Below are 144,179 nucleotides of genomic sequence, written 5' to 3'. Positions count from 1 at the left end.
CTATGATCAGTCTCATTTTATGAAGAGGAAAAGAAAGAAAGAAGTGACTTTTTTGCTCATTAAGTTTAATCCCAGGTTTCTTGTCTTCCATTATCTTCTTTATAAAGTAAACTTTTGCCCAAACCTGTTCCCATCCTTTGCACTGACCACCTGATGAATATTGTCACTTCCCCCAGGTCAGGGGAGACTTTGGAGCCATTCTCAATCCTCCATCTTTTCTCCACTCTCCTCCTCCTCCTTTCTGAACCACACTACAGATCACCAGGTATCTTATTCTTCAACAATCCTCTCTCCCCAAGTGCCACAACCAAAAAGCAGCAGCTCGGGCCCTTTTATGGATGGGTGTGACTGAAGTTAGGACCAATTCGCAGTGAGTTCATTTCCTCTAAGATGTCTACCCTGAAGAACACCACTTAAGACTCAGCTGGATGCGTATGGTCAGAACTGTATAAACAGGCATTCTGGGTGTGCGCACAAAACACCACAGAACTTATCACGAGGATAAAGCACCTTATAAAATGTAGGACTTAAGACGGTGTCTGGGAAAGGAGAAGCAAATATAGACCATAACAATTTGACATTTAAAATGAGTATTAGAGTGTGCAGAGTTTTTCAAATGAGTTGGTGAAAAATAATTGTTAATCTATGAAATGTTTGCAGGCATTTTATAATTAAAAATCATGTTTATATTTTCTAGCCATATAATGATTTAAAAATAGAGGAGATCAACACCTACCCGGATTGTTTAAACAAGCATTTCATTTGCTTCAGTGACTGGCTTAGCTAGACGATCTTGGAGTTCCTTCTGTGATTTTGTCAGTGATATTGAACAGGCTCTAATGCGAGAAAAGAAGGGAAACTGTATAAAGTAAATAAACTCAACAAAGCAGAAGATACATGTACCCAGAGAGTTCAACAATTTAGAATATTTGTCTGATTTTCTTTAAGTTCAAAAGTAATCTGTATCAATTATAGCAGGAAGCCAGTCTTCCTAGTTAGAGTATGTACATGTGTGTGGTCAAAACTCTCTTTAAAAAACTGCATTGAAAAATGTAAAAGGTCCTATGAGGAAATCACAACCTCCTATATTGTCTGTTTTCATTAAGTCTCCAGAAATATGTTAGTCAATCCACACATGTAAATGCAGAGTCCTTAAAAAAAAAAAAAAGAGGGTGTGTGTAAAATATACACTAAGAACTATAAAATTATTTTGTACATAGCAAAATGGTACACATGATTGCCATTGATGAAACATGCTAACACTTTTGTTAATTGTTAGTTTATTAACAATTATAATTTATTATATTTTCATTGATGAAGATAACATAAGTTAGTGATCAGTTCTTCATTTGCCCAAAGGGTCCAAGGAAACACCTTGTTCTGTTTCCTAAATGCTAACAAAGTCACCGAGTTAAAAGACCTCAATATGATGACAACCCCGTCATCCTTCAGGCCCACATTTCAGTGATGCCAAGTGTGCCGTGACAGCCTGCAGAAGGCACAAAAACAACCTATGTTATCATGGAATCTCACATCCTATACCCATAATCATAATTTTTCACGAAATGTAGCAAACCAAATATTTTCTGCCTGGGGGCTGGGTGGGAACGGGAGTGATATTAAAGGAGAGAAAAGGGAGGAAGAAGAATGCAAACTGGCAACTCGTTAATTAAAATAACAGTGATGTCTGTCCTTTTACACTGGAAACATGCACTCCACGGTGCTGGGATGGTGGGGAGTGCAGATGCACGATAAGACGGGGGAATGCAGCGGAGGCGAGACGAATGCTGACCATGCGCCACCGGGTGGGAGGGGACTGTGGGGAGACAGGGAAAGAGAAATAACTCGGCGCTTGGCATGCTGCTGCTCAACCTCTCCAGCAGAAATGTCTGTGTTGTGTGAGGGTTGTGGGAGTGCGCTCTTGCTTTATGCTTGCTGCTCAGAAACGCCTCTGGGCTCAGGTTAAGCTGCGATCACTTCGATCTGGCACCTGTTCGCTGTGGTCAGCGTTTACAGTCCGTCCCCAGCCACGGCCGCAGCTAGTCTTTAAGATCTCCAGAGCTATAAAATGCAAGCTCATGTTGCATGCTGGCATTCAGGGAACCTGCCAGATTCCATAAGGCAGTGACAGCCAAGTGTCATAGGGGGGCGCCTGACTATCCGTAGGACCCGTTTTATTACACTTGTTAATGGCGGCTCTTACTGGTTAATTTGGTTTGTTACAGCAAAAAAAATGAAATCAAGAAGATAGAATAGGAAAAAAAAATGCTTCCACCAACATTTTATAAGGTATTTAAGTCAGAGGGAGGGGTTCTGGGCTTTTTCCCAGACACTGGAGAGAAAGAAAGGGAACAGACGGTTGAGGTAGGAATTTTCGTACACTATGCAGATTATTATGATTAAAACCTCCTAAGTAAACTGTGCTGCTGAGTAGCCTTTACATTTTGTTTTTGTGAAATCCCAATGCTTTTAAAATTTGAAAACTCACACTACTGGCCTATGAAACCCTGGAGAACCAGCAGGCCAGAAAAGGAAACCTGGCATCATAAGAATAAACAGTGATTCTGCTTAAGATGGATGTGAATTGTCAAGAGAAAGGTCCAAGGCAGACAAATTTCAATCTCTGCAGACCCTTTTCAGACCTTTTCTTCTGCTTTTCTTTTTTTTCCTGTGACAGCTCCCTAGAGCTTTCCAGGTCTTTCTGGAACAGGTCTGGTAGCTCAGCTCCCTTCACGTGCAGCTTCACAGTAGTTCTCAGCGACCCCCCTCCACCCCCCACCATCTGCCCTTGTCTTCCCAGGGGTTTCGTGGCACCTTGACCCATGGTAACAATAACTAGACTTTCTCTTTAGAACCTGTAAAAGTCCAAACTACATGTCTCGTAAAATAATTTTTGTGTTTTAAAAAATTTTCTTTTTTCTTGTTTTCAGGAAAGGCAAAATATAGCGTCCAAAAACTACACAAGCATGGACTTCGGAGGCAGACAGGGCTGGGGTCAGTCACCAGCTCTGTGGCCTGAAGTGAGTAATCTCTCTGGATTTCCATTTTCTCATCTGCAAGATGGGGATCTTCTCATTGCATGGCTATGGAATGATTGGATTACACAATGCCCAACACATATTCAACTATTAAAACATCTTTAAAACAAATTTTTTTTTTCTTGGAAATAAGGTAGGAACTGAGAGAAGTGATTTTAAAAAAAAAAAATTATAGAATTCTCTACACCAGCCAGTATTTGCCACCAATATGACAATGTTAAGACCAGGTTAAAAAAAAAAAAAATACTTTTAATCTAGATCTTCCCTTCAGCCTGCACCAATTAACTCAGAATCCCCCAGCTGTAGCCAGGCCCAAGTGGCACTTGCAGTTCACATGTCACTTCTGTATCTATAGGGAAAAGATATTATATAAATAAAAATAATCTCTTTATTATCCTTCCTGCCTTCTATTAACACTGGCTACTGCTTCCATTTTTTGAAAGGGGGTATCCCTCCAAGCCAAAATCTGCCTCTTCTTTAAGGCCTGGCCCTGCCTGATATCCTTTTAAAATGACTCCTTTCATTCACTAAATCCAAATTAATCTCTCCATTCACTACCCACAGGCCGTGATTACTTGTAGTACTGTATTATTCGATCTTTTGTAGTGTTCTCCAATCATTTTATGTTTTCAAGTCTGACCTGTGAGCTCTAGGACTTCAGCGAAGGGTCCGGATGAGCTTGTTCTAAAACCTAGATTTTGCTACAGTGGTAACTTTTCCTGGCCTGAAATAGAGCACCTGATCACTAGGAAAGGCATAAAAATGGTGTTTTAAATATTAAAGAAAACCTTGCTACCATGGTTCCTTGGTCGTTTGAAAGGAACATGGCTCATATGTCTTGGAGTAGTTATTTTAATTCCAATTCCCTAACTGCAGCGGCCTCCCAAGTGGCGCACAAAACAATCCATTGGGGTGCAATAAAAATATTAGAACTTCTCTTTATGCTTATATTTGAATCTAAAAGAAAAAAGACTTAACTTTTTTATACTTAGTAGATGAATTGTCACTAGATCCTCTCTCACTCCACCATATGGGTCCTGTCACATGTCATGCCTCTATGCAGGGTAAACTGAGGTAAGACTGCTAGCTTTACTGTGAGGAGGTATTGACAGAGGTGTCTTCCTTGGATCATTTGATCATCTCTGCATATTGCAATATGATAGAGTTCTTGTGTGTTTCTGGTTTTGTGGCTATCACTACTGCACCCCCAACATAATGACCATGATGCTTAAAAATTCTTTCCAGTAAGTCATTGCTCAAAACGATATTCATACTGTAAGCCTAAGGAACCAAAAAGAAAATAGATTAATCAATACCTTTTTTCTGCTATGAATAAAGCTCTTGGTTAGCCAGAACATGTGATAAAAACATTAATGGTCTGATAGTCTTCCAAACGCTGAGCCAAAAGGAAACAGCAAGCAGGCCGCGTGAGGTGGATCACATTCCCCGCTGCAACTTGGACCCCGCACTAAGGACACGCCGTGTGGCCAGGTGTTATCTAACGCAGCCATCGTGTCTAACCATTTCAAAATGTGATTTCTTTTTTATCTCTCATTGTCTAACAACTTATACTTTTGTGTTTTTTCCGAAGGTATGTAATTAGCACGGTAGTACACATATATCACTTATAGATAAGTGAAAATTAAGGATGCAACCACGAATTTATTTACGGATAGGTGTGAGAGGTCAAAGTCTATACAGCAATGGCCCACAGCATGTGAATTCCTTGCTAGACGGTAGGAAAGCAGGGGCCGTAAGTCATCTAGTCGGGAGTCTCTTCGAGGAGCGAATGCGCAAGTGAAGTTTCCAGTGATTCTCATTCCTCGGCTCTGGGGCACTTCAGCGTCCGCAATTTTCAAGGCGGCATTAGCTATAAAGAATGTAATTCTCGAATGTTCTCTGCCCTGGAATTGTGGTGACAATGTGTCTGGAGAAAATAATGATGTCAGCTGTGGCATCATGTGACAAAAACATAGTGTCTTCTTTTTGATAAAATTTCCATCTCTGTTCATGTATTATGCTGCTTTTTATGATAGGAATAATTTATAAAAGACAAAGTAACTTTGTTTTTGAAATTATCTCTGCTGCATCAGTGGTTGCTTCTAGACTTGTATACTGCAAGCCTCTTTTCTGTGACTCATAGTTCTTCACTGAATAATCACACTGTCTAAAGAGCTGTACGTAGGGTACTTATGACCAAACTTCCATGACGTTGGAAATACGTGTTCCATTAAATTCGATTCCACATTTATGCCACCTGCTTTGAGTTCTAACTCATGATACCTGTGAGATAGGCAAAAAGTCCTTGTCTTCAAGAAATCTGTGGTCAGTATAATTTGGTAAGCTATAAATTGTATGTATGTGTGTGTTTTGGTAGGAGGTTTATTTTAGGAGATGGATATAAAATACAATTAGAACCCAGGTTTGTAAGTCTGGAGATAGCCTTGCAAAACTACAGATGTATTTTTCTAATGAAAATAGGATACAGACACAAGCAAAGGATGGAGACGTGGAGACGTGTGGCCCCACCATGTGCTTTGCCCACAGGGGGAGCCCACTTCGTTACAGCGGGATCAAAGGCGTGGAGCGGACACGGAGAGGCTGGGGGTGACGGGAAGACCAGAATCACCGAGCTAAGGTAACTCATGGATTATAACTCCAGGGCCCCAGTGCTGGGCCAAACTTGAGAAACTATCTCCTATTTCCTCGCTGAGAGATTGTTCCCCTGATTGTGAAGACATAATACTTCCTAAGAGAAGCTGCTATTACCAGTGACATCCCAGTCTTTCTCAGGAAGTTCAGTTTTCTTCACCTTTCTCTCCACCCTCCACCCCCAAACACACACACACACACACACACACACACACACACACACACGCACCCCTCCAGTGAGGCATCTAGCACTTTTCCTCTTAAATCCCTTTGATTCACAAAAGAAACTAAGCAGTTACTGATGCCCGTAATAGGCTGTGTTTTGCATGGAACGAAGAAACATTCAGTTCTTTTAATTATTCATCCATGAATTCAGCAGTGAACATTAAGCACTTACTATATCAGACACTGCTTAACTGTCCCACAGTGCCCAATCTCCCTTCTTATTAGTAATAGAACTCTTTGGCTTTTCTAGAGGGCACACACCTCTCACCCCACCCCCCAGAGATGCTTGCTGTTGGGTAGTATGTGCAACCTCTGCGTCACTTCCTTGGAAAGAAAGCCTCTCGCCCCCCACCTGTCTCCTCCAGGTATAGGAACGCAGATGTGATTCCGGTCAGCTAGCTTCAACCTGAGGGATGAGGCCATCCTGGGGCTGGCAGAACAACGGCGTGGAAGGAGACTGGGGCCCTGCGTGACCTTGTGGAGCACAGATACCTACCTGCCCTGGACTGCCAACTCTCGCTGCTCCATGAGATAGAACAAGATTTCTGTTTCATTTGAGCAACTGTAACTTTTGCAATCTCTTGGTCTGTTCTCCAATGAGCAGGCCAACATTGATGGATATTGCAGTATTGAAATTTTAAAGATGATTGAATAAAACATCATAGGTGTGAAATAATTCTGCCTTGTACCTTTACAGCATCGGGTTTTATTCATGCCCTCATCTCTGCCTGTAATGTCCCTAATCCATGGGTAGAAATTCTGTTTTTCCATTAGGGGCATGCTCAATTGCTATCCACTTAGTGGCACTTCCCAATGTTGCCTCTCTTCTGCCTTCTTTGCTGTTCCAGGTGAGATTAATCTTTTCCTTTGTGCTTCTCTCACACATCTTTTGCCTAATAACTATGCATATGTCTGAAGTCCCTGGGCTTCAGCACAGGGACTGTCTTGTGCTAATTTTTCTATCTCCCTGATATCTAGAGCAATATTTTGCACATTATGGGCCCTCAGTAGTTCAGTATACATAAGACTTATTCTTTGTGTATTAGGCTAAAATAGATGTCTTTCAGATTTAACCTGCAAATGCTCATATTTACTCCTTTCCCATTTATCAAAGGAAAGATTAATTACTATTTCACAGGTTGTGTGACAAAGGTTTCTTCTATCTTTTCTCCCTAAGCCTGCCCCGAAAACATACGCCAGGAAAACTATTGTTTGGGTAAGATAGTTATGATTGCAATAACTAGTTTAAAAGAAACGTCAGCTGCTCATGTTTTATTTTTCACATAATAGAACTGTGGCCTATTTCAGTATGTTGTTTTCAGGACCTTGTATATATTTTTATTTTCCTACATGAATCTTTCATCCTTTTCCTGACGTTTATTCGTTTTATGCAATTATCCTAAAAGGAAAGCTCTGGCCAGGCAAATTGGTTGCTGTCTGCCTCTGAAGAGACATTCATATCTCATTGCTCAGCTTTCAAGTTCTGTGATCGGGAACCCTCAGGCCCATTTTTAAGGAGGTTTCAGGCTAGCTGAGCTTCAACTGTCTCCCAAAATGTCCAAAATGAGATTACATGTCGAGCAAGATCAATTTACTGGAAGACACTTAAAGCAATAAATCTGGAGCTTTTTGTCCAGTCACTGTTTCTTTCAAGCTTTGTGACAGAAAATTAAGCCACAAGAGCTTTGACAAATTAGATATTACTACCTCTAATTGTGTATGTTTAGCTTATCGCGCTGAATCGCGGCTTTGTAACGGCCCAGTATGCCAACAAGGCCCTCGTTTAATCAGCACAGTGCCATTTAATAGCGATTAATCACCCAACTAAAATGTCATATTAAGGTCACAGAAACTTGAAGGCTAAAAAGGAGAGAACATTAAAGTCAGCTGATAAATAGGGGAAAGAGCGAGTTGTGCCAAGGGAAGTTCTGAGTGCTGTGTTTTGCTAGAAGCTGGTAGAACATTTATTGAGAATTCAGTCTTAACTTCCAACTGAGATCAGAAACAGTTTCACTCGCTTGGGTCAGAAGGACGGTTCCTGCTTTCGTGACTTCTGTCTGTGGACAGGAAACTCCTGCCCACAGAATACTTGCAATTTTACAGATTCAGGACTTTTATTTGAATTATTCTTTAGTCTTTTGGCATTTTCCCTTTGGCTGTTACTTTCAAGAAGGAAAGAAATCAGATACGTTGTAGCACTCAGGGCAAGATGAAATAAATAGCACCATTTTGCACAGTCGCAAAGTATTTGTTAAAAGGAACAAATGGACTCACTTGTTTGCAAGGGAGTTTTTTGTTTGTGTGTGTGTGTGTGTTTTCCTGCTAAGATAACTAAGCGGAGATTCAAGGGAGTTTTTATTTCCTAGAAAATGTGCCAAATTAAATGTTAATGGGGCAAAAAGAAAACGACTAAAGACATTTTTCTGTGTCTGTTATTACCCGAAGGGTTCTGTGCCAGTCTGCAAAGTCCATGTTAGCCCCTCACAGGAGAAACCCGCGAGAAGTGCAGATAATTCTACCTGCATGCTCCACGGGCTGATGGACTCTGAAACCAGAGCTCTGGGAAAGGGTATACGGGAAAGAAGCCACAACTAAGCTCATTAACGAGTAATTACCCGGGTAATTACCATTAAGCATGCAGACCCCAAGGTAGGATTTGAATATTTTATAATGTGATAAAACTGCCTAATCAGACTTGGAATAAATAGCACAGAGACTCGGAAGGATGGCCACCTCTAACAGGGAAAGTGAACGTCAGTTCTCATACCCACCGAGCCTGTGAAACTCAGTAGGGAAGACGTCCCTGTTTCCAGCAAGGCTTGCCGACTCTGGCATCTGGTTTTTTGTGGACCTGCAGGGGCCACGGGTGGCCACTGAACTCTTGGCATGCAGCGAGTCTAAACTGAGATGTCCTGCAAGGGTAAAATACATACCGGATTTCAAAGACTAAATATAAAAATGACTATAGTTTATCTCTAGTCTTATAATCTAACCTGTTGCCTATTTCAAACTAGCTAGAAGAGAATAATTTGAATGTTTCTGGAATAAAGAAAAGAAATATTTAAGATGACATAATCCCAAATACACTGATTTGATCTTCACAAATTATATGAGTATTAAATGCCCACACGTATCCCCCAAAATATGCACCTATATTATGTATCAATAAGAAATAAAATTTAAATTTAAAAAATGTGAATGCTAATTTTATTTGTGGATTACATGGATCAAATACTGATTTGGGGATATACTAAGTTAAATAAAACATTATAATTAATTTCAACTCTTTTCATGCCTTTTAAGGTGGCTACTAGGAAATTTAAAATTATGTGTGTAGTTCACATTATATTCCTATTAGACAGTGTTGGTGTAGACCGAGGAAGATTCACTTGTGTTCGTATCATCACTGACCTGGACCGGATGTGATCCCGTAACCCAGGGGAGAAACCCTTCCTGACTATTCTAATCCTCTAAACCAGGCAGGCTCATAATCAAAGAGTTAGAGGTGTTATAATACCACATGGAAAAAAAAAAAAAGGATAACCACCTCAATCGTACATCTGCAAATAGATTACTTTTGGAAAGACAGGAATTGGCATTATTCACCTTGAAGGAAAGAATTACAAGACAAAATTTAATAAGCATCTTCTGGGAACATAATGAGACAAGCTAAGATAGCAGCATAAAAGGTGGGAGGTTAACTTAAATGATTTCTTAAGAGTCAGAGTTGTTTGACACTTGAGACAGGTTGTGTCTCTTCTTTTTCTGGGGGGCAATGATAGTAAGGTAGGGCTTCCTCTGAAGTCCCAGATAAGTATAAGATGGGAGAAGACAATTTAAGATAGCGATGCCAATATCAGCACTTTTCAGATACTTTGAGTGCCTCTGAAAGTTGGTGACAAGACAGGACTAGATTTACCAGCCCTTTCAAACCCAGGGGGCTTCTAATGGGAGCCCTCCTTGATTTCTTCCCTTTCGGGTGTTGATAAAAATGCATCTTAAAATGTATTGCTTTGTGACACGTCATCATTCACTCACAAAATTTCCATTTTAAAATTCATCAAAAATCTTACATCTGGCACTTGGTCAAAAGCACATCAAGAACTGGAGCAGTGTGTTACATTACCTTTTAATTATTATATGCCATTGTGTGCATATTATTTTTTATATAATTAAATGAATATATAAACTATAGGATGTTGTAGCCATTCAAAAACGTTTGATGAATGAATATGTGTTGAAATATAATTAAAAATTAAAAAACAAGATCAAAGGTCTGCCCTTCCACAGCTTAGGTAGAAGAGCAGCTAAGGTGTGGCAACTCTGGTCCCTCCGTCTACACAGCAGAACCTTGATAAGCAAAGGCTGCACTGAAGCGTAATGAAGTTCGGATGCTTTACCAATGAGATACAATGTTAGAACAATTTTGCCCGAGTTACTAATAACAACTCCATAATATTGATGTTTTAAGACCTTTTGCAAGGTAAGTTCCTCTGATAGCCCAGCTTTAAATTACTAGGCGAAAGAATAGCCACTAATATACTAATATGAGAAAACCAAACAAAACCACAAAGCTCTAAAATAAACAAATTACTCTATTTAAATAAAAGTTCCTAAGCATAGTTGTAACCCATGATGCGTTGCCTGACTCACATCCAAAGTAACTCCTTGAGTGGAAGGAAGCCCTTGGGTTTTTTTTTTGTTGTGTTTTTTTTTTTTTTGGCCTCCGTTTTTATGAAGCTTAGTTAACTCACACGCTGTTGCTGTTGGTGGATCGCAGGTGCAGTGTCTCTATACTTATATCCACACATCAAGTTTTAAATGGAAACATCTGGGTTTCCAGTGGCCCTGCGCCAATCTCGAGTGGGGCGTGGTATTCACACAGCACATGGTATGACACACCCAGGTGTGGCCAAAACAGCGCACGCCCACCTATGACTCAGGAATTTAAAGCCATCGCTTATCAGAATGTATTGGAACTTATACTTTACTCCATTAATGAGGAAAAGAACCTTAAAATTAGGTCTTTCTGGAAGGAATCTATTGTTTCTTCTTCTTCCTACACTGTCGACTTCACGTCCAAACGTTTTTGACCATGCCCTAAATAGTTCAATCTCCAGCCATGTACCCTGCCTGTGGCTGGACACATCCCTTTAACTTCAGTGCCAGCACACAGCTACTTGGCCTTGTGTAAAGGTCACATATTTTCCTTCTAAGTAGAGTTGCCCTAGCTAGGTCAGAAAACATGTGTCTCGATTCTTCCAAATGAAGAGGGCCTTTATCCTCACCGATGGGGATCCTAGAGTGAGCCCCTGGGGCTGTTGATACCTTGGTTTTTGGAAGAGTAAAAAAAAAAAAAAAAACCTACAACTGAACTCTTTACAGTTATCAACAAATCACTTTGCTCGTAGCAGCAATGGATGGGGTTGCGAGGTTTATGTCCATGTCTAGAAACCATGTTGATGCTGCAAAGCAAACTGTATGGAAAAATGACAAAAATGCATATATTTTTAGACATCTTTCCAATAGGTTAATATAATTCTTCCTTTAAACATCAGGAAAATACTCCAGCTACTATAGTACCTAGTGAAAATTAAAGTAACTATCACATGCTTTTTTGGAGGGACCCCAACAATATTTCCAAAGGTAGCAAAAAAAAAAAAAAAATTCCTCCTCCCCATTCTCCTTAGAGTGGGCAGCCATGGCTTGAGTCAGGCAATTTAATCCTTAGAACTTTTATCAACATGAGAGGTCCAAGCCCGAACCAGGGAACTTGTTTTTTTTCTTTCCTTTGTATTTGTTTTCTTTTGAAGATATAGATGATACGCCCCTATCAAATGTACAGTTTAGTGAGATGGATGACACTCCACTAACTAGCAGTTCAAGGAAGTCGTAGCCTGGCTTGTTTACACGAGCACATTTTAGGACAGCCATTTAGCTTCCAGCCACTCCGCCCTGCCGCCCCGCACGGAGGGGAAGCCAGCCGTGGGCCGCGGGTCGCTGATAAACTAATGCCCGTTTGGCAAGCAAGGGAGGGAGTGATAAGGGCTCTGATTTATGCTTTATCTGTCGCTAAGTTCTCAGCCAGCCCGAAATGACTTGGGTCTGTTATCACCTCGGATGCCACAGCTTTCTTAAGTGAGGCAGATTCTTCAGCGACTTTGAAAAGAGAACTTCCTTTCGCCTCTTGGAGGAGGTTAGCTTGACGAGTGAAAACATTCGAATATGGCTCCATTAAACTTTGAGGCTATAAAATGAGCCTGGGCCCCCCCCATTCCACTGCTAATTCTTAAATATCTTAAATACCTAAATTCTTAACAGCCTGTCCCACCCACACGCGACTGTGCTATCCTTTTGGAAACAGAAAGCCAGTCTTGCTCCTATAATGACAAGAAAGCTTGAATGTTTTTTAGAAAAATTTACAGACTAAAAAAAGAAAAAAAGTGTTAATATGAAAATTGCATGCACCACTTAATCCAATTTTTCTTAAGAAAGCTTTCTACAAATAGCATTAATTCAGATTCTGAATTGAATATAGGTTGACTTCAGATAATGAAAAAAAAAAAACACTTGAAGAAGAAGATAATCTATCTTTAGGGAGAAAAGGGGTGTCAGTGGATAGAATTAGAAAGCAAAAAACCCCCGTTTACTCCATGCCGGATGCTGCAGGCGCACTGTGGGGACCAATGAGAGATTAGCCCACAGAAAAGCAAAGGAGTCCGTCCTTATCTAGTAAATAACACAGCCAGTAAATAAAAGCCCTCCGTGCCCTTCCCCAACCTGTTGCAAGTTGTTTCCCCCTGAGTTTAAATTGGCCTGTCGTTTTATAAGGATGGATGGGTATTATTTTTAAGCCTTTATTTTACAATGCAAGAATGCGAATGTTTCACAAGGGAAATTTTCCCATGGAGAAGGGATTAGCCATGAATCATAAACAGCATAAACACTCCCAAGCTTCTTCTGTAGGGAAGATTATACCCTAATATCTTCTCTCCCAGTCGTGTTTTCTTTCTGAGCACCATGAGAAGAGAGGCGGGGGCGGGGGGAGAGGCCACAGGTGCTATCTTTTGGTAGCAGCGGTAGTCTATGTCCTGCATTCTCCACCGTGTCATCTTTTTGTTATCTGACATGGACTCGTAGAAACTGATTTATTTCCCCTAAGTAATATCCTTCTGGGACTCCCCGCTGCCCACCTTCCTTCAGGATAAAACCTGAACTTCTTAGCACACTAACACCTTCCTAGTCTGGACGGTTAGGATCTGCCACTGTTTACCCGCCCGGCCTCGTCCGTGGAAGGGTTCTCACAGGCACTTTTTACACAGGTCACACTAAGGTACCGTGTTTCCCCCAAAAAAAGACCTACCCATAAAACAAGCCCTAGCAGGATGTCTAAGCATGTGCGCAATAGAAGCCCCACCCAGAAAACAAGCCCTAGTGACGGGCGTGGCCACGCAGCGCATCTGCACGACCCGTGCGTGTCGTCGTGGAGCGGGAAAGAGGACTGAGCAGCCCTTCCATCTGCCCCGTCATGACAGCTGCTATCCCAGAGGTGACCGGAAAGGTGCGGGCAGCCCCACCAACAAGGCCGCCTCCCCCTGTCAGGTCCCCGCCATCCTGTGCGTGCTGCAAGCTGAGGCTTTGAGGGGAAAATAACACATCCCCTGAAAATAAGCCCTAGGGTGTCTTCTTGAAGAAAACTAAACATAAGACCCTTTCTCATTTTCAGGGAAACACGGTCCCTGACGCACCGTGACTATTCAATGCTTTTACACCTTATCGATTTTACCCTTGGCCCAGAAGAAAAAGGATTTTTAAAAATATCAGCTTTCAATCATCTGCAACCCCAAAGCCAACAACTGTTCCTGGAATTAATTGGTGTCAAATAATGACTTGTTAACTGGACGATGTGCACACACTCCTCTCTCCCTTGGTTTGGAAAATCTTTCTCCTTCCTTCCCGTGCCCAAAGTTTTACTTAGATTTCAAAATTGTGTCATTGTGGGAAGTCATCTGCCTCCCCTCTCCAGACCTAGAAAAGCAGCATCTCCTCAAGGCCTAACAGCACCCGCTGAATCCCTCTGGCACTGTCTACACCGCGTTTTAGCTGTCCGTGTCCACTAGCAGACAGGGAGCGCCTAGGGGTGGGGGCTGCTCTCCAGGCCCGTCTGGCCTGTGTCCCGGCGGGCACACCGTGAGTTGACCCAGTGCCCAAGTCCTCCCCAAGGACCAAGGCCTAGAGGATCTGCTCCCGGTTACTCAAGGCTCTTCTGCTCCTCTCTACCCCGCCTCGCCCTAATCTAGTCCCATGGCTTCCTTGACCATCCCCCCCCAGCCCCCATGAGCCCAGTCCCTCTGTGCTGTGGTCCTTCTGTCTGGCTTGCCCCTCCTCCACATACCGTCCTGCCTAGAATTTCTCCACAGTCTTTGCTCAAAGGGTCACTTGCCTGGTGAGGTCTCCCCTGCACACCCTCCCTAAACTGCAACCACACCTACCCGGTCCCGCTCCCCTCTGCCCTCCTTCCCTCCTCACGCACACTGTAAGCTAGTGATTGGCAGGCTCCTCGTTCCTGCGTCTCCCTACCTGACCTCGAGTTTCAGGAAAGCAAGATTCTTTGTGTTACTCACTGAAGTATCTTAAGCTCTTAGAACAATGCCTGGCCTGGAACACAGTCAACAATCAATCAATATTTGCTGAATGTTTATTGTATGCATGTGTGTATATACATTTATATGTGCCTGTGAATGTATATTTACTGTTTTAAATATATATTTAAAACACAAAATCAATTACATAGTTGAATAGGCTCATTATCTACCTTAACACATGTCCTTTCTTTCCCTTAATGAAAGTTGTAAAGTTTTTCAATGCTTCTTCTGAAAGGCCAATATACAACCTAATTGAATTCACAGTCCAGTTCTTAATGCATCATTTAAATTTTCCTTTTAAACTGAGTTATTTGCCTTTATAAAGACTACTTTCTTTGGCTCAAACTTTTTCACAAACTTGCAATCTTGCCTCATAAGTCACAGTTTTTCGGTCCTGTTTAAAATTTTAAATCAGCCTCCTCCACTTTTGATGACTTCAATAAAAATCAGTTTGTAAGCTCTTAAATTCCTCCGTGTGCTCACTCCACATATTGGGCGATAGAGACAAATAGCCCAGAAGCCGGACCATGGCTCCTGAACCTTGGTTTCTGAAGCTTCCTGTTGCTGTACAATTGACTATAAAAGTTCGTATTCCTCATAAAAATATTTTCACTTTATTTACGCACCCACTTTTTTTTTTTTAACCACACATTTTTTTAAACCACTAACTAACAAGCACAATATGAAAATATTTATACTTGTTTTCCCATCACCGCGCTGGCATGTGACCCCTGGGACGGGGCATGGAAAAGAGACGTCACTGAAGTCCTGTGTGCACTCTCTTATCCTCCCTTCTGGACGCTGTCAGAACAGGGAGCTCTCTGAACTCTACCGACATACGGCCATGGAATGTTCCCCTCGAGCATGCGTGGCGGGTAGAATACAGGGTTTAGGAAACAAGATCATCGTTATATGTTGTTGTTTTTGGTTTTCCCTTTTTCTTTATGTCTTGCTGTGACTTTTCTAACTTCATTTCTTTCTTTTTACATTTTTTGCTGGTTTCTTTTTTTTTTTTTTTTGCAGTTATTTAATGATGTTTTCTCAGGTTGGCATCCTCATTTTTCATTTTCTTTACATCTGTTTGTATTTGTATTAGCACCATTACATAATCCTGTTACACAGTGTCTTTTTCCTCATTCAGGAATATCACCCCCCATGGAGTTGTCTCAAGTATAAATGTGTCTTCTGGCTTCAAGTCTATTGGATAACAAGTCAGTTGGCACAGGCTGACTTCATGTTAGTTATAACAATTGTGTACAAATGGCATATGTACGTGATCGATACCCTTAAATCATTGTTTGTGATTTATTATAAAAGTTTTTCATGTTCTCTGTTGAGAATTTATCAAAGAGGGGCTTATTTTGAAAATGTTTTACATATCTTAAGAGTACTGTGCTGAGAAACAGGATATCTGGGCCATATATATATATATAATAAAACAATGGTTCATTTCAGGCTCAACCAAATATTAGTGGTATTTTTTTTTTTTTACATTTACTGAGTATCTTCTGCCCATATTAGGCAAAGGCTTGGCACTTTTTATTTGAACATTCATAAAGTCCTATGCATTAAATTTAATCTCTACAACTTTCTGAGGTTAGCTATCTTTTAAAAAACAATTCTTTAAAGTAACTGTATGCAAAGTCACTCATTTTATAAAGCAGAATAGCTAGCTGTACTACTCTAATACATCCATGTTTATGAAGTTAGTAATAAACTATATTTTACCCAGCTGATGACATGTTCTGGGAGGCAAGACTGGTACACTTCTAGAGAGATGGAGGGTAGATTATTGAAAACGCCCCATATCCAACAGATTGCTACAATGGAAGACTGTGGGTAAGCTGGGAAGGCCAGGGGGCCTGAGAACTAGGTAGAGCCAGAAGAATAAGGGAGTATAAAAGGCTAAAAATAAGTAAATAAAGAGTCTCTACTTCACAAGGTGCAGTTGTAATATTCCAAAAATTTTATAGTGGAAGGTATTCTTTTTTTAATCATAAAATGTACGGTGGGATATTTGGTGGATAATATGTTAAAGTAATAATTGTTTCACTGTCTCTGAGATTGACCTCCAGAGTACATAGACCTTTTTCTCCCCCCCCACCCCATCCTGGCTTGACTGTCACCCAGTATTTTTACAGAAGAATGCAAGAAGACCAAGCCTTGATCCACACGTCAGAGAGCAAGGATGTGGGAGAAATGGGTTAGGGTTTTTTTATGCTACCAGACTCCTTGACCTGGGTAGAAGTCTGGAGAGGTACCAGGTAGATGGGATCCAGATTGGACCTCAGCAGGCAAATGGCAACTTCTTGTCACCAGCAACCAGAAGCCCCAGACAAGCCCAGAGACCATCTAAGCCCCCTTCATGTACAGGGGACATCACTGTCTCTCTGGGGCATCCTTCTCTCTATGCATGACTTCCCTGTGAATTTTAAATAGATGGTTTAGCTCATACACTACAAGGAAAAAGTGACCCATCACAGACAGATTTTCTCTTCTCCTAAAAATCCCATACCCTTGTGACAATTGATGTCTAAGCTAGAGGCTATCGAAGGCACAAGGTGAGCTGGAGGTTAAACATTATCTTACATTATCAAGAGAGTTAGAAGGCCAGAGATACATAATAGTGAAAGACACATTCATTTCCATTTATTCTTGAATTGCTTTGGTGCCTCACAACAAAGCAGGATTTTTGTTTCCACTATTTGGATAAACTCAAGCTGGATAATTCTAGTACAATTCCTGAATATAAGTTATGAACATTCTGAATGGAGTCTATGAGTTTACAGACAGTAATGTTAAATGGACTGTAGTATATTCACTGCTCTACACATGTGTGTTTGTGTATAGATACAGAGATATGGATATATTTATTGGGAGTTAATCCAAAAAAAAAAAAAAAAAAGAAAAGACAGATATGCGTAGATTTGGTTTGTCTCAGGTGTACGTTAATGAATTCCCAAATACTGCAATAAAACATTTGTTCACTTCTAGGATTTAAGGCATAAAGCAGCCAAATAAAGATATATCCTAAAACAAGTGTCACAACGACAAGTGATACCACTGTTGTAATATGTGCAGACCCCGGACATCACTGGTGCTGACAAGCTTGTGACTATTTCACCAACAGACTGTGCCTTGTAGAAACCTGGAGCTTCTCCACCTGTCACCTAGGAGGACCCCAGAGCATCCAACACCTGCTGTTTTAGTAGAAAACGTAACAAACAATTCCTCCCCTACGGTATTTGTAAATCTGAAGTGAGAGGTTATGTTCTCACATCCTCACTTCCCAGTTTTGCTTAAGGATGTCACTGCGTTGGACCCCAGGTTTGGGAGAGAGGTCTTGAAGTGTGGCATGTATTTGTGTGCTGCCCCAGAAAGCCTCAGTAAGAGCGCGATACTTTTTCCATCAACTTTCTCTTTAAAGGGAACCGTTCAGAACGTGTGTTCACTTGCCGCCAAGGATGTCCGTGAGAAAACACCTACAACCTGTACACCTTATGTCATACCATTGCCTAATAAATTAGTACTAAAAAAGCAAAAGACATCGAGAATAGTTAATAAGGGCCCCATGTTTTATCACACTGTAACAGTATGAAAATAGCCTGGAAATCTTTTTAGACCTTTATTGGTCCATTTCTCACGCTCTGCAGTACTGTGGCCGTTCCATTCTTTAGATACTTCATTTAGGGTGATGGACTCCAGTTCCATACAAATTGTTGCAAAAGGCATTAACTAGTTCTTTTTTATGGCTGTGTAGTACTCCCTGCTATACATGTCCAGAGGACTTTGTTTAGCATTCTCTGGGTACCTGAATTCTCTCTTCCAACACTAAACTTGAAGAAAAAGAATCCATCTGGTAAGACTTTTGTCATGGCCCTTTGTGCTAAGCATGCATTCACATGTAACGTTTCCAGTGCCACTGCCATGTCAAGGTTGCAGACTTAACACCACTGCAGGACAGTTTCAAGAGAAAAGGATAATTTTGAGAAGGTCATTTTAATAATAAATTGGATAATTAATCTCGAACGTCATGTTGCCTTGGTGGTCATGAGACTCCACATGAATGGATCAGGGACCAATAACCAGAAGGAAATGGGTAGGGAATGGACATTACATGAGAACGTAAGCCCCGGAGAAACCCCGCACTCTTTACTGCCAACAGATGTTGAATAGGAAAAACCAGCTTCCCTGCTAGAGGTTTAAATCAGTACATTTTGCTTATTATGACAAAGTAGTAAATAATTTTAGAAATGTGTTCGTCACAGTTGTAAGAAAAATGGTGATACTTAATGATTAATTTAGAAACCATATTTAGAAATCAGAAATGCTGAATGTCAGTCCTACTCTTTGACAGGCATTGTAGAAAACATCTCATTTACTTATCATAATCTCTTAAACAGGTATTATCATCCAAGTTTTATAGATGAGAAACCGAATGCTCAGGAAGTTACGAGTGGCAATGAATGACACACGGGTGTAATCAGGATTTAGATTCAGACCTGGCCGAGCCAAGGAGAGCAGCGCTGGCTGCTATAACCAACGACCTAAAAATATCAGTGGACTAAAACGACGAAGTATTACTTCCCCCTCGTGTCAGTTCGTGCATCACATGGCTATGACGTGTCGCTATTGGCGGGACACAGGAGGTGTCTGGCTCAACAGATAGTCAGGAAACCAGGCTCTTGTCATCCAATGGCTTCCCTGACCCCCAAGGTCTTGGAGTTTTGCTGGGTTTTCTGCCTCAAGTCATTTGGTGAAGGAAGACAGAGAATCTGGGGGACTGTGTGAGGTTGGGAGTCGGCCTGGAAGTAGCCTACGTCACACGCCCTCGCCGGAGCCCTGTCATGGAGGGAATAGGTTTTATACATCTGGTTTTCACAGCCCGAATTACTCACCTCGAACATTTCATCTTCTAATTAACCTCTATAATACCTGAATGCAGCGTGTGGCAAGCAGTCAGGCCTTTATTCTTTTTATTTAGGAAAAAAGTTGAGGAGAAAAGCAATTATTTGGTCTGACCCATAGAAAACTAAGCAGATACATTCAGCTAGTGAGGCTCTGGGGTCATTCAGATTCCCAGGGACCCCCTGGCCCCCTTTGGCTCCTACAGTCTGGGCTGGAGTTGGGAACTGTGTGGGAACGAGCGAGACAAAAACTGGGGCTGAAGCCCTGCGGGGAGGACAAAGGCACATGGTGGGTGGAGAAGCAATATGGCGCCCGCCGTCCAGCTCGGGTCTGTGGTGACAGGAAGTGCCCCAAGGAGGCTGGCAGCCTGGTGCTTTGTCCTCAGGAAGCTCCCGGTTCACTGGTGGCGGCATCCTGGGGCTGTGAGGGTAGGCAGGCTCTCCAGCAGCTCCGGAGTCTGCCGACTGCCAGGGGTGTGAGGGAGGGGAAACAAACACTGCCCAACACCTCCCTTCTTGCTGGACCCCAAGCCTCTCGGGATTCACCTCTGCCAATATCTGCTCTGCAGCTTCTCCCTGTGGGATCTCTGCTAGTTTCTGACCCTTTTCCCTTGGAACTGGGAATCTATGTTTGTTTGTTTTTCCTTTCTCATCTAAAACTTTTCACTCTTTCCGAGACGTCTGGCGGCTGATGTCTCTGGTCAGCCATTGTCCCTCATCTCAGATGATATTTTTAATTGTACACATTTTTTCTTATTCTTAATGTTTTTTTAAAATTACTTTTGAATATGCTTTTTGTATGCTAGAGTTTCTGTAATGGAACATTCGGTGCTCAGATCTGAGATGTAAGTTTTGAAGTCGGTTTTTAGCTAAAATTTAGATGAACCAAAGCTGTCTTTGTGAAACGGTATTGAGATCCAGGTTTGTCACTTGCGATCAGAAAGGCAGGGTATGGGGCCCAGCTGCCACTTCTCTGTTGCTATGTGTGTGCTCTCGGTTCTCCTGGAAGGGGCCCCGTGGGGTGCAGAAAGGAGGATGACAGAGGAAGGACTCTATTTCATCTGCTGCCTGGACTTCTCTGAGGTTCTGTGCCACTGCCAGCACCTGAAAGATAAGGCTTTCGTGCCAAAGAAGGAGCTTCTGGGCTCAGTTGTCTTCAGAAAATCCCCTGGGCCTGGTACGCAAAGAGCTCTGCCCAGTCCAAACAGTGCCATCCCTTAGTCAAAAGCACCGGAAACTTCATTATGATTAGAATCTCCCATAATCCCCAAGTTCTGTTCACTGCCCGAGGCGTGTACTTCACGTAGCTCACACAACTACACCTTTTTGTTACTATTGTCGCCTTACTTATTTTGATGGAATGTACCTACTGGGGTTCAAGTTAAGAGTTAGTGTTACTCAGGTCCTTAGGAGTTTGGGGAATGTTATTTTGGAATAAAAATGCCAGATGTGATTCTCATGAGCACAGTCAGCATTAGCAGATACAGACGGGTGAAAATTAACACACGAGGAGGAAGAGACAGTGAACGTCCTCTCCACAATTAATTTCTGCTCCAAGGTGCTGGCTGGTCCATCCGAGACTTCCCGAAATCGGCCTAACTGCATTGTGGCATTCTCTTGTTCACTCCCTTTCTCTCATTGCCCTTTGAAAATGACTAATTTAAGTCAGTCATTTTTAGATTTTATGTGCAAAACTGCTCATTATCAAATAGAGTCTTTTGAGGCCTTTTGGAAAGACTTATATTAGAGGAAGTTTGTTGTTTTTCTTTTATGAAATAATAGCAAACCCTTATATGACACTCTGTGTGACAGACACAGTTCTAAGCACTTTACATAGATCAACTCACATCAGCCCTGTGACAAGGATACTGTTATCAGTCCCACTTTATAGATAAGAAAATTGAAGATACCTCCAGGTTAAGTGACTTGCTCAGCCTCACACAAACACTTATGGGCAAGGCTGTGATTTGAACCCAAGCAATGTGGCTCCTCCCAGCAGTCTCAGTCACCCAAAGCTAGTTTGGTATCTAATTAGCTTCTGTGGGTTGGAGCCAGGAGAGGCGAGAAGGACCTGGGTCTTTGTCTCCCAATGGCCTGCGGTGTGATTTTGGAACTGTGTTAATAGAAAGCCATCTGCAGTTACCGTGATGAAGTGAATTCTTTCTGAAGTAAACAAAGCAATACACACACATCAATTCTGTAGGTTGTCCTTGAAGGTAAATAAGGTGGAAAAATCACATCTCACAGTACCATTATAGCAACTATAATGTGCATTAAAGCTTCTGGGATATAATTTGAAAGAATACCAAAATAAGGATTTAGAGGTGAGAATCAAGGGAACAGAGATTTGTATTAAAAAGCATGGCTAGAATTTGGACTAAATCACAACACGTGAAGAAATATTCTAAACCCAAACCATGCATCTGAGACTACCATGCCCTACACAAGAAATGTGATCTACCATTACATATCCGCACCAGCGCCCAAGCCCTCTGCAAATTACTTTCTACAAAACTGGGAGTCACCGAAGTCGAAACAGAAAGTCCGGTGGCTCTGAAACAATGGTTCTGCGAGACAACGATGAGTAGGTCCCCCCATTATCCCGTGCCTACATGTCCTGCTGCTGCCTTCTTGGGGTCAAGGCAACATGGCTCCAAATGCTGTATGAGTCTGTGGCATCAGACAATACCTGTGGCCCACTCGGCAGAGACCACCCACCTGTGGAAAGGCCTGGAACCCAGGTCTCCAAAGGTCACAGCCCAACCTCACAACGCTGCCTCGGGCCCGTTTCTTATTACCAGAAAATTTCCAGCAGGAGACCAGGCCTGGGCCTGGTTTTCAGAGCAGTCCAGAGCAAAAGGAGAGTTGGAGGAAGAGGAGCGGCGAACTTCCCGGGCAGTAGCTCTTCCACCACCCACGGTGAGAACAACGCTGGTGTCGGGAACGGAGGGGGCTCTTCCTCCGTCCTCATCACGGGAGAGGTGGTAGTGCCTGCCCCTCAGAGGACAGGTGTGTGGAGAGGGGACGGGGAAGACGAGGATCTGCCCACAGGAGGGCCAGCGAGTTCTCAGCGCCCCATTCAACAGAGCCTTCCACAGGGACGGTCCCCAAAGAGGAGAGGTGAAAACCACGTTCCGTGCACCTGAGGTGAAGGACCACCGTTAAAAACAAATAAGAACCTCCAAACGTGTGAATCCAATATAAGCCAAACCATATGGTATGAAACGCAAACATTTTCTCCCTATACCTTTGGTGGAATCGTTTCTTGCTAGGTTTTATATACAGGAAAGTATTAACACGCCTTTCGCCGTGCATTTTCTCCCGATATATGGCATTGATAACATGAGTAGCTCAAGGATACTTGCACTGTTTGCGTAGCTACGTACACAAGAAGAATGCCATGCGCGAGGCAGAAGTGCTAAAGTCCTGGGCTAACCCTATCCACCAGTGGCCTTCCCTGGCGAACAAAGCCATTTTTCAGTCCAGTCACGACGTAGGCGAAAACACAAGTGTTTCAGCGTTTGCTCGCAAGGAGGCAGGGGCCCGGGGACTGCTGTTCACGTGGCATCATTTCTGACGCGGCCAGCGCGGGGCTGGCATCTGGTGAGGGCTGCCGCCACCGCGGGGCCAGACGTGCCGCCTACAGCCAGGGGCCCAGCGATAACTCACGCGGCCAGGGTTACCAGGAGCCGGAGGTGCCTTTGATTCCTTCCAACAGGATCTTTTGAAGCTATTTATAGAGCTTGGTAATAGGTAAGGATGAGCCCCCAACAGGAAACTCGGCCAGCATCAAAAGCAAAGGTGCCCTGAAGGACGCAGGTGTGCAACGACACGCATACAACACAGGCAAAAAATAGCCGATCCGTGTGCAGGCGGCACCGGGGTTTCCAGGGAAGCCAAAGCAGCCGTGTTTTTAAAGGCTGCATTTTCAACTTGGCCTTGACATTGGCCCTCTGCCTTGTTCTGGAGAATCATACAAACTCTCTCGGTGTCAATTTACTTCCCTTAAAGAATAAAAATTTACTTCCCTTAAAGAATAAAGGAAATTCTAGTTACTTCATTGATGCAGGGAGAATTGGGTAGAAAATATGTATAATGTGCTACAAGATTGTAATGAAAGGATGATTATATATACGTTTCTCTGTAATGTGTTTTTTTTCTCTCCCTTCTCCTACCCCTGGCCTAGTTGCATCCATAAAACTGATCCCAATTCCCAGCCCTACTTCCTTGCAAAGACTATGGAAATGTAGATAGAAAATGTAAACCACAAAACCTTTTTCTTTTTTCTTTTGAGACAGGGTCTGGCTGTATCACCCAGGCTGGAGTGAAGTGGTGTCATCATAGTTCACTATAACTTGAGCCCCTGGGCTGAAATGATCCTCTTGACCCAGCCTCCTGACTAACTAGGACTATAGGCACATGCCACAACATACAGCTAATTTTTATTATTTTTCGTAGAGATGGGGTCTTGCTTTGTTCCCTAGGCTGGACTCCAACTCGTGACCTCAAGAGATCCCCTTGCCTTCCCTCCTCAAAGTGCTGGGATTACCGGCATGAGCCACCACACTCAGCCTTGCACATTTTCTTTATTCAATCGAAGCAATGCACATAAAAGAATTCTGTAGATCTTAAAGTCAAGCAGAAATGTCAGCTACTATTTTTTTGAGAAAATATAGCATAAAATGCATGCTGTGCATCAGACAGGTCTGGTCTTCAATCCTGGCAGGGGTTAGTTACACATCTGTACAGCTCATGCATGCATGCCTGCACAGATGCATATTCACATGTGTGCATGAATACAGTCACGGCACTCATCCTTATGTACATAGACACATTCACACATGCACATATACAAACTCATGGGCACTCAATATGCACCTGAAGCTCATGCACACTAAACTTAACTCTTTGCAGAAGTTTTGGAGCTCAAGAAGCGGTTATATATGGCTGTTCCTTGTTAGTGCTCTATTTCCCTCATGCCAAAAACCCTATGTAGCTGCGTTATTATTCTTTTATACTCAGAGTTGCTGTGAGTTCATAAGAACTATTTTAAAATGTTAATTTCCTCTCTGGTCCTTTTTCTACTATTTTGATGTACTTTGGGAAGATAAATAATGCCTTGGTTTTGGACTGTCAGGCTTAACAACTAGCCTTATGGAGATGTTAAGGGAAGGGTGAGGCATGAGTATTAAGCAGTGTAACTAAGCAAGATTTAAAGAAATACTAACTCCCAAATTAACACTCTTGGCTATTAATTCTGAATTATTCTTTATCGTGGCCTATTTTAACCTTGACTTCCAGCAGGCTTGAAGACAGATATTCCACCCACTCACAGTGAAACTTCTTATTTGTAAAACATGCCCTTTTGACCTACATTACTTTTGGTCTACATGGTAGTTTAGTATGTAAGTCCTTGGAGCTTTTAATCATAGAGACATTTTTCTGTATCTTCCCTCTTCTAAAACCTGTTACTGAAGGTTGCCCATGGCTGTGAGTTTTCCATCCTATTATCAACTCATCACTTGCTTCCCATTTTTGTGAAGGGGTATGAGCTGCTTGAGATTTTTAGATAAGTATAATAATGCTAACGTTTACCCAACTAAGCATTTCTTTTGAGATACTCCTACCACCATCAACAAAAACATTTGATATAAATTTCTTTAGGAAAAGGCTTAGAGTTATGCTAAGTTATAAACATATTCAAACAAGATTTAACAAAGTGTATAAATGGAAATAAATTACAAGAGGGGAAATAATTTTTAAATAATTTACTATATATCAGGTACCATTCTTCATCTGAATTGTTTTACTTAATCTCTATAACAAGTCTGCCAGTGAGTTATTAAGTTATTAATTATAAGGATAAGGAAACCAAGGAATTGTTTAAGGTCACTCATTATAAGCACAAAAGATGAGATGTTTATCCTGGATATAAAGCAACTAAATATTCTTTTTTTCTAATATAGAAACGCTTTATGAATATTTCAAGCATTCTACTTAGTTTTAGTATAATTTTTTTTTTCAATCAAGATTTATTGAGGGCTCATTATGTACAGTGCATTGGCACAGGAACTAAAAAACTGAAAAAATCTGATTCCCATCTTCAAAGATTTTATAATTTAGTTGGAGAGACAAGACATACAACCCACACTCTTCATAAGCATGTCCCTCTGCAGACCAGAATGTGATTCGATGCCACGAGAGGTGCAGCCAATAGGAGTGAAGGGAGCTAGGTTAGTGTGCATTGACGGAAGCAGCACAGCCAATAGGAGTGAAGGAAGCTACGTTAGTGTGCATTGCCGGATGCGGTGCAGCCAATAGGAGTGAAGGAAGCTAGGTTAGTGTGCATTGACGGAAGCAGCACAGCCAATAGCAGTGAAGGGAGCTAGGTTAACGCGCATTGCCAGAAGCGGCCGCCAGACCAAGCCCCAAGGGTGGGCAGGAACGTGCTGCAGGAAGGCAGTGGCGTTCACCGCCTTGGGGGTGGAGTTTGCGTTCAGGTGATGCCAACAGAGCTCCCAGCACTAGAACTGTGCTCAAATCAGAGTAGTGGGAAGGCAGAGGGACCAAGATTGAAATGCTAGCTGAGAGTCTGGACTTGATGACACAAGCAAAGAAGAGCATAACAGAATTTTAATCACTACTAAAGTATCCAACAATGACAGTATTTAAAAATATCTGTGCGACCAAAAGGGACTACAATTGGTGCTACAGTCTGGAGGATAATTAGGGCAATGTAGGCTTGAAGGTGGTGAAGTCTGGTCCAATATGATGAAAATACGCATATAAAAGGGAAAAACAATCTGGGAACTCATTAGATTTGTAAGATCTACTTAAAGTTTCAGTGGTAATTGTTTAATTTGAAAAAATTGTTTTGTGATATTTTACAGGGGAAGCTGTCTAATCTGAACAATTGATACTTGTGTTTGGTTGTAAAAAGTGAGCCAGTTATAGAGGGGAACCATTAGGAAAATATATATATGTGGTTTAAACATTTTTAGTTATATTGCAAATATATGCTCATGCATTTAGCAATATTGGATGCAATTCCAAGTGTTTTATTTGATGGATATGTTTATTGGAGTTCTAAATCATGTTTCTTCTATAAATCACACACTGAAGGCATTATTTATAATATCAGTGTTTAAGTGAATTAAAAACTTAAAAACAATTAAACAGTATGATCAAAAAAATTCATCTAGATTTTGATTGTTTTCTCCAACCTCTCAAAGTTGTACCACCTATACCCCATTCAACAGCAGTCAATTCAGCATCATCTTTCCAAAGCATTCCTTTTGGTTTTCATAGAAAAGTTGTTTTTGCACTGATTTTATTGGTTTGTAAAATATCTAATTAAATAAAATACGTAGTAATAAGTATACCTGGCATAAGTGGGTTTAGAAAAAGCATAGCTGACTCTTGGTGTGAAGATGATTCAAATGGTAGTCACAAGAGTTCATGGGACCCTAAAGCAAAAACTCCCAAGTGGGGTGGGAACTCTCGGTGGGCTCCAGGAAGCAGTCACTGTGTTGTACTCACAGAATGGAAGCACTAGTTATCCAGCAACTCAGCAAAATACAGATTGGGGAAGAGCTCATATTGTTCTATGAAAACACATTCCTCTAAAAGCTACATGGTAACTGATATTCATCACAGTTACTGTTGCATTAAAATGGAACTTGACATGATGTGTTCCTCATTTTATAGGAGGTGGTTAGATTGACCTTAAATATACAAACCCTTCATATTTTCTTTTGGGGAACTGTTAGCCCCAAACAGAATAAAAAACAAGTCTAACAATTTTTAAATTTGTAGCAGAATCAAAGCAGAAGCACATAAGGAATAGTTAGAGTTTGATATAAGGCAAAAAGTTTAAGTCTATTTAAGCCACAATTATATTCATTTCTTATATTCTTTAAAGGTTGTTCCAAATGAGCACCTACTCATTTTTTTAAAACTGTATATAAAATTATAAAATATTTGCAAAAACCACCTTAGGATTTTTTTTTTTACAACCTTGAAAAACACAAAATCAGTGGATAATTCTAGTTTCCAGAAAAGGTAACTTGAGACAAAAAGTTATCACGTCCCTGTATTTCTTCGAAGTTACCCCTGATGGTCCACCACAAAAGCAAAAACTATGACAAGGCACAATTCCCCAAAGTTTATCCTTTGCATAATGCTCCTATATCTGTTATTCCACCTCACCCTCTTTTAAATCTAAGTTCTCCATGGGGCTATCTGAAAGGCAGAACCTCAGTCACGTGCTGGCTCACTAACTACATGGATGGTTGGTTACATTAATTTCCTGCTCTACCTTGGCATTCCAGGTCTCATAAATTACAAAGTCCCAAAGCATAGGGCATTAAAATTATAGATTATGATAATTGCATACAATGTCCAGTAATTAAATCATGCTATCACATGTCAAAATAAATCTTTCTTTTTTCAAGATAGGGTCTCTGCATGTTGCCCAGGCTGGGGTGCGGCGACTATTCAGAGACTACCATAGTTCTCTGCAGCCTGGAACTCCTGGACTCAAGTGATCCTCCCACCTCAGCACCCCAAGTAGCTGGACTACAGGCATTCACCCCTGTGCCCAGCTCTAAAATGAATCATTTTTAAGGGTAAAGGATTTGAATGGGAATATCTCAGGTCCTTATTTTAAAATATAAACAAATTTAAAGATTAGCTAAAATTAAAAATAAAACAGAAGAAAACTCAAATGCACTTGATCATTGAAGATTATTTCTATATGTGATAACCGTGCCACATTTGGTCTTTTCGGTAAGTCTCAAAAATCCATTTCAGTGGATATATTTCATTTCATGAGCATGTGGATGACCATTAGCAGCTTTTAGGTTTCTCAGAGATTTTTAATTGTGACAGGACGGGTAGGCATGCAATGTAACACCAAAAAACAGCAATACATTACACTTGCATGACACTATACTTAAGCAGCAAGGGAGTTTGTTGCTGAGTACTTTAGCCGATAACACACTCATTTTTCACCTCTCAGATCTCAGTTCCACTTGTCTGTGATTCCTTAAGTGAAATTAATTTTGCTATGTCAACTATGCTACCATTAGTTGATAATCCAGGAGGCAACAGATGCCACGCATATTTCATCCTTCATGTGCTTCACTGTTTCTGAACGTGGGAGGAATTCAAACAGTGGTGCCTAGAGACCGCTAACTTTAGCTTTGCCTCAGACATTGCAGAAGTTTGTTAAAATTATTATCAGTTTGTAGGAGAACCAGTGGGACACTTGGGGTAATTATTCCAATTTCTGTAAGAGAAACAATATTGGCAGATTTAACTAAAGATGTCCTATACTCACTGGATTCAGAATTCGCTTGTGTTTCTTACATTATTAACTTTGTGGGGTTAACAACGTACTTTGAGAGTTCTAGTGTGTTCTGTGCTTGCCTCACTTTCAGGCCTCTGAAGTCCTGCAGGTTAAGGATGAAATCCCCAACGTCTAGTCCAGTGACTCGCACAGAGCATGTGCTTAAAACATGGGAGAAGAGACAGGGTTTCATTTGCGTAATCACCAGAGGAGCCCACTGGGAACACAAAGAGGATTTTGTAAGGAACAGAACCCAGAATACAGAATTAAGACCAAAAAGATGATGAAGTAGGAGGAGCTCTTTCCAGGTGTACATACTTCAGATAGGCGGGAAACTCAGGTAGAAATAAGAAATAATCAGATGTCTGCGCTTTCCCTCCTCAGCTGCTGCTGGAGTTGAGGGCAGAGAGTACACTACACTTCTAGGTTCTATCCAGATGTCCTCCAACTCTGCCTTGGAAAAGCCTATGACAAGCACCTTGAGTGAGGGCCATTAGCAAACTAAAAGAATGAGGTCAGCTTCCCAGGAGTCTTGAAGAACCAGGAGGGAAAACTCAACTGTGGAGCACTTTGGGACTTTAATGGCCAGCTGTCGTGCAGAAGGAAGCCCGGTGGCCTGCCCCGGCTGCACACCGCAGCTGCAGGGCGGGTTTGAGGGCCGGGCATGGCCTTCCCAGTCACCATTCCCACACCTGGGCCGGACAGGAGATAACGTCACTTACCAAGGGGGTCTTAGAGTGGGTGATTGGTAATATTAGCTGCATGTCAGGGATGACAAGTGGTTGAGCCAAGAGGAGTCCCGTGGGTAGGAGCATGAGGAAGTCGATTGTCTCCAAGGAGAACACACAAGCCACCTGGAGCCATCTGGGGACGGCGGTGGCCTCCAGAGGAAAAGCCCAGTGTGGTCCTGGGCTCAGACTCCACGCAGTGGATGTACACACACAATTCTACATGGATTTAACCCACACTACAACTTGGACGTGGAGGGGGGAAAAAAAGGTAGTTAATCTATTCTGTCTCTAACTGGTCTCTCGAGAGTCCTTAATAAGAATCGAGGCACCGAGAAAATGTAGTTTTTCCTGTTTCCCATTCAAGTTTCTGGAGAAAGACTGCCTTTTTGACTGCGCCGTACCGCTCTGAAACATGACCACGTCCAAATAAATTTGTTGGCTCCTCGTAATCGGGCAGAGGAAAGCCCTGCTGCTCAAGTTTCTCGGGCTGCGCTAGGTTCCGCCTCACCAAAGGCGTAGGTGGCATAGGTGGGTCCCCAGGGCCCTGGGCGGGGCTGGGGCAGAGCAGGAGATGCCGACCGACTGCCGGACCTGTCTGTCCTTGGACCTGCTTTGGGTGGAGGTGAGGGGATTCTGCAGGAGTTGGGAGAGAAACACCCGACAGGGAGCCAGATGGAGAACGTGGGCAATATCTGGCTTGGTCATGGGCTGCCCTGGATTTTCCTTCATGTCTCCCATCTTTTTGCCCTTTTGTTTTTCGATGACAGGAGGGACTAGCTGCCGTCACCTTGCACCATAGCTGCTGCATATTATGTGACATTAGAAAGGAGATAGACTTGCCTTTCTATGTGCTTCAGCAACGTGTAAACAATCTTAACGTAACATGATGAATGTTATTTCTGATTGGCCCCCACAACAAGATACCTCTTTAAAAATTGAAATCTTGATGTAAGAAAATTATGCATACATTGGAGCCATAACACAATCTTTTCTTTTTCTTCTCTACATATAAAAGGTATCTCAGTCTACCTGCACTAGGAGCATTTGCTTTATGAAAGTTTCTCTTTAAATAGGATTCAAGTAGTGAAGAGCTATGTTAAGAATATAACGTGAGCTCATCTAACCTAAGTTTCACAAGGATTGTGGGCGATAGGCTTTGCTAAAATGTTAATCAGATAAGATGAAAAAAAGTAAAACTTAAGTGAGGAGGTATCACTGGGGATAATATAATGATACAATAGTGTTCGAGTTTAAAAATCTAATTCTAATCACTTTTTCTTTGAAAATAAATATAGTTTTACAGTCTAGGGACACAATTCGCATCTGGTTATCAGCAGAGCTGGGAATAAGGTGAAGTGATTGAGGTGCCCTGGTCCTAACCCTGCTCACCAAGAAGTTAGACAAGTTAGGAACAGCCTCATTGTTCCTGAACTTTCCAGGCAATTATTGTAAAATCTGGTTAATTGAAAAACATGAAGACAAAAGATACAGATCTTGGAGAGAAGAATGATGTGACCAAAACAGGAAACATTATGTTTGGAGTTGACTGTAAGAGGTAACTTCTTGGAAATCAGAAGAAATGAAAAAGGGATGTTTAATTCTTGAAGGGTTTTCTCTGCCATGTTTGAGAACGTGAACATTTTCCTATCGAAAGAGAAGACTGGGAACGCCACCCTGCTAATGAGTGCAATGCCTCAAAATCACAGCATCCATATTTTGAACTTTTTAGCACGTTGTTCACAAAAGTAGTTAATAACCTGGCAACTGTGACAGATTGTGGACTCTGAAAACAGAAAAGCCCCACAATAAATTCTTGAGCGTTTCCCTATGTATTGTTTACATTATGTTTTCCTATTTATCCAGTCCCCTGTTGATTTGAATTAGGTGGTAAAAGGATATTTGATTACGTTAGATTTCTGCCCTGAGGTTAATGAGTAATGTTTGTGATCTAAAACAGGGATATTACATTGATAGTGTCAGGAATGCCCCCCACTGTGCCAAAAAGGTGTCAAAATGCCAATAACCAAGTGTGTGGTGAAGGTCATAGAGACTAATATCTGGCCACTTGGTGGGCAGATCATAAACTCTTAATCAGCGGTACTTGGGCTGGGAAAGCCTCATAATTTATCCACACATGTCTTTTCTTCTGTACCACCACACCCCATCAATTCACAGCCTAGGGCTTTAAACATTTTCATGAGCAAATCTCAAGGTATTTCTTTCTAACTCTCCTGTAAATAGGTGGCAAAGAGAGGCATCTCCTTTGCTCTCAAAAGTCTAATTACTTCAGACCTCCAATGCAGCTCATTCATGTCATCTTTTTAAAAATAAATGACCCATATGAATTGAGCATCTTTAAAATGATGTGCCCTCCAATGTCTCTGAACTCATGAGGTTATATTTAAATCTCACGACTGTGGCAGGAAGGGGTGCTGCATCACCGTGGACTTCAGAACCAGTTTATGGAATTTCTAATCCATTTAATCTGTTGGCAGATAGAGACTCTCCCAATTCCCCACTTGTCTGGTTTTAAAGTGGATTTAAAACATTTTGCATCTGTTTTATCCAATTTAATTTTCCATGATCATTTGCAAGGATATTTCTTTCTCTCCCTTATTCAACATTTATGGAGTGCTTACACTGCGCCAGGCAGGACTCTGAGAGTTGGCTCATTAGTGGGGAGAACAGACGTGCTTGTGAACTTCATTTTTATATAATTTTCTATTATGTTTTAGCTAGTTTTACATGGGGACTATTTCTGTATTGCTGGTATTCAGTGAGGTCAGGAATGTGTACACTTAGACACTACTCTTTGTATAAGAGGTGAACCTGATACTTTGTTGCATTATTTTTGTACAGTAATCAGGTATGTTGTTTCTCTGTGCATCTGAAATGAAAGGGAACAGTTTGTTTTTTTTTCCTTTTCAAGTTTATTTACTTCTACTCTATCACCCACCAATCAGATAATTAATCTGCCTACCAAGTCTTAAATAACTATACTTCAAATCCTCTGGAACTCACATCTAGGACAATGTTGGGGGGAGGGAAAAAAAATCAAAAAAGGATAAATTCCTGTAATCTCAGAAGTGTTTCACTTCTGTCTCTGGCTTCTCTTTTCACTTCCATCAACTCCATCATGAGCTCGACTTTTAATTCATTGAGAAAAAGAAAAGAGATGGAAAAGGCCATGTGGGTGTTGTGGCATGTGGCACTTACATTTCTAGATGGAGACTTTTCCAGTTGCCCTGTTGAACTCCTGCCGCAACTGGCTCCTACCGGTAGCAGGACCCAGCTGTGGAATGTGTTAGGTTTCCACGCTGGATGTCTCGCGGTCAGTCCTGTTGATATTCCCCACTGTCGGAATTATGCTCGTACCATAAGACATCAGAGACTTGGGTCAGAGGTTAGAAGGCGCTTCTACTCAAGTCTTCTTCCAGCCATGGCTGACTTCTGTTGTAAGACTTTCAGACTTACAACTCTCAACGAACAATAACGGTCTTCCTATAGAAATAGGATGTTATATCTTAAGTGTAAATGATCCCACACACTGTCTAAAAGAATTCGAATCCTACTCCTGCCCTCCGTTTGAGAGCCTCTCTCTGCCGTGGGTTGTGCACAGCGCCTGGGGAATTGTTAATCTTTTAATGTGAATGTAAGGGAAATGGAGGCACCATAAAAGCAACCCATTGTGAGAAATGCAGTTTGGCTTTTCAAAGGGAAATTTAAATGGTTGCATTTCTAAATAATAATTCATCTTTGTACAGAAACATTTTTCTTCAAAAAAGAACATGCCCAATACAAGCAAAAGCATTATTAATTAGAAAGATACACTCTGAGGAGTGATTTTTGACACATTACCATCTCTTTGTATAGTTTTGGTAAAAAGATAATAGAAATAAAACTTAATTTCAAGCAAGGTAATTCAAGCAAGTTAGTGTCTGATAACATTAGATGATGAAACCACATAATCAGAGAGGTATTTAATGAGTGAATATTTTGGGGTTTCTGGAGATTATCAAAGAGATTTAGTAGCTTTCATGGCTTTTTCACATACAGATAAATCTGTAATGAAACGTGTGTAAAACATTCTCTCAGATGATGCAGGTGTTCAAAGTAGTAACTGCTACAATCTGTCTTCATTCTTATTTCTGATCTTTACCCTTCAGATTTCATCTTGGCTACAATTTCGAATTAGTGATCTCAGTGATAAAAATCTCATCTAAAATTTGTGTACTCATAACATAGGAAGCTGTGATACAGATACATTTAAAAATGGGTTACATCATTTTAAAAAATTGTGGCACATAATTTATTTCCCCATTATAGTTTCTGCATCTCAGAGAAAGGATGACTCAAAGTTGTGGTTTTGTTAACCAAAGCAGATTACTAAGTTAGCATAAACTCAATCAGTGGGAAACCTGGCAGCCGGCACAGTTATTTATGATGTGCCAAATGGAAAATCATGCTCTGACTTTGAAGTTTTGCTAACAAGGCACATTGCTAATTCCTGGGAGAAAAAAAACCCCACTATTCCAAAATATTTGTACATGAAAATAATTCTATATTATTTATGAAAAGGTTTCGTGGCTTGTATAAGATATGTTCATATAGATCTGGCAAATAATTTATAGAATTATATAACTGAAAAACAAAGCAACTGAAAAATGGCAGTCATTTAATTACAAGAAAGATTTTTAAATATTTAAGACATTTCAGTGAACAGATTTTTAAACTTTATCCATAGTTATCTCCCTTTGATTTATACTTTGTACTTATTTTAAATAATTTTTTCATCACTAAATCATGGAAATATTTTTATAACACTACCAAATTAATGAGACCACTGGGCTACTGTGTACAGGTAAACTGTTGAATTTTATTATTTCATAACAATGGAAAAATGGAAAATATGAATCTACATTGCCTTTGGTGCATTTAAAGTAGGAAAGAAACTTGTCTATGCCATCATAAAAATTTTTATCATAATGGATTATCTTGTTCAGATGGTATCTATGCCTAAGTGGCATTATTGTAGCAATGACATTTAATTCCAACAAAAACAAACTGATCTTAACAGTTAGGATTTGGGAATTTATAAGTTAGAAACACTAAAAAATATTTGTATGAATATTATTCCCACGCTAAATATGTATAGGCACTACAACTGGGTATAGAAAAAGTAGCAGAGTGTACTTTCAATCCACTTCAACAAGTACTCCGTCTCCACCATGCACCCAGAACTGTTCCAAACGTAGAATGCAGAAAAGTATTACAAGTGGCACCTATTATCAAGAACCTTACAATTTGGTAAAATAGATGTTATAAACAAACATTACTGATGGAAGCATAACAATACAAATCTGAACGCAGTTGTTGAGAGGTTGCTATATTGAAACGTTAGAAGAGAGAACTATGTGCAACACAGGCTCCAGTGTCTGCGAGTCTTCATGGACAAGGAGAGATTTAATCTGGAAGAAGTACGGACATTTCAGTTAGTGGAATGAGAAAAAAATGCCAAGACCAGCTAAGAGGAAATTGTTTAGAACGTTAATGAGCAGAGCTAATTTGCTTGAGTAAGGAAGAAGCCTAAGAAATAATGAGGGATAAGCATGGAAAGGAAATCTAGTTTTGATCAGATTTGAAGGACTTTAAACAAACACTTTTATAATATAATTTCTGTATTCTAGACCTTGCTAGTGAAATTGGCATCTATCTCATAAGCTTTAGAGAGACTAAAAGATCAGAGGGAGCAGTGTTTGGGAAAGATTAATCCAACAGTAGTATTTAGGATGTATTGGCACGAAAGAATAGAGTCAAGAAAACTAAAACAATGCAAACAGGTAGTTACTGTCGGGACGTACCTGGAAAGCAGAAGTGCTGAAAAGAAGTGGGTGTCAGAGAGTGCTCAAGGAATATTTATCCTCCATTCGGAAACTCTTCAAGTCCTCATCTAAAATTTTTCTTTTATGTTCTGCAGTTGTGATAGATGAAAGATGTCTGCAAACCCTTTGCTGTATTCTCTCATGGAGAAGTGTTCAGTTTTCCTCTGAGTTTTGGCTGGGTTTAGAGACTTGCTTGAAACACCAAATGCAGCAACAAGTGACACTAGTGATAGGTCAAAAAGGACCTACAGTCTGCCCAGGCTGCTTGGCACACTTGCTCCAGGAACCTGGCTGAATAAGAGGCCAAGATAGAGAGGGACCAAGGCCCCAGACAGTAGCGTCAGCTGGGCTCCCAACCCACAGCCGGCACCGCCCTGCCCGCATGGAAGGGAGCCCAGGTGGAGTGAATTCTGCAGCCCAGGAGAGCTGTACCAGCTCATTCCATAAGAGGCAAAAAAGGAGCCGCCCAGCTGAGTCCTTCCCAAACTCTGGCATGCAAAATTATAAACAAAATGAAACTATTTTAAGTCCAAGTTTGAATGCAGTTTGTTATGTAGTATTAGACAATCAGGATAGGAGTAAATAACAGTATTTAAAAGTCAACACAGAACTAACCAAGAAGAGCAAGTTATAGGTGATAACGTTTGTTTCCAATTATTACTGTTATTGAAACATTAAATCCTTCCCGAGTAAGAGATCTAGACGAAATGGAAGTAATAGGAAAAGTCTTGACTGTGTTATGAGGCCTTGGAGATAATAAAGTCCCATTACAAGATTCCAGAAACACAAAATAAAAAGTGTATTCAAAATTCCATGACACTGAAATCTGTGAGTGTTATTTCTTTCCTTTCTCACTGAAGTTTATTAGAAGATAATTTGTGTATTCCCCCTATTGATGTTATTTAACAGTTATTTTCTCCTTTATTATGTACGAGTTTATTTTTGTCGTGCGAACACTTAAGATCTACTCTTAAATTTTGAGTATACATTATTATGAACTACAGTTACCATGCTGCAAATTAGAGCTCTGGAACTTATTCATCTTATCACTGAAAAGTTTTGCCGTTTGACCAAGATCTCTCCATCTCTCCTATTCCCAGCCCCTGGCAGTCACCATTCTTATCTGTTTAAGTTCAATTTTTAGACACCACATACAAGTGATGTGCAGTATTTGTCCTTCTCTGACTTATTTCAGTTAGCATAATGTCCTTTAAGTGCCTACATCTTTTTTAAAGCCTGAATGTTATTCCATCATATATATAAACACAAAAACATTATATGCACATATATACACATACATATACACATGTGTATACATATACACACATTTTCTTTATTCATTCCTCTGTTAATAAATGTTTGAATTGTTTCCATATCTTGGCCATGTGAATAATGCTGCAATGAACATGAGGGGGCAGATCTCTCTCCAGCGTACCGATTTCATTTCTTTTGGATATATATATCCAGAAATGAGATTGTTGGATCATATGGTAGTTCTATTTTTTGAAGAACTCACAATGCCCATACCATCTTCCATAATGGCTATACCAATTTACATTCGCACCAATAGTGTACAAGCATTCCCTTTTCACCATGTCCTGACCAAAAAGCATCTCTTATCTTTCTGATAATGGCCAGCCTAAGAGTTATGAAATGATATCCCATTGTGGTTTTGATTTGTATTTCCCATATGGTTAGTGATGTTGAACCACTTTTTCATATACCTTTTGGCCATTTATTAACTTTTTGGAAAAATGCCTAGGCAGGTCCTTTGCCTATTTTTAGATCAAGTTATTTATTCTTTTGCTATCGAGTTGTATGAGTTTCTTATGTATTTTTGATGTTAACCCATTATCAGATACGTGGTTTGCAAATATTTTCTCCCAATCTGTAGCTTGCTTTTTCACTTTGTTGACTGTTTCATTTGCTGTGAAGAATCTTTTTGGCCTAATGTAGTCCCAACTTGTTTGTGGTGTTGCCTATGCTTTTGGTATCATTTAAAAAATTATTTCCAAGACTAGTTTCAAGAAGCTTGTTTTCTTCTAGGAATTTTACAATTTCAGATCTTACATTTAAGGTTTTTTTTTATTTTTTTTAAGCTTAATAGACATTTATTCCTTTCGTTAAACAATGTCTACACAAAATCCAAATTAATTTTTTTTTATAAAGTAATTTAGGTCTTAGGTCTCAAATTTTATGAGCCTATTAATATTTTCTGGACATCGATTAACTGAACCTTTTGAAACCCCTAGAGAAAAATTGGTTCAGGAAAACCATCAATTGAATTTTGAAATCAAATTACTCTTATGTCAGAAAACTCAGAATTTGGAAAAAAATGGAACAACTCCTCTTCTGTATTTCCTTCACACTCAAATTTACCCTGGGAAACATTAGCCTAGTCCACTGAACACATGAAACGTAAATGTGGCAGGATGCTTAAAGTGAAGGTGAGCCATAACTGATGGCCCAACTTTGTGAAAGGCTAAGGGTTTTCAGGGTGTTTTGATCAGAAACAAACTGCAGATATGTAAGGTTAGATTGGAAACCATGAATTTACATTGACACCAACTATGTATGACTCTTCCCTGTAACCTTATGGATTGGGTTGACCCAAGATGATTTGTTAAGAATGGACTGAGAATGACATATTTTTAAGCAGCCAACTATACTTTTACCCCTCATGTGGCTAGAGGATTTATAATGGTCACAAGTTAGAGTTACAGGTATTTAAAAATCTTGAATAAAGGTGACTTTAATTTTCTCACCTCACATTTAAAATGTATTTACCTAATGGCCACTGGCTTGCCAGCTTACAAACATAAGGTTAATGATTCTTATTTGCCTAACATTCAATTTCCATCAGTTCCAAAATACAGTGTAAATATCACTACTATTATGTATAGAATCCAGGACTCTAGATTTCATGGAGCCATGGGATTGAATCAGGAGCAGCTTTTATCTATGTTAATTTAAAATGGTACAATGAAGACTGAGGCAATTTTTAGGTTAACCCAGAGGTTTCATTCGTAAGATAAGCCTCTTGCAACAAGTATATCCAGTTCCGAAAAATGGCGGCATTTTAAACTTTTCTTTCAGAAACAAATGGAACACTGGACTAAATCTGAAGACGTGGGCTCTACACGAGCTCATATTTTTCTACGTGACCACGACATAGGGTTAGGATATCCTCCTCCTACCCTAAAAATTTCTAAACAAAACCCAATTAAAAAGCCAGCAGAGCATTGCCATCATCCCAGTAAAGCTGTAGGTTTAACCACATGCACCAAACAAATCTACAGGGTAGTTGTAGCACTCCTCTTTTAAAGAATTTATTTTACACCTATTATACCACACAGCATGTTTTAAACACCGACATAAAACTCCCTAATAAGATAAAGCAAAGACAAAAAAAGCTTATCTTATTAGAAACAAGATACACCTTCACTTATAGTCTTCAAACATTATTGCACTTTTAACTTCATATTTGACAAAGCACTCATGAAACAATCTGCAGACTAGCTTAACAGACAAATAACACCTTTAAGCAGACATGACCGTCCTAAATCGTTTATTAGGTATGAATTTTACAAACATTACTGATTAGCGGTAACGGCGGAGCTGGAGAGCGTTGGCTTCTCCAGGCTGCGCGGCGAGAACCCCCCATAGTGCGGTGGAACTTACGGCCCTTTCCAAGGCCGCGGCTCTTGCGGCCTGCAGATGCCAGCCCAGCATCTCCCGGTGCTTGTGGACCGGTTTCGTGATCCACTGGGTATCAGGATTTCTTCTGATAGCTTTATGGAATGGATCGATGAGGATGACCTCAAAAAATTTGTACGTGGAATCTTCACCAACCCAGTAAGAATTCAGGACTCTTAGAGCCCCGTGGTGGCGTCCAGCTCACTCCTCGGCGACAGACCGAAGGCTCCGAGCAAACTTTAGCTGGTTAACACCATGATGGACAGGCCTGCCATAAGTTGCACCCTTAGGAACTGGGCGTTTGCGGCCACCACAGCGCACACGAATCCTATATATGACATAACCTTGCTTGGCCTCGTATCCCAGTCTGCGCACTTTATCCGGTCAGGTGGGGCGGGGAGCCCTGTGGAGCGCAGAGAGCTGCCGGCATTGCCAGCAGCGACCCTCAGAAGAAAGCGCATTCCAGCAGACTGCTGCTTCCTCCACAGCTCCTGGACATACTTGCATGCACCCGTCTTGGCTTACCCGATGGCTGCCGCCAGACGAAAAGGCACATTTAAGTTTTTAATCCATTTTGAGTTGGGTTGTGTGTGTGGTTTAAAACAAGAGTCCAATTTCATTCTTGTGTGTGGGGATATCCAATTTTCCCAATATCATCTATTGAAGAGACTACCCTACCCTACCCCCATTGTATGTTCTTGGCATCCTTGTCAAAGATTAATTGACTGGATATGTGTGGGTTATTTCTGCTCTCTCTATTCTGTTCTGTTGGTCTGTATAAATCATTTTTCTATGCCAACACCATACTGTTTTGATTACTATAGTTTTGTAATATCAAGTTCACCCTTGAATAACACAGGTTTGAACTACGTGGGTCCACTTATATGCGGATTTTTTCAATAAAAGTTACATCAAGGTGTGCCTGCCTCCCCTTCCACTTCCTTCACCTCTTCCCTCTGTGCCACTCCTAGGACAGCAAGACCAATCCCTCCACTCTTCCCTCCCTCCTTCTCAGCCTGCTCCACGTGAAGGCAGCACAAAAAGGATGCAAACCTTTATGACGACTCACTTCCATTTAATGACTAGTAAATGCATTTTTCTCTCCTTTGTTATTTTCTTAACATTTGCTTTCCTCTAGAGCTTACTATATTGTAAGAATACAGTATATAATAGATGTAACATACAAAATGTGTTAATCAACTGTTTTTGTTATTAACAAGGCTTCTGGTCAGCAGTAGGCTATAGGGGAGTCAAAAGGTACACGTGGATTTTTGACTGTTTGGGGGTTTGGCACCCCTGATCTTTGTGTTGTTTCAGCGTCAACTGTAGTTTGAAATAAAAAGGTATGATGCCCCCAGCTTTGTTCTTCTTTCTCAAGATTGCTTTAACTGTGTGAGGTCTTTTGTGGTTCCATACAAATTTTAGGTTTTTTCTATTTCTGTGGAAAATGTCATTGGAATTTTGATAGTGAATGAATTGAATCTATAGATCACCTTAAGTAGGATGGAAATTTTGATAATATTAGTTCTTTCAATACTTGAACATGAGATGTCTTTCCATTTACTTATATCTCCTTCAATTTTTTGCATCAATGTTTTAGTTTCAGTGTATAGATCTTTCAACCTTCTTGGTTAAATCTATGCCTATTTTATTCTTTTTGATGCTATTTTCAAAAGGATTCTTTTCTTAGTTTCATTTTCAAATAGTTTGTTGTTAGTGTATAAAAAAATACAACTGATTTCTATATCCTGTCCCTTTACTGAATTTGTTTATTAGTTCTAACAGTTTTTTGGTAGAGTCTTTTGAGTTTTCTATAAGATCTTGTCATATGCAGAGACAATTTTATTTCTTCCTTTCCAGTTTGTATCCTTTTCTTTTCCCTTCCCTCTTTTGCCTAATTGCTCTGGCAAGACTTTCAGAATGTTGAATAGAAGTGGCAAGAGTGGTCACCTTTGTCATGTTCCTGATCTTAAAGGAAAAACTTTCAGTTCTTTACTATTGACTACGGTGTTAGCTGTAAAGCTTGTCATGTATGAACTTAATGATGTTGAGGTACATTCTTTTCCATACTTAATTTACTACGTTTTTAATCATAAAATGTTAAGTTTTATCAAATGTTCTTTCTGCATCTATTGAGATAATCATTTTTATCCTTCATTCTGTTAATGAGTTGTATCACATTTACTGATTTGCATATGTTGAACCATCCTGGTATCCCAGGGTTAAATCCCATTTGACCATGATGTATGATTCTTTTAATGTGATGTTGAATTCACTGTGCTAGTATTTTGTTGAGCATTTTTGTATCTCTATTCACCAGGAATATTGGCTTGTAATTTTCTTTCCTTGTGGTGTCCTTATCTGGCTTTGGTATCAAGGTAATACTGGTCTCGTAAAATAAGTTTGGATGTGTTCATCTTCAAATGTTTTGAAGACGTTTTGGAAGGGTTGGTATTAATTCTTCTTTAAACGTCTGATAGACTTCACCAGTGAAGCAATTCAGTCTTGGGCTTTTCTTTGTTGGAAGGTTTTTGATTACTGATTCAGTTACCTTACTTGTCATAGGTCTGTTCAGATTTTCTCTTTCTTCATGATTCAGTCTTGGTAACTTGTATGTTTTTATCCATTTATTCTAGGTTACATAGATTGTCATAAGATTCATAAGAGTCTCTTATAATCCTTTATATTTTTATGTTATCAATGTATGCCCTTTTGTTTATAAATTTATTGAATCATCTTTTTCCTTGGTTTAAAGTTTTGTAAATTTTTTTTTATTTGTTCATACACCCAAGTCTTAGCTTTGTTGACATTTTCTATTATTCCCTCTTTTTGGAATTCCTTCTTGGCTTGCTTTTGCTATGTCTCATAAGTTTTGGTCTATTGTGTTACCATTTTTGATTGGCACGTTGTATTGTCATTTATTTCCAACAAAAACAAACTGATTTTTAACAGTTATAATTTGGGATTTTACCCAGATTATCTTCTACAAACATCTTATTGTCATTAATTCATTTAAAACATTTTAATGTAGCGTTAGAAATGCTTGAGAAATATCACAATTTTGCTTCCTTACCGTAACAGATGCTTGAATTCCTTTCTACTTTGTATAAATCTAATGCCAAAAATCACATAGCAGTTGACGTATGTCATTAAAATAGAATATAAATTCTAGTAATAAAATTTAAAACTCACATAAAAATTTCAATTATAAACAGACCTTTAGTAGTTACAATCTATTGAGCTCCTTTGTTAGATTTTTTCCCTTAAATTAGCATCATTGAATTCTCTCAAAGAAAAATTTTTGTTCCTATTATGATGATGATCTAGAAAATATATGCATACACTGAAACAAGTAGATGACCATGTTAGCCTAAGTATGGCCACTCATGTTCAGTCCCCATGTTTGTGCATTGTCTACAATCCCATTTGAATTAACTGAAAAACCAAATAATTTTACAATGGGCTGAATAAAAAACTAACAGTATTTTGAAGAAAAGTGGTAGGAAAATTGCATAATTATGGACTAATTAGTCCATAATTATAACTGTAGAGTAGACAGCAAAATTGACAAGTCATACCTTAACAAATGAACAAAACCCCGATATTACAGCATTGGGTACCACATTTGAGCTATGAATGGACACATCGGGAAGATCCTGTTTGCACAATTCGCAACCATTCATTGAAGTATGGCAGTAATGAAGAATGAAAAATGTTTCTGCCCAGGTTCCAGAAATGATTTAGATATCAATTTAATGTTGATTTCAGCAATACCTAATTTCACCCCATCCTCAAGTAAACAACACACTTTTACAGAGTTATCAAGAACTGCCTTGTTAATATTGACATGCAAGACTGGGTCTCTACCTTTCACTTTATGGATTTTTTTCCCTATGGAACATCATCTTTATTTTTAAAATGGCTTCCTTTAAGATCGAAGAAGTATAGTTTCCATCAGTCTGCCAGACTTTACTACAAGGCTATAGTAATCAAAACAGCATGTTACTGGCACAAGAACAGAGATATAGACCTGTGGAGCAGGACTGAGAGCCCACATATAGAACCATCCTCATATTATCATCTAATCTTTGACAAAGCAGACAAAAGTATGGCTGTGTTTTCATTTGTAAATACCAATAACTTTTTATACAGAAAATAATATACCTACAGAACTGGCTTCTCTAGAAGATTAAGTAGTGATATGCTCAAAACAGTAGGAAAAGATGAGAAAACAATTGCTTAAGTCATAATTGTTATATTTTTCAGATTAACAAAATTTTTAATTTAGTAATTCTAATTTTTTCCTTATATTTTAAGCCTTCTACTTTTTTGCTTTCAAAGAAATCACACGCTGCTGGGGTAAATTCTCTAAGCACAAGTTTTCTAATTACAGGAAAGTTTCACATCACATAATATGTTTATGGCACAATATATCATTTCAGTTTTTTGTGTTTCTCCTGACATCTATACTAGTACTGAAAAGATGCAATTGAGTCATCAGCAAAAACACAACTTTCTACCAAATAAAAGGCACGGGAAGAGGAGAGACTCCAAGGCTACAGATTTCCTATAGCAGCCCTTTCCTATGAGCACTAAGGTAATTAGCCTCAACAGGAGATAATTTCAGTTCACAGGGGTTGCTGTTGTTTTAAGTCTTTCTGGGAAATTTGGATTTTCCATTGATAGCAGTTTTAACATGTCACACTGGAGCCAGAGTGAATTAAAGTGAAGAGCTACACAGTCTAAACAAACATTCCTTCCCATTATCAGAAGCCTGACAACATAATAGCATAAACTATAGTCATGTGGTCACATTCACAAGTAATGCAGGAACAATTAAAAATCAAAGAAATGCTACATTTCCTAAACCAGACTAGAGTTGGGTAAGCATGTTTAAAATCACTACTTCTCCCCCCTCCCTTACAAGTTTTATATTGTGTTTTAAGTTGAAAAAAATATATAAGCAATGTTTATTTGAATCATGATTAGTCTACCTCTAATTTTACAAAACACAGGCTAGACTGTGGTAGCATTGCAGTATAATTCAGGTATTTAAACCTTGAAAACACTATTTGATTTGGAATGCTTAGTTTTTTATATTTGTCTGTTTTACAAAAATTGCATAATTACTCAAGTTAGCTGTAATTCCACTATATTTTACATTTTATTCAAGGATGTTAATAGAATTTGGTTATATTTAATGAAGACTTTTTATACATGTAATGGCTGACATGATTTACATGTTGAAAGTGAAGTGTACCTGTAAATTTTTATTTTTATACCTAGGAGACTTAAAAATCTCATAACAATTGATAGAATTATACATCAATGGACTCTGAAATGAAAATATTTTGTCAATAATTTTGGAATTCTAATATCACTTTACTGTGTTCAGCTGAGAATTATACAGATAAAAATTCATCAAGATGCTTTTGGCTACAGAATGTCATAAATCAGCAACAGATTTTTTGTTGTGGTTTCATGGAGGTTGTGCTAGTTTTATTTCAAAAAATTGTTGAGACAGACTTTCTGTGTGTGTGCGCACGATAGAAGAATTTCCTTTAAACACTTAGTTTAGTGGCCCTACATCCAACATGTTCCAACCCTCATGTTCAAATACTCTGCTCCCACAAATAGTTTCAGATTTGTCCCACCCTTGTTGTTTTTGTTTAAGAAATAAATCAATTACTATGACATTAAAACATCTTTAAGTGAGGCTGTGTTGGTTCTTCTGCATTAATTCTGGAAGTGGCGGTCTGGCAAACAAGCCATTTTACTCTTAACTGCTCTCTAGTTTGATGTCCCTTTTCTACAACTGAAGATTCTTCTGAATTCAGAGACTGGGGTCAAGGGATAAGTGAGCAGGGACACCAAGATGCTGCCACACGAATAACAGTAGGAATTCAATTCATTTTAAGAATACTCATTGTACACTGAAGACTGCTGAGCACACCAGGGGATACAATAACTAGAAATATTCACTCTGTTCTAAGGTAATGTACAAGAACTGGAGAGAAACTATAGAAAAAAAAAATCACTATAAAAGGCACATTGTGAAAATATTTAGAAAAGATATTGAAGAAAGCATTAGAATACCAATAAAAGATACAAGTTCTGAAGGTATTCCTAGTTCAGTGATTTCCAAGCCAGGAGATGCATGAGAAACACCTAGGAAAATGTTTCCAAAACACACACACAGAAACCACCAAGATTAGTACTTTCCCTGACTCGCTAAGCATTTCTGGGGAATAAACACGGGGAATGTATATTTTAGAAACTCTCTCCTGATAATTTCAATGTACGATCAGGTTTGGAAACACTAATCCACAACATCTAGTAGAGGATAGTTACAAAAATCTGTAACTATATCCGCAGCTCTCCTAATATTTTCTATTTGGGGCTCACTCACATGGAACTAATTCTTCCAAACTCATTTCCATTTGCAAAATTCAAAATATCCAAGTAGTTCAACCTAGTTCCAATCAATTTTCTCAGACCACATTCATAACTCTACACAAATATTTGACATACTTCCATTTTTAATGCATTTTTAGTTATCCAGTCACATGATTTTCATCTTGACTACACCATGATTTAAGGTCATTGTATGAAATTTTTAGTTAGAATACATAAAAATATATACATCTTTAAAAATCCATATATGTATACCGTGTACACATTTATACATTTGCCCACTTTAGCCCAGTCTTGTGTTTTGCCCATAGTGATGTTTAGCAACTTATTGATAGAGCCCTTTGGAAAACATAAGAAAACTACTCCTCACAAGCATGCTTCTGAACATTTCAGTAATAATACAGTGGACCTTTGAACGACATGAGGGTTGGGGTGCTGACCTGTCCCCCCAATCAAAAATCCATGTTTAAATTTACTCCCCCCAAAATTATGTGTCACCTACTGTTGACCAGAAGCCTCACCAATAACAGTCAAGTAACACATTTTGTACAATTATATACTGTATTCTAGCTAGAGAGAACGTAATGAAGGAAGTCATAAGGAAGAGAAAATACATTTCCTATTGATTAAGTGGAAGTGGATCAAAGATTTTCACCCTCCTCATCTTCACATTGAGTAGGCTGAGGAAGAGGAGGGAGAGGAGGGGTTGGTCTTGCTGTCTTCAGGGGTGGCAGAGGCAGAAGAAAATCCATGTATAAATGACATTTAGTTCAGACCTGTGTTGTTCAAGGGTCAACTATACATCCGCACATCCCTCCCCCTACCCACCCAAAGCAATTCTGAATACAAATGACTTACTTTACCTATACACTTGTTAAGTTTTAGGGCTATTTCAACCAGACTTCTGGAAATGTTAATGGTGAAAGGGAGTGAAGTCAGCTCCTGACATTTAGGGAACTAAATCCGGGCAGAGAGGGAGAGGTGGGAAACACAGTGTGGTTGGTTGGGGAGAGGATGACCAAGGGGGAGGGGGAGGGGACACCAGGGCTGAGCAGAAGAGGGTCAACTGCATTTACGAATTCAGCATCTTTCCTCCCCAGTCAGCAGGCTAGAAACCTAACTTTTGAGTTCTGGTTTTCTTCTTTTATTATTATGATAGTTTTTGAATCTGCTATTTTACCTCAAGCTTGTTTTCTTCCATTATACTATTTGTTAAAATAAAAGATTTTAATTTGCTCAGTTTACACTATTTTTGCTAAACTGAGTAAACTTTTATAGTAGAAAGGAAGCAGAGTTTCCAGGGAATTGTCAGGATGATGAGCTTTTACATTAATGCATATGTATGGCCAAACCCCAATGCCGGTTCACAGAAGACAGCAATAGTTCACATCTTTGAGGTCATTAGACCAAGGGGTATATAAAATGTTTCTGACGGTGTCACTGAGTTCAACCAGCTGGCATGGAATAAGATAGAGAAACTTTAACCGAGAGCTCCCTATGGGAAATAACAAATTTATCTCTTTCTTGGATTAAAAACAACAACAACTAGCCGTAGGAGGCAGACGAATGGGGTAAGGGCAGAACGGAGTGGCTCTGTGTTCCCTTCACCGAGAGCCGTCATGCCCAGGCTATTAAATTCTTCCTACAGAGAACTTCTGCCTGGCTAAACTCAAGTTGAACCATGCAATGCTTCCAGACCACGCAGATTTCTGATCCAAAACAATTTTATTCCCAGCCCGTTACACAATTAAAAATCCCTCTGGATCAAGGCACAGCAAAAAAAAGACCTAAGATGGAATAGGGATTACAGTCTGTAAAACTTCACCAGCCAAGAAAGGAAAATGCCAGTGGAAACGTTGAACATTAAAACAGTTCCAAGGGTACATTGGGTGTTACTGGAATATACCACATAGCTCTCAGTTTCTAATAGTCATCCCTGGAGAAATGACATTAATAACTTAGTTGACAATAGTCTTAAGCTCATTTAATGTTATTTTAGCAGTTATTTTAGGTTTTACTCTACTTGCAGAGTATATAGGAAGAATTACGTTACTTTATGTTGTGAGTGACTTTGTATTTTCTTTTCTGCTTTAGCACATGAGAAATTTAAAAAGTTGATCCACTCTGGACAAGTATTTGCAGATTTAACAGTCATTCAACAAACATCCAGCCAGCAAGTATTTATTGAACATTGGCTATGTCTAGGCCTGCTTTAAGTGTTACAAAACAAAGCAAATCTAGAAAATATGGTTCCTGTTTTTAAGGAGTTTTTAATCCCACCCAGAAGATATATGGCATGAAAAAAATGTACGTGATCAAAGATTTGAGAGATAGAACAAGCTGCTCACTGCCCACTAGGTTTTGGGGTTACCATGGAACACCTTCTACCAGTTAGTGTTGGTAAAATGGGAAGAACCTAAACCCCATTTGGCTTAAGTCTAGTTTTAACAGTTTATCTTCATGCAAATCAATTAGTATTCTCTCTTGGTATCTATTTTTCCTCAGCAACAAGATGGAAATAATATCTTCTCTTACATTCATAAAGATTATGGTGAGATTAAAGGGTGAGATAACACATGTAAAAATATTTTTGTTTTTGCTTATGTAGTTCAATTTGGAGCTCACCGAGGTTCATTTACTATGTGCAAGGCTCTGTGCTAGGTGCTTAATAGGTGTTGTGTCATTCGTACTTAAGAGAATCTTTCAAATCTTATATAAACACATCAGTTCCATTATTTTTCCTGTCCAACAGATAAGGAAACTGAGACTTAAGGAAATTAAGTGAAAGGTGTGCTAAGATCACACTGAAGTATTCAAAACCTAGGTTTTTCTGAATCCACAGAGCACACTCTTAACTGATATGCTCTATTGCCACCCTTTTTGTGCAAAAAAAAAAAAAAATTGATTTCTAAAGTATTTTTTGTTAATTCCTTTTCTGAAATGCCTACATTTACTATTAGTCATCAACATTGTGGTGTCTCTAAAATATCACTATTAAAATATTCAGGCTAAATGGGTAAGGAGACTAGGGTGGGTGTTCCACCCTCCTCCTGTTCGGAGATTAGTTATCCAATTGCCTGCCTTTGAAAGAAACAGAAAACATGGCACTGAGGGGAAGAAGCATGTGACCTAAGTGTCCATGGGAAACATATAGAAAAAGAGTTGGCCCCCACAAGCCGCAGAGACAGGCCCCAAGCAAGGTTCTCTGGACGAGGGAGCAGGCCTTGGATGGTGGTCTTGGACTTTGAGAGAAGCCTGTTCATAGAAGGAATGGAAAGGAGGCACCTGTAGGAGAATGACAAACATACAAAGGAAGCGATGCCATCCCTGTATTGCCTCTTAATGTCTGGCCTTGACCTTGTTATTAAAGTTGGGTGGAGCAGATTATAGAGAAGCAGTGATAAGAAAAGCAGCAAACAGCAATATCACTTCTTTGGACTAGATTGAAGCTAACCAGAATCATTTTTGATTAATAAAAACCCTCCATGCTCCATTATAAAAAAGTAAGATCATAGAGTCATAAAATAGGCTTGTGCACAAAGAAAAAGATATTGGGTATGATATTCATATACATTAGATAAATACCGTGTTTCCCCGAAAATAAGACCTATCCATAAAATACCGTGTTTCCCCGAAAATAAGACCTATCCATAAAATAAGCCCTAGCAGGATTTCTAAGCATTTGCGCAATAGAAGCCCTACCCTGAAAATAAAATCTAGTAACGGGTGTGGCTACACAGCACATCTGCACAACCCGTGCATTTCGTCCGGGAGCAGTAAAGAACACGAGCAGCCCTTCTCATCTGCCCCATGAGAGCTCTACTGCTCCACATGAGAGATTGGGGCCAATGGTTCCAAAGGAAATAGAGTCGCAAGAAATCCAGGATGGAATTTAGGATTTGGAGAGTGATGATGTTCCAGAAGAAGATGACTTAACTATATTTGAACAAAGGTAGATTGTTGTACCATACTTAAAAAAAAAAAAAAAAACATATCCCCTGAAAATAAGCCGTAGGATGTCTTGAGGAAAAAATATAAGACTCTGTCTTATTTTTGGGGAAACACAGCAGTTATATTTTGAGATCATAATCATAAAGGGATTCTAGAATGATTGCTATGAAATAGTTTGATAAAGCCAGTTTTGATTATTACTTAATTAGTCAAGTTTATAATTGTCTCTGGAGATTCCCAATAGAGGGTATAATGGACACTCTCTGCTGCAAAGGATGCTGGGAAATGTAGTTTATTGCTGGACATCCATACCCGCAAGAGAATAGATTTGGGGGGCGGGGGTAGCCAATGATCTCTGCCGTAAGTTTATATTTCCAAAATACACCCAGTCCTTGATTACTGATGGCCTCCATCATTGTGCTCCTAGAAGCCCCACCATTCGTCACCTGCAATATTCTCCTCACTGGTGTTTCTGCTTCTGCCTCCCTAAATGTATTGACAACCTAACTTTAAGTGAGGATATTAAAACATACATTAGAGCATGGCATCTTTCTACCTTTAGCCCTGCTCATGGTCGGGCCTCTGCTACTCCCTGACCTCAGCCCTCCTCTCACCATGGGCTGCCTGGCTCCCATGTGCCCTGAGCACTTCCACCCCCAGGATCCTGCGTCCACGCAGCTCAGCACTCTCTCCTGCCGGCTCTCAGCACTCTCTCCTGCCAGCTCTCCTCGGGGCTCAGCCCTCAGCTTGAGGCCTTCGTTCAGACGGCCCCTTCCTGGCACGGCCTGGTCTGGCCTGGCCACCCTACTTAAAATTGCATCTCTTTCACCACCCTGACGATAACTCTATCCTCCTTGCCCTTGCCCATTTATTTTTCTCCTTAGCACCTTCTATCATTGTATTTATATGGTCTCTTCTCACCTGCTACAGCCCCTTTATGCTGATCCCAGAAAGCACCGTTCAAGATAGATGTTTTTGTCTGTTTTGTTCTCAGCAACTTGTACAGCACCTGATCCCCATAGTAGTGGCTCAATAAACATATTTGGATAAAGAGAACAAATGTATCAGTGAACCCCAGGCATCTGACTTTCCATTTAAAGCACCACCTGGGTGTGAATACTTAGGAAATAGAAATTAACCTGGTAACAACGACTAATGTAAAGCTATAAAGGCCAGAAGCTGGAGGAACTATGGAAGAAGCCTAAGACTTGGAACTGGGAGATTTTAGTTTAATTGCGCCATTTTGAGACTAACCTCTTCATAAAACTGAATAATCAATTCCCTCTCCATTGGCTTCAGTCTCCTCAGCTAAGGAAAACACAAATACCTACTTCAGGCTTATAGGGATTTGGTAGTCTAAATATATGAAAAAGACAATGAATATCTGAAAGTAGCTGCATGTAATTCAAGTTTACAACATTTATTGAAGTTATCACAGATTTTGTTAATTTTAAGCAGTTTATCTGGGTCATTTGTATGAAACAGTCCTTTTCTATATAATGTTTCAGTTTCCATCCCTATGGTTGTGAACCTCAAAGATGGCTTGCATATGTTTAATAGACTAATCATAGGAATAGTTGAGAACTTCTTGTAACTTAAATGTGTTCATAGAAGTTGTTGCATTAAACCTTCATAGGTACCTGTAGAGACATGTAGGATGTGATTGTAGTAGGCTTTATTAAAATAACTTGGAGTATTTCTAAATTAAATTATCATTTAACACTTAAAATATTATATAAACACAGCATAAGTATTTTTCCCTGAAATAAGTGGTTGTTTACATGGTATACTATTTTACTTTTCTCCCATGATCTATTATTTCAAGTTCAACAAGGAATGTCATAAATTTATGATGTAAAAAGCAATAGTCTTCCAAGTAATTTTATTTTCTACACTATGATAGAGGTACATGGGAAACATCACCAATTCAAAATTAATTGCTCCAGTTTTTTTGCCTAAGAAAAAAAGAACGCATATTTCTCTACATGTTTACCACATATAGCCCTATAATTATTTTATATATATATAATTTAAAAGTGTGAAAAATTTAATAAAAGCAGCAAATTGTGGGTAAAATGATAGAGTTTGGAAATATTAAGGAAACAAGCCCAGATTCCCAGATAATTTAGTTTCAAGAGATGACAATGGTGCTTATTTATCTCAGACTTGGCTCAAGTTTGGGGGAAGATATTTTCCCAAAACATCTTAGCCCCGCTGAAGCAATTGATTTTTATTGACTGGATCCAGTACCCTTGTTTCTCAATTTTCACTACTTGATGCATGACCACTCAGTCACACACTTTCAGATGGTTATTCAGAAATGAATCAACAACTTCTACAGAGTTAATATCTCTGCTGGCTTTTAACAGAATGGCCTTGTTACTCCAGAAGATGGACAAGAACCAGAACAGACACCCCAGTTTCCTAGCTACAGGAATTGAGACAACCAAAAACAGTGCTTGGGTGTCCAGTGTTTAAGATACCATAGAGGGAACATGTATTTCAAAAAGGACATGGTACAATTCAAGAGGATAGAATTTATTATAGTTTTTAAAAATATTAACAATTGACATCTCAAGTCTATTTATAGATGAGTCTGGACACACAAGACTTATTTCTACAATATTCTCAATTAGTGGCCCTCAAAATTCTTGACAGTGTTACTTTGAACACAAACAGATAACTTCAATTCATTGATATAAAAATGTAAAAGCCCTACGAATGTTAAAAGAATAATTTAATGGCCCTTTGCAAGTCTTACCCACATGATTTTATGCTGATTATGGAAGTTTTAGTGTCACCATTACTTTCATTAAGTTTTATAATGGCAGCTAAGTATAGTTAAAAAAATTCCAGCGTGTTCTTGGGTTTAAAGGGTCACTTCCTTAATAGATTGGGGCTGTGTCAGATCTACTTTAAAATGAGATAGTACATAAAAAATACCTTGAAAAGTTAAAAGCATCATATAAACGCAGGGCCTTTTTTTAGATGGAGACCGTGTTTTGGAAGCACTTAACTGTAATTACAGATGCTGATAAATGAAAAAATAAGGCACCAAAAATGCTTTCATAGCTTTCCCCCCATCCCCAGTGCAAGTGCATTCCCTGATGAGACGAAATCTGCGCTGTGCATCGTTAACACGGCGAGACCATTTTAGACACCAATCACGTAACAAGTGATCAACTCTGAGGGCCCCTTTGAGCTTAGCCCAAGGATGAAGGTTTCCCTCACCCCTTGTGGCCCCTGTGTGAATGTTAAGTTTGTTTTAATAATGTTTTTAAATTATGGCAGTCTAACGAACATAGTTTTAAAAATTATTTGCCTTTCAAGAAGGACTCATCTTTCCAACCTTTGAAAACCAGGAAGTTTCTCCTGACTTGTTCTGCCCCCAGAGAGTCCGGGTGGTTTTGTTTACTTCAACTTTATAGGAAAAACAGCGTACAGACATTTGTTATCATGGTGCCATTTGAAAAGCAACTCTGTGCAAACGTTCGTACGGCCCTAGGTTGTGCCTAACGAAGCTGTTAGATAGCGCTATCTCCCTCTACTGGCTGAACTACCACCCCAGTTTCTGAGCTCTGTTGACCCCAAAGACGGTCACCCCCAGAAACAAGCAAGAAAACAAAGGAGACCCACTCCCAGAGCCAGCCCTGCGCCAGACAAGGCCGGGAATTTTCTTTTCATCTTAAAAAAAAAAAAAAAGTTACCATGAATGAAGAATGCTCAATGGAAAAAAAGGAAGTATTCTTAAAAATTAAAAAAAAATTCTACCAAGAAGCTTCTTCAAGATTACAACGCAAGTGCACGTGGTCTGTGTGCCTAGGGCGTGACTTTTTCCAGGATAAATTAAGGAAGAACAATTTGTAATATGCAGCCACAACGAAACTCATGGTTGAGAATGTGTAGGCATTAAAAAAAATCTAATATTTGGCCTTCTTGGTAAATGGCTCATTAGGGGACCACTTCAGGAGTCAGAGAAGGCAGAACCCGAGTTGAGGTCTTTTAAGTGGCATGACACGTTTTCTCCAAGTTCGCAGGGTTAAACAGGTAAGTGGTTTCACATGTGGGTCCTTCCTAAAAAAGGACAATGATGATGAGCTGGCCACTTTTTTAAGAGGTGGGAAAAAAAAAAAAAAACTAGTGGAATACAAGCTCTCCGCAGACAGAGTTTTGCAGTAAGTGGAACCTTCTGACGACCGGGCCTTGGAGTCAGCAGCTGGGCTCTGTCACCCTGACTGGGGCGGCCTTGTTAGTGTAGCGTGACCCCCGGCGCCCTGGCGCAGATAATACCGGCACCTCTTTTCACTCTAATCTCCCGCCCGTCTGAGCAATTCAGGAGGAGATAGGGGCATTAAGGCCATATTATTCCAAACAACATTTAGCTGAATGGTAGCTGAAGATTGTGACAGCAAAAGACAAATTCTCCCGGTCAAATACTTTCCTTCTCAGGAAAGTTTCCTGTTTTACTACTTTCGAGATGCAAAAAAAATGGTCATTAAAATGGGACCAAAATGGAAATCCCACCCTATCCTTAGCTGAACCTAGGAAACTTCTAAAATTCAGGCAGAATTTTTTGAGGCTTCTTATGCTAAATGGGCTGGGATGAACACCACCAAATAGCTAAAGATGAAATCATTTATTCATGCATTGGCAAATTTTGTGGACATTATGCCATATCTCCCAGTAGGTTGTTTTTGCAGTGTCTCTCTGAATGCGTGGTGGCATTTAGCCCTTCTTCCTGGAATGAAGTTAAGAGTGTTATAAACACATAACCTAGGTCAAAACTCTAAATGCCAGTGGCAAAGTGTGGCTTTTTATGTTAGTGATACAACACCCCCTTCATTTAGGCACTAGAGAATGTGTTTTCTCACAGCCCAAGGAGGTAAGAGCAAAAACTTTCCTAAATTCTTACAGATAAATTTTATTGCTCTAATTGTAGCCTGCCATTATTTTGTTTTTCAAAGCAGGAATCTAAATTGGTATTTAATTTATATTAAGAGAATTAAGAGCACTCCTCTTGGTTGCATTTTCTTTATCCGTTGTTTTTCCTTTCAAAATATACAGCAACAGGATTTTTCTGTGATGGTTTAATAATTCGATTTGGGTTTTAAATTCTGGCAATGGGACTTATGGGAAAAAATAAACTCTCTCTCCGGTAATCGGCAATGCCTGGTGCTCAGAAATAAAATCAGACGGTGATCAGAAATGATTCTTTCCTGTGACAGTGCGCTGTATTTTGGCAAAGGCTGGTTATGCCTTTAGTTTCGCCTGCACAGAACAAGAACTGGCTTAACATTCTGTGCTAAAATTTGACTGAATGCTACAGCCAGGGTCTCTCACACCTTTGAGATTGACAATCGTTATTAAGAATACTAATTTTTAATAATCTTCCTTTAGAAAAATGTGCATATTATATACATCAGAAGATGTGAATACAGCAATGAAGAGCTGTTTACCATATCGTTCTTTTAACCAGTACTTACAAACCTGTTTGATGATATTAGATGTTATGGATTTGAGCAAGTAGGCAAATGTGTTTATATTGGGAGCCAGAGATCTCAAATGGAAAATGGGACTTAAAACAAGAAGTGGGGGATGGCAAGAGCCTTGTGGGTGCTCATGAATTCTAAAACATGTATATGCACATATAAGTATATATATTAATATTTACACACATAACACATACATATTTATGCCTGTGCATGTGGACGTGTGTATATGGGTACATACAAATAACTACGTATGTGTATGTGTATTTCCAAATAAATGTATTTCTTAGTTTTCCTAGAAGCAAAGACACCCCAGAAGCAATGAGCAAACTTAGTCTCTAAAAGGAGCCATCGCTGTCCTGAGAAACGTCCGACTCCAGCACTGAGGCAGGGTGGGAAAATCATTTTGCAGCAGACCTGACCTAGTAAATACTAGGTCAGGTAAAACTCCTCAATGGGAGCTACATCAAGAGGGGGAGGTTTGATGAGGAGGAAATATTTGCATGGACTTGAAGATGTGTCTCACAGATTGCTATTTCTTGCAAGGAGAAAAGCAGTAACTGCACAGTGGAGAAGTCGGGATGATCAAAGTTAACAGCGTCAATGAGGGGCAGACAGACGTGATGCCCCAGGAGGCTTGAGCTGATTTTACGTAGAATTCTGGCCGAGACTGCATAACTTCGATTCAGTCACCAAGAATCATAGGCAAATACAAAATGAGGAGTGTTCAATTAGGAAACAAAAATGGAGGGCTGGTCTTCAGAACTACCGATGTCATAGAAAACAGAAAAGCTGCAGAAATCTTCCAGATTTGAAGAAATTAAACAAGCATGGCGACTAAACGACATAGTGGGTCCTAGACTGGATCTTATGCTGAAGGGACGATAATGTTGTATAGAACAGTATTATAGGTTATATTAAGGAAATCGGACATTTCACACTTAAGTACAGTTGATATCTGACACTTTGACACTTCTTGATTTTTTGTGAAAGTACATCCTCAGTCTTTCAAATGCATATTTTGGCTTCTGATTATCTTTCAATTTTTTTTTTTTTTTTTTTTTTTTTTTTACAGCAATCTTTGTGAAGCCATGGATAAATCAAGAACTTTGTTATTTTTGAATATGAGTTCCCTTGGGGAACCAACGCAGCACAGACAGCTTGAAATACAACCAAGTCTTTGGGAAGGACAAGGCTAATGAATGCACAGCACATCAATGCTTTGAGAAGTTCTATTCTGGTGATGTCAATCTTGAAAGTGAGCCACGTGGGTAACCTAAGACCAAGGTGGATAATGATGAACTGAAAAGCTGTAGTGGAAGCAAGTCTGTCTCAAACTATGAGTGAACCTCTGTCTCAACCTATGAGCAGCAAGGTTCAGCTTTACTATTCTAACAATATTGGACCATTTGACATAAGTCAACAAGGTAAATAAGCTGGATAGATGGGTTCCACATGAAGTAAATGTCAGGAAAAGAATTGTCTCAAAGCTTGCCTTTATTGCCACAACAAAGTTGAGCCATTTCTACAAAATACTGTTACACATGATGAAAAATGCATTCTTTTTGAAAACCGCAAATGTTCAGCACAATGGTTGGATAAAGATGAAATGCCGAAAAGCAGTCCGAAACCAAATATTCATCGGAAAGAAGCCAGTGGTGTCTGTCTGGTGGTCCAGCAGTGGTATTATCCACTATAGCTTCGTGAAACCTGGTCAACAGCACATATCTATTGCAACCAATCGGACAGAATGATGAGGATGCTTGTGATGAAGCAGCCATGATTGGTCACTAGAGACAGGACAGTCCTCTTGCAAGGCAACGCTCGACCACGTCACACAAACAACGCCGCTCAAGCTACACAGGCTGGACTTGGAAACTGCCATCCACCATATTCACCAGGCTTTCACCGACTGACTACCACTTCCCTCCAGGCTTCTGACCACTTCTTGCAAGGAAAAAATATTCAATTCTCAACAAGCTGTGGAAATCGCCTTTTGCGATTTCACTGCTCTCCAGGCTTCTTTGCTGCTGGCATGAACAAGCTGCCGTTAAGACGGCAAAACCGTGTCAATGGTTAGGTGCATACTCTGATTAACTGTACTGCTTGTTTGAGATATGATCAACTACGCTTTTGATTTGAAATTGGACATTTCATAATTAAATGACCCAATAGGTAAATTGACAGAATTGGAATACAGATAAGAGACTAAAGTTAAATGTACTGAAGTTGATCATCGTAAGTGCATAGATATTCTTATTCTTAAAAAATACTCTGAAATTATTAGGAGTAAAGGGTCACGATGTATGAAATTTACTCTTAAGTAGTTCAGAAAATATCATGTAGATGGATGAATAGATTAGAAAGGTTGTTAGGTATTTAGGTGGGTCAATAGACTCATAGGTAGATAGACGGACAGATGGGACAGACAGCAAATGAAGCAAAAGCCAAAGGGACCAAATGTTCAGAATGAGTGACTCAGGGTGAAGGCTATGCAGGCATTCTGCATATGATTCTTTCTCTTGCAAATTTTCTTGAACTTTCTTTAAAAATTTTGAACTTTGGAAATAATTCAAAGTATCTTATAGATAACACATGTAATAAGTGTTATTTTGAATATAAAGATCTACGTATTTTGATTAACATAGAATCAGTTTATTTTCCCCTCCATTGAACAAATATTGAACAGATATTCAGCAAGTGTTAATTTGAGACTGGGTGTGGTGGCTCATGCCTGTAATCCTGGCACTTTGGGAAGTCAAGGCAGGAGGATCACTTGAGATCAGGAGTTTGAGATCAGCCTGGGCAACATAGCAAGACCCAGTCTGTTAAAAAAAAAAAAATAGAAAAATTAGCCAGGTGTCATGGTATGTGCCTGTAGTCACAGCTACTTGGGACTGTAGGATTGTTTCAAGGAAGATTGTCTGAGCCCAGGAATTTGAGGTTGCAGTGAGCTATGACAACACCACTGCCCTCATGCCTAGGGAACAGAGCAAGGCACTGTCTCCAAAATAATAAATTTGAGGGATAAATATTGCCTGCCTAGAGTCCGCATATCTCAGTGTAGCCATAGATATGGGCAAAATTATGAAATAAGTTTCTCTTGACGTCAATTTTATCTCTAGGAAACAAACATAAAACCAACAGAAACATACTTCTAAGACAAATTCATACCAGCAAGAAAAACCTGTGGTTAATCAAAATGAAAGTGTTATAATAAAATCCCTGTGATATTAGCAATGTCATTTTAGAGTCTTTGATAGCCAGTAAGTGGAAGTGTGGAGATAGCTAGACTTGGTGTCAACTATGGACTTAATGTTCATGCCCCGCCCCACAAATGCATATGTTGAAACCCTAACCCCCAAGGTGATGGTATTGGGAAATGAGGCCTTTGGGAGGTGATCAGGTGATGAGGGCAGGGCCCCCATAAATGGGATTAGTGCCCTTATAAAAGAAACCCCAGAGAGCTAGTTCATCCCTTCTACCATGTGAGGACACAGTATGAAGGCACTTCAGTAATCATGTGGAAAATGAGCTGGAAATCACAGAAAAAAGAAATAGAGTAAAAAAAGACAGAATGGTTGTTAGGACAAAAAAGTAATAGAAGATAGACCCAGGAGATCAAATATTCCAATAAGACTTTTAGAAACAGATTTTTAAAATGCAGATGGAAAAAGAAATAAAAGAAATAATATTTCACTGAGTTGTGTTTTCAGATCAAAGGCTCTTGATTGGCAGGCTATATTAATAAAAGACAATATTTAATCAGGAAAAATTTCCAAACTCCAAGGAAAAAGAGCAAATCTAACAAGCTTCTAAATAGAGCAAAGAGCTTATTAATAACAAATCAGAATAGGGAGAGATTTTTCCTCTGCCACTCAGGAAGCTGGAATGGAGTGAAACAATATTTATACTTTTCTAAGGGAAAAAGACTAGAATCCAAGGATCCTACAGATAGCCAAGATATAATCCAGGGGTGAGGGAGAGGATTTAAAATTTACCTCATAGAAATAGAGTAATTAGCTAGAAAGATACAAAAACATAAGAAATTTAAAGAATATGAATTGATGTATGAACTGCATACAGAGTAAAATCTGAGAATAGCTGTTTTCTTCTAGCCATACAATATTGTTTAAAAATGATGGGTACTTGGGTCACAGAGAAAATCTTACAGGATTCTAACAATGCATATTTTACAGCCACATATTTGAATTAAAACTAAACATTACAATTTCTAAGTTACATAGAGATTAATGAAAATAAGAACATTCCATATCAAATTCTATGGGATCCAGATAAAGGAAAATTCACAGCTTTGAAATACTTCACTATTTAATAAGAAATATTTAAGATACATGGACTATGCATTCAATTTAAGAAACAGGAAAAATGCAGGAGAAGGAAATTAAGATAAAAGCAGAAAATACTGGTTTAGGAACCGATAGTAACAGTTAACATTTATAGAGCATTTGCCATATACCAATTACTGAATAAGTGCTTTGCAAGCATTGTCATACTCAATCTTCATAATAACTATGAGATAATATTCACCATGAAAAACAGTCATGGACCTTTATGAGCCAAATAATTACATCAGACTCTAAAGAAAAATAGAATTGCAATTGTTATAGATGTCTTTTAAAGAGCTTTCAGCCTTTGATGAGTTTAGAAAATAGAAGGCCAATACTTCCTATAAAACAGAAGCAAAGCTCAGAGAGTTTAATGAGACAAGGTAGAATATATATTTATGTTTCTCATGTAAACATAGTATATGCTTGGAATAAAAGTTCATATATTAAGAGCCAAATGAAAACAAAAATCACACAAGCAGAATCTTGTACAGTTCCTTCCTATCTATTAACCTTGTTTTTGGCTACTTGGAACCAAAAGATTCCTTCCTTAACAGTCTTACCTGTCTTCATCTAGAAGGTAATGTATTAGGCAATTCGGTATTTTCAAGTAGAAAAGTCTTGGAATTAGAAAAATATCATCATCTGACATTACATATTAGTAGGTAAATAACAAATGAGGATATTGTTTATCAAAATTTATGGAAAGAGGCCAAAAATCCATATGTATAAAGCAAACTAACAGCCTGAAATATTTTGGATATTAAACAAGGAGGAATGGAAGTAAATGAATTATTCAACTGAATAAGTTCTAACAACATAAGAACTAGTGGAAACTAGTAAGGAAGGACTTACAAAAACAAGCATGTATAACTTAATTATCTTGAAGTGGATATAAAGAGAATGATTAAGGATTTTTAAGTCTTTTATTCCATTTTTCTATTCTAATTCACTCCGAGCGAATTCGGGTTTGTGCCCTAAACTTGTGTCGGTGTGGATTCGGTTCTGAACCGTCTCTAAGACCGATGTGCATGGAGGAGTTTCTTTGGCGTCCGTTCCCGGTCTGGTTCGGCCGTGCCTTCGCGCGTCCGCCCCGCTTGCGCGTCCTTCCCGAGACTCGCCCGCGTGGGCCTGGCGCCGGCCGCGAGCTGCCCGCCCCTTCGCCGCACCGCACCGCACCGGGAGCGGGTCGGGTGCAACCACACCCGAAATGGGGAAAAAGACGGTCCCTTTTCCCTGCACAGAAAGGGCAAGAGGCTTTAGACAGGCTTCTCCCTAGATACGTGGGGCTGTAAAACGCAAGGCCTGGTGCTTCCAGGAGCCTTTTCATCACCATCTGTACTGTGCACGGGGAATGGAGAAGGTGCACCTGGACAGCGGACTCGAGAGAGGACAGCGCCTCCTGGCCACTCACCGCCTTCCCAGACCCAGCTCGTGTTAACACAACACTCCTCCTGTCCATTAACCCTGCTTTTGGCTACTTGGGACCAAAAGATTCCCTTCTTAGCACAATGCCTTGCAGTTTTTGTTTTGTATTTCTAGTAATTATTTCTCACCGAGAACACAACCCAGATTCTCTATTCAGTTCTACCTCCTTCCATCGATCTTTTCTAAAAGCGTGATATTCCTGTGCCCCAGTGCTGTGCTCCCCGTCTTTCCATTGCAGAGATGTTTAGGAATCCCCATGCAGGCAGGCGGCCTCCTGCCCCTGGGACCTCGCCTACCACCAGGGCCTAGTGTGCAGTTCCCACTGGGGTGAGCTCGCTTGCAACGGGCTGCTGGAGCCAGCAAGAACCACAGGCTCCCCGTGCCACAGACCACAGATACCAAAACGAGCAGTTGGAAAGACAAAGATTAGGTAGTATGGAATGAAGGGGACTGACATTTTCCTAGTTTAAGAATTAAATTTAATGAGTAATGTACGGGTTTCTGCCCAGAGCGTTTAAAAGCAATGTGCTCTGGACAAGGTCCTTGTGCCAAACAAGGCTGTTGTCTAGAGGCATAACAAAGGACCTGAGTTGCAAGTAAGCAAAAGCTGCCCCACCCCAAGGCAATGGGGGTCCGGAGGCCACACGATAAACACATTGTTCCTGTGATTGCTGCTTGAGCCCCATAAGATGGCTGGTTATTCGATGATGGGTAAGATCCCTCAAGGGAGGGGCGACCTAAGCCAGGCACAGCCACCGGGGATCAGCCTAAGATCTTAGGGGGGTCACCCTAAGAGAAGCTGGGGATGAGAAATGCCCCCTGTGGCTCACCTTGCCCATCCTTGCTAATCTCTGTCCGTGATCTATGCCTAGTACCTAGAGCAACCACCTGGAAATTGAGCCAGGGGACATCTGCTTCCCTAAGGCTACGTATTCTGGAATTTATGGCCATTGCTGAAATGCCCGAGTGGTCACGTACAAGGAAATAACTAATTTTTTAGAGTATAAAAATAAAACTGACCTGGTGTATTATTACTCAAGTCAACAGTCTGTGTGTGTCCGCATTTTTCTTTGTGTTCTGCATTTGTGCTTTGTGTTCTGTGTTCATCCTCCCTCCTGTAAATGGGCCACGACAATGGAAGCTATATGTAGTGTTGGAAAAGTGTGGAACTCACAAAAGAAAATAAGTTGCCTGGTGGAGCATTAACGTGCAAGTCTGAGTATTCCGAGGTTCTAGAGAAGTGATTTTAAAAGAGTGCTTATGGGTTGATTGAGGAAAGGTTAAGGGGAGAACTAGGGAAAAGGTCCTTCCACCTCTTGTTTGTGGTGTGGGCTCATCTCCACTGCTGGTGTTCCCTGTCACTACACGGCGTTGGAGTGGACAGGGCCACAGCTGTGGGGGCGGGGCTGCTGAGGGGACAGGGACCTCAGGTGAGGGAGCCGTGTGGTGGGGCACAGAGGGGGCCTCCCACCCTGACCCCTCCTCACTACCCCAGCCCTCCCCACCCAGGGCCTCTCAGGGAAGAGAGGGGGCAGAGAATGGATCTGGAGAGGAAAATCTCTGAAGGGAAGGGAGTTTAAGGCTAGAAAATGAAAACAAAAAATAAAATTGTGAAGGCATTGGGGGAAGGGGCTGGAAACATACATAAGTTTACAGTATTAAATTAAAAATAAGAACTGTAGTACCAGTAGGATTATAGATTAAAAGCAAAAATTAGGGGGCTCAAATTCTAAGTAAAAATATGAAATTCTAATCAAGACTCTGAACAAAATTTTATAAAATGAATGCAAAGCAGGAAGTCTACACATTAGGATAATTAGAATGCAGAATAAAAACAGTGTAAGTCAATATTATGCACAAAAATCGATTTAACTATGAAATTTTTATGTTTGTGATTTTTTGAAATTATGCCTTATCTTCATAATCAAAAAGGAAAATAATTTGATAGACAGTTAGCCAGTTGATACTCAGAAACAACACCAGTTAAAATGTTTTCCTCAAGATTTTCTAGGCTCTCCTCGTCTAGTGTTATAAGAAAACAATGTACTCAATCACTTTTACATTATCTTGCTAAATTTTCAAAATGCTCTTATAAAGATGATTTTTACGTACTTTTGAAAAGCTGCTATTTTTAATACTATTCATCACATTGTTTTTGTAAGAAGATCTATACAGTAAATTCCTCTTACAGTTTAGTACTAATTAAAAGTAAATTTTTGAAATAATCTGGCAAGGCGGGGCACAGTGGCTCCCGCCTGTAACCTTAGCACTCCGAGAGGCCAAGGCGGGAGGATCATTTGAGCTCAGGAGTTTGATACCAGCCTGAGCAAAAGCGAGACCTGGTCTCTAACTAAAAATAGAAAAATTGCCGGGCATGATGGTGCATGCCTGTCATCCCAGCTGCTTGGGAGGCTGAGGCAAGAGGATCACTTGAGCCCAGGAGTTTTGAGGTTGCAGTGAGGTATGATGATGCCACTGCACCCTACCCAGGGGGACAGTGAGACTATCTTAAAAAAAAAAAATACCAGTTGGAAACAGCCTGGTCACCATACTTTGGTTAGGTCAGCTCATGTTCAGGAAAAGCTACTCGCTGGTTAAAGGGACATTGCAAGGAGAAAGGGAAAGCTCTGCCTACGCCAAACTTCCCCATCACCCTCATGTCCCTCATAGCACCCAGGAAAATGCAAAGTCAGTAACTTTCTGTGTATGGACGCAAACGCCACTTCCACTGTCCTGGGCTTCTGCTCATGACATTTTATGTTAGGAGACAGTCCAGACACCAAACAGCCTGTAAGGGGGAGCCGAAAACTGAATGTGGATAGAGCAAGCCCTGAGTAACCGTTGCTGAGGGTCCTTGTAATTGGTCCTTGCAACTTTATAGAGCAGATGGGATTCCCAGGAGGTCTTGAGAGCCATAACTAAAGGGTGGCGTCTATTATATAACTGCTTTCTGATCTGAAGTAGAGTTCTAGGGGAAAATAACTAGATTGGGAGCATGTAAAACAAATGTGTTTATTGTTATCTATTATTTATGGCCTTCTGGATAGCTGGTGGTTCATTTGACTATACTTCTGCCTAAACCAAGTTACATTAATTTAGCTGGTAAATTGAATAATGTTATATCAACTGCTTTGCTGCAATCAAGATATATTGCATATACTCAACTCTTAATCTACTAACCCTGTTTTCCAATGTTGATGGATAATTGCCTCTAAGTGCATCCCTGCCCTCTCTGCTTTTAGGGCTGGTTGCTAGCGCCGTTACTGGAAGCTGTGTGTTCCCAGAACCATGTCGAGAAGGCAATTTGGCTTAACTCTGCCATCAGTAGTTATCAGTAGAATCTGGGGGCTCTGAGGGCTATTAGCTGTCCCTAATGGTCTTTGCCTCCCTTAAATAATGACAAAAAAGGGCTTATCGGACGAGAGGAAAAAACAAACTTCAGCTTTCAATTCCCTAATATTCTCTCCACTTCAGCATGCACGTTCACTGCAGTTCACACAGCGCACAGCCCTGCAGGGAAGGAAGGCCTCCGCCAAGATTTGTGCGCTGTATCAGTGAATGCAGAGAATGCAGCTTAATCGGACCTGTAATTTCCAAAAATAAATTTGTAACTGGAGTGAATGCATCTGTTTCCACTTATGCTTTACTTGGACATTTGTATCATGGCCTATCAGGAAGCTATAAAGAAGTCGTGTTGCTAGAAAGGCTTGCCTCGGAGACCTGTATTCACAGCTAAGCGAGAGCGCATTTCAGTAACGCGTGAAATTCCAGGTCTGCTTCACCAGCCAGAGAGACTCCGAGTCACAAACCGTTCGTTCGTACTTCCTGCTGCTGCTGCTTGGACACTTTACTAAATATCACGAATGGCTTCAAAATCTTCACTTGTAGATGCCACTATTCAGACCCGGAAAGTTTCTCTTTTAATTTTTAATCACTGATTGTTGATTTCTTCCATGTTTGACGTTGGAGTTTTATGGCTGATTGCTTATGCTTTTCATGTTCGATGCGACAGTTTGAATGTTTGAAATAGTGTAATTTAACGAACTTGGCTTACAGGCCTGCTTCGCTTTTTCTCGTTAGGTTTCTGAAAACTCAGCTGATAATGATTATTGGTCACCGTAGTGGCAGATACGAAGATGATCGTCTCCCACAGCAGCGCGGGCCCTGGCAGGGTTTCCAGATGTGGTTACGGGTAACTGGGCATCCACCCTGGTCAGCCGCCACCTCTGGTGCTCAGCAACCCCAGTGTGGCTGCAGCATTTAGGTCAGGCTGTGTCATTCTAGATAAGGAGAAGGCTTCTTGTTTTCGACCACAGAGACAATCAACTGTTTCTAAAAATCGTAATTCTTTTTGGCTGGGAAAAAAAAAAAAAAAAAAGATCCATAAAACCTCAGGGATGATTAAACATTTTAAAGGGAATCTCTAAATTATGATACCTCAAAAACCTCTAATGCCAAGGGAAAAACAAAAAATATGCTTCTGTTTGTTATATCTTATCAAACAAGACTGATATCAAGTGTATTGTGACATTTAGTATGTACATTTATAATAGAAATATATTTATGTATTTGGACAAAAATCAAAATGAGATCATAGATGGGAAGTTATTTAATGCTTTGAAATACATTTAAAGTTTAAGATTCATTATCTATAGATGTAGGTAAGCCTCAGAGGCAAGATGTTCCTCCTTCCACACTATCGCGTCGAATTATCCAATTCAATGTTATCTGATTCTTCAGTGACATTTCAATCCGATTGTCATATGGTTTCCTAGCCCAAATCTTTCCATAAGCAGAAAGTCATAAATCATACAATAGTTACAAAAACCAAGAGGACTCTCTCAAATCTTCTCTGGTTTTCAGATACATGTGTTAGGCAATATTTCAAAAGGCATAAATAACTGCTCTATGGAAATCCATGAGAGTTATTATCAGATGGTAGGTATTTATATAGATACATGCATATCTACACATACATATGAAATTAAAAGATAAAATTAGGCACCAGCTTTGTACAGTGGCAAGTTTTTTATATCTTGTCAAATAGTTGTTTTAAGTAACAAAGATGTTTGTGTTAACTGCTTCAAGAAGTGCTTTAACTCAAAACCATACTTTTTAAAACACAAAATGCAAATAAAGTTCAGTGTTTGCTCTTTGAGGGGCGAGATTAGGGTATTGTTCCTTGCATTACTTTACCACGGATTAAATATCCACTGCAAACCCAAAGTGGATATTTAGTAAACCTTTCCACTGACCATTTGGCTGAAAACTCCTTCAAATATATTCCAAAGTTAGAATTCTGTACTTGACTTGGAGGTGTTCAGTGACTGCTAATGATCATGAGCAGAATATGCTCACAGCACACTGGTCCGGAAAGAGCTTAATAAAAAGTTGAACCAGTAATAACCATCTGAACAAATTGGGACAATGGAGCATTATCTTCTTTTTCAAAGACAGAAGTAGTTTACGAAGTGATGCCTGTTTATGTAGGTCATTCTTATTTCTAAAAAGTGTTCAGTTTCATTTATTCTTCTCCACGACTGCCAGACTGAAGAGTGTGTGATAATGACACATCAGCTATAGCAGGGTTTGAAGTAACAAGACACTTTTGTCAAGCAGATCTTATGAGTTTGGAATGTTCCAAATATTGAGCCACGATATTAATCCAGTAAATGCTCCAGTTAGACTCAAGTCAGCGAATTTTTATAAAGTGACTCCTATGTACTTAGCATTTTGATAAGGACTTCTCAGGAGTTCCCAACCCTGAGGATTTACTCTCATTAGGGAGGACAGATTTATGTATTTATTTAAAAAAACAAAAAAATCTAGAGAACAAAACAATTCTGTGACCCAGTAACAAGATGTATGCTGCAGATTATGAATGTTTGAGGAATGAAGAAATTCATGTGAACAGACATATTCGCATTTGGGTCTAGAAGGGGAGTGGCTCTTGGAAGTGAGCAGGGTTTTGGTAGGAAGGATGGCAAAGACTGGAGAGAGGGGCATGGCTCGATGAACGCTTAAATATCGGAGCACACCTATCTGAGAGTCAGCACTGCACAGTGGTAAGAACCAGGACACCAGAGTCAGATTTCCTGGGTACAAAGCCTACCCCTGCTGTGTTACCTAAACTGGCTTTAACTCAATTTTCTCATCTTCAAAATGAGAGAAATTGTAGTACTTAAGTACTGCTACAAGGTTTCAATTAATATATGTAAAACATATATCCTGATATATGTAAAATTAATATAAAGCACTCATAATTGTGTTCCAGACAAGTGCTGTGTAAATGCTTGTCAGCTGGGAAAGATTTGAAAGGTCAATATGAACATAGCCTAACTAGAGCAGGAATTTGGGGGAGTAATGGGACTATAAAGCAGTTTAGTATCTTATGTGTCATATTTGCGCTTTATATAAATGGCAAAGCCCATACAGAATACCGGTTCACTGCCTACCAGGTTACTCTATTGTATCAGGCTCTCTTCCTCTGTCTCCAGTTTTCTTATTTTTAAATCGTGGGAAATATAAATCTCATAGAATTTGTTAGGATTAAATGAGTTAATACAGATCAATTGCTTAAGACTGTGCCTGGCATATTGCTAACATGCAGTAAATGTTAAGAAAACAAATACTAGCAATTCATAGTAGTTGTATTAAGTCTTGCTGAATAAGCCACCTCCCGCTCATAATTCTGCAGATTGGCACTAAGGGCTGGCCTCACTTGTGTGCAGTTCTCATCTGGGCTAGCAATGCTGAATTCATTGGGGCTCACCTCAGGGTCTACAGTTAGGTGGCAGAAGGGGTGGGGTAGGAATTGTAAATGGCCTCCACTAGGGACAGCTGCACTGACTGGGGCTCTCTCCCACTGTCCTCTCTCATCCTGAAGAAAACCAGCCCAGGGTTATTCACGAAGTAGGGTATTCCAAGTAAGTGTCAAGTCTGCCTTTTGCTTGTCATTGCCCGCAGGACAAACAAGTCACACAGCCATGCCCAGAGTCAGCATAGGGGTGAACTATTCCAGGGCATGAATACAAGAAGGAGGGAACAGATTTGGGGTCTTTACTACAGCAGTCTAAAATTACATGTAGTAGTACGTTAAATTCAAGAAACAGATCTTCCAGTTAAAAATGGTGATTTAACCAAATGTACGCATCTCCCTCTTCCTCCCGAAACCCCATTAAGGTGACAGTCAAAAAATAAATAAACCTACAAGGAGAAGAGATAAAGAGAAAATATCTGAGGAAAGATTTCAACAATGGTTTTGTTAATTGATTAGCAAAGCAGAGGAATCTACTCACTGAAAAAGCAATCAGTGAGAAGTGATGTAAATCCAACCACTCACACCTTACAACGAGCTCTGGACTGTGAGAATTCAAAGACCGACAAGAGCAGGAGGAGGAAAGGGAACTTTTCAGAACCAGGAGTTTGGTTTGACACAGGTGTGTAGAGAGCAAGCACACCTGAGCTCACCTGCCCCACCCTGGCAGGCGGGAACTACTCACTACCAGACAGAAAACAGGAGATCTCTTGTTTGGGAAAATTAAGAGGCAGATATTTAGCATTCGGATACAACAGGTAGAATGGGTTGGAGGTAAAAGCTGGGATCACATGAAAGTTTGCTTATTGAAAAGTAGCGCTCCCCAATCCCAACACCCTGCCTCACTTCTAGAATAGAGACTACCTGCATCATCTCCCATGAGACTAGTGGGTTCTTTAAAGACCTTGCTTAGCTCAGAAGGAAACATTGCCATTTAAAGGTGCAGAGGTTTTTCAGTTATTCCTTATCCAAGCACACAGAATTCCTAGTCAGTTGGTTGGTGTATTTTTAGTACCTAGCATAGTGCCCGAGATATAGTAAGCATTCAATAAATGTCACTTCTTGAATGTCAAGCAACGAGTTCATCTTTGCTCATTTTGAATACTGAGTATCAAGCAAAGGAGTTCACCAGGTCTGGTTCTTTGGCTCCTTGCTCAGAAGAATCACAAGCAGGATAGTTCACAGAGTGATCACAGACAGAAAACGATTCCATTCAAACAGCTTTTAGTGCAGAAAAGAAAGAAGCTACTCAAAGCAAGAATAGACTACGTCCCAGAGAGAGGAACGGGTCAGCCTGCATGGGCAAAGAAAAACTTAAAGACGCCTCCGTGGTTTCCTTTTATTGGCCTGGTCCAGGGGCGGGCTTATGGGAGGCGTGGATGTAACCAGGTGATTGATATACACGTGATCGTCAGGTGTTCTGCATTTTCTTAAGTCCCTTCCCCTGAAAATCCTCCCTTTTTCTGCCCCTAACAACTGCCCTCCTGGCCTGTACCTGCCACCTACAGATTTGGTCCCTGCTTAAAATATAGACAGCTCCGGATTACCAGATATTTGAGGAAACTCTCTAACATGAAAGCAAAAGGCTTAAAGAAATAGTTACCAAACAGATGAACAAAATCCAGAGGAAACAGCTATAATGGAAGGAAGAGAAGAAAGTATAACAGGTGCACTGAATTAAAACCCTCAGAGAAATAAAGAGATCTAGGACCCATAAAATTAGATCCAAATCCTGTTTTTAAAAAAAGAGAGAACAAAAACTAAATTTGGGGTATTAAAAACACAAAAGTTGAAATTAAAAATTCAGTGGAAGTTTAAAAGATAAAGAAAATCTCCTTGAAATAGATCAAACTACAAAGAGAAGATAACAGAAGATGAAAAGGGAGAGATTTAGTAGAGCATTAAGCTGGCAGTCCAACATACACAAACAGGAGTTCCAGAAAGAGAAAATGAAGCACCAAACATAATTACAAGAACATTTCCCAAAACCAACAAAAACCAGCCTCCGCGTTGAAAGATCTTACCTAGTGTTTTGTACAATGAATAAATAAGACTCAGACAAAGACACATCATTGTAAAACTTAAGGTAAAAAGAAAACAACAGCTTTCACAGGGGAAAAGTCAGGCTATCAGTGTAGAAATGAGAAGTACATTGATATTAGACTTTTCAGCAGCAATACCATTTGCCAGAAGACGGTTGAGAAATGCCTTCAATAATTCTGAGGAAAATCCAATTTTAAAGTAGTATCAACCCAACTGCCGCTCAATTCGGAGACTCAAAACACCCTGCCTCCCATGCATTTATTCTAAGGCTGTGCTCCAGACAAAAGGTGGAGTAATCAAGAAAGAAAAAGCCTTGATACCCACATCAGAGGATTGCATGTGGGCAGGGGGTGGGCAGCGGCCGGGAAGCCGCAGTGGCAGGAGGACGCGCCCAGGGGAAGCAGGGAAGGGGTAGGTTTGCTGATGTGAAGGAGCTTTGGGGAAATAAAACTTGGAGCTGTGTGGAGAATTAATGAAGCACGTGGCGGCAAAAACTAAGGGACAGAATATAAGAAACGACACAACTGTAAAATAAGATGTTTATTGATTACAAGAAAAAACAGAAAGTTGTGTGGAGAAAAAGAAAACATAATCATAATTCACTCCCTGCCTCTCCAAGGGACAATATCTAATGATTGAACTGGTGAAAGCACTGATTACTGATTTAACAACAAAAACATGATTTCTTATATTGAGAGAATGAATACAGCAAGGAAGTGGGTAGTGGAAAAAGAGTTAAATTTTCATCTACCATAAGAGAACATAAAATAATAACGTCCGAAATATCTCTTTTTAAAAAAAAACAGAAGCATGTAATTTAGAAATGTAAAGGATAAGTGCCAGAAAAAAATAGCTAAAAGCATTAGTTTTAAGTAATTAACTTTGGGGTACAGGACTGTAGGTAACAAGGAAAGTAGGGATAGGGTACTGATATGTTTTCAATATAAAATTTATTCTTTATGCTATGTGCTTCCCCTTCAAAACTCAAACAACTCTAAGATATGTCACACCTCATGTAACATGGGTTCTTGGACTATTACCAAGAGGACTATTACCCCACAACTTATTAGATGTACAACCTTGGGTAAGTTACGTAAACCACATAAGCCTTATGCCTTATCCTTAAAACAGATAAGCATCAGAACATCACCTAATTCGTTTAGTAATGTTTGAGTGTCTAGGGATACAGCAACGATTAAGACAGTTATGGTTTCAACCCTCATTAAACAATAAGCAAAGAATCAAAATTAGGATAAGTATTCTCAAAGGAAATATGGGCATGAAACAGAGAACACCAAACTGAAAACAAAAACCCTTCAAAAGCCAAGGATTTTGCCAGTGGATTATAGAAAACCAGCTAAACTACATTAAGGATTTTAGATTTTAACCTAAGCATGAGTAGAACTGATACAAGTGTTTTAAGTATACGTCATTTAAAGAAGTTTTGCAAAGTTTACATGAGAAACCTTACGTAAGATTTTTAGTGCAGTGCCTACCTGATAAAGCCTCTGCAAATCTAAATAGGGTGTAACTTGCTCTATAAGGAATATAGCTTAACCAGAGTAATTTGGACAGCACAGATCTGTTCCTTAATATTTTTGTTTAACATCTTTAACATTCATTTAGGGAGGAAACTAATTTTCTATTAACAAAACTAATATACTTCTTCATATTCCAAACAAAGGGTGCATCACTTACATTGAACATAGCATTCTACTTTACTTGGAATGAACTATTAACTATTTTCCTCATTCATGATTGGATATTGTCAGCACTCAAACTCATTATACCTAGGGGTAAATGATGTAGCTCTGGCACAAACCATTGCTTTATATGAGGTTTTTTTTTGTTTGTTTTGTTTTTTCTAATTTTATATTTGCAAAAGTTTTCTACATTTTTATAATTCTCTCTTTTTTTTCCTGTTTTCATTTGTGAGCTCCTACGCTAATTACTTTCTAGAGTGGCATATAACTGGGAGATACTATTTAATAAATTACATTTGTTTCAGGTAAAAAGCACTATTTCACGTGTTATTCATCCTCATAATTTCAGCCTCCTGTGACTGCCAACTTCAGGCAGCTGTCAGATCTCGGGTGGGTGGCAGTCTTGCAGTTGCCCTGGGGAAGTGGCCACAAGATGCTCCTCCACCGGGAGACGGGGGCTGGCGAAAATAGCCCACCCTCCCCTCCTTCCTTGTTCCTTCCTTCTTTCCTTTTCTTTTTCCCTTCCTTCTTTATTGCCTTTCTCCCTCTGTCCTTTTTCTTTTCTTTGTTCAAATCAGGGGCTCGTTCTTCTTCAGGGGAAGCGGTACTAACGCACACCCCGCTCATTACATAAGCAGTTACGCGTGCAAAGCCAAGTTACCTAGTAGCATATTTCTGCCCCGCTGTGCGCATGCTCGGCATGCTTCGTAGCTGGGTGCCCCCGGCAGGCGCCTGATTGACCCAGTCCTGGATTTACCTCTGGAGGGAATAAATTTGAAGCATTATTTAAAAATATACCTGTAATTTTTAAGAAATATGTAAGATACCCCCTCACCCCTACCCACTTTTGAGACAGTATCCATTCTTCTCTGATAAAAGGGACACCTTAGTGGAAAAGTTTTGCAAATTCTGATGATACAAGCACTTAATAGCAATATCACTATTGGTCCAAGGAAACAAAGAGGAGAGAAATCAAGAGAGGCCCTGAAGGCCCAGGGTAGGGGTGGGGAACCTTTTCCTGTTGGAAGCCGCATTACTTTAGCTATAATCAAATAAGGCTGCATTCAAGAAACTTCAATTAGATATACTTAAAAATGTACATTATTCTGTAAAAAAAACAAAATCTAACTACTATGTACTTAATAATTTGAAAAAGTGAAAACTATATGTTAATTTTAAAGTTAGTTAACCTTTTAATGACTTTGTTGTGTCTGCCTTTTGTGGGAAAGTATTTTAATATTTGGCTGCAGTATGGAGGTCCACAGTTTCAGGTGACCCTCTAGATGGGTATTGGTCATTTGTGACCTTAGGGAATTCTTGGTTTGGGTGAGGTAGGAGAATGTAGATGTGAAGCAATAAGTAGTGGAAAAGCAAGAAGGCATTTTTCAGGCATGTTGCCAAAAGTGTGGATATTCTGCTGCATTTTTCCATATTTCAATTGGATCTTCCTTAGCATCAATGACTTAAAATGTCATTGAGAGCTCAATCACTGAGAGCTCAATCACTTTGATCTGTAGTTCTTTAGGTGCCTTGGTGATATCAACTAGGGGAGGCTGAAATGTTAATTTGAGTGTGATGTCACGATTCTCAAAGTCAGTGAAACTTTCATTGTATTTTCCAATTAATAGCTCTATAACAGCTGCATTTTCTTCAAATAATTAGCATACATCATCCTGCTCATCAATGACCTTTGCTAACTGGGGGAAAGTTTCATCTGAAATTTCCTTTTGAAGAAGTGTTTTGAAAAAAGATAGCTTCTTTCAAAATGCTTGGATTTTTTCCAATACATCATATATAGACTTAGTTTTACCTTGAAAAGAAATATTCAAGTCATTTTGATTTGACATGATATCACACAGAAATGCTCTTCCTATAGAAATCTTTTCAATAATTCACATTGCTGAATCTGTTCTTCATAAAATTTATCTGTTCTCACAGAGATAAAATTTTGGCTAGCACCTGTCCCTGTGATGATACCCAACACATTTTAGAATGATACAGCAAATTCACACTGAATACCTCATAGTTCAACTTTAGCATGTTATGAAACTGACAAGGCCACATTACATTTGCATGAATATAGTTAAACAATACTTAGAACTTTTTGCAAAGTGTCACTGAAAAGAATGGCTTTAGCACAGAGATTTTGCTGAAGCAAGATACAATGAAAAGAAATGAGAGCATCTATTAATACTTTTTTTCTTTTTTTTTAGAGATGGGGGTCTTACTCTTTCTCAGGCTGGTCTTGACCTCAAGCAATCCTCCCACCTTGGATTCCCAGAGTGTTAAGACTACAGGTGTGAGCCACCACAACTGACCTGTTAATACATTTTTAAAAATCTGTACAATAAACCCTTCATGTTTTCCTGTCATGGAAGGTGCATTGTGTGTACATACACTCACTAAATTTACCGAATTTAGTCAAAGTTCACAACATTTATCTTTAAAGTTGTTGAAGATATTTATTCCTTGTGTTCTGTTAGCAAGAGTGCCCAAAGTGAGCAACACTTGGTAGCAAGGATACTCTTCTTAATGACCCAAATGAACTATAAAACCTGCACCAAGTCAGTAGTATCGATTGATTCATCCAAAGTGATTGAATAATATATATTTTCCTTTTGAAGTATTGCATGACATTGTTCTGTTAAGTTGCTGATCAGTTATGTTTCTCCTCGAAAGAGACAGTTGTTTGTACTTTGAAACATTATCTGGGTCTAAGCATCCTACAACTTTGACAATGCATTCTTTCACAATTTCTACATCACTGAATAGCTTCCCTTTTTTCCTGAGTGTATAAGCTACTTTGTAAGTTGCTCCAGTGGCCTTGTTTCCAGGTCTTACTGCTGCTTGAAGGAATTGCCTTTGCTTTTGCTTTTCATGTTTTAATTTCTGCAATACAGCCTTTCATGCCTCTCCCTCTAATTTAAAATATTTGTGGTCCTTATGAGTGTTATAATGCTCATGAGCATTGAAATTCTTAAATGTTGATACTGCAGAATCACAAAGCAAGCAAATCTTATCTTTAGCAGAAGAAAAATAATATTATAATTCCCAATCAATCCTCATTAAAAAAAAAATATGTTTTCTTCCTTCAGCATTCTCTTGGTCTTCTTTGACATTGATAGGCTGTTAAGCAGACAATTAAAAAATATTGTTGAGCTGTTCAACTATTTACAAACTCCACTTCAAACAGAAACAAAGTGCAACATTGTCAAAAGCTAATAGACTGTCAGAACCCCATCCCCATAAACTCTCACCAACCAGCTGTCAGTTTAGCCCTTGTGGCTCACTAACGTTCTAGTTGTGCTGATCAATCTGGGAGAATTATTTCATTGAAACTTATTTTATTCTTTGGTATTTTAAATATGTTCATTTTAAAAATAAAATAAAAATATGAAAAACAAACAAAAATATATTAATAAAAATAAAAGGATTTGTTTCATAGAATTTGGATTTAGTCAAAAGGCTGCACTTAAGGATCTAGAAGGCCACGTGTGGCCTTAAGGCTGCAGGTTCCCCACCCCTGGCCCAGGGGGAGATGGAACTGGGCTTTGCAGGAGGGTGGGATAGATGGATGGAGGGAAGGGACAGAGTTCTAGATGGAGGACACAGTGAGAAAGTGTGCGGCATCAATTTGCTAGAAATAAGTTGGAGGGACAATAAGTGTAGCAACCTGGATGAGGCAGAGATGGGAATGGGGTCGGTAGAAAATGCTTTGTGATCCAGGGAGAACAAGTTACGTGATGGCAGTAAACTCTAGAGTAAAAATAGAGTATATCTTTGATTCAACAACTTTTTTTACATCCTGGTGCACAAAATAAACTTTTTAAAATTGTGAGTGTAAAGAAGTAGCTTCAGAGATACAATTGAATCACAGTCGAATACAATTGATTCCTAGCTTCAGAGAAACAATCAAATGTCATTTTTCCTCATAGACACTGAAAGAGAAAACAGTTAAATATCACATGAGTGCCACTGCATGCTGAACAAGCTTCCATCCAGCCAAATAGAGAAATGAATTTGAAGTCAGATCCCTTCAGCTGAAAATGCATGACTGTGAGCTTCTTCATGACCCAGGAAGGGAGAATGTACATTAATCACAGCAGTGCGTACAGAAAAAATTGATCAGCTATTCTGTAGTGTGCTCACTTACAGAGCATTAGGTCAACCTGAAACAACCTAATATAACTATTAATATAAAGTTAAAATGGTACTAGTACAACCTCAAAACCTCTTAATGTATCTATCGAAAGAAAACTATCAGATTTAAGTTTAATAAGTTTCATAGACTTAACAAAAACCAGCACCAAGGTAGTTCAGTATTAGAATAGGAACTGCCAGTCACTGCAATTTGCCCACTTTTATTCCAGCCTCAAATCTGAAATCAACTATGTTAATTTTTTAAAAACAATGGGACTTTATAGAATTTTATGATAATTACATGGCATATTAGATAAAATCTTTTCTGTATTTCCTCTAAAATGCTAGAAAAGGAGTTGCATGGTGGATGATTTTTAACTGTCCTTGCTTATATACATTTCTATTAATATTTAGAGATTTTTCTCCTATTTCTGATACATGTGCAGGATTTTTGTATGTGGAATTTCAGTAGAAAGCATTTGTCTTACTCTCTTCTTAATTTATACATCTTTGGGAAAGCTAGTCAAAAGAAAGGCATAGGAGCTATTTTGGGGAGCTTTACTTACATTTTTATTGCCTTTTAATGAAAAAGATCTTTAGGTTTTTGAGGAGGAGATGATAAATAGTAGGGAGTGTGAAGTTTAAAAGAACATATATCTTGGCAATGAATTCTATAATATGGATATAATTCCCTTTGTTTAGATCTCTTAATTTTTCTCCCAGCAATGTGCAGTCTGTTTGAGAATTATTCACATATTTAAGCTGTATTTACATATCAGAATCATGTTTTGGTGAAATAGGTAATAAAGACACAGGAATCTCCTAGTATGTAGAGAGAAAAAAAATAATCAAATGCGAAATAAAAACCCAAACTTAAAAATCATTCATTCGTATTTAGATTGAGATTTAGATTCAGATTCACAAAATGCTGTGCAATCCATCCATTTATTCAGAGTTCCAAAGAAATATTTTAAATCTAGAATTTTAAAATTACATAGACTATGTACATACATATACATAGAAGTGTAATTTTATTTTTGAAAATTTATGCTCACACGGTTCAAAAATTAAAACAATATAAATGTATACAGAGAGAAGACTCCCACATCTGTCTCTATCCTCGAGTTTACAGATAAGCATTTTTATTAGTTTTTTGTGTGTATTGCTTAATATTTCTTTATAAATATATAGGCAAACCTGAATATACATTCTCTTCATTCTTACACAAAAGATAGCTCACCGTAAATATTGTACTGTTGCTTTTTAAAAAAATCACCTAACAAAAAGTGTTGGAGACTTCACCATTTCAGTGCCAAAAGATTTTTGTCCTTCTTTCTACAGCTTCCTGGAATTGTGTCCTGTGGACACACCAGGATTCTGTCACAGTTGCCTCGTGCTGGATGCTTGAGCAGTTTCCCATCTTGTATGGCATCCAGCGGTCCCCAACTTTTTTGGCACAGAGGAGGACCGTTTAAGGCAATTTTCCCTGGGGCGGTGATGAGAGCGGTGGGGAGCTTTCCTGCCTCTCCCGCTGCTCACCTCCTGCTGTGCCCCTCACCCCTTTCCTAAGTCTTAGGGAAGACGATTTTTCCATGGAGGGGCCGGAGGAGTATAACTGCTGTTATGCAGATAATAGAGAAATAAGAAAATTTAAATAAACTGTGCCTTAGCAGTTTCCACAGTTATCTGCTTGGTAGGAGAACATAATGAACCATCCTCACTCTCCAGAGCTTACCCCTCTCCCTTTATGGAAAGCAACTCGGGGGGAAAAATGACTATTAAATGTGATTTCAAATTAAATTTTTAAATTAAGTGAGGCTCTACTTTCATCCCATAGCTGAGAGCATAAGACTCAGCAGATGGGTAAACGAAATATGAAGATGTGTCAATGCCAGAAAATTTGTAGTGTTTTTTTTTTTTTTCTTGTTCCCTATTCACTTCTTAAGTGAGACCCTTGGATTCCTCCCATGGGGCCTGGGAAGATGATCACAGCAAAGTGCTCCGTCCCACTGGGGTTTCCTTAAGCTGATCACTCTTAAGAACTGTTCCTACTAAGCACTTACCAACACTCAGCAGAATCCCAAGCACCTTATAAAGATTCATTTAATTCTCACAACAATTGTATGAGATGGGTACTGTTGTTAGCCACCTTTGAGGAATGAAAGCAAGAAAACGGAGCTACCAAGAGATTAAATAATTTGCCCAAGGATATGCAGCTAGAAGTGAGGAGAACCAACTTTTAAATCCATGGTGACTAACTCTCCATTCCCAGGCAAAACAACTCGCTGGCGATGCACATGCCTGACTTAGAAAAATGAGACACACGTGGCCTCTTTAATAAATAAAACTGAGCTCAGACGCTTGTCTTGGGGGAGCCATTAGGGAACGGAGACCCCCAGAGGGTGAGCGGGCGTGCCTGGAAAGGAGAGAGGTGCAGAGTCTACAATGAGCGCCAGGCTAAGACAAAATTCAGTCCAGCTGAAAAGATAAAAGTTAAAAGATAGTCTAACATCTCTTATTAGAAATAAAATTTTTGAGCACAAAAAGCCCATCCTGGAGTAATACCTCCATAGTGTACTCTCACGAAATAGTGGTACACATAGTCCCTTTGATTGTTTCCAATTTTTTTTTTTTTATCTCTGATGACTGGAAATTACTGAAGGGCGTAGCAACCATTTCTTTCTCATATTACAAATTCGTAAATTGTTCCCTAGCGAATTGGTATGGTCTGAGTGCTTCATTTGGAAGGTGATTGGGTCATGAGGGCAGAGCCCCACGAATGGGATTAGTGCCCTTACAAGAGGAACCCCAGAGAAACCCCTCATCCTTTCAACCATATAAGAACACAGGGTGCAGGTGCCGTCTATGAACCAAGAAGTGGGTCTTCACCAGACACTGACTCTCCCAGCACCTTGAGTTTGGACTTCTTGGCCTCCAGAACCAAATTTCTGTTGTTTATAAGCCACCCAGTTAGTTTATGGTATTTTGTTATAGTCACCCAAACAGACTAAAGACACTTATAAAATTGTACTGATAACACAACAAGAACTCTATCTGTAACTTTGTTAAATTAAAACCTTTATGGGCTGGGCATGGTGGCTTATGCTTGTAATGCCAGCACTTTGGGAGTCCAAGGCAGGAGGATCAGTTGGGGGTCAGGAGTTCACAACCAGCCTGAGCAACATAGCAAGACCCCATCTCTACAAAAAAAATTTAAAAATTATCTGGGTGTGGTGTTGCTTGAGCCCAGGAGTTCAAGGTTACAGTGAGTTATGATCATACCACTGCACTCCAGCCTGGGCAACAGAACAAGACCCTGTTTCTGAAAATAAGAAAGAAAGAAAAATGTAAGATGGATCAAGGTAATGAAGAGCATTGAAGGCCAGTCTAGCTAGAGCTCTTTGTTATGACAGATAAAACATCTGGATGCCTGACCTTTTCTTCTAGATATTTGGCATTATCTCAGCATTTGACTCAGAATTTTAAGATTAAAAAAAATAAAATCAAGAAAACATAATCCCTGGGTAAAGGTCAAGGAATATCTGAATTTAATTTTGGAGTTTTTTCCAAGGGGAATAGTCTTACCACTTATCCTTTGAGACCTCAAACAAAAAGAGACCACAGTTAGGTAAGTAAATTCTAACCAAATGTCAAAAAATCAGATGACTTAAAACATACAATGAGTCTACTCCTAATATTATATAATTTTATCAACACTAACATTTTAAATGGTCTCTAAAGTGGCACAGCACCCTCACCCACACCCAGCCAGGACACTATGTCATTGCACTGGCTATTCCTAGATCAGTATTTTAAATGGTAACTGCACATCGATTTTCACTGAACTTACTTTGAGGTTCAAGAATCTTTATTTATTAGTGCATGCACTTAAATCTGTAAGCTGGAAAGTCGTGAGTTCAATCATAAATTTGGGAGTCATGAATTTGTAGGCAGTCTAGAGTTCAATCATAAATTTCGGAGTCATGAATTTGGCATTGGTTTCAGTCTTACCAAAATGTATCTTCCTAACTCTAATCCAGTGACATCACTGTGGCCTTCAGACCTTAATCCCTGGGCAGGCACAACTCCAACTATAAACATTGAGAGTTTTTCACATTTTAAACTATAAACTCCATATAACCAAAGGTTTGGTTGTGACTTCAGAATTTATATAAAACTCAGATTTTAATCCGTATAAGCATAAAACGAAAATATAAATTCTTCAAGCGCATGCTTTAGCAAAAAAAAAAAAAAAAAAAATAGTGTTTTTCTCTTTCTTGAGCAGGGCATAAGTTAAGGACAATCTGTCACCATAACTTTGAACTACTTGATCTTGGTATGCTTTTTTGGTCTAGTTTTAATGTTTCTTAAACCCAATTTCTCTTGTCTTCTTTAAAATGGACTAATCTCCAATCATCATGGAAATAAGTCAAGTAAATGAAAAATCATAAATTACGTGAGGACTCACTCACTAATTCAGTCAGTTTATTTGGAAACAAATGCCTGAGGTTTCAAAGAGTAGCAACTGCCGGAGCTCCAATTCATCGTGTACATTGGCCAATTTAACTTGCCAGGGAAATGATAGATGATTTAACAAAGCGAGTGGCCAGTGTGACTTTCTGTTCCATCCAGAGAAGTTTTGGGGGTGGGAGTGAGTTAGGGGTTGGGGGAAAATAGAAAAAGTCTGGAGCATTAATTCTAAACCATGGCTTTTAAGGAACACTCAGGTTAGTTACATTTTTTTTTCCCTACTAAGAAGGTATCATAAAACATCCTCAAGGTTTTCAAAGTTAAATGCTTTCAATTCCATTCTCTTTTAATTGTACATACTACAAAGCACTTTTACGAAGTTACAAATCCCAAAGGGCTATGAAATACAAAATCAGATGTGTGCCAATCAGAAAATAATTGAGACTCCCATGCAGTTTAAGTTACATTATTGGAAGCAAAAAAGTTACATCTTGGTATAGAATACCAAGAACAACAACAAAATTAACTCAAGATTTAAGTGGTATTTGTCTTACAGCCATATTGTGGTTTCCAGGTATACACTGAGTTCATTATATATGTACTAGGACATAATCGTGTTAGATATGAGAGGTAGATATTATTGTTATCAGAAAAAGAAAACTGAAAAAAAAGAAAGAGCAAGTGACATATTCAAGGCCACACAGGGGATAAATAACAGTGACAGAAGAAAAGATATATTCATAATTATTTCAACTTTTTCCACTAAAACTCACTAATTATTAAAATGGAGGAGAGGAAAAGGAAGTAGGAATGATAAAAAATATTTAGTAGGATATAAGGTGGTATCCATTCACTCATTTGAAACATAACTTCATATATTTGTCCCACATTTTATTATGAACTAATAAGTAAGATGAAAAATAGAATACAGTTTTAAAAAGAACAAGTAGGCGGTCAATGATAGAATTTTTATAGTGGCAACTATTTAGATAAACTGATATTTTCTTATGACTTTTGCCCCTATGCCTTTTATAGAGTTGTTGAATTCCTCCTTGCTTTTTCCTATTAAATTTTTTCTGAAACTATTTGGGATGAAAACTACAAAACAAAATTTCATCTTGAATTTCAAAGTTTCCTTATAGAGGAAATGTTCACTAATTCTGACCTCCATATCAACTGACTTATTTGAAATAAAATAATATATTATTAGGCCAAGATATAATACTTCTTAAAAAAAAAACTAATGAGTATTTTTGTGAAGGTTGCTCATCTGGCAAAAATAAATAAATGAATGACTGCATTGAGATTAATCAGTCATCTTTACTGTGGAATCAAGTAAGAATTTTAACTCTCCCTTTTATGTCTCTCGATTTGGGGAGTATACAGTATGGATTGGTAAGTGTAGACCTAGCCTAAGGGGTAATTTGGAAAAAGATTCCTGAATTCTTGTATTGATGTACAGGAAGTAGAAAGCAAATGTCAAATATAAATGTAAAACAGGACAGAGTAAACTATTACAGCAGACCACGCAAGTGGCTCAGTTCAAACGGACTTGTCTGGGAATTTTGTGCTATCCAGATGGGTCAATTTGATACATGCACTTATATACATCCTATGAGAGTCAACTAAAGTCTCTTATAACTGGAATGTATCACAAGCTGACAGCGTATGAAATACCAAAGTATTGAAACATAAGCACAGTGTGAGGAAAATTAGAATAACATACAAAAATCAACTTTAATTACTTGTGCATTAATTGAATCCAAATTAGTTGTATACTCACAAGTAGAAGCATTTGGATGGATGATGTAGACATCCACTAGATGTGTAGACAAAGGCAGAAAGATAATTTTATTTTCAGCTGTTTTAGGAAGGAAACAAAGAAAATATAGCCAATATGGCAGGCTAATTAAATTATGTATTTTCCATTACTGTACAGTGAATTATCATGTTAATCAAACAGTTACCGTATTATCTTGGGCAAAGTCGTTTGAAAACAAAACAACAGTAAAAAAAATTGAAATAAAATATTCACGAAAACAATGTGTTTTCTGAGTAAATACACATATCAGATCTTTGGGGATGAGGTTACAAAATGGAATAAAGATAAAATAATGAAAAATTAAGTTCTATAAAATGTTGTTTAAAGAAGGGGGAGAAAACCCTTATCTTCTGGTAGTAGCAGTCATATTCATTCAGATAAAACCAGAAAGATTGCCAAGAGGAATGTCCAGTTTTAGCTAAGTTGTAAACAATTGGGTAAATTAGCATAAAACCTGCTGCTTCTCTGTCTCCATACTTCCTACCATCTTCAGAAAAAATACAGCATTATCATAGCCTGTACAACAGAATTTTGTTCTGTTGGTACTAGTTTTGTGTTTTTCTATTTCTGGTCACCATCTATTGAATTTACACTTGAACCCACAGAGCTGGATAAAATCCATTTTGTTAAGTCCCTTCATGTTTAGGAATCCTAAATAAACTACCTTCAACAGACTATTCCTGTGCCTGTGTCCAGATTTAAAGCCATGTAACACCTGGACTTTGTGAACTTAACCTGCTGTGACAAATAAAAATAAATAAGAAAGTTTCCCTTAGTTGACAACCCAGGTGGAAGTTTTACTACAATTTCCATCAGTCACTAGGGCAGGCTTCAAGTGAAATAAATGGTATTTACACACAAGTTTGCTCAGAAAGGTGGCTGTATTACAGCTTTATACAACCTCTGAAACTTGCAAAGAGAGCTATAGGTATAAATAAACTGTGAAAATAAATCCCCTTGTCCACTTGAAATTTTTATATATCTGTTTACATGCATCTTTTCTGTATCTAGACAGCTTGAACCAAGTGAATTTTGTTCTAATTCAGTAGGGCCGGGGAAATCTGGGCACTCTATACAGAATGACATAAATGCTATGGGACAGGGAAGAAAGTATTACACATGCTCTCTCAGGTTTGTATCTCAGACTGAGTCTGTGATTTTAGTCTCCCTTTAACTGATTTCCTGAACTGATGGGGCATGGGAAGTGTGACAATTAAGATTTTTGAAAATGCTACATAAGGACAAAAGCCACTCACACAACCACAGTCTAAGATAGAATACTGGGTAAAGCAGCCAAAAGTCTAGGATTTGAATCAAAAATCTCAAAAAAATTTTTTTAATGAACTGAATTTTTTTCTTAAGTGTAGGGAGGGAAAGCCCAATGCAAGTAAAAAAGAGTTGTAGGAGGAGGCGTTCAGTAAGACGTAAACGTGTGTTCTAAAGCTACCACAGCTTATAAAGGGTGGTAAGATTGACACAAAAATAATACCAACCTAGAGTTCCAAGAAATAGAAAACAAGAATATGGCATATTATAAGAATAGCACTTAAAAGCAATTGGAAAAGAATGATAAAGCCATTAAATAATATATTTAACTTTAGGGGGGAAAAATGAAGTTATACCACTACTTCTTCCAAGCAAAAAAGTGGTTTAATGGTCTAAACCATTTCAGGGGTCCTCATACTTTTTAAACAAGGGGCCAGTTTACTGTCCCTGAGACCATTGGAGAGTGCACACTGTGGGCCCAGGACAAGTTGGCTGCTAAGCAGGACAGGCAGCAGCGGCAAAAACACCCAGTGGGCCGGATAAATGTCCTAGGCAGGCGGCATGTGGCCCGTGGGTCATAGTTTGAGGATGCCTGATTTAGATGGTTGAACAATCTTAATATTTAAGAAAGAAAAAAGAAATCATCACAGACCAAGAAGAAAATATACGTATTTATCTGACCTCAAGGTGAATACTTTAGGCATAGAAGTGAAGAAAGACCATAAAGGCAAAAGCAGAATGTTTCAACAGCATAAAAAGTGAAACATTTGAATCAGAAAGCAAAAACAAAAGAAAATTACAAATTAGAAAAGCATTGCAACACACATGGCAGATTAGTGGACTAAATTTTAACTAACAACTCCTACAAATAAATTAAAAGACAAAAACAGCACTAAGATTACACATAAAAGACAGGAATATAGACAACATACAAAAATGAAATATAGTTATTCGACATATCAAAGAAGTTTCAATTCCACTTTTAATCTAAGAAATTAAAATGAAATATTTCCCACTTTTCTTCTAGAAAATCTAAAATATAAATGGTAATATCTAGTTTTGTTTGGGCAAAGCAGACACCCTCATACGCTGCAGGCAGGAATGCAAATTACAGCATTTTGAAAAGATAAGTTGCCAATAGTGAATCAAGACCCTTAAAAATGTCTGTGTACCTTGGTCCAGCAATTCCATGTCTGGAGATTAATCATATGGAATTAATTTAGAGATGCACATTAAGATTTATGTGTAAGAATAGTCACCACAGCTTTATTTATAGTGGAAAAATAACTCAACAATAAAAGATGAGCTGAATAAATTACAATATATACCTTAAATGCAATACCTGCAAGTATTATAATTCATATCTTTGAAGAATATTTAATGGCACACAAAATATTGAAACCTTAAAATCTGTACCCCCATCATATACCGAAATAAAAAAAAAAAAAGAAAATTAGGATACAAAATGCTAATAGATACACTTTGATTCAAATTTTGTTATTATACACAAACATAAACACAGGAAAGTACTACACTGAACTATATCAAGATGTTAACATGGGTTAAGTACAAATCTTGGATTATAGTTGATTTAAATTTTCTTCTTTACATATTTATGCATTTTCCAAAATTTCTACAAATGAACACACATTGCTTTTATAATTTAAAGACAATAATTTTATAAAATCCATTTGGCAATAGCTTCACTAGCAATGTAAACCCAGCCAGGTCATTTTATCTTCTTTTTAAGTCTTCATTTACTGAAGTACCCATGATCCCAGTTACATTTTTCAGAGGTAGATATGTAATCTGTTTAAAAGTGTTGGAAAATAAATAAAGGAAAGGATTATCCTATTGAAAGCTGTTTTCATTGCTATGTAAAAATAAGAGGACATTTATTATTAATCTTCAATGCCTTCCTGAAAACTAAGAACAAAAATCTCAAAAATGGTTTGAACTTACAAAGCAGTAGCATTATTGTGTATACTTAACAATTCCAATCTATAGTTGCTGATGGCAAAAAGCTGACATCTATCATCAATAAACTAAGACCAAACTGAAAGAAAATTAAGATATCACCATGAAAGTAAAGAAATGTAATATTCTTCCTTTTTTAAAAACATGAAATATGAGAAAAAGTTTATTAAGCGAAATTTCAAATAGATTTCTGCCCATTTTTCATATTGATGCATTATTTCTGGAATGTTGGTTCATGATAGATTCTGTTTCTCAGTCAGGAATCAGAATATACTTATCTCCACCAAAGGTGGTTACAATAGGTTGTAATATTTGGTAGTCCCTCCTTGCTGCCTGCCAATTGCTAGCCAAAATAAAAGCTAAAATTATTATGGTGGTGATAAGAAAAGGGTAAGATAGATGACCAGATGTGTTGGATAAATGTGACATATGGAAATAGAAAGGGCAAGGTAGGATTACAGAGCTCCCAAAGACACATGGCTGCACTTAACTAGTATAATAATAGACTAACAATAATAACCAACATTACATTCAGTACACTCCTGAATTTCAGTCACCTTGACCATAGGAAGTCATGATGAAAATTATAAAATGTGTCCCTTTCTTACACTGTTCCAATGTGTTTTCTTATTATCTAAAGAGAAATATTATTAATAACAGTGGTTATGTCTTTAATTTACCAAGAATCCTCTTATACGTGAGGCCAGAATGTTTACTATTAGGTAGAAAAAAATCAAAGGCACAAAAATTTCTGACATTTACATTTTTACTTATGAAATTATAGAAACAAAGTTTTGAAGATTCATCAAGCTTAGGTCTCATAGAGGATTTAGGTATGCTAAAACCTATCTCTTATGTTGAATTTCTAGTCATATTTTTTTCTATAATAAAAATTTGCTGAGACTTTTTCCATGTCGGAGGAAAGAATAAGCCATTTCAAACCTTTATCATCCTTTGTGAAAGTCCGTTATTCTGCCAGAAATGTACAACGGCAGTAACCTCTAAGGGTAGTAACTTACAGAGGGAGTTACAAACTTAATACTGCTTTGGTGCTCTGGTGTGAGTGGGTCATCGTCGTTTTTAGAAAGATTAAGCAAGCCATGCTTTATTATTATAACATCAACCTCAAAGTATCTCTGATGAAAAAAAACTGAAGGAACAGGAATAAAATGTCAGTCTATGGTTCCATGTAGTAATCTTCTCCCCCTTAAATCACTAATTCTTCATGTACCTTTAGAAATTCAGCTGAGAAAAAAAGCTCCCCCAGGGAGTGACCAAAGTGATCAGAGTGCCAACATATTTTCGACAAAAGCAGCAGAAATATCACGGAACTGTCCCCATTCAGAAGTTCTCCTCTCAACGGCCTTTTCCCTCCACTTCAGTGAAAGAAAACAAATTCTCCTCGCAGGGTTTATGCATCGGCTGCTTGCTCATGCTCAGGCTAGAGATGTAAGTTCAACAGAGTTATATGTACAGTTATAGCATGCATAAAATTGCATGTTTCTCCTCTACTCGGCTTTATTTTAAAAGTGCAGGCCTATTTATTATGCAGCACGGTGAAGACCTACCAGCATGCCCACCATTTCTATCTGGGCACACCAGAAGAGACTTGGTGTTGCAGGGTCACAGTTACCTATTTGCTAAGCACCAGATATTCAGTGACAATGAAAGTAACTATGTCACTTATTTTTAAGAGTTTGACAGTTGAGAGACAATCAGTAGTGTCGGAGATAGCATGTAGCTGGGAGCTAAATATCACCTTGATCTAATCTCCGCTTTAATTTACGGGCTCTGTGATCGGCTGCATATTACGTAACCATTGTCATCCTCAGGGTCTTTATCATAAATAGCTACGTTTTTGAAATTTGGTGACAGTGACTAGATGTGAATAAAGTATGACTGAATGACACATATGATATATGCTCAGTAAGTAGAAATGGTTTTTTATTAAAACACTTGGTTAAAATACACTAGAAATTATTTAACAGGATATATACTTCTTGCACATTGAAAATTTGTACCTTTCCTATCAAAAAACATTCAAAGCATGAGGGAATTGTTTATAAAAGTTGTTAGTGATCCAAATAACAATTTTAAATATGTAACTTCCGGGTGTGGTGGCGCACGCCTGTAGTCCCAGCTACTTGGGAGGCTGGGGTGGGAAGATCACATGAGCCCAGGAGTTCAAGCCGGTAGTGAGCTATGATCAAACCTACACTAAACTATGGTCTGATAAAATATATATAGTTATATATATTTATATATAGTTATATATATAGTTTTGCTCGTTTTTATTTGTAGGCTTACACTCAATCATTGGTTCTCTACTTCTTTAACATCTCTCTTAGCTTCGAGACTGTAAGGTGGATGAGGTGAGGGACCAGGTCTGTTCTGCTACCCATCGCTTTCCCAGTTTCTAAAAACCAGTAGGCATTCAACAGATGTTGAGCGGTGGAATGAACACTAATGAACCCGCCATCAGGAGCAAGTGAGCGGCAGGCGTGGTGAATGCACAGCTGCACCGCCCTTGCCGGCCCACTAGGTTGGAATGAGAGCTGCGAGCAGTGCACCGTCCGCTGCACCGTCCACTCTCTGATCAGTCCACGGAGTCACTGTTATCGCTGGTGGTACAAATAACGTATGAAACTAATTTCGTTTTGCATTTATAAGTGACTTTACTACCGATTGGAGAAAAGGATCAGAAAACGTTCCTTTCTATAAAAGAAACCATGGAAAAGGCCGAGCCAGTATCTAGCCTGTTACCGCTGGGCTTCCCTGGAGGCTCTGCCGTGAGTCCACTTGCGGCACCAGCGGCGACATGTGCAAAGGACAAATCGGTTCTCCCTCCCGCACCAAGATGTGAGGCGGCCAGCGAGGGGGAAACCTGAGGAAGGGGTAGTTTAGCTTTATATTTTACTATCTGCCACTTCTTTTGAACAGCATGGGTGGTGCCTGGGGCCTCTGGCCGCACTCCCAGGAGCGCTGCCCCTGCCAGGCAGCATTTGCACCTTGGCGAGTGCTGATTGACTGTGAGAGAAAGATACGGTGCCCTGCTGGCAGCAGCTTTCTGGGAAAGACATTACACCTCCAGTCTGGTTGTGGGGAGGACCCGAGGAAGGAGGACTAGCAGCCGGCGCTAGTAGGTAGGGAACACTTTGATTCCTTTCTCCTTGCAGTTGTTCAGTCCACCGTTGATTTGAAAACCCACATTCCCTGGTCACAGATCATAGAAACATAATAAAATATGAAAGCAGTGAGGTTCCTCTTTTTCTTCTTCTTCTTCTTTCTCTCTCTCTCTCTCTCTTTTTTTTTTTTTTTACAGAGCATTATAAAAAGTTTGTTTTGCTGGCTAACAGCAGCCGAGGTACAAAGCTTTCTTCGTTAGGGTTTGCTGTTTGAACAGTCAGCTCGCTCTGCGAGAACATCAAACATATGTCCGCCAGATGCTGGGAACAGAGCTGTACTAAGGACTCGACTCAAGTGAACAATAATCTGTGGACAGCGGGTGTGAACCTGAGCCGGGCCAACACCTCATCAGACCGAATGGCTAATTGATTTCAAAATTAGACTTGGTATTTCTGAACAATAATCTTAAAAGGCAGCCATAAAATACATCAGGACCCTTTGAGCCAGCCAACCTTTCATCCAAATGGCTTATTACAAAGAGCTGGCACACCTGAACTTTGGCACAGTCAAATAAATCCAAAAGCAGCAAATGGAAACCACATTCGGCACTGGAGGTTTGTCAGGAGAAGTTTGTATTCGTGAGGAAACATGATTTTTGATTTTGAAAATAATTTTTGTGTTAGTGGCAGGAAGCAATTCATTGACTGTGTTTTACTCTGACACCTGTGATTTATGCAATAAAATATGCACAATAGGCATTTTGAGGGCTTTTGAGTATCACACACTCTTCGGAACTCCAGGAGCAGTCAGGGCATAGCAAGGGTTATAGTCGCTCCCTTAGTGATAACTTAATCGCGTGTGTAGGCCCACCCCTTTGAACTCTGAATAGCTGTTTTGTGGCATCAGGGTCCAAAAGGGTTTAAATCTGACTGCACTGCAATGACAATAAATTATACCAGTTATTTTAGAAATGCTTGGAATCTTATCTTGCCTTCAGAGCGCGCAAACTAAGATTACAATCCCTGGTTTAAAAGATGGCATCAATTCTGAGAACAAACAAGGATGTATTTCAATACCTTCCCCTTGCAGCATTTTATTAGTACTTCTACTGATACATACTGAAAATCCCTGTTAGAGAGAAAGGAAAGAAAGAAAGAAGGGAAAAAAAAAGAAAGAGAAGAAAAGAAAAGAGAGAGGCAAACAACAGAATATGAGGGTATGTGTGAGTGGGTAAAATGAATTAAAGAACTGACTGATTGCACAATTCATCTAAAAATGGACTTACTAATTTAATTGTCTGCCTATTTTAGGACAAAAGCTTTTGACATTTTCTTTGCACTTCTTATCCAAATAATTGACTCTATTTTTAAAATTTAATTTTATGTAAAGGCAGACTGCTTAACTGGAGGTATTTATTAAGCCGTTTAGCTGCTTTGATGGATGCTATCCAAAGATGACAAAATGTTTCATAAAGGAGAGAAGGAGAAGAAATAACATTAAGGAAAGGAAATGGAATCACCAACGTTGTTCTAACTCAGGACTCATACAGCAAAGAATTACCGTGAGCACAAAGGTGGCAGGCAGTGACCTTGGGGAATTTATCTCCCATTGAAATCATTTTCCCTTCCTAGGGCAATCTCTCTTCATTGTTCAAAGAAAAAAAAAAAAGCTGACAACCTAAGAGCAATTGTGATTATGACTTTTTTAACCAAGAAGTGACTCCCAGCTTTCCTCCTACATTACAGTCAGAGTCTGAGGAAAGGAAGTGGACGGAGGTCTGGCCCGCGTCTCCACGAAGTCACTGGGTGATCTTGGACACATCTTTTCTGGACTGCAGTTTCCTTATTTTTAAATGATGGGACTTGTACTAGATGATCTCTAAGGACTCTTTCAGTCCTAAAATACTACAAAGCCATAAAATAGTTCCTTCAGTTGAGAAAAACAAGCATGGTTTCAGGAAGTTGGTTTACTAACATTTTTCAACATAATGAGATAAAACTTTAATTATAAAGTACTATTTGAATTGGAAATAATTTTTTAGCTAGAATTAAACAGATGGAAATACCTCTTGCTAACTGTACTAGTACAGGGTAATAGCAAAATTCTCCAAAACAAAATTAGTTTCTGGGACCACATTCCTCAAATCAAATTCTCCATTTATCTAGTTAGCCAGCATATTCTGAGTGCTCCTTTTAGAAAGACAAATGAATATTCAAGATATCCAGATTCTCTAGAACTTTCCTGATGCCTAGAGTGTTGAATTCTGTCGAGCTTTAAATATTGTGAGGACTAACAACTCGGTCTCTGTTTAAGTATTATGTCAGTATAACCTAGAACAGGGGTCCTCAAACTATGGCCAGCGGGCCACGTGTGGCCCGCTGAGGACATTTATCCAGCCCGCCGGCTGTTTTTGCTGCCGCTGCCTGTCCTGCTTAGCAGCCGACTGGTCCCGGGCCCACAGCGCGTATGTGTGGAATGTGTGCCGCGCTCTCTTTTATCTCTTTTAAGTAGTTTTTAAACTTTTCTAAAATGGCAATAATAATGACAAGAATATTTAACAAGTGTATTCTAGAGGGCCAAGTGGTTTGCATGTAATAACTCGTTTAAACTTCACAATAAACTTACAAGGAGGATACTACCATATCTATGTTACTGATGAGGAAAAAAAGCTTGAAGAGGCTAACTAACATGCCCGCTTTATACAGTAGCTTTTGCCTGGCCATTACTTTTACCAATTCCCATTTTCTGCAGCAGACACTATTACTAGTGCAATGGATGTAGTCAATTGATTTAGTCATCCATTTAACAAATATTCACTGAAGGCCTGCCACGTGCCAACCACTATTCTCAGCATAGAGGAAACAGTGAACTTACACTTTGGGTTGGGGGATCAGAAAACAAATGAGTAAATACATAAATAAACAAGATTATCTCAGCGCCAAGATAAGCTTTGAGAGGGTTGCCATGCCTAACCATGCAAACGTGACTCCGAGTGTTGTGAAGAAAATATAGCAGAATGATGCTATATTGGAGAGTGAATGGGGAGTGATTTTAGATTAATAGTCAGGGAAGTCTTCTAGGAGGAGGTGACGTTTGAGCTGAGCTTTAAATGGCAAAAAGCATTCTGGCGTAGAAAGATCTTGGGCATGGGGCGCCAAGCAGAGCAAACAGCTGGTACAAAAACTTTGAGGCACGGATGAGTCTGCTGAGGGTGAGAAACATAAAGGCCAGTGGGGCTAGCGCCAGCAAACCTACAAGGGGCATGAGAGAAATGCAGACAAGAGGCCGTGTGTGGCCTTCTTAGCCCTGGTAAAGAGTGTAAAATGTGTTCCTAAAATACAAATGTCAACCTACCTTTTAGACTACTGTCATTGACATCTGCTTTAATGCTCTAAAACAGAGGTTTGTGGACTTTTCTGACTCAGGATGCTTGGAGATTTGGCGGGGGAAAAAACCATGAGCTATCTTCCCTGGAAAAATGTACATATATACAGAAATGTACACACTGTTTTAGGAGTTAATTGGGTTCATGTTCCCCCTGGAGTCTAGCCATGGATTTCAGGTTAAAAAAAAAAAATTCACAAAAACTATTTTACAGTGAGCTAAATGAATTGTGGCCATTAAATAATAATTATAATCCCCAACTAAGCAGACAGTTTCTCTCCCCAAAAAACTGTATAATCCAGACCATAAGGCACTTGCCCTACACAAGGCCAAGTTTCTAGTTTCAACCTTAGAGCTGTATTGTTTTAACAGATCCACAATCTCCTTTCTGCAATTCTGACATGCAAAAGCCAAGTTCTTAAAGCTGAAACAATTTTAGTAACTCGTTTACAAGCAACATTTGACCAATTTGGTCAATCTTTGACCAATTCAACATTTCAATTGATCCGAGGCTATTTATAATGGTTATCTGTGCTACTTATGTTTTGCAGCAAAGTAATATATTGGATTATAGAGAGATGCGTTGGGATCAACTTGTGAGGTCCCATAATATATAGTGAGTGATATATGTCTATATGCACCTACATATGTACACACATACAGCCCCTACATCCAAATAAATTAAAATCCTAAAACACATGAGGCCTCGCGATGTCTGGGTAAAGAGCCGCAGACCTGTGTAACTTACCTTCCTTCTGAAATTTTTCCTGAGTATTTGACATCTTCCCTGTGTATTCAGGACACCAAAAAAAAAAAAAAAAAAAAAATCAGCACACAGGGCTCTAACCTCTTACGCCCATCTGGAATTCTGATGGGATTTCGACGACAGCCTGCTTTTTCCTCGGTGCTGTCCACCTCAGGAGTAGGGAGGCTCATCGGACACCATGAATGTTCTCCCTCCACGTGTAAAAGAAACACCTGAAGCAAATTAATCTGTGCTTATCCAGTGGGATGTTCACAGGGTCCCGCAGCCTCACCCACCTGCGAAGGGTGGTCCATTGACTTAGCTGCCGTGCACAGCTGGGCGCTGCAGGAAGCCTGGTCTCTGGAGAGGCTGTTCCAGGAATTATTCTTAACATATTCCCCATCCCGTTTCTTTCTTTGTTTTCTGTGTTCTGACTTAACCTTAATTTATATAGTCTAGTTTTGCATTCTCAAGGCATTTTGCCATCGTTAAGTTGCTAATACTTACCACATTGCCTTAAAGGAGGCATTATTCTCCTTGGGCTGTGCAGAAACCCAGAGATGGGTTGAGCAATTTGCTCAAGGAATCAGAATGTGAGTGAGTTACTGGACTTCAATTAGGACTCGGAGTTTCATACGTACTGTTCTTTTCTCAGGTCTCTGGGGCATAGTGTTATTATCTGGGAACTGTTCCCAAAGACCAAACTAAATTATCCCTAGCTAGGGTGCTGCCTCTTGACATATAAATACTTCTCAGGGCAAAAGATGGGGGAGGAACTGTAAAGAAATGCTGCCTAATTCCCCTAATGTATTAATGTATTGAATATAATGAAAGTATTAGCTCTTCTTTGGTCTCTGTAAAATCATCGCCTGTTACTTAAATACATTTTGACACAACCATTGAAAACCTAACACAATTATACTTTAAAAAATAAAATATTATATTGAAACTACTAGATTTGCACTTTTGTGGAGGTACGTCATCTATTGTCTCTGAGGTCCGTATATGCTACCTTGAAAAATTAAGATTAGGTTTTGCAGGTAGTAGACTATCAGGGGGAAAAAATGTATATTTTAGGAAACTTTCTAGCAGAGATCTGCTGATATTCAAATATTTCTTTTAACACAAATCTAAAAATTGGACACGTGACTTAAGAAGGAAAGGAGGTAAAATTAGGAGGAGTTATTCTTCTCTGGCTTTCCCCGGTCCTTTCTTTGGGCGACAGCGTGGGTGGACACCTGGCAGCTTCCCTCCTCCTCTGCCCCTCCCTGCGTCTTGGAAACTGACCTGTTCCCAGGTACAGGCAGGTCGCATCCGCGTCCATCTTACCCTGCACCTCAGGCTCGAGCTGCTGTCGCATCTGCTCTTGCACATATCAACTTTCCATCTAGACATATTCCGTGACTCCAGAAGTCTCATTTGGCAAGTTAGTTCTGCACTTGTATTTTTACGCTGCCTGCCGTCTCCGACAGTGCCAGCGACAAACACTGTCTGGAGTCTCTGGACGGCCTCCTTCTGTATTCATCTCTCACTGACAGAAAGACAGCACGTTCCCACCTGCAAAACGCTGCCTTGCTCACACGCCTCACTCCCCTAGAAGTCCACGGAGCAGCTTCATCTGCCCGAGAGATGCCACCGCCCCACGACACAGCTGCCCGGCGGCCGAGCTCAAACCGCGCGGCTCCCACCCCCAAAACCTCTCAGTGGCTCTCAGGATGACAGAGCTCAAAAAAAGGGCTACATTAACTGCTCCTTTCGTTCCTCGTTCAATTATCACATTTATGTGTTCCCTGAAACAGTTTAGGGTGTGCCTTTTTCTCCAGCCGTGGCCCTGGTTTTTGGTCTCTAAGGGCGTGGCACAATTTCCTCCTAGCACGTGCACTTACTTGCACACGTCAGAGCTTCTCCCGTGCCGTTCCACACATTGTAACTTCCTCCCTTTCATCTTGACCTCTTCCGCGTCCATCAACAAGTCTTTCCTTATTAACTTTACATGCCCCCAGTCTCTCCGCTGCCCAGTTGTTTGTTACTGCTATTTTCATACTTTTGGCTTTTTAAATTCCCATTTGGTAAATTCTTGTTACTCTCATCTCACTCGTCATCTCTTCCCTTTGTCTCAAAGGACACAGAGTTTACAGATTCGGTACCTATTCCGTCTTAAATGCACAATGCCAATTCTACACTGCCTTTGTTCAAAAAATGTTTTTTTTTTTGTTTGTTTAAAAACATATATCTTGAAAAATTAATGTACATTTTTCTGTAAGGTAAAACTCAATATGCGATGTGAAGGTCAGTGTTTCAGAAGGTGGGTGCTGAAGTCAAACTGTCTTGGATGGAATTCCGGCCCAACCCTAATTACCAGCTCTGCACACTCAGGCAAGCAACTTCCCTGTGCCTCAGTCTCCCCATTAGTTACACAGGAATAATCATGATACGTACCCCTTAAGATGAGTATGAGATTTTAATAAGAAAATGCACTCAAAGAATTTAATAGAATCTGGCACATAGTAAATGCTCATGAAATGCAACTATTATCAATTTATTTAAAAGTACATTTAGTTTATGATGTGAATTCCAACACGCTGACCATTGGAGGAGGAGGTGCAGAGAGCAGAGTGGAAAAGAATTTGCGATATAGATATTTGGTTTCATCAGGTATTAGAGTTGTGGCTTTAATCATAGTGTGTCCTACTGGAAAATTTCATATTTTTAATTATTTAAGTTAAACATAGTATGTATTAGTTTAAAGAGAATTTATGCACACAGATATGGGAATTTCCTTATGTGTTTTCAGTATTAAATAAATGTGAATGTGAGCCGGGCACGGTGGCTCACGCCTGTAATCCTAGCACTCTGGGAGGCTGAGGCGGGCGGATCGCTTGAGGTCAGGAGTTCGAAACCAGCCTGAGAAAGAGCGAGACCCCGTTTCTACTTTACTATGAAATAGAAAGAAATTCATTGGCCAACTAATATATATAGAAAAAAATTAGCCAGGCATGGTGGCGCATGCCTGTAGTCCCAGCTACTCGGGAGGCTGAGGCAGCAGGATTGCTTGAGCCCAGGAGATTGAGGTTGCTGTGAGCTAGGCTGACGCCACGGCACTCACTCTAGCCTGGGAAACAAAGCGAGACTCTGTCTCAAAACAAAACAAACAAAAAAAAAACAATAAATGCGAATGTGAATATTCTCCCTTGACCTGGTCCTCTTTACCAATCCAAATAAAAAGTCCTAGAATATAGTGTTCTCATCTTACTGGAACCATTAGCCCTAAAAACTGGCACAGAGAAGTTTTTATATCTCTTTCTCAGCAGCCATACTTATGTCTAAATTTTCCCCAAATCTACAGTCAGTGGAAACATCCTGGTAATAGAACTCTCTAGTAACATGCAGTTAGCAAATCGTCAAGTAATATCCAGTGAATTTAATTTAATAATGTTTTGCTATAAGCATAAAATGAAAACCAATAAGACCTTATTCCGATTTGTGAAAACCATATTTACAGCAATTAGACATACATTTACATGAGTAAGTAAAATACGCCCTGCAAACACCTTTAAAAAATTAGGGGTAATTTTACTAGTTTAAGAGCTAAAAGTCCCAGTCAAGCTATTTTCTTAACAAGAAGATCAAGAAAGTCTTCCGATCAAGACTGCTAGTGAGTTCCTGTTCTGAAGTGTATCATGCTCACTGGACACATAATAACCACAGAATATATAGAAACTAAGCCTTACAAGGCTACGTAAGGAAACAGAAGGAAGACAGTTACCCACAATTGTCCAGTTGGGTTGTTATAAAAAGCACCTTAGACCGGGTGACTTATCAATGGCATAATTTTTTGCTCATAGTCTGGAGGCTGAGAAGTGTGAGACCCTGGTGCCAGCATATTTAGCATCTAGCAAGGGATCATTCCTCATAGATGGTGACTCCTGTGTGTCCTCACAGGGCAAAAGGGGCAAACAGGCTTTCTCAAGCCTCTTTCATAGGAGCCCTCATGACTTAATAACTTTCCAGAAGGTCGCACTCCTTAATATTATCACGTCAAGCATTACATTCCAACACAGAAATCTGGAGAGACACCAGCACTCAGACTGCAGCAATAATGGATTAAAAACACAGCCAAAGCACAACGCTATGAGTCAGCTTTAGGCCTGGCCTAACCGCAGATGGTACCAGATGGAGGGACTGCCAGTGACTACGACAGAAACCAAGACCCCCACGCCCACACTTGTGATCTGACACAGCACATCTCTGATGTCACTAATGGTTGCTGAGTAGTGATATGAGGCAGGATTTCACACGGTATGAAGGCGAGCCCCTAACCCCAGAAAGGGAGAGAAAGACAGGGAGAGAGAGAGAGAGAGCGAGAGCACCCTGGAAATTTGCCTTCATTTTCAAAACTCCAAAACACATGAAAAAAACCCTTCAGTGAGGAAGACAGTCGCCAGAGTATGAATTCATTCACATAAAATTAAAATGATATGATGCCATGTAAAGTTTTATTTAAGTACATTTATGCTTTCCAAGCACATGCAAGGAAATAAAACACACAAGAATATCTGTGAAAGAAAAAGTTAGAAAAAGAAGGAAAGAAGAAACGGAAAAAAGTCAAATAGATGTAAAATACAAAATCACAGGAATAAAAAAATTGTAATTGAAATGGCTCAGCAGAATAGACAAATGTTAGACTAGACACAGGGAAAGAATTAGGTAATACTTGAGCATTCTCACAGAACTCAGTACGCAGAGATGGAAAATGAAAAGATACACATACATTTAATAGGAAAATAAAGTGCACGGAGAATAAATTGAGAGCCGCAATAGGTGCTCAGTAGAAGTTCCAAAGAGTAGAATGGAGTAAGTGGTAGGAAAACAATGTTTTAATTTATGGTTTCTGAAAATTTCTTCCATTTGAAAATGCAAGAAACAGATGAAATAATGAATTATCTGATTGAAAATGTACTTGAACGAGAACAAATTAAAAAAAATAAAACCACTACATTGAAACATATTACTGTAAAAAGGTAGAACCAAAAAGATGAAAAGAAAAATCCCAAAAAGCCATCATAGGAAAAACAGACTATGTTAGACAGAAAACAAGCAAATTGCACAGGCATCAGGAGATGCCAGATGGCAACACAATAAATATTTTTTAAACACATAAGAAAATGCAGTTCTTAAATAAAAAATTGTTATCCTGGCTATCTGCCCTTGAAGAATAAGGACAACATAAAAATATTTTCAAAAATAGGATAAGGGAATGTATCTCTCACAAGCTTTTCCTTAAAAGAACCAAACAGCAAAATAAAAAGTAAAGCTTGAAAGAAGGAGTAAATAACAGATCCTTTGGGTAGTTTAATTTCTTAGAAAATTTATAATTTTGTATACATGTTAAATTTCATAATAACAATACCGTCAATATCTTTCAAACTAGAAAAAAAAAATAATGGGGTCTAACACTATCAACAAAATATGTGACAGGTGTGATGGGCTAAATTTTGTTTCCCAAAATTCATATGTGGAATCTCTCAGGCCTGGTACCTCTGAATGTGACTGAATCTGAAGATAGGGCCTTTAAAGAAGTGATTGAGTGAAAATGAGGTCATAAGGGTAGGGTCCTAATTAGGTTAAAAATGGGGTTATAATCCAGTTTGACTCTTGCCCTGATAAAAACAGAAAATTTGGACATCCAAGAGGGATATCAGGGACACACACACACACACACACACACACACACACACACACACACACACACAGAGGAAAGACCATGTGAGGACACAGGGAGAAGGCAACCTCCTGAAGACCAAGGAGACAGGCCTGAGGAGGAGTCAAACCTGCTGACATCTTAGCCTCAGACTCCTAACCTCCACGACTATGAAAAAAGTATAACAATATACTGTAATAAAATTTATGCAAATGTGTAACATTGTCTCTCTCCCCCCCACCCCTTCTCTCTCATCCATCCATCTCTCTCTCAAAATATCTCAGTATTTTTGACCATGGGTAACTGGAACCACAGAAAGGGAAACCTCAGGTAAGGGGGACTGGTGTACTCCTTGCCTCCACACATGCATAGAGTCCCCCATTATCAACATCCGTCTCTAGAATGGTACATTTACTACAATTGATGAATCAGCATGGGCTCATTATTATGGCCCAAAGTCTATAGTTTAGTTAGAGTTCATTCTTGGTGTTGGATATTCTGTGGATTTGGACAAATGTCTAATGACATATATCCACTCTCAGGGTATCATGTACAGTAGTTGCACTGCCCCAAAATGCCTCTGCATTCCACCTATTCTTTCCTCCCTCCCTCCAACCCCTGGAAACCACTGATATTTTTACTGTCTGCATAGTTTTGTCTTTTTCCATAACATCACATATATCCATATATGTGATTTTAATTCATATTCACATATGAATTATATAGCATGTAGCCTTTTCAAATTGGCAAAGTCTTTCGCTTGGAAATTTCCATTTAAATTTCCTCCTTATCTTTCCATGCTTGATGGCACAATTCTTTTTCAGTGCTGAATAATATTCCATTGTCTGGATGGACCATAGTTTATTTATTTATTTACCTGCTGAAGGAGACCTTGGCTGTTTCAAGTTTTGGCAATTATAAATAAAGTTGCTATAAACACGTATGTGCAGGTTTTGTGTGTGCATAAGTTTTCATCTCCTTTGGACCAAGGAGCACAATTACTAAATGGTATAAGAGTATGTTCATTTTGTAAGAAACTTCCAAACTGTCTTCCAAAGTGACTATAGCATTTTTGCATTCCAATCAGCAATGAATGAAAGTTCTTACTGCTTTACATTCTTCCAAGCATTTGGCATTGCCAGTGTTCTGAATTTTAGTCATTCTAATAGGTATGGAGTGGTATCTCACTGCTGTTTTAATTTGTATTTCTATGATGACATATGTTATGGAACATCTTTTGATATGCTTGTTTGCCATCTGTATAATCCCTTTGGTGAGGTTTCTGTTAAGATCTTCAGCCTGTTTTTTTTAAATCAAGTCGTTTGCTTTCTTATTGTTTGGTTTTAAGAGTTCTTTGTGTATTTTGGATAATAGTCCTTTACCACTGTGGTCCCCAAGCACTGGACCCTGGGCTGGCAGTGGTCCGTGGCTTGTTAGGCACTCACTGGGCCACACAGCAGGAGGTGAGCTGCAGGCGAGCGAGTAGACCTTTATCTGTAGCTGCAGCTGCTCCCCATTGCTTGCATCGCTGCCTGAGCTCCACCTCCTGTCAGATCAGCGGTGGCATTAGATTCTCATAGAAGCGTGAGCCCTACTGTAAACTGCGCATGAGAGGGATCTAGGTTGTGCGCTCTGTATGAGAATCTTTTTTTTTTTTTTAGACAGAGTCTCACTCTGTTGCCCAGGCTAGAGTGAGTGCCGTGGCATCAGCCTAGCTCACAGCAACCTCAAACTCCTGGGCTCAAGCAATCCTCCCGCCTCAGCCTCCCAAGTAGCTGGGACTACAGGCATGCGCCGCCATGGCCGGCTAAAAGAATCTAATGCCTGGTAATCTGAGGTGGAGCAGAGGCGGTGATGTTAGCGCTGGGCAGCGGCTGCAAATACAGATTATCATTAGCAGAGAGGTTTGACTGCACAATAAATATAATGCACTTGAATCATCCTGAAACCATGCCTGCCCCCTAATCTGGTCCGTGGAAAAACTGTCTTCCATGAAACCGGTCCCTGGTGCCAATAATACTGGGGACCACCGCTTTATCAGATATGTCTTTCAGAATATTCTCTCCAAGTTTGTTGCTATTTATAATTCTTTTGACAATGTCTTTTGCAGACAGAAAATCTTAATTTTAATTAATCCAGTTTATCAATTCTTTCTTTCATGGATTGTACCTTGGGTGTCATATCTAAAAATTTATCAGTAAACTCAAGGTCATCTAGATTTCTCCTATGTCATCTTTTAGAAATTTTATAGTTTTGCATTTTACATTCATGGCTGTGGTTCATTTTGAGTTAATTCTTGTGATGAGTAAAAGGCTTGTGTCTAGATTCAATGTTTTGCATGAGGAGGTTCAGTTGTTCCAGCACCTTTTGTTGAAAAGATTATCTTTTGTCCATTGTGCCACCTTCACTTATTTTGTCAAAGATCAGCTGACTATAATTATATGGGTCTCTATCTGGGCTCTCTAACCTGTTCCACTGATCTATTTATCTATTATTTTGCCAAATCTCACATTGTCTTAATTACTGGAGCTTTATGGTAAGTCTTGAAATTGGGTGGTATCAGTCCTCCAACTTTGTTCTTCTTTAGTATTATGTTTGTTATTCTGGGTATTTTGCCTGTCTATATAAACTATATGTTCAGTTTGTTGATTTCCACAAAATAACTTGCTAGGATGTTTATTGGAATTGAATTGAATCTGTAGATAAAGTTGGGAAGAATTGACATCATGACAATATTGAGTCTTTTTAATCAATGAACACAGAATATCTCTCCACTTATTTAGTTCTTCTTTCATCAAAGTATTATAGTTTTTCTCATATAAATCCTGTACATTCTTTCATCAAAGTATAAATCTTGTACATATCTTGTTAAATTTATACAAAAGTATTTTATTTTGGTGGGTGATAATGTGTTAATACCAAATTCCATGTGTTCATTGCTGGTATATAGAGCAGTGATTGACTTTGTATATTAACCTTGTATCCTGCAACCTTGCTATGATTGCTTTTTAGTTCCAGAGATTTTTTTTAATGGATTCTCCTAGATTTTCTACATAGATGTCATCTGTGAACAAAGACAGTTTTATTTCTTTCTTAGCAATCTGTATACCTTTTATTTCTTTTTCTCATCTTACTGCATTAACTAGGCCTTCTAATATGATGTTGAAAAGCAGTGGTGAGAGAGGACATTCTTGTCTTGTTTCTGACCTTAATGGAAAAGCTTCAAGTTTCTCACTATTAAGTATGATGTTAGCTATAGGTATGTTGTAGATATTCTTTATCAAGTTGAGTAAGTTCTCTTATATTTTTAGTTTACTGAGAGTTTTTATCATTAATATGTGTTAGATTTATCAAATGCTTTTGCTGTATTTATTGATATGATTGTATAATTTTTCTTCTTTTCCCTGTTGATGTGGTGGATTATATTAATTGAATTTTGAATGTTAAACTAGCCTTGCACATCTGGGAGAAATTCCACTTAGTTGTGATATACAAGCCCTTTTATATACTGTTGGATTCAATTTTCTAATATTTTCTTACGGATTTTTGCATTATGTTCATGAGAGAAACATGGTCTGTAGTCTTCTTGCAATGCCTTCAGCTAGTTTTGGTATTAGCATAATACCGGCCTATAGAATGAGTTAGGACACATTTCCTCTGCTTCTATCTTCTGAAAGATATTATATAGAATTAGTATAATTTCTTCCTGAAATGGTTGTTAAAATTCACCAGTGAACCCCTTCAGGGATCTGAACTTCTTCTGTCTTTCCGTCCAGACATCTGTAGCCTGTGGTTTTGTCTCTCACACCCCTCACTTCCACTCCCAGGATGACCACTCCACCTGTGGCATTGTATTTTCGATCCAGGCATAAAAAAGAGAAAGAACAAAGTGAGCTGCCCCTTTCTAAACAGTTTTCCAAGAAGCCGGACCCAGGTTTTTTGTTTACTTCTCACTCGTTAGAACCGTGCCACTGGCATTCATGACAGCGAGAGAGGCCTGGGAAGGTGACCTTGTAGCCGAGTGTGGCCCCCGGAAGAAAATCGAGGTTCTGTTAGTGAGGGAGAGGAGGGGAAGACTGGCATGGAGTTGGGAAACAGAAGGACAGCCGCAGAGATTGCCGCTTCATGCATCCCACAAGGACCTCCATGTTCTGAGTCAAGGCTCACTCTTCTGGTGTGTGATGGCCTCAGAAGGCCCACCTAGAAATGACTTTGGGGCGACAATCTGGCAAGAAATGAATTTCTCTAAGCGATTTGACTTAAGCCAGTGTGCATTGCCAGTGCAGTGCTTTTATCTACCTGGCACGCATGTTCGGGCCACCGGGCGTGGAGTTGATGGAGCTGATGGGTGAGGAGAATTCTCAAGTCCCCTAGAGTCCTCGGTTGCAATGCAGCTTCTAATAATTACGCTTTTAACATCTCCAGACACAAAACATTTAAAATCAAGTGCTCTTTGCTCTTGCAGTAAATCAGTGAAGCACAAGGATCACAACTATCGTTAATAATGCTTTTGCGTGAGGGAGGATTAACTGGATTTTGGTAGAATTGTGCTTTTCTCCTTTAAACTTCTTTCTCTTCTCACGGTGTTCTGGGAAGAAACTATTATATTAGAACTAATTTTTTTTTTAAAGAGAAAACAATACTTCTCCCAAGAGGGATCTTGCCTGAAGCAACCTCTTTTATATGGTGCTTCCTAAGGCAGCGAGCAGCCTTTTACGGACGGGGCCGCACAGGTGTGTGACAGCCGCACGTGCTTCTCCTTACGTCCTCATTTATGGTGTCATCAGGGTCCAAGAAAGCAGGAATATTACATGTTTAAGTAAAAAAAAAAAAAAAAAAAAAAAAAAAAGACGCTGGGGCTCTTTTAAATTTAAATATTCTGGGAATCAGGATTAAAATCAACATTTCTTTGAACTACTGCAGTGCACCTCGTTTACAGCAAATCACTTCACCAGTGAAAATTACATGGAGAAAGAATGTATTCAATTCTGTGGGGATAAAAGGGGAAGGAAAAGTTTTCACACAATGTCAATTTAGTCTGGGGCAACCTTGACCAACCTCGATTCTAGATCCAAAGATTGGTTCAGTGCATTGATCTGCATGCAAACTCTGTTAACACTGGCTTTCCAAGACATTAAAACAAGGTCAAAAATGCAACTCGATTAATGACTCACCTCAAGTCTTAGCTTCAAGTGGACAATGCAAACCAAGCTTTGGGCTCCTTAAAACTCTAATTGGCTCATTTACAAAAGTCAACCTCAAATTTTATCTTGGTTTTATTTGGAAGGATCATTCCTATCAAAGATAGTTATGAATAGTTCTCCTTCGGGGAGTGATGTAAATCTTTAGTATCTCCCCACAACAAACAGTGTCGGGTTAATAGGAACTTGGACAAGGACAACAAGGACATGTGTCCCTATTGTACTAACACGTAATAATGAAGACAAGCAATGCATAATCATACCCTTTTCTTTTTTAATTTTAATATTCTGCTGCACAAAAGTTTAAAATTGTCATAGATGCTAATATGTGCAAAAAGTGCAAATGTGCCTCCACTTTGATGTTTGGCTCCAAGCCCCTTGGCAGTGAGACAAAGGGAGTAAGCAGAATGACAAGCACAAGTGCGAGCCTTTCATGTTTCCTGTTGTAGTGGTTTGGGAGCGAGAGAAGTGTGGGAAAATGGGAGGTTACATGTCTGCTCTTCTAGACTGTTGGGTTCCTTCCGCTGTGGACTGATGGTGCAGAGGCTGCAAAGCAAATCACTGGAGGGAGGGGTGAGATCAGACTGCACCCCAAAGCCCGGCATTTACAGAAGAAGCAGAGTGGCAACCAGGCCAGTCGCATGTTGGTCAACTGGCAGACAGTGCCAAACCCAGGCAGGACAGGTGCAAGGACCCAGGGTCCTGGAGCACATTTAAGATTAGAGATGACGGGAGTTGATGAGGAGGAAAGGAAACTCAGAAATGCTCCTCCATTTGGAAGAGTTCTTCTTTGCCGGGGCTTCCTCTGGATCTATGTCCCCCGCCCCACACGCCATGCCATGCTGCCTGTGCTGTTCGAGGGGTAGCGTGTCATGGTTTTTCATCTCTCATCATCTCTCCCACACATCTTTTTAGTTTTGACACATCTCACACAGTTGCCATGCCCACTGTCCTCAGACGAGTCTATGAGCTTCAGACAAGCCGAGCTGTGCTAGTGCAGCATCTGGGAGACGTTACAGCAGCTAAACCCAGAAAAGAACTCTGTCCCTTCTCCTTCTCTCTTTGGAAATGGGTGGCCCTCTCATCTTCCCTTCTTGACACCTGTCATTCCAAATTTTCCACTCTTGCCCAAGCCAAGATCATTCTTGCTGGTGCGGAATCTGTCATCTTTGACTCAACTCTCTCCTTTCTCCTCCCTCTAGAATCTCATCGCATCTGCCCATCTCTGCTGTTGAATAGCTTTCGGATTCATCTTCCTCTTCATCTAGCCACACACAAGCTATCCTTCTAATTCTTGGCATATTATCTTCATCATATCGTCTCTGAAAAATTGGGTCCCTTTAAATCCCATGCCTCTAACTGCCGATACCGTGTGATTAGGTTACCTAGAAGATTACCTTGTGATTTGTCTTCTTTAATGCTTGTTTTAGAAATCTAAGTTTGCCTCCTTAACTCTTGAGAGCATTGTCTTGGTGACACTTTGTTCCTGCATTCAGCTTTTCCCCTTCAGGGGACACACAATGACACAATAGACACATAATAGATGCTTAATATATATTTATAAAATTTGCCTGAAAGCATGGATAAAAGAGAAATGTTGCATTCAGAGGTAGTCTTGGGAGGTCAGCTTGGGATCTGGAGAGGTTTAAATACTTTGCATGCAAGAATTAGTTTAAAGACACAAGAAATGAAATATTCTGCTCCCTCTGGCCCCTGGGCAGTGCTGGCAGCAGTGTTCTCCTCTTTCATTGTTGGCCCTCCTGCCACAGTTCTCCGGGCAGCTTAACTGGCCTGCATGCCAACTTCATCGCTGGGATGGAAGCCATCACCTACGCATTTACATAAATAGTTAAACCTTATCTCTGGCTTTACCAAATGGAACAGTGGCTTCCAAATATGGGGACCCCACAGTTCTGCCATGTCCTTTGTGACTCAGAAAAGATTCTGTTGTGACTTCCTCCATCTTTGTATTGAATTTACTTTCTTCCTCCCTAAAAATGACACTAAAGCAATGGTAATAAAAACAGAGCCCATGAGAGACGGAAGGATAAAGAAAATTTGATCGTAAACTGAAAAACAGTTTTCATTCTAAAGAACTTTGGTACCTTCTGTTAAACAAATAGATGTGATTTTTATGAAGCACCAAGGGAGCACAGAGCCTGGGTGAAGTTGCAGCTAGCTCTGGACCCACTCAGTAATTTTATGATCTGATTAGGAAACACTACAACAAAGTAGAAAATATACACAGAATATGAAAATGTACTAAATAACAAGAATGTGAAAATTCACCTCAATTGTATCTTTCATATTACATCTTTTGCAAGCCTTGAAGTATGGAAGCCATGCAAATTCTGTAAAATCATAAAGGAAAGTTGATTTTAGACTATGTAAACAACACCAGGACTGGGATCATGGAAAACTGAAATGGCTCATATTATCTACAGGCAGAAGTAAAATCTGGGAGGAATCCAACAAATGATTCTGAATGAGAGCATCTCACTTTTACCATTCTTTCTTAATAGATGTGGCTTAGAATTTAAGTAATCAAACCATAACGGGTTGAAAATACCAAGTTAGTTCACCAAATCTACGCGTAGATAAGTTTAGGATTCCATAATGTGCTAACTAATCTCACTCACCCTAAACATATTATTTTCAGATTTGACTTAAATAGCTAAGTTACTGCTTTATCTCTTTCTTTGTCCAAGCCAAATGTCTTCCCTCCCTTCCTTTTATAGTACCATCTTTTCTTCTTGCTCAATATTATCAAACCAAGCCACAAATCTAATTAAACTGTCTTGATGCCAAAATCTCTGCTCCTGGAGAAATGCATCATGCAGCACATCTAGGTAAATGAATTAAAAAAGCATCCAGGCAGGTATCTGGTGAATGTCTCAGTTCATCCTTGCATAATAAACTATCTTCTTCTGCCCATTCATTTGTCAGTCACAGTAACTAAGGATTATTATTTGCTGAATGTACGTGACACCAGCAATTTGCAAAGTCTGTTGGCAAGAAAATCAGGTTAGAATGACAGAGTGAGAAATTAAGCAGAAGCCTGATGTAATTAGCTGCAACAATCAGTGCTCTAATTTCTGATTTATTGTTTCCTGTTTTCCTGCTGCACTCCACTCTGTGTATACTGTATGTACTTCGTATAGGTCAAACAATCGCCTTATCAGTCCTGGCAAAGCTGGAGGTCAGAGTTAACAATATTTATTTAAACATGCAGGATGCTCCCCGCTGCAATTAGGAAATAACTATTACTAATAGGCCCTTGGCACTACTTCCTCATTTATATGACTTTTTGGGGAAAAAGAAACAGAAACAAGAGAGAATTGGGATTCGTTTCTTACACATGCACAGAAGTTGATTTAGTTCTCCCTCTTGGAGAATTTTTTGACTCTCAAAAGATCTATGATTCTAAATGAGCCAAATGAATCATTATTATTACAGCTGAATATTTATTTATAAAAAAAACAAGGAAAAACTATCTTTCCTGATAAATAGTGGGGTTTCATTTTCAAAGCTCTATTAAAAGGTTATTGTAGACACCATCACCACCACCCCCTGCCTTGGAAACTCTAATCTCTAGAGAATTTCCTTTCTTTCCATCATTCAACCATGAACAGAAAGTGGGGTTAGTTGTTCTTTTCATATTTTAAGAAAGAATTCTGTAAAACTGCACGTAGGATCTACTTTGAAGAAGAAAACTATGAGCTTTCTTAAATTCAAAATAGAATAATAAAAAAAAAAAACCTTTGAAATAAAGCAACAGACTCTTATAAGATAAAAGTACCAAAGTACTCCACTCAAAATAATGGTAATATTTCTAATAGAATGAATATAACTCAATTCAGGGTAAATTAATTTGCCATGTATAAGAATATTTTATAAGTCCTTTTAAAAACAAATGGCCTGTACATAATGAAATAAATATTTCTATTTTTCTTCTTTTAACTTTAAAATTTTTATATCAAATTCCCTCAGAGAACTATATACCTATAATAAGATAAAAGGTAACATACTTCCAGGACCTTCAGGAAATCCTCAGAATGGAGTCAGACTGCAAAACAACATGAGACTTGGAAGACACATTAGGCTGCCAGGAAATCTGGGGTTTTCCAAGGTCATTTCTCTCATTAACTTGTGCCCTTGGCTAAGTCATATAACCTCTCCAAATCTCATTTTCTTTATAGACAAAATGGGAAATTTGGATTTGATTTTTAAATCTTTTTACAATTAAAATTATTATTATATATTAAGTGCTTTTGCTCTGTAGCAGGTACTATGCTAAATATTAAGTTCCCCATATCTTTTGATTACCACAATAAGCCTATGACATTTATTATCTCTACAGATGAGGAAACCAAGGCTCTGAAATTCCGCAACTTGCCTGAGGTTTTTCAGCTAGAATAAGACCAAACGATCATTCTAAAAACTAGGTTAATCTGTGCCCATAACCCAAGTGCTTACACTTTTGTTCTACAGCCTTACACCATAAAATCTTAGTACCTTAAGACTCTAATCAGACATACATGCAAATACATGAGATGAACACAAAAGTATATTATAAATCCAAACGTAGAAACCCACAAGGTCCTACTGAAATAAGATGGAATACCTTAATGTGTGAGCACTCAACTGTATTTGTGTCTATAAATAGTTCCATTAAAATGCCAATAAACAATTCTAAACAAATACCATGGAATCAATTACTAAGCAGCTGCTGAGTACCTGTGTTCTTCATTCAGGATTCTACTCTGTAGAAGAGCACAGACATTTAAAAATGCCCTCTTCCCCCAAGAAGTACATGATCCAGTTGGATATAATCCATGTTGGACACTCATTCATGACAAAATCTGAGGCACACACAACAAATGCTGAAGGAGCTCCGTGGAAGGATCTCAAATCTCAGAGTCATAGCACTGAGGGAACATTTCATGGATGATGTAAATGAGTTTAATTTGACTTGGTGGAGGAAGGAAAGAAGAGCTTTACTGGCAACGGCAATGGTGGGAAGGCGTTAGTCAAGGGAGTAGCATGGGGTAACAGCGTTTAAGAAAGTCTAGTCTACTGGCATTCAGGGTAGAAGCTGAAGAGGGGTGTGTGTGTGTGTGTGTCTGTCTGTCTGTCTGTCTGTCTGTATGCGCACCTGTGTTTATTGTGGAAAAGAAGGGAAAGAGAGATGGCAACTCATATTCAAAAAAGATTTTTAGGCATCATTACAAGTTTTCCATTGTCATGGTTAAAACCTGAAACAAGAAATGCCAGTAGAAAAAGAGAGGAAGGACAGACTTGAGAAATATTTTCAAAGTAAATTTAAAAAGATTTTTATTAATTATTAACTCAATATTCATTTGATCAACCTTGATTGTAAACTTACTGTGCTTAGTCTGCTTGGGCTGCTGGGACAAACTATCCTACACCGGGTGGCTTGTAGTCAACAGAAACTCATCTCTTACAATCCTGGACGCTGGCAAGTTTAACGTCAAGGCACTGGCAGATCTGCCTGGGGAGGGCTGCTTCCCGCCTGGTTCCTAGACGGCCGTCCTCTTGCTGTAACCTCCCGTGGCAGGAGGGGCAGGGGAGTCTCTGAGACCTCTGTCATGAGGGCTCAAATCCCACTCAAAAGGGCTCTACCCTGTGACCCAGTCACCCCCCAAAGGCCTCACCTTCAAGCGCCATCACTTTGGGGACTAAGTTTGAATGAGAATTTTGGGAGGACACAAGTCAGTCAGTAGCACTTATAAATCCAGGAACTGTGGATACAAAGACAATTTAGAAAAATTCCTGCTCTCAGAAAGCTTCTAGCTGCTGAGGAAAATGGAGTTAGACCCATAAGCAGGTACGTTTTCTGGAGTACGCGGGTGAGGCTGGGCAGAGAGCCCGTGGGCACCACAGGACGCCTGTGACGATCTCCTTACCAAGGCTCGGGGGAGTGTGTCAAAGGGGATACCTGAGCTGTGTCCTGAGAAACACAGAGGTGGCGTCCAAGTGAAGAACCAAAGTCAGGGCATTTCAAGGCCCACGACGCGCATGCTCACAGGTGAGACCCGCCTCGGCAGGCTGGGGCTCTGAGGAAAGCCTGGAACAGCGGAAGTCCAGGGCGCTGGAGTATGGCGTGGGACGGGAGAAAGAGAAAGGCTGAGACAAAGTCTAAAGAATCTGGAAGAGCCCAGTATATCTTCACCTGAAGATAACAGGGAACAACGAAGGGAAAACATGACTGCGTTTGAGTCTTAGAAACATGCCGGCTACTCAGGAAAGAACGGATCGCAGGAGAACCAAGGCAGGAGGCCACGAAGCTACTTCAGATGTTTCTGTTTGGAATCCAGGGGGGACACAGAGATGATGAAGACCCACGACAGTGCCAAGGATGGACAGGGGTGAACTAAGGTGAACTCAACAAAACTTAGTGGCTAAGTGGTTACAGAAGATGAAAAAGGCCAAGGAGTGAAGGAAAGTTCCTGGATCTGTATATGGGTGATTAGGTGAACATTGGTGTCCTTTACAGAGACAGTATTTGTTTTCAGCGAAGTCTTGTGGAATTTTATACAGGCACAACTGTGACACAGACCTGTCCAGGATCCATCCCAAACTGTACTATGACAGGCAGGCCTGCACCTGTTAGTTCTTTCATTCATCCCACCAACATCTGCTGAGTGCCAGGTGGGCACCATGCTAAGTGTTGAGAAAACCGGTGAACAAGGAAGACGACTCTTTGCTCTCGTGAAGCCTAGAATATTTGCTGAGATCCATCCAAATGGGAGAGGGGAGAATGAGCAAATAAAACATATAAGTGACCGAAATAGATTGAGAGAAGAAAAAGAAAACAAATGGAAGTGACAAGAGAGTCACTGGAAGACAGCGTGAAACAGGAAGGTCAGGGAAGGATACTTCAAGAAGGTGACATCGGAGCTGAGACTTACGTGACAAGAAAGAGGCAACACTTACAAGATCTGAGCGTGCAGCATTACAGGAGGGAAGCAGGAGATGGAAGAGGTCCTAAGTAGGAATAAGTGTGGTGCGACCAAACCACAGAAGGGAATCCAGTGTGGCAATTGTAGTAATTAGCAGGTGATGTAAGGGAAATGTTTTGAAATGAGACCAGAGATGTAAGCAGGGGTGTTATTACAAATATTTTTTTTAAAAAGCATAAGCTATTTTAATGTTACTCTAGGTGAGATGTAACATAATTAAAGATAAGCAGGGTTATAATGGAATCTGATTTAGTACGTAAATCGGATTTAGCTGCTAGGCAGAGAATTGAGAACAAGAGCGGCAGCCTTGTTTCAGTTTCTTATCATTCGTGTGTTCACTGGAGTAGCACTTTTTAAAATTTCCTCTAAGAATTTTTCCTTTGCATTCACAGCTCAGCTAACTGGTGCAAGAGGCCCAGCTTTTGGCCAGTCTCAGCTCTTGACGTGCCTTCTTCACTAAGTTCCATCATTTCTTTTGGTTTAAAGTGAGAGACATGCGACCCTTCCTTTCACTTGAACACTTAGTGGCCACTGTAGGGTGATTAATTGACCCAATTTTAATTGGCCAATATTGTTGTGTCTCAGGGAATAAGGAAGCCTGAGGAGAGGGAAAGAGAAGGAGGAAGAAATGGCTGGTTGGTGGAGCAGTCAGAACACACATATCACAATTACCAATCAAGTTTGCTGTCTGATATGGGTGTGGTCCATGGTGCACCAGCACAATTACAACAATAACTTCAAAGATCACTGATCACAGATAACCATAACAGATATAAGAGTAATAAAGCTTGAATTATTACTAGAATTACCAAAATGTGACATGCAAACACAGAAACAAGCAAGCACATGCTGTTGGAGAAATGGCGCCAATAGTCTTGCTCAATGCAGAGTTGACATGAACCTTCAATTTATACAAAACATAATATCTCTGAAGTGTGATAAAGTGAAGTACAATAAAACAAGGTGTGCCTGTACTTATATATCATATCTTCATTATTATTTAGTTTTAAATATGTTCTAATTTCCAATAGGTTTTTTTTTAAACCCAGGTATGTTTTAGAATTATATTCAAATTTTTCTAGTTAATCTTTTAAACTCTATTTTTATGGTCAATTTTAGCATGTGTTAAAAATATACTTAAACAGAATACGCACCCTGCAGTTATTGTGTGTAGTAGTCTAAATCTATTGATTTTTATCAAGAAATTTAGTTGTGTTTATATCCTTATTGATTTATTTCCTGCATGTTTTATCAGTTACTGAGGGATGTGTGTTACAATTTGCAAATAGATCACAGATACTCTGTCTTTTTAGTTATGTCATTTTTTTGCTTTATATATTTTCTGACTATAGATTAAGTACATACAAATTCAAAACTCTTAGATTATTCCCAAGTTGAACATTTTAGCATTCCAAAATGTCTGTCTTTAGCTCTAGTAATGTTCCTTGCCTAAAATCAACTTTGGTATAAGTTTATATTACAGTATCTGCTTTCTTTTGGATACTTTGCATTGTGTATGATTTTCCATCCTTTCACTTTCAACACTTTTTTATCCTTTTAAGGTACATATCTTATAAGTATCACATAGTTGGGTTTAACAAGTCTGACAATCATTGTCTTTTAATTAAATTTTTTATTATGTTTATATTTAATATAATTCATGATGTATGGGGTTTAAATCTACTGTCTTAACACTTTTTGGCTTCTTTTTCTGCATTGTACCTGCCCTACATTCCATTTTCCTTCTCTTTCTATGTGATTAATCAAATATTTTATTTATATCATCTTATTTATTATTCTGTTTCTCCCAGTAATACATTACTATTTTTAGTGATTAGTCTAGAGATTACAGCATGCACCCTTGACTTATTAAAATCTAATATAAATTAGTAATTTCACTGTTTTCCAGATATTGCAAAGATCTGACAATACTATAACTCCAATTACCCATCTTACTTGTATGCAATTATTATCATGTATTTTAAATTTACATATACCTCCAACCCATAAAACTATTTATACAATTAACTTTCTTTTCTTTTTTTAATATATGTATTTTTTATTTCAGCATATTACAGGGGTACAAATGTTTAGGTTACATATATTGCCTTTGCCCCACCAGAGTCAGAGCTCCAAGCATGTCCATCCCCCAGACAGTGTACACCACACCCATTAGGCGTAAATAGACCCATCCCTCCTCCCCCTCCCACCTGCACAACACCTGATGAATGTTACTACTATATGTGTACATAAGTGTTAATCAGTTAATACCAATTTGATAGTGAGTGCATGTGCTGCCTGTTTTTCCATTCTTGTGATACTTCACTTTGAAGAATGGGCTCCAGCTCCATCCAGGATAATACAAGAGGTGCTAGATCACCATTGTTTTTTGTGGCTGAGTAGAACTCCATGGTATACATATACCACATTTTATTAATCTGCTCATGTATTGATGAGCACTTGGGTTGTTTCCACATCTTTGCAATTGTGAATTGTGCTGCCATAAACATTCTAGTGCAGATGTCTTTTTTATAGAATGTCTTTTTTTCTTTGGGTAGATGCCCAGTAATGGGATTGCTGGATCCAATGGGAGTTCTACTTGTAGCTCTTTGAGGTATCTCTATATTACTTTTCATAGGGGTTGTCCTACTTTGCAGTCCCACCAGCAGTATATGAGTGTTCCTATATACATCAAATACTCACCCTTTATTTTGCTTGGTTTTTTAATGCACCTATATGGTTCCAACTGGATCATTTCACTTTGGTCTAAAAAATTTCTCTCAAATCTTTGCTGCTTTGCTTTAGGTTTGGTAAGCTGAACATCTTCAAACAAGTGTTATTACATTTTGCTTAGATCTTCTAGTTATTGTTGGTAGGACTTTTGGCCTGAAATAAGCTAGTCTGACATTTCTGGAGGCAAAAGTCCCACTAGCTATCTCCCTCTCAGACGTTTCCCCCGGATTCATATTTTCTAACACCTGCTGCAAATTTCCATGTAGATGTCCAATTGCTTAAACTGTAGTGAAACCCTGGCTTTCCCCTGCTCCTCCCAGTGAAAACCTCTCTCCAGCTGCAGCATTCCCATTTTATTTGATCATAATACCAATCTTTTAGTTGTTTAACTCCAAATCTTTGGCATCGTCTTTCATTGCTCTTTTTCCCCTCATACCTCACATTCAAGCTGTCAGAAATCCTGGTGGTTCTATCTTCAAGATGTATCTAGAAGTCAACCATTTCTCTCTGTCTGCACTGTCACAGCTGTGATTAGAATCACTATTATATCTCATCTGGATTACTACAATAACCCCCTGACAGTCTCCCTGAGTCCATCCCTGACCTCTACAATCTATTCTCAACAGTGCAGCTATGATGATACTTCCACTGGCTAAGTCAGATCATGCCACTTCTCAGCTCACGCCTTCCAGCACCTGTCCCTTTGACCAGCCACGGGTCTCACTGTAACCTACAAGGTCCTCCCCCTGCCCCTCTGACCTCATCTTCTGCCATTTTTCCTGCGCTCCATCACACTGGCCTCCTTCTATCCTCAATGTAGATAAGGCAATCTCATTCCTCAAACCTCTTGCTCTAGCTATTCCTCTCTCATGGAACGCTCTCCCCCCATATAATCTACTGGTCAGCTTTCACTCAAGTCATTGCTCAAGCCCCACCTTTCCAACAAGGCCTCCTCCAGCCAATCTATTTAAAGTGCAGCTCGCCCCACTTCTGCACGGCCCTCTCAAACCCCTTACTCCACTATACATTTGCTTTCTTTTTCTATTGAATTTTTAACTCTCTAACACAAAATAAAATGTGCTTATTTTTGTGGTTTATTTTTCTTTGTTTTCACCTGATAGACTATATGTTCCAAGAAGAAAAGGCGTTTTGTGTTTCTCACTGATGCTTTCCAAACATCTAGAACAATACCTGACATATAACAGGCTCTCCATACGTATTTGTTGAATGAATGAATGAATAAATGAATGAATGCCTTCCTCTTTTTACACAGGCCTGCATAGAAGGGGAATGAGATATTTGGCTCTCTTGAACATGGAATACATACCATTCCCTAGTGTGTTAGCATCCTGTGTCTGCTGTAACAAGTTGCCACAAACTTGGTGACTTAGAACAGTACAAATTTGTTGTATCACAGCTCTGGAGACAAGAGATCCAAAATCATCACTGGGCCAAAAATCAAGGTGTCCAGAGACATGCTCCTTCCAGAGGCTTTGGGGGAGAATCCATTCCTTGAATTCAGAAGTGAGACTGGAATTCCAGGCCTGTGACCACATCGCTCCGATATTCAAAGCCAGCATCTTCTAATCTCTGTTCTGTCTTCACATCACCTTCTCCTTATATGTATGTGCGTGTGCGTGGGGATGTGTATGTATGTAATCTCCCTCTGTCTTCATTTATAAGGATATCGGTGATGGCATTTAGGGCCCACCTGAATAAACCAACATAATCTCCCCAACTCAAGGTCCTTAATTCAATCACATGTGCAAAGACTCTTTTCCCAAATAAGGTAATATTTACAGGTTCTCAGGATTAGCACTTGATATCTTTTGGAGCCCGATGTCTTTTGGGGGCCCATCTACCACACCTGGGGATGGCGGTATGGTGAATATCATGGAGCAGATCTGTTATGTCAGCCTTGGAATCCTTACTTTGGGATATTAGATTGAAGAGAAATAAAGTGAGTTCAAGCCACTGTTGTTTTGAGCCTTGTTGAGTTCAATCAAATTAATCCTAACTGACAAAAGCTAATGAATCATTTTAATATTTTAATTGAAATACTATAATTACCCAAGATGAAGTAGCACAGACTACCCCTAATGGCATATTTCTTTGGTTTACGCTGCAATTTTATTGGATCACTGGGCAACACTGGTTATTTCATGTCCATCAGAAACTCTGATACAAAAAAAATGTCATAACTTTAAAGTTTGGTAGATGCAGGTAGACCCGAGTGCCTAGAGGATACAAAAATTGATATAAAGGAATCTGATTATTGAACTGTTTAGAACCCCTGCTCCATCTGAAAGCACACTCCGTGGCTGAACAGTTATCCTCTTTACCTACTTCTCAAGGAGCCTACTAAGGAGCAAACTGCAATGTGAATGTTCACAAGAAAGCATGTTCTAAACAAACATCGTATTTGGTACGTACAAGTGGACGGTGACTGACAAGCCTACCTTTCTAAACAGAAAACTGCCTCTTTAACCTAACTGTAGAAGCTGGTGTTTATTTTGACATGTTTTTCAAATAATAAATTAACAAAATATTGGGCAATTCTAATTCTGCCAAAAATAATCTCCAGCGAGCCCTCACAGCTATGTTCAAGGGAAAGGTATTATTGGGGATTATAAATGTAAAAAGCATTAGGAGTTTAGGACTGCGACAGATAGCTCCTTCAGCAAGCTGTGGGATTCCCACAGACATCTGTGTTTGGTCATTGCCTTGTATGTCCTATTATTAAATAACTGTTGGGTAAAATATCTCAGGCCAAAGTAAACTGTATTACCTGATAGATGTGTGCACTAATCGTTATCGTGTTATAATTAGCTGAGCTGCGCTGACTCCCAATCGCTGCCCAAATGATCATGCACAGACCATACGACAGTGTGCTCCTTTTATGAAGATACCAAAAATCTTATGTTCTGGCTTTTTCTTTAAATTATCATCCATTAGCTTATTCAAAATTAATGCACCACCAGCCAGCCAGCTGCTCACACCGGAAAGGTTCTTTCCAGCCTTCCCCTCCGCATCCAGCAGGGGAGGAAGTCCCAGCTATTTACTATCTGCACCCATGTGTCTCTGTCCCCCTTGCTACCACTTAGGCCAACTCTCAAGCTATTATTGCTCATCAGGTTCTATGGAGCTCCTCACTGATCTTAGCACAGGCACCGCTGCCTCTTTAATGCCTTCTCCGCCCTGCACCCGGAGGCATCTTCTAAAACTGTAAATATATCATTCTTCTGCTGCAAACCATTTGGGGACCTACCATGTTCTTCAGGGCCATCCATCATCTGCCAACACAGCGGAGCCATCGAGAACTTGGGCCCTGAAGCCACACAGTCTGGGTACGGATCCTGGCTCCGCCACCTCCCAGCCGTGTGGCTCTGGGAACTCACGTCCTGTCTCTGGTTCTCCGTTTCCCCTTCCGTAGGACAATTAACATAATATTAATGTCACCGTCACATTCGCATGGCCGTAGGGTTAAAAAGAGATAGCAAAGCCCTCAGCCCAGGGGCTGGCACACAATAAACACTCCATGAGAACCAGCCGTTATCACGTCTCCAGCCCCGTGTTCCCCGCGGTTGAAAGAAATCGCCTGTGCTGTCGTGTCCCTGGTTCCCGTCGGTTCGTGCGCTGCTTCCTCGTGCTGGAATCCGCTCTTCTCCCCATAACCCCACACCGCTTTCTCTGACCGATTCCCACTTTCACCCTATAAAAAAGTCACTGAGATTGAATGCCCTCCTGGAAGCTTTTCCTCACTGCTCCCCGTCCAGGTTGAGCCTGCACTCACGGAGAAGTTCATGCCATGTTAAACACTACGTGGCCATCGCCTGCCCAGGCGCCTGCATCCCACACGGGTCAGAAGCTCTTTGGGGGACAGCAACTATGACTGTTTGGCTCCGTATCTCAGTTGCTCACTGTGGAAGCTGTGCAATGAACCCACATGGCGCAGTGACTGCAGATGGCAAGCAAAGAAGCAGTGGCAGGAATAAAGGTTCTGTAAAGTTAGACGAATGGGAGAGAACGAGGGTGACCGAAGGGTCCCGATGATCACGTGTATAGTCATCTGAAAACACTGTACCTTTTCCTCACAGAAGAAATCCCAAACTAATCACAGCCAAATGCAGAATATGAAACCATACTCGCACTAGCAAGAAAACATGGGTAAACTCCTTTACAGCCTGAGAAAGCAGACATTTCATAATTATGATTCAAAATCCAGAAGCAATAAGGGAAAAGACTGATAAATTTGAATATATATACATATATATACACAAGCCCACACAGAAAGGTTTTGCATGGCAAAAATGAAAACATAAGCAAAGTCCAAAAACAAAATGTTTTACAAAATCTTATTTATATGATAGGAAAAGATTTATTGTTCCTAAGTAAGAGTTTTAAAAACTAGGTAAAGTTTTAAAATACAGCATTTTTCCTGTCTGATGCATTTTTAAAAGAAATAATATGATGTTGGAAATTTGCTTTTTGAAAAGATCAAGCCCTCTCTTTCCACAGAAACAAGGGATAAAGCAATAAGACCGACCAGATGACAGCTGTTGAAGACATGCAATGAATAGGTGAAGACTCACTCTGCTGTTCTCCATACTATTTGTGTAAACTTTCCATAATAAAAAAGCTTTTGGAAGTTCATTGGAAGAAAACAATGCAATCATTTTAAAGGTCTAGGTCAACTGAACTCCAACATTTGTTTATCAGTTTTGTAAAGTATATTTCCTAAGAATGGCCTTTATCTATGTTTTGATAAGTTTCTCAGTTTCCCCCTCTGTAAGATAATTAACATAATATTAATGTCACTGTCACATTTGTATGGCTGTGAGGCTAAAAAGAGATAATGTGTATAAAGCCCTTAGTCCAGGGGCTGGTTTTAATTTTCGCTTTAGATTGAAATCGCTATATTCGAGGTTCTATACAAAGCTAGGGCATTTTATCTAGCCCGTTTTGTTTTATGAAGGGTCGGCAGTGTTCAGGGAGGTGCTATCTGAATTAGGGACTGCGCTTCCCAAATCTCAGCCTAGGTTGAAATGTGTCAGAATGGCTTCCACCATCTCACCTGTATTCCCGCCAGGCCCGGCTTCTGCCAGTCGTCTAAACCGAGGCCTTACAAGACCCCTCACAGGCCCTGGCCCACACCTTTGAGCTGCCAAAGTGAAGTCAAAGTGTTTCTAGTACATATACATTTATACATCTGTGTGTGCATGTGTGTAATATATACGACTGTTACATGATTGTGACTGAAGCATCCTACCCATCTCTCTACCTCCCACTGCTTCCCAATAACGTCCACTTTGCTAGTTAAAGTGCATCCTCTTCTGCACTGATCCTGTTCTGCTATTCGCTGGATACGATGATTGACATTTATAAAAGTAAATGTCTTATGTCTCTCTCTAGATAATTTAGATTTCTTCTGAGTATCCCCCGAACCCGGCATAATAACGAGTGGACACTCAATGTCTATTGATTCTTAGAGCTAAAGCAGTAGGATTTCATGGTGAGGAATGTGATTCTTGCAGAATGATTCAATGACTGTATCGTCACAGGCTACCAAATGGTTCTTTAAGTAGCACAAAATGCGTGAGAGCATTTAGTGTGTCCAAAGAGAGAGATTATCAGTCATTGAACACGTGCAACGATTTCCACTCACCCACTCGTCGCCGTGCGTTTCGGGTTTTCATGCGTCTTGCACACTAGTTTCAGATTTCAGAGTTATTCCTTTCAAATTACTCATATCCACCCTTGCATTTTATCTCAATTTCCCCATTGTCCCCACCCACAGTCAAGGTCCTCATCACCTCCTTCCTGAACCGGAATGCTAAACCTCTAACGGGAACCTCTTCTTCCTCTACACCGGTGATTTCAACAGGCAACCGGCCCCCCAACCCCCATGGCAACCTCCCACCCTGGCCTCTGTGCACCGATCAGAGGTAACGGTTCCTCAAGTTCAGGGGGAAAAAAAAAATTCCTTTGAGACTCACCGCTCTAGTCGATTTTCCCTAAAATTTGCCCTAAAATGATCTGAAGTATCCTGTGATCAAACCACTCCCTGCTCATTCACCTTCAGTGGTATTTCATTCCCACAGAATAAATGGCAAGCGCCTTAGAATTCCCCATGACCCGACACATCTATCTATCATTCTGCAAACTTCAAGGTCGTCTATCCCTTATGTACAAAGCACGCCAACCTCACCTCCCTCTGGGCCTTTCTCACCTGACTCCTCATCCAAAGAGCTGTGTGCGTGCTGCCTGTGGTACATCTGAGATGACAGCATTTTTATTTATTTTTATCATTTTGTTCTGTCTCCATCTCACACTCAACTTCTTGGACAGTAGAAACCACACCTTAAAATTATTTTTCTCCCTCAGGATTCTTAACACATTGTTAGAATGTACAGTCAACACATGAGATTTTTTTTAAATGTGCTTACTTGTTTTCAGCTTAGCACTTTATTCAGAAGCCAAAGATAAAGTGGCTACACAGGATAACCTGTTAGGGTTCTTTTCCTTGGTTTCTACCCTGAGTCTCCACGTCTGAGCCTGGAGACAGGACTGTAGTTACAGGAGCGAATTTGCTTGCAAATGCATTTAAAAATCACTGTTGGATCACTGAACACACTGCTGCATGGCTCATTTTCAGAACAGTTAAATTTTTATATTTATGTAATTTTCCTGATAAATCTAAAAGCTTATTTTTATTTATTTTACAAATAAATCTAACAGTTATTGGTTAGATAAATCATAAGTTTATGGTGGCACGAATGCTTGCCAGAAAGGTATAATAAAATTTGGGAAGCTAAGATCCAACTCAAATTAGCAAGCCCCCTGCATTTTTCCATTAGAATTTTGAAAAGTCTCTGATAATAATGATTATTCCTTAAAAATCAAGATCATTTAAAAAGTATGCTCAGGATGCTAGTAATTCCATGTGTATCTGAATTTATCTGAGTGGATCATTCTTTCCATCCACCCACCTAATCTCTCTCTCTCTCTTTCTCTGTCACTATAGGAAAATAAACACTGTGCAAATGAAAAGTGTTGCTCACTCTTGAACTGCAAAGCAGAATTAAGGATAAGTCTACTCTAATGATTATCTTCTAAGCAAGATCCGTTAATGCCTGAGGTTTTGGTTTTCTTACACATGAAAAAAAGCTGCTATATCCTCATAGCTGCACTTACGGAGAGAAATCAAAGTTAAAGACACCACTTTGCTCTCTTGCGTGTGCCAAGATCCACATGCGGTTGCCAAAATAGGCACGTGCTCATTTTTCCAGGGGTCCCTTCAGGAGGACATAGTAACTGCAAGACATTATCGCTAATTTAACACCAGTAAATGTGTGGTACAAACCAGAATTTCAGTTCGACCCTTGATTTTATAATTCAATACCAACATTACTTACATTATTAGATTTACTGGTAAATCAGGAGCAAGTTGTTGGAGTCCAGCTGTGACCCAGGGGCAAGAACTTTTTGCCTGCTGTCACCTTCTGACAGTTTTGGCTGTTAATTACCTCAATCAACTAGAACACAAGCACTTCTCTGTCTGCCAGCTGGCAGACTCCGCCTCAGAAATTGGCAGCTTGGGAAGATTTAAAGCCTGTAAAAAGGGCTGCTATGTAAACAGTTTATTGTATAATATTCGATGACCACAGTGGACCCGCATCAGTAATCAAAGGTAGGCTCTCCTACGGGGGCCTTGATAGGTTAGCAAAGAGGAAAGTTTAAAGTAGCTTTTGTTTATATCTTTTTTATCCCAAAGAATGAAACTAGGGATTTCAGTTCTGGGGGCATTATGCCGGTGCCTTGGAGGAAGTCAATCAGTTAGTTCTGCTGAAATAAACTGGGACCCAATCAAAAGAAAGGTAAATCAGTGGTTGTGTTTACCTTGCAGAAATCACAAATTAGGTGGAAAAGCTTAAAGCTCACTAGTGGTAAGGGTACTGTACTGGCATTCACTACAAAAGGCAGTCCGTACGTGCAGAATGATATGGCTGATTATGCTTGCTACTCTATTTTAACCAAAATGAGTTTTCTAATATTTCAGTGACGTTAAAACACAGTTTCCAAAACCATGTTCAGATTTTTTAGATTGTATCTGACATTTCACAGTCTCTTCTCTAAACTTCACAGAAAAAAAAAATTGTAACTGTTAATTTGATTAGACCATCAAATAAATCAAAACACTAAACAACAAAGCTGACTTGATCTTTAATTCTATAGATTCTATTTGAACATTAAAATTCAGTCATCTGGTCTTTATTGATTGAATGGCTAGTTTTAAAAACCAACTGGCTTAAGTTTAAATCAAAATCCAAATTATTTATTTGATTTAAAGAAAAAGAAAAAGAAGCATAATACACCATGATAAAATAACATTTAGTAAATTTTGTCAAAGAAATGAAGCCAAATTAGAATGCATTTGCCTGTGGTTCATTCTCTGAGGCATTTTTTATAATCCTTTCTAGAGGAAATAATGGCCTTCCTGACATTTTCCTGGGAACCTCTTTGCATAGAAATTATCAGACCTATTTAGAATTATCTATTTTTATTCAGGTGCACACACACAAACACACACACACACACACACCATCCAAACATTCTACACGTAAGAATGACAAAGACAGTAATCTTCGCCTTTCCCTCCAGGGAAAATCGAAGATCTTCCCGCCCTTCATTCTTTTTAACCTTCCTGAAGCATCTGTTGCTATGGTTGATAGCAGATAATACTGCCACACAAAGTAAGAACACTTTAAGGGCGCTATTTCTCATTTATTCTCTGTAACAGCTTTGCAAGATAGGTTATAAAATTATCTTCACTCTGCAGATAAAAGTTATATAATTTCCACAAAGTCATGCAGCCTACAAGTGTGAGGGCAGAGAGTCAATGGAAGCTTTCTGACTCCTTTGTCCTAACTCTTAGGCACGCGGCTGCACCTCCTCCCAGTCATCAGCTCTTTATTGACACTCTTTCTTGAAAGACAACCCCATTTCTTTGTTTTCCTGGCTCTCCTTTCTTCCGCCAGAACTTCACCAACATTTTTCCCCCATATATTAATATATGGAAGATTTTTTCCGTTCCCAGGACATCTTTCCATCCACTGTTTTCCTTTATTTCAGTAGCTTTGACTTTTACTGCTGTGGGTGTGATTCTAAAGCCTTCATCACTTCCCTTGTGTCCCAGAACCCTCTATTTGGCTATGGTTGCCTCTCTCCTCTCCAGCAAACCCAACCTTGCATTTGTGATTGCATCTCATTACCGAAAGCCTATCCCAGATGGATCCAGCGGGAAGGCTCATGAACAACAGTTCCGAGGCATTCTGCCTTATCTCAGATCTAGCACCATTGTAATGAAAGAACATGGAAGACTGAGTTTCATATTTTGTTTAGAAGATAAAAGGATGAGTTCATTTCATACATCACAAATCTCAAACCAGCAAAGTTTAAAGGTAGAATAATTGAAAAATAAGCAAGTATTTAACTTAACTCAATGGAAAGGTAGGAATTTTATTATATTTTTCTTACTATTAGAGCAAGAAAATTGAGGATGCAAGTACTTCTTAAGAGAAACTAATCTCCGTTCCAAGCCTCAACTTAAAGCCTGCCAAACTTCAGGTAATAGACTGATGTCAAAGAAAGCAGGAAGTGAATATATATTGAACAATGATTCAAAATAAAATAAATATATTTTCTAGCAAAGGTTAATATTGCTTTTAGAACTTAAGGTGCAGAAAATTCTTTTAAAAAGAGATTTTATGCTCAGAAATATTCTCATAGCAGCAAATTTTTACTATTTATGATGCTAGACAATGTCCTGAATATTATGGTAGCAAGTAACTGAATTCTCATTTAAATTTATTTTGCTGTTAGACCTCATACACCAAATACTCTATTAGTCCAAGTATATCAATTGTATAATTACAGTATTTTTCATTCTTTTGATTATCACTTTAGATAATCGCTTTAGATCTGTCAGATAATTTTATCCTTGAGAGAGCAGCTCTGCTGCTAGGAAAACAAAGACTGTTGTTTGACTGCACAGGTCTTAGGACAATCATAAGTATTTAGATTCACAAAGCCAAGTAAACAAAAGTAGGTTTTGCCTTACTGGCTGCATGATGAGCACCAAGCTTCTTTTGCTTTGAACGAATATGGACTGCCATTTTAAATTTCCTCCCATAGTATGATATAACAAAACATTTGACAAATAGCTGGAAAAAATCAGATTCTTGTGAGGATTCTCAGTATAGTTATTGTGGGTACTTGTAAATAAACATTTAGACACACACACACACACACACACACACACACACATACAGCCCACTCTTGGAAATGAGGAAAACTATGGTCTAACAATTTCTGTGGAAAATGTCTCATTAATTCTTTGGCAAATTGTCACAGGAACATGTGGGAGCTGACATCTTGAACAGGATGGGACCTTCTCATCAGTCATGGATCAGGATGTCAGAAACTACTTTTTCATGTGTTACCTACAGTGTTTAAAGTCATAGTGGCTCTGACTACAGAAAAAAAGTTGGAGGTCTTTCAAAGATAAGGACTCAGATGTCAATTTACAATTGCCCCTCATGGTAAATATATTTTAAAAAAATGATCTTTTAAATTACGCTTTGCCCTCTCCCTGATTTTTTTGGAACTTTCCATGAATTCTCACATATCTCTGAGTCACATCCATACCTCTGTTCTCAATTAAATACTCCAATGAATGGGAAAATTTAAATATAAGAAAAAATACAGAGAAGCTATGAGAGAAGAAATAAAAGGGAGAAAGGAAAAAGGAATTTAATGTTTTTAAAATAATAGTAAAACTTCCCTTCTAGACTGTATCCCTCAAGATTTTCAACACTGACAATGATAACAAAAGCTTGCAAGACTTGAGTAAGTCTTCCGGAAAACTTTACTTACTCTTTAATTCACTAACTATATCCAGAAGGAAACAAAATTCAACTGGAATTCGAAGCTCATTTGGAATTTGGATGTCATAGGCCCACAGTTTACATGTACACTAGGAGGGAGGAAGTTTTCCAAAAATTTGTAGAATGAGGTGTTTGTCTATTCTGGAAAAAAAATCATCCATTGACATTCAGAAGACTTTTAAATGTGCCGTGATAGATCTTGCCCATAGCCTTTGAAGCACTTGGCATTTCACCAGCTAACTACACTAATGTTTTAATTGGCAGTGGCGAAGGACAAGCCTCAACCCTGTGAAGGTGGACAGCAACTCCACAATTGACAGAGAAGAATCAGCTGGAACCTACGTGAGGCTTGCACGCGCCTCCTGTCAGAGGTGTGCGGTGCATGCCTGCACCAGCTAAGTTCATGTAGCCAGCTGATTCTCACAGAAGGGTCAGCTGACTTTTGCCAAATTCTTAAATCCATGATCAACCTGTTTACAATTCTTGATGGATAAACGCTAGTTCCAACGTGAACATTGCTCAATATTTTCATTTACCTTAACAAGCAAGACGAAAGTAAACACATTGAGATATGTTGGAACTTCACTCATTTTCCTTTGCTGAACCAGACAACAGTCTTCAAACACGAGCCTGGAAGGGTATGTCGTCGAATCTGGCACTGTTCTTGGGTCGCGGCTACAGCTACAACATGCTTTTAAGTCTGATCCGCATTACTAACATTTGCCCTGTCGTTTTCTTAAGTTTAGACCATCAAAGACAAATAAATAAATAACGCCTTGACTTTTAGCATTTGCTGATTTCTGTGGGTTAAGTACTCCCACTATGACAGAATTCAAGCCGGCAACATCCCTGAATGCGGGGTTTGAAAGCCGTATGCGACAGCGCGCCACTGCGTAGTATTTGCACCGTACACACACATTAAATATAAATAATCTCAACAGCATAGATGACACTCAGATGTGGTAAATTAATTAGGAAGTAATGAATTTTGAGTATTACCTTTCCTTTTAATGTAATTTCATTATAAATGTATCTAATCCTATTTCAAATAATGGCTGTCTTTAACAACCAGCTCACAGAATTCCTGAATATTTAACAGCCTGCTCACACTGTGAGCCAGGGCGAACTGGCTTTTTCACATGTCATTGCCTCCTATTCAAAATTCTCTGGGGGACTTGAGTGTGTAGCATTCTGTTATAGCTTCATGAATCTAAATTCCTGCTCAGGTAAAAGATGACTGGAATTACCAGAAAGGAACTTTGTTTAACTTCATCTAAGACTGTATCACTTAGTGAATAAGTCCTAGATTTTGCAGATGCTTTTAAAGCCTAATCTGTTAACATTATAAACATCTTACAGCAATGGGTGTGTACACACCACAGGAAAACGAGAGAGGGTTTACACGGATTACACGCTACGTAGGCGTAAAGGCTTCCTGTCTCTCTGTTTCCCTAACAGATCACAGTGATCAGAACATAGGTGGCAGGCAAATAGTCTGCTTATTCTCACTGAAACCATTCGGAAAAAAATGTATTTACAGTGTAAAGCACCGGGCCTGTGAAATTACCAAAGCCCCATCTTTAAGGGTGTAAGGGACCACACTTGGGTTTGCAGATCAGAGTGGAGCCAAAATTCCATCAAGGGATGCCGAGCCATATCAGAAAGCTAAAAGATGCTTAAAAATAAGCCATCTATTTATCTGTGACTCAAATTGTGCACCTGACAAATGAAGAGACAGTGACAGAGGACAAGGAACAAAAGGATCAAATGAGGTCTGGATCCAAATTCCAGTCGAGCCCCTAACCAACCAAGTAACTTTGGGGAATGTTTGAAGCAGTCAAACCTCAAAGATAAATTTGAGATGACAAGACTCAGTCTACAGCGCTATTAGGGTTACACGAGGGACTGTGTGAACGCTACCTGGCACGTAGTAGCAGATGGATGAGTGACACTGTTGCGAAAACTCATTCCCTTCTGCCTAACCCGACTGGCGGAGTCAAAGGTGGGGACCTCACAGGGAATAAATATTACGAACCTATCAAGATTCTTTTTCTGGGCAGACTTTGTTTAAAGACGAAGTAAGCAAAGATGTGCATCAGCTCCACAGCCTCCCTCAGGCCCCAAATACCTACATCACCTCGTTGGAGTTTCTCCCATGGGCTGAGCTGCCTCGCATTAAATCGAGGACTCTGAAGCCCCGGGGCATTGGTCCCCACGGAGCAGACGGTCTCTGGGAACACGGCTGCCACTCTCTGCACCACCCGCTGCGGTCTGCTGCCACACCGCACTCTACCGAAGAAAACAGAGCTGTGAAATACCTGCTGTTTGCTGCAGAAAGAGTCACAGTCCATTCAAAAGGCACAAGTTAGGGCCGGGCGCTGTGGCTCACGCCTGTAATCCTAGCACTCTGGGAGGCCCAGGCGGGCGGATCGATCAAGGTCAGGAGTTCAAAACCAGCCCGAGCAAGAGCGAGACCCCATCTCTACTAAAAATAGAAAGAAATCAATTGGACAAGTAAAAATTTATAGAAAAAATTAGCCGGGCATGGTGGCGCATGCCTGTAGTCCCAGCTACTCAGGAGGCTGAGGCAGGAGGATCGCTTGAGCCCAGGAGTTTGAGGTTGCTGTGAGCTAGGCTGACGCACGACACTCACTCTAGCCTGGGCAACAAAGTGAGACACTGTCTCAAAAAAAAAAAAAAAGCACAAGTTAGGCATGGTGATGATGGAAAATTCCAGTACAAATGCATGTTTTACCTAAAACTGATTGCCTTAGCCTTCGGCACCCACAGGATGTATGAAAATGTATTAGTTTTGATTTCGTTTTCCTGAGAGCAGACGAGACAAAGAGCAGGTGACTTATCTTGGTGGGGTGGGAAGTCACTGCCACCTGAACCGCCTCTAGCGGGAAAGCAGGCCCGGCCGCGTGAGGAAGGTGGGCTCGGGCGCCCCAGCCCTGCACGGCCACGTGCGGAAGGAAAGGGGCACAGCTGACAAAACAAAACCATTCCATTTCCGGTTCTGCGGGACAGCCGTTCTGGCCACAGTCATGAAATCACTTTTTCTTTTCTTTTTCTCTGGAAGCACAACAAATATTTTCTTGGCTATTCTCATTAATATAGAAATATCAACAATTCTGTAAATATTTTTTTTTAAATTGCTAGGACTCTTATTAAACTGCAGAAAACCATCTTCTGAGGTAGCCAACAGAAAGAGAAGCTCCGCATTAAAATATCTCTTCACGCCTGTGAGACTCTAGGAGAAATGTCTGAGCCACATCCCCGAATTTGCGGATAAAGGGAGCAGCGGCCGACGGGAAAGGAACGTCTAAAAGCAAAAGCGGAGACAGCGCCAGGATGTCCACAAAGCGGGGGCACGTGGGTCCCCCCCAGCTGGAAGGGGAAGGAGAGGACTTCCCTTGACACTGTGTTGCACACAGTGTCTGCTGCCGAGTTTGTGTGTTTAGGGCAACCCAGCACCGGGAGCTGGAGGGAGCCCTGACGGGGATTATGAGGAAGCTAAAGTCCCTGCAAGACCAAAAAAAAGAAAAAGAAACTCACATTTCTTTGCCTATATACCTGTAATCCTTAAAATGAGGAGGGAAAACACCTTAAAAGTATACACTTAGCTGGAAAACTTTTCCCACTTCTTTGACTATCAATTGCATTTAATTTCTTATCATAAATCAATATTTATTGATTGCCTCCAATACGCTTGGCACTGAGATTGGCACGAGGAGGAACAAGATAGGGTCTCTGCCCCCCTGCTTCGCTGAGGAGAGAAGACAGGCATGGACAGGACAGTGGCGTGGCTGGTTCGGGAGGACAGGGAGGGCAGGCCCAGCCCGGGCTGGCGGGCCAGGGTCAAGGGGTGGAGGGAGAACAGGAGCAGGAAAATTCCTAGCAGAGAGAACCGAATGTGGGAAACTCCGGAAGCAAAACCATAAGCAGGCCGAGGATTTTACAAAATCTTGTCTGTCCGGGGCTGGGAAGGCGCATCCGCCAGGGCCCATGGGGACATGGAAGCCACACCCATTCATCCAACAGAGAGGACTGGGAATTGCTTCACAAGCTTTAGGCAACAAAGGACAGTAACTTCAGGGTGCAGGAAAACCCTAGAGGCCGTGACAACAGTGAGAAGAGCTAGAACATTTGGCAAATGGTACACATTTTCCGCAGGCTGCTGTCAAAGTGAAATATTTCCAATTCAGGATGGGAGCATGGGAGTTGGGATTAGATAAATAACTAGAAACTAGAAGCCGGGAGGAGGGGCCAGAGCTGGAACCCAGGCCTCTGAGGAAGGGACTGTGGCCACAGATCCTGGTCATGTCACAGGGGACACGGCAAGGCTGGTTCTGGGAGGACAGGGAAAGGCTGGAGGCTGGGACCCACCCCGTAGCTAGGGCGAAGCGCCGTTGCCGGGTGACGCTGCACAGCAGGGGGAAGCCTCCAAGTGGCCCTGGCTTCAGGTCACCCCCACACACACTGCCCCACCGCCCCAGTGGTTCCCCAAAACATCCCAGCCATACGCCAGGGTCATAAGGTCAGGAGGTAGCTGTCCTAGCCTAGGTGACAGAAGGTGGTGACTTGAACTGGGGGAATATATACCAATTATTTAGGAAATAAAACTGAAAGATTAGTGATGGATTTGATTGGAAAACAAATTTTCCAAATTTGATTGGAAAATTTGATGGATTTGATTGGAAGGAAAAGGAAGAGAAAGGACGACTCAGTAGATTTCACCCGAGCAAGTAGGTGGATAGTGAGGCCATGAACCAAGCAATTTAGGGCTCCAAGTCGTAAGAGAGGATTTTAAGAACAGGAGATTAATGTGTGACACACTGAGTGTGAAGTACCTGTAAGATATCCACGCAGGAAGGAGGGTTAGAGCTTGGGAAACATCTGTGATCTAGAAATAATAGGATTGGAAGTCACAGGTAGGACAGATGGTGGTTGAAGCCATGGAAATGAGCGACTGGGCCCAGCAGAGGACGGAGATCACAGAGCAGGGTTTGCTACAAAATCCTGGAGCGAACTTTTAAAGGAAGCTGTATGATAATGGGCGTGAGTTTCTTAGCTGAGTACAGCTGGGACGTTCCTTCTGCTCATCCACAGGGACAGCGCGAGCTGGGGAATTATCGCCGGCACAGGAGAGACGGCAACACAGCAGCAGGAGAGAAGGGAAGAGCCCTGTCAACCAAGACTATTCTGTTTCTTTCTAAGCAGTTAAAACCCAATGGAAGTGTAAAGTTTGATTTTGAATAAAATTACCTCTATCTTTTTATCAACTACTACCTTCCACCACTGGAAAAAAAAAATGCAATTGAATTTGACACTCCCCTTAAGAAATTCTCCTGTGTATCCAACTATATTTTGATGGGAAATTTCCCCCCCCTTTTTATATTAATGCTTGATTTACACCCATCTTTTCATGGTCAAAAACTACGCTTCCATTAAAATAATATCACATTGGTGTTTTTCTCTTATGTTACCTTTCACTTAATCCCAATTCCCGTCCTCTTATCCTGAATTTAATCTTTTTTAAAATCTAGATTGTCTGACATTTCTAACTATCCCTAACAGAGGATCGAACGACAGACCTCTCTTATGTATTAAAGTCTATAAACTATATACAAGGATGAAAATACAAATTTCAGGTAGTTTGCAAGACATTTTGCTTGACCTTTGTATTTTTTTCTCCCCAAATCACCTTACAAAATGTTGCTAAGTAGTGACAACCTCCAGAACTTCTCATTTTATTTGTTTTTGGCTCCTATGTCTCTTTCATAGATACTACAGCAAGGATTGGAAAAGGCAGGAGATTAAAAAAAAAAAAAGGCAAGCTTTGCTACGTCATTTTAAAACATCAGAACCAAAATATATTATGTACATAAATACAAACTTGGAGTTGCCAAAGTGCACATAATTTGCACAGCTCAGTGTTGGATATCTAGATATATTTGTAACATCTCAAAGTGCTCTGTGCTGATTTTTTAAGACAGATTTTACAGAACCCAGCTTAAGTTAACAGAAGTTGTAAATTATGTCTAAGTGGAATTTATAAACAAAAGTTAAAGTTTAGCATGCAAGGGAATACTGAAAAGTTTGCATAATGCTGTCAACATCTACAGTGCCAATGTTCATCCTTTCTTTTATTATTAGGTGAACTTTTTTCTATATACATGGATATATGTCTAAGTAAGTATGTGTGTACAGATTTATGTTTTCAAATGAAACAAAGCTGTGCAGTTAGTATCGCAGGGGTCGACTGGGCTCTCAGAGCATGTGCTTCCTGGGGCCTATGAAAGGACAGTCCCCGACATTTCCCTCTTGCAGCGCTGTGACTGTGACCCAGGCTGAGCTTGCATTTCTGGGAAGGCGCCTGGAGAATACCAATGCAATTTAGAAACTGCTCAGCTTAAGTGTCTGGTGGGGTTTGACAGCATCGCATCAGGTGATCAGATGCATTTTCAGAAAGACCACAGAGAAAATTTGGAAATGTCACCAAAAAAGTTTACACTAAGTGCAGTTTTCCTACAAAGAAATTGACTTTAAACATCGTTTAAATGTATAACATGTGCCAGATTTCAGTGTTTTCTTACATGGCAGAATTTAGATGTTAGCACCCTGCTCTCAAACTCCTTTAATACCTGATACAGGCTTTTTCTTGAATTGCAAATGTCGCTCTGCCATTGGACACTATTAAGCTAATGGCCAAACTGGAAATTCTTATGTCACGGAGATGAGCAACTGTTTCTCCTCGTAATTAAAATACTGTCATGTTGATAAAACAAGATTTTTTTAGATATATTCTTTCTCATCTATATGCTTTTTAATTTCTATTACAGTCAGATCTTAAAATATGTGCATATACATGTGAGTATAAACATACACACACACACACATACACAATTTTGTATTTGAATTAGCCCTGTAATTTCTTTTTAAAAAGTATAAAACAATTTAACCCTCCCCACTCACCACCCTCATCTAAAACGCATGCCTTCACCTCAGACTTTATTGAACAAACACAGGATAAGAGATCTTAAATGATATCACATATTGTCCTTGAAATTAATGGGGGAAAATATGTCTGTCTAGATGAAAATCTGTGTTCATCAGTAACCAATATAACGTTATTTCCAAGGGTAGTCCAAACTTTTTTTTTTTTCCTTTTGATTAGATTCCATGCAGAGAAAGAGTCGTTGAATTCAAAAATTGGACTGTTTCTTCTGCAGTGGCCTATCAGCTTGCGTCTCTGCCTGCCTTTTTATTGAATCCACACTCTATATTTCAGTGGCCCATTAAATTCTTCCCGCTTTCGAGAGTTTCTCTGAAAATATTCTGTGAATGCTGAAGGAGAAAAATTGCACCGGGAGTCTTGCAAATCCCCCGAATTCTCCAAACAGGGACAGAAATGTCTTGGGGTTTTGTTTGCTTTGTTTTGTTTTGTTTTGTTTCTAAAGGAGGGGTAGAACATTAACACATGACAACAGTGAGATTACACAGATAAATTTTCGAGTTCTTTTATCTAGTAAACATTCTAATGATCGACTTCAAAGGCAGGCTTGGGAAGAAGCCCCCCTGTCCTGCTGCCAGGGTGGAGAGGCGAAGATCTTTACCACTCATATGGGAGATATGAGGAGACTTTGAATGGATCATTGCTTTTTATGAGTAGTAATGAGGTGAGAAGTATTCTAGTGTGTGGCACAGGCCTTCATTAAAAAGCGTGAAACAGAATGGCTTACGGTTAAAGGGGGTAATTTGTTCTAACATACTTGCTAAATTGTGCTGTAACCATGCCAGTTAACAGCACTATATTTTCCATAGGATTCCGGAATGCATTTGTGTGCAATTATTCTGCCCCGTACAAAGTTCAGGGATTTTTCCAATAGCTTGTGTTAACTAGTTGACAATGCTCACTCCTTCAGTGGAAAGTACACTGAGCCTCACAGTTAAAAAGGAGTAAAAGAATCCAGAGATGTTCTCATTCTCTGTCTAAAGCCAAAGGGTTCTTGTAAAATCAGAAATTCACAGAACCCAAATTTAAATGAATACCATTTGTCTAAAAGGTAATATCAGAAGGAACAGTTAGCTAGTTTCATAACTTCAAAGCTTCAAGTTTTCAAATATATATTATAATTAATACGATCCATAAAGCAAATAAGATTTGGTTGTTTTAAGTCCTTCATTTAAAAAAAAGAAAGAAAAACTGGAGACTAAGAATAATAATTTTGTTACATGTGTGCTCATAAGAGAACTTGAAGTTCTACAACATACCAAGAAGATTACTTGTTCAGACTCTGGGAACATTGGGCTAAGATTTTATTCACTGGAAAAATCATTGTACTTAGAGAAACATAATGTGAAAATATAACATGTTTTTTCCACATGACTAGCCATCAAAGGAGAAAATGTTCTAGGATAGAAACATTCAGTTTTGGATAGAACTTAGAATTGGGTGTATCATATGGAAAAACTATTTTTATAAGTAACAACTTTTTAAGACAGCTCTACTATTACACTGAAAATGTCATAACATTAAATTTTGAGGGAAAAACTCATGAGTTTTCCAGAATTTTCTTGAAATGCAATAATACAAATATTCATCGTTTCATGAAATATCTTACAACTGATGGCACAATTGTAGTGGAACACAAAAATAGTAATTAAATACAATTGGTATACAACCATACACTAAAAATGGAGACTTAAATTTAAGCGCCAGAAAGCTTTATAGTGAGACAGGAAGTATCAGGTCTGTCCACCCACTGGAATTTCTGAGACTTTGAAATTGGAGAGAACTTCAGTTTTGTCACTTTTCATCCATTTCATTATTATTTAGTTTTTGCATATTAGATATTTGATATTTTGGGGAAAAAAACATTTACAACCATAGTTCAGTACATTAATTTAGCCTCAAAAATAAATACTGTCAAACTTAATAGAAACCAGGCTTTGGGCCTCTAATAAAGGTAATAGGCTCAGCCTCTCCTTTCTATTTCTTTTTATTGGGTTTTCAGGAAAGTCTATGAAAGAAATTCTAATTGCAATTGCTCCTAGCAAATGTTCAGGTTCTTTTAGCCTTCAAGAGGGAAATGGTAGCCCTGAGCTATGGTGGAGTCAGTGATTTAGTGTTTGTTTTTGTTTTCAAGCTAAATTGAATATGTGAGCATAGTAACAAAAATTATATTTACACAATGCCTAGTCCTCATCATTAGACCACAAGAAGTCGAATCAGATATGGCTGTTATCTGAAGACAAAATCACATTTTATTCAATGGTAAATTCATTGACCTAGAACATTGCCCAGAGAAAAGAACAAATCTTTTTATCAATGGCTGAACAGTTACTCTGAATAATCAGAACTTCCCCTTTCCTTAATTTAACACAAATGTGAACACTCTGAATTAATAGGTGACGACTAGCATAAAAAAACTTAGAAACTGATATAGAAGAACATGTGCATTAAAAGGACATCAACCATTCCTTCAGCTTTCTTTTGCATTGTGTCTCATTTATAGCTGACCAGAGAAATTAAGGTTTTTGAGGCTGATAAAAAGCCATACAAGGCTTGGGTGAATACAGGCTGAAATGAATGTATTTCATCGAAGCTGGTCTGAGCTCAGCTTGTCTAATTCACATGACACCATGGCCTCTCCGATTGGGAATCCCATAGCTTCATGATGTCAAATGCCTTCACTAGTTTGCAGTTAGTCTCAAGGTTTCTCCTAAATTAATTTTTAAAATCAACAACAAAACAAGTATAAATAAATGAAAAGATAATAAATAAATATTGAGTGGAAAATACTTATTGAATTGAAATTAAATGCTATGTAATAAAAAAAATGAGTATGGGGAAAGAAAATAGCTAAAAGATTCCAAACAAAGTATATATCCACACTTAAGAAAATTTTTTATTGGGAGACTACTAGTGCTTGCATTTTTGTAAGAAAGTCAAAGCCATTTAATCAAACGGCTGCATGCTCCAAACCTCTGGCAGGTGTAAAGGAATCCCAGTCACTGAGTAGGAACCGCCTGAGCAGACGAAAAGACAGCTCCAGGTTCTCTGTGCTTGTGCGCTTGTCTGCTTAGGTCTGATTAAAGCAATGGAATGCATAGAAATATTTAGAAAAACATCTGGCTTTATTCTGTTTCATCAAAGAGACAGCTGGGCAGTCGAAAGGAAGAGGAATAAACACACTTGGAGCAACGCTAGAATAAGCCAAATTTGAAAGCAATCAGTGTTGATCTCCTGGTCCCCTTTTCTTGGTTGCATTCACACGTTTTTCCAAATCCTTCCTATGTGAGACTTCGATGGACACTAAGTAAACTTAAGAATTGCTATCATGCCTTGGCTTGAAAGATGGTACCCTGGCCCTCCCCACGTTGCTTTCTGCCATCTTACTGTGCATGTTACTGCACTTGGAACTTTATCTCTGTTACAGCCCGTCCATGAGGATCTCAGGGTACCCACACTTCCTTATACGATGACGCAGGGCCCAACTCACTTCACTCCCACACACAAACTGGACTCATAAACTTCCACCCATAAGAGCCTCCTTATCCTGGCTACTATCTATGTCACATTTATTTGAAATGGTTATATTTAATTTCTCAACTTGGTATTAGCTTTCTTTAACTGATCATTGTTTCAGGTCTATTGGGTTATTTCGTGATAAACTCCTTGAGGGCAAATAACGTATATGATAGTTTTTTGTTTGTTTGTTTCACCAAGAGCAACATACAAACTAAAAGTAATCTAAAAGTAGAAAGACAAAAGGAACACATCAGCCCAAATACCTTCTTTCTTATTGGGTATACATATATCTTATAAGGTAATAATCCTTCCTGAATGCCGAATTTCTAATGAATCTAATAGTGAAAATTACTATCCAAATAACAAGAAAAGAAATAAAATTGACAAACAGTGGGCGTCATCATCACTGTGTGCTACTTCTGGACAGTTCTCTCTGTATTACCCAGTCTGCTTAGAATTGTTCAGAAAAAGAGAGAACAAAAAAAAAAAATGAAAGTGAAAATAAATCGAAATTTCAGATATTTGGAAAAGAACAGGAGATGAGTTGAAGGAATATAAGGGAACAAGGACATGCTTGCATTTCAAAAGCCATTTTCCATAACTTCTTCACGTGCTGAGTATGCTAAGCCAGCGTGCTGGACTACTGGTTTGGTTCACCCTGCTCTGGACTTCAGTAATATAAAGAAATGATAACTACATTGAATGCCCAAAATAGCCAAGGATGCCCAATCTTGTTTCTTATTTATCGAAAAACACTAAGTGTACATGACATGTGTTGTTCTATTCACAATATTGAATTTCCTTTTATACCTCACTAAATAGAAAAGCCTTTTATTTTTACAATCAGAACAGCACCTTTCCAAATGATCTCACAAGTCAGAAAAACGTCTCTTACGGTACGATTTTACATGTTTCAGGGCATTTGTCAGAACCTTCTTTGAATTATAATATTAGTCATATTTATGAACCCAAAGTCTTTAGAATTAGGATCTCTGTAGCAAGACTAACTCATTTTATTTTCTTATTTATGCTGCATAACTGAAGGAATTTAAAGAAACTATTAAATACCACCTCATCAAATTTCTCTTTGCTCAATTTCTGTGTAGAAATGATTGAAGTTTTATTCCAGTTTCCCAAAACGTGCCATATTTAGGGATATTTAGCTAGAAATTTCAAAGCTATAAATAAAATTCTAATTTAATTCCAAACACTGTTCCATACCCTAATAACTACAACCATAGAAAGTAGCTGGCTAGCTGCCAAAAATTAAGGAATTGGACAGAAAAGTGTTCTCATATCCAAGGTACTGAAATGAAAAATTAAAGTGAATGTGACGATGTTGAGAAATCTCCATCATCCTTAGTCCAACTCAAATCATTCCAGTTTTCAAGTCAGTATCTCTGTTTAAAATAGGTAAGTGTGAAACGGCTTAAAAAGTTTATCTAAATGCTTTCTGGTATGCAAAAGTGTTCCCCTACTCTGCTCTCCCCACAGGTTAGAATTAATGTAAAATTGTTAATTTCCCTTGAAATTTTTCTTTCTCAATAACAGCACGCTAAAATCCAAGTACTTCTCATTATATTATTATAATTTTTTAAAAATTACTGACTTATACAGTTGTGATCTAAAAAACCTTTCTCTAAGTCGTGTCTTTGCAAAACTGAACACAGGCAGAGTTTAATCCTTCATTTACTGATTTTATTTTAATGCTATTACTCAGCATATGTTGGCTACATTAAACCATTACAGTAAAAATTAAAATGAAAGTCATATGATTTATCCCCCTTTAAAAGTGGTCAATCGGTCTAATAAAAGTCGAGTGCCAAATACCAGATGTCTGATTTAAAAGAAATTCTGCACCAGCAAGAAAAAAACCTCCCCTTTATTTTCTTAAGATATTTAGTTGAGATGAATGTCATCCAAGAAAAAATAATAATAATATTTACATATAAGTACAGTTGTCTGGTTAGATTTGATTTAAACAAGAAGATACAAGGCCTACTAATATTGACGTGGATTTAAACCTTCGTGTTAATAAATAAAGTTGTACTGCTTTTATACACAGTCACAAAGCCAACTTGATATTTCGCAAAGAAAATAAGAGTGGTTGTTTCAACTTAGAATGCAGAAGGTTAGAATAGAAATACAAGACATAAGCAAGACAGATATGTATAGCTTATATATATAAGCAGATATATATAAGCTTTTCTTACTACTTTTCCTTCAAACTTTATTTCCTCCTCACTGTTTATTTATCAGCATAATTTCTAACCAAAATGTATTGTCTGAGAATAAACTGATGTTCTCAGGTTGATAGAAAGACATTTTCAAAAAGTAAGAGCCAAATAAAGGCACCTACCTTTTCAGTTATTATTACATTTTAATTCAATCATTTCCTATTCACCACTCCCCAGACATAGTTATTCCCCGTCTCCAGATCTTTGCCCACATTACTTTTTTCCTTCCAAAAACTGCTGTTCTCTTTCCAACAGCCGAGACCTACACCTCAAAGATGATCTCTCTGATCAATATGGCATTTCTTCCATGAGTCTGTTTTCTGATCATTTCCCCTCACACTGCCACGGCTACATCCTACTGCTACGGTAGTCACTGGCTAGCAGTTCCCAAAACGTTTTTGCAATTCCTCCCGGACAGAGCAAGATTGCATCTCCCAGCCTGCTGTTCAGTTAGGTACAGCCATGTGGTGGCAGGAGGACCAACAGGCTGTCAGCAGAGTAGCGGTACCCTGGTGGGCACCTCTGTCCCCCCTCCCCTCCTGCTGGCTGGATTTGGTTCACAGGATGGCTATGGCAGGAACCGCATGCAGGAGGCGGCAGACCTGGGCTTCCTGAAGACTGTGCACTAGAGCTGCCCTCCTACTCATCTCCCCCAGCCCCGCCCTACCGCCTGAACTTTACATAGCAAAATATATTCTATTGTGTCTTTCCACTGAGATTTCTGGGTTTCTCGGCAGCTGAAATGATCTTAACTAATACAACCAAAATTATGATCCCTCCATTGACTGAATATCCATGATATTCTGTGTTCTTCTTGTCCCTGTCCACATTCTTCTTATACATGAATGATACCTCTTCTAGCAAGTCCCTTAAGGTCAGGAACCTTTTTCTTTTTAGCTTTTATTCCTTGCAGGACTAAGCACTATCTCTGGTACAAAACAGATGCTTAACAAATTGCCCTGTACCTGTCAATCTGACTTTGTTATGTTCCTCCGGACTAATAGTTTCTTGGTTCACTCATTTATTCTTTTATTGATTCAAAATATCTATTGCATCCCTACCACATGTCAGTGCAGTATACAGCTTTGGGTTATCTTCCAAGCTCACATGGACTCACCTTTTTTGAGAAGCCCCATCCATAAGGAGTGACCTGCCACCATAGCTGCAATGCATGAGCTTTGGCTGACTTGACCAGAGTAGATTATCTCACTCAAACTGGGCCAATTAGATTCTGTCCCCAAGCAGATTGCTAGGAAATAGCCAGTTAATCCTAGATCATGGCTGGAATTGCACCATTTATACTTTGGAGCAGCTGGCAGCTATATAATACCACATTGACCTAAGAAGTCTAAAAAGCCATGGAGCAAAGAAGAAAAATAAAATAAGCACACTCAAAGAAGCATAAAACCCTGAAGGCTCTCCATGGCCTGTTTGCAATTCTTTCCCAAGACCAGGCTGAATTCTACCACTGTGTTCTGTGGCCTTAAAATACATTACCTGTTTTGTATAAGCTTTGTCAGGATGGTTCCTGTTTCTTGCAACTAATATAACTTTAATTAATGCAACAAGACTTTTTGCTTCTCCCTGGGGATACAACAATGAACAAGAGATGTGCAGCTTTTACCCTTATGGTAAGACAAGTGGGTGGTAATTCCGTAATTTTGCAAAGGGAAAAGGGGACTTATCTTTGCAATGTTCTCAAACGCTGATTTTCCTTCTTTCGAAGGGTAGGATTTGGAGGCGATTTTCTTTTATGTTACACATTTCACAAGAGTTTTATGACCCATGAGAATATTGCTTTCTCCTACCCTGATATATTTTTTTTTCTCTTGTTATCTTGCCATTCAAGAGTGTGACAAAAACTGTAAATCCAAACATCAGAAAAAGAAGCCACATACGGCAGCGTTGGAAAGAGAGAATGGTGGGAAGCTTTGAATTGAGATGACGGTAGAGACAAAGTGGAAAGAGACAGGGCATTAGCGAGATGAAAGGTGCAGAACTTAAGGACTAACTACACACAAACACAACAGAAGGAAAAATCAAAAAGGATGTCGGCATCTTGAGCATGAGTCACTAGGAAAATGGCGCAAGACTCAGATGGTTTAAGGAAAAAAGTGATACCGTGGCTTATTGCTGCATTTCTGAGAGTCTCAACCCTCAGGGGGCATCAAGATATGCTGGAGAGCTTTTAGAAGACACAGATGCCCCACTTCAGCCCCAGAGATTATGATTCCCCTGGTCTGGAGAGGATTCTGCGCATTAGTGTCTTTCCATAGCCCCGCTCCACCCGGGGACTTTGACGTGTGCTGATGGGGTTGAGAACAAACTTCATCTCAAGGGCGGGGACCTTCCATGAAAGTGCTCGTTTACTTTCTAAAAAAGATATTTCTACTTAAAAAAAAAAACAAAAAACAAAAAACACTGCACAGAAAACTGGAAAACGATGACCTTTGTTAATATGGAGTTAAAAATTAAGGCAGAGGATCAGGGGAGGAATGAAAGAATGAGAAATGAAAACGAAGCAAAATATCTACTGAGTGAAACATGGGATTGGAAGATAAGGGCACATTCTGAAAGTCCTGCTCTTGCAGTTTATTTTCGTTACCTCAGAGACTGAAGCTTCTGATCACTCTGAAAATCCAGAAGATGGCAAGGCTGACCCGTGACGTAGCTGAAGTCTCACTGCGATTCCTTCTTTCCCGCCGAATCCATCCCTTTGTGCCTCCCGGGCCCTGCGCGGGGATGGCCGCTCCTGACGGCTCTGACCTCTGCTCTCCTCTTTATTGTTCCCTGCAATGGGAAAAAAGGAATATCGTTACCTAGGTAATTAGCCAAAGTATCATTAATAATTTCCTGTTAAATAATCACCTCCTGTAGATACTGAATAAGTTACTACTTAAGAATCAACTATGAATACAATTCTGTCCTTTTTCTTCTCTTCAAAGACAAAAAGGAGAAGAGACCTTATCCACCACTTGTTACATGAACAGGAACTAAAACCTAACCGGTTTCTCCGCCCCTACAGTGTAGACAGCAGGGCGTCCATGGGTGAAGCAGGAGCCGTGTGCACAGGGGGAAGTAAAACCCAGTGGAAGTCAAGCCGGGCGCGGAGGGGACGGCTGGAAACCTACCTAACGGGTACAGTGAGCACTACCGGGGGACGAGCACACTCTTAACTGGGACGCACGCCTTACAAAAGCGATCCATGTAACCAAAAACATTTGTACCCCACCAATACTTTTAAATAAAAAAAAAGAAAAGGTGGAAAGTAAATGAGTTAGGCTTCCATGGTGTTTTGCAAACAGATACGCCAAGTCAAATTTCAGAGCAGGGGAAATGACAGAAGTCCACAAAGAATGGAGGAAAGGTGTGCATGTCTGTGTCTGCCTGTGTGTGTCTGTGTGTGTGTCTGTGTGTGTCTCTGTGTGTCTGTGTGTCTGTGTGTGTGTCTCTGTGTCTGTGTTTGTGTCTGTGTGTGTCTGTGTGTGTGTGTCTGTGTGTGTGTCTGTGTGTGTGTCTGTCTGTGTGTGTCTGTGTGTGTCTGTATGTCTGTGTGTGTCTGTGTGTGTGTCTGTGTCTGTGTGTGTGTGTCTGTGTGTGTGTGTCTGTGTGTGTGTCTGTGTGTGTGTGTCTGTGTGTGTGTCTGTGTGTGTGTCTGTGTGTGTGTGTCTGTGTGTGTGTCTGTGTGTGTGTCTGTGTGTGTCTGTGTGTGTCTGTGTCTGTGTGTGTCTGTGTGTCTGTGTGTGTTTGTGTGTGTGTGTCTGTGTGTGTGTGTGTCTGTGTGTGTGTGTCTGTGTGTGTGTGTGTGTCTGTGTGTGTGTGTCTGTCTGTGTGTGTGTCTGTGTGTGTGTCTGTGTGTCTGTGTGTGTGTGTGTCTGTCTGTCTGTGTGTCTGTGTGTGTGTCTGTGTGTGTGTCTGTGTGTCTGTGTGTGTGTGTCTGTCTGTGTGTGTGTCTGTGTGTGTGTCTGTGTGTCTGTGTGTGTGTGTGTCTGTGTGTGTGTGTGTCTGTGTGTGTGTCTGTGTGTGTGTCTGTGTGTGTGTGTCTGTGTGTGTGTCTGTGTGTGTGTGTCTGTGTGTGTGTGTGTGTGTGTCTGTGTGTGTGTGTGTGTGTGTGTGCGCACGCGCATGTGTAGGGAGAGGGACAGATTCCTTTTTAAAGGCACATGTCCAGAGGGGAAGAAAAACATACCATGCCACCTAGTGGTAGAAATTAAGCCAATTCCTTTCCATCGAACAAAGCAACTCAGCCTTTCCCTAGAAAATCAGATGAAGTTATTAACATAGTGGAATCTAAATTTGGGGAATTTCAGAGTAGTTACAATGGAAATGCCATGGTTATGTTGTAATGTTTCACCCGCCAGAGGCATTTAGAAATATGGTGCAGTTTAAAGACTCCTGTGGTCAGAGTTACTATAACTCCCATTTCTTTTTCTACCAGGTCACCGAACCAGCCGGGAGCTCAGTTTCCTCCAAGAAGGGTCAGGATAGATGAACTCTTAGCTGCTATCATGCTCTTAAATTCCATGTTTCAGAGTGAGCAACAGACCGCATAAGGAGGGTACTACAGTCCCCGTGACAAAGTCAAGCCACCATCTTTACTAACCAAGGGCTCGTTTAATAACCTCAGCCTCATTCCAGTCGTGTTTTAGAGACCCCACTCTGCATGGCAAGCCCTTCTTTATTGCTGCTTGCATCACTGGAGTCTCTTAGGAGCCCGCAGGCTACAATTCTTAACTTCTGTGAACCTCGGTGGTGCATGTTTGCAGTATATTTTTCTAACTTATGTGGATGCCGACATATTCCCCTTATCCCTTTGAAATCAAGTCAACTATTCCTCAAAGAGGAAAAGAAGTAGATTTGGAAGCATGTAGCCATATTTCTCAGACACTATGAAGTATAATCACCCCTCTTTCCCACTCTCACTAATAATATGCATGCAAGGGTAACCCCACCAATCAGATTTTAAAAAGACATTAAAAACCAGCAGTTGGTCTGAGCTGTTCAGAATATTTAATCTCATAATAAGTCTATCCTTATAACCAAGAGACAAGAATGTTAGGATTCCTTTTTAAATTCCAAATAAAAAAAGGAAATTTTCTTAAAATATAATTATTTTCACTATTCTAAATGTGATGGAAAACCCACAACACTTCTCTGAAGGAGCTGTTGAAAAGTGTCAGAGTCAACTGCAAAGTCTTTTCCTTTGAATTTCTGACTTTCTCTACACCGGAGCCCCGCCCCCACCCTCGGCCCAGCCAACTGCAGAAATGTAATCAGCTCTCTAAAGAGCATGAGTGGCTAAGGCAAGAACATGTCCATTTGCTCTAAGAAGTCAATCACAAAGTTCTATTCTCTAGCATATTAATATTCTGTCTCCTCTGTTGACAACACAGTGAGTCACAGATGCAATTATGCTTGGGGGAAAGGGTGCAGTCTCTTCTCTGGCCTCGAGAACAGAAAACAAGTGGGACAAGCAGAGGAATGGGACAGTACCCACATCAGCACTCTGTAAACACACAGAGGGACTGGCAATTAGATTCACGGTAAATATTGCTGACATTCCCCTGATGCACACTCACAAGTATAAGGCAGAAAGAATTTTCCAGAACATGCTTATCACGGTATTTCTTTGCTCAACTCCCTTCTTTATCTTTCCCAGACATCCTTCAAGCCTGCAGCCTCTCCCACAGACACGCATACAAATATATCCAAACACGTCATTTTTCCCTCTAGCACCTTGTAATACCTCTACTTAAGCCTCCAGCTCCCTGTATTCTGTTTACTTGTCTTTCTATCTCACCAGCCTGCTAATTACAGGAGGCACAGACCTTATCTTCTTAAACCGAAGACTTACTACTATGACTGGAATATAGTAGACACTATAAAAACCTTACTGAATTGAATAGACTGTGCTAACTTAAACGGAGTGTTATCAATACTGGGACCAGGTGATTCTGTCTCACCCCCTGCTTGTCATTGCTAAGGAGCTGCATATTCTCAACAGTAGAGTTTCGTAAACAGAGAAGCCTCCACTCCGTTTGAAACTGCTACAAAATATTGCCTCCCTTGGTGCACTTTTCCGAGTGTAGACAGCAAAGTTCTCTGCTGACTGTTCTTAAACCCTTCTGGTGGCTGGGCAACAGCTCGGAAATCTCTTTCAATGAGATCAGAGGAAGAATCAAAGGGAGTCCTTCCCTTCATCTCCAGAATATTAAGTGGCAGAAAGAAAGAATCTTGATCCTTAAAAGTGAAACATATGACAAAATGTATTCTTGATATAAAAAAAATTTTTTTTGGAACTTTACTATGACATTCTGTATATTATCAGGAATCTTGCAACTCTCTATTATAACATTTAGGTTATCCTGAGTAAAACTACAACTCTTCTCACATGCACAAACACACATGCAAGCAAACAAATGTGCAAACCACACCCCTGGCGAAGCACAGGATGTATTTTCTGATGTAGGTGCTGAAATCAGAAACCTGGGATCTGACAGATGCGGGTTTGAGTTCCGGCTCTACCACTTACTTGCAGGGTGCCTTTGAGTCTGAGCTAGTAACATCCAACATGGTAGGGCATTCGTGAGAGTGACCAAGATTCTTTTTCTCTGGGGATCCAAATACTCAACAGCTTCTTACATAGCTCGATCTGCATGTCTCACAAACCTCGAGCCTGATTGGTCCAAAACAAAGCACTAATTTTTTTCATCCCAATCAAATGTCCCTCCTTTATTTTTTTATTTGTCTTTTTTTGGAGGCATGGGGCTCTCGCTAGGCTGGACTTGAACGCCTGGGCTCAAGGGCTCCTCTCACCTCAGCCTCTCCAGTAACTGGAACTACAGGCATGCGCCACTCCACTAGCCTCCCTCCTTTACTCTTAATCTCGGTTGAAGGAACAAAAATGAATTTTTCCAAGTCAGAAGCTTGAGAATCAATCACTCCTCGTGACTGAGGCGGAGCCCTCACAGGTCCTACGTCTGCGTCCCCTTCCCCTCAGCTCCAATTTAGGCATCTCCCTCTGTCCCCGGCTCCCCATGTCAGTGTTCCTAAGTTTTCAGAGTCTCTGCTCTCTTCTGTCTGTCTGTACTCTCCACGTGTTATTCTAACGACGATTAACGCCTCACATACCATCTTAAGATAGTAATAAATCCCAAATCTATGCCTCCATCCTAGAACTTTATCTCTTTCTTTCCCTCTCTCTCCCTTATCTTCAACAGATACCTAAACATTAAGATCTCTAAAACAAAATTTTATGGTCTTCCTCCCCCAGAGCCTGCCCTTCCTCCAGTATTTAAATGGCGCTACCATTCATAAAGCTGAACAAGCCAGGTCAACTCTTCCCTTTACTTTTTTCCATCCCCACCCAAACATCCAGCCATTTACCAGTCCTGTTTGCCGTCTCCCACACACCTCCTGAGTCTTTCCACTCAACACTGTCCCCTCTGCCACCTCCCGAGGTCCACCCCCACCAACTTCTCACGCCCGCGATCCGGCCCAGCACCTGCGACGGTCCTTTTGCCTCCAGGCTAGCATCCTTTCCACCCGTTCTCCACGAGGAAACCCAGAGTGATTGTCCTGAAATAAAATCC

At 39.6% G+C, this 144,179-nt stretch overlaps 1 pseudogene; it reads right to left on the bottom strand.

Annotated features, from left to right (window-relative positions):
* Positions 1-39,029: 39,029 nt before the first annotated feature.
* On the bottom strand, positions 39,030-92,440 carry LOC105874678 (large ribosomal subunit protein eL15-like; annotated as a pseudogene).
* Positions 92,441-144,179: the final 51,739 nt, after the last annotated feature.

Source organism: Microcebus murinus, chromosome 15, assembly GCF_040939455.1.
Source record: "Microcebus murinus isolate Inina chromosome 15, M.murinus_Inina_mat1.0, whole genome shotgun sequence".
NCBI classification, from domain to species: Eukaryota; Metazoa; Chordata; class Mammalia; order Primates; family Cheirogaleidae; genus Microcebus; species Microcebus murinus.
This window is presented reverse-complemented; position numbering and strand designations above follow the sequence as displayed.